This window comes from Lotus japonicus, chromosome 4, assembly GCF_012489685.1.
Source record: "Lotus japonicus ecotype B-129 chromosome 4, LjGifu_v1.2".
NCBI lineage: Eukaryota > Viridiplantae > Streptophyta > Magnoliopsida > Fabales > Fabaceae > Lotus > Lotus japonicus.
The window spans coordinates 24,818,968-24,963,146 of record NC_080044.1 but is presented as its reverse complement, the minus strand read 5'-3'; the positions used below and the strand labels follow the sequence as shown (position 1 = coordinate 24,963,146).

The 144,179-nt window shown below is 38.2% G+C and overlaps 9 protein-coding genes across 14 annotated transcripts in view; 3 read left to right on the top strand and 6 right to left on the bottom strand.

The window, feature by feature from the left end:
- Positions 1-28,550: 28,550 nt before the first annotated feature.
- On the top strand, positions 28,551-29,873 carry LOC130712534 (uncharacterized). Its single transcript, XM_057562364.1, has 3 exons — positions 28,551-29,050; positions 29,150-29,528; positions 29,682-29,873. The coding sequence occupies exons 1-3, from the start codon at positions 28,551-28,553 to the stop codon at positions 29,871-29,873; spliced, it is 1,071 nt and encodes a 356-aa protein (XP_057418347.1).
- A 27,336-nt stretch (positions 29,874-57,209) lies between these two features.
- LOC130712533 (uncharacterized) lies at positions 57,210-60,692 on the bottom strand. The gene is made up of 3 exons (XM_057562363.1): positions 60,354-60,692; positions 59,932-60,278; positions 57,210-57,999 (listed from the first exon to the last, which is right to left on the bottom strand). The coding sequence occupies exons 1-3, from the start codon at positions 60,690-60,692 to the stop codon at positions 57,210-57,212; spliced, it is 1,476 nt and encodes a 491-aa protein (XP_057418346.1).
- A 14,412-nt stretch (positions 60,693-75,104) lies between these two features.
- Positions 75,105-75,910, bottom strand: LOC130714669 (defensin Ec-AMP-D2-like). Its single transcript, XM_057564591.1, has 2 exons — positions 75,750-75,910; positions 75,105-75,519 (listed from the first exon to the last, which is right to left on the bottom strand). The coding sequence occupies exons 1-2, from the start codon at positions 75,811-75,813 to the stop codon at positions 75,347-75,349; spliced, it is 237 nt and encodes a 78-aa protein (XP_057420574.1). The 5' UTR covers positions 75,814-75,910; the 3' UTR covers positions 75,105-75,346.
- A 6,375-nt stretch (positions 75,911-82,285) lies between these two features.
- LOC130711386 (plant UBX domain-containing protein 7) lies at positions 82,286-89,710 on the bottom strand. 2 transcript variants are annotated; one of them, XM_057560974.1, is made up of 10 exons: positions 89,338-89,710; positions 88,750-88,883; positions 88,555-88,668; positions 87,638-87,833; positions 86,344-86,421; positions 86,155-86,223; positions 85,099-85,242; positions 84,872-84,968; positions 84,306-84,565; positions 82,286-82,800 (listed from the first exon to the last, which is right to left on the bottom strand). In XM_057560974.1, exons 1-10 carry the CDS (start codon positions 89,437-89,439, stop codon positions 82,636-82,638), a joined length of 1,359 nt encoding a protein of 452 aa, XP_057416957.1. In that variant the 5' UTR covers positions 89,440-89,710; the 3' UTR covers positions 82,286-82,635. The 2 variants fall into 2 exon arrangements, with proteins under 2 accessions (XP_057416957.1, XP_057416958.1); XM_057560975.1 differs by having other exon boundaries at positions 84,306-84,556.
- A 4,979-nt stretch (positions 89,711-94,689) lies between these two features.
- On the bottom strand, positions 94,690-102,115 carry LOC130711907 (replication protein A 70 kDa DNA-binding subunit C-like). 5 transcript variants are annotated; one of them, XR_009010807.1, is made up of 9 exons: positions 101,702-102,114; positions 99,851-99,973; positions 99,706-99,747; positions 99,366-99,584; positions 98,851-99,037; positions 98,077-98,199; positions 97,810-97,959; positions 97,656-97,727; positions 94,690-95,069 (listed from the first exon to the last, which is right to left on the bottom strand). XR_009010807.1 is itself a non-coding variant. In XM_057561678.1 (3 exons), exons 1-3 carry the CDS (start codon positions 101,858-101,860, stop codon positions 99,526-99,528), a joined length of 486 nt encoding a protein of 161 aa, XP_057417661.1. In that variant the 5' UTR covers positions 101,861-102,114; the 3' UTR covers positions 99,520-99,525. The 5 variants fall into 5 exon arrangements, 1 of the variants encoding a protein (XP_057417661.1); XR_009010806.1 differs by having other exon boundaries at positions 99,379-99,584; positions 99,706-99,973; positions 101,702-102,115; XR_009010804.1 differs by having other exon boundaries at positions 99,706-99,973; positions 101,702-102,113.
- Positions 102,116-124,616: 22,501 nt separating this feature from the next.
- On the top strand, positions 124,617-125,808 carry LOC130712531 (pentatricopeptide repeat-containing protein At5g39710-like). The gene is made up of 2 exons (XM_057562362.1): positions 124,617-125,302; positions 125,418-125,808. Exons 1-2 carry the CDS (start codon positions 124,617-124,619, stop codon positions 125,806-125,808), a joined length of 1,077 nt encoding a protein of 358 aa, XP_057418345.1.
- An 879-nt stretch (positions 125,809-126,687) lies between these two features.
- LOC130712530 (uncharacterized) lies at positions 126,688-127,647 on the bottom strand. The gene has a single exon (XM_057562361.1). The coding sequence runs from the start codon at positions 127,645-127,647 to the stop codon at positions 126,688-126,690; it is 960 nt and encodes a 319-aa protein (XP_057418344.1).
- Positions 127,648-128,250: 603 nt separating this feature from the next.
- LOC130714244 (ycf3-interacting protein 1, chloroplastic) lies at positions 128,251-135,157 on the bottom strand. The gene is made up of 6 exons (XM_057564138.1): positions 134,761-135,157; positions 134,639-134,683; positions 134,056-134,169; positions 132,499-132,579; positions 130,874-131,038; positions 128,251-128,500 (listed from the first exon to the last, which is right to left on the bottom strand). Exons 1-6 carry the CDS (start codon positions 135,028-135,030, stop codon positions 128,411-128,413), a joined length of 765 nt encoding a protein of 254 aa, XP_057420121.1. The 5' UTR covers positions 135,031-135,157; the 3' UTR covers positions 128,251-128,410.
- A 3,571-nt stretch (positions 135,158-138,728) lies between these two features.
- Positions 138,729-144,179, top strand: part of LOC130711322 (transcription factor GTE1-like) — an 8,107-nt gene continuing 2,656 nt past the window's right edge. The window contains exons 1-4 of the mRNA XM_057560885.1: positions 138,729-138,901; positions 139,873-140,088; positions 143,305-143,382; positions 143,619-143,843. Coding sequence (XP_057416868.1) covers positions 138,818-138,901; positions 139,873-140,088; positions 143,305-143,382; positions 143,619-143,843 — 603 coding nt within the window. The 5' untranslated portion in view covers positions 138,729-138,817. The remainder of the gene's footprint in view (positions 138,902-139,872; positions 140,089-143,304; positions 143,383-143,618; positions 143,844-144,179) is intronic.

Below are 144,179 nucleotides of genomic sequence, written 5' to 3'. Positions count from 1 at the left end.
CTAGTAGGTGGCGATAGACTTGGGCTACTTTTCAGACAAGAGACAATTGGGAAATATGATGTTGACGGCTTGTCCTTTTCCCTTGTTGTCCAGCGTGCCTTTAGCTAAAGTAAACTAGTCTTCACGTTATCATATTTGAATGTAAGTCAATTGGTTGCCTTTTGATTTGAATGTAGGGAAATTGGTTGTAATCTGAATTTATCTTTGGCGCTCAAAATTTGTCTTCAATATTTCTCACTAATGACGTGGTATTGGACGGTCAGAGAGATGTGTCTTGACTTGAATGAGTTTGCTTGCCAAACAGTCTTGTGACTTCTGAAGTTTATCTTTTTGTGATGATTGAACGTTGAAGCATATAACATGAATTGAGTTTCTCCTGAAATTCAAGTGTTATAATAAGTTTAGTTTTCAATAGAAATACTTCTATAAAAATTGTTATGATCAAAATAAGATTTTAAAAACGTTATGATGCGTTTGAACTTAACAGAATTTTATCTAATGGAAATAATATTTTGATATTAATATCAAAGCTATTTTTTGAGTGTTTCATTCTTCGTTCGTCGGACAATTCGATGCACTTCGGAAAACGACTGAATCGACGCGTTTTCTCCTAGAGCGCCATTTTGTCATTGAATTATTATTCGAGTGAAAAATAAATATTTTCCTTATCATTATGATAATCTTCGCGTAATTTGGAGAATTTTGACTGTAATATTGATATAGGGTCGAGAAACTCCCCCGGGTAGCGTTTTCGAAACGAGTCGAATTCAACTCATAAACGAGCCAATTACGAAATTGATCAACCATTTTCTGAAGATGGAGCTGAGTGTTCAGATTTTGAGTGTTGGAGGGAAAGCTGTAACGCCCCGAATTTCGGGTGTCACTTTAGTAACCTATTAAAGTAAATATGCAATATTTTCCCAAAAGAATGTATAAACACAAGTTTATTTTTTCTTTTCAAATGTATTTCCAAAACATGTCATGCATACTCCCAACTACAAAGGGATTTACATCAAGCCTTGAACAAGGCGAGTACCCGAAACCCCAAATATAAATTTCTAAAATCGTTATGCAAGCTTAAACCAATAATGGTTAGCTCTCTAATTCAAGGCTCTAACTCTACACCCGACTCTATTCTTCAAGTCTTCCATAGTTCTTCAAGTTCTCCTCTCCGACTCGTACGAAGGTTAAGCTTCATCGAAGATTCTCCATCGCCTAATAGCGTTAAGCGCCCAAACAACAAGTAGCAAACAGAAAGGGTTAACTCCATGCAATTACCACGTATAAAAGGGAAAAGCATGCTATCAAAGTTTAAGTGTGTAACATGGCACATAAGCTAGCAACTTAATTCAAGATAGATAACGACATATATCCAACAACCTAAATTTAATTCAGATATCAACAACATAGATTTAAATCAGATATCAGCAAAATCAACAACATAAAATCAAACCAGATATCCACAACCTCAACAATATAAATCAAATCAGATATAAACAATCTCAACAATACAACATCAATTCAAATATCAACAACCTTAACAATATAAATCAAATCAAATCAAATCCAATATATAAGTGCCTTGTAGTACAACTATGTGCTACTAACAAGACAGGTCAAATAAAAAAAGTCTCGCAAGACGGGACAGTCACCTGGAACGAAAACCAATGATCTGCCACTTAATATGCCACGAAGGCCCCACACAAAATGCCACATAGGCTCCACAATATGCCACACAGGCCACACACAATATGCCACACAGGCTCCACAATATCAATCAAACAATAACGTCTCGCAAGACGGGACAGTCATGTGAAAACATCCACTCCACTGCCACTTGATAACGCCTCGAAGGATGGGATAGTCATGTGAAAATATCCACTCCACTACAACTTGATAATGCCTCGAAAGACGAGACAGTCATGTGAAAACATCCACTCCACTGCCACTTGATAACGTCTCGCAAGACGGGACAGTCCTGTGAAAATATCCACTCCACTGTCACTAAGTAACGCCTCGAAAGACGGGATAGTCATGTGAAAATATCCACTCCACTACCACTTGATAACGCCTCGAAGGACGGGACAGTCATGTGAAAATATCCACTCCACTGCCACTTCAAGCAAATCAAACATCTCATCCCACTCACTAGTCACTCAAACAACAATCTCAATTTCAATAATCAAATCAACATAATCACATGTTATTCATAATCACAACATTCGTACAAACACATCAAGCCCTACTGAGCGATGAAATAATAATTCAGTGTTGTAAAACATAACCATATCCAATCCACTAGAAAACAGTAATGACAGAAACCAGTAAACGGCCGAAGCCTCTCAGAAAACGGAGACACACGTCTCAATAAGTTCACTCGGCCGAAGCCTCCAGAAAACATTTTCCCAGTTCAGCACAATAATCATAATCCAATGCCAATCAATATAAACATCTTCATCTCAAACGCAGGCAGTGTGATAAAAGCAGGCAAGACTCAAAGACGCGCTAAAACTGAGTTACCCTTACCTTAGCCAATTTATTGCTTAAACTGCAACTCCAATCCAATCACACCGTTACTTTTCCGTGTCGGCTCGCTTCCTTTTTTGTCCTTTGGCTTCGTCGCCAAGCGCTTCCGTTATTCGTACCCTTCATAAGTACACATAACATAATTACTAATTGAGCTACCTACTTCCCGAGTCTAGAGCTACGACCTCAAGCAATTGACTCGAAGAAAACACAAGTTAAACTTAATCTCCGTAATGATTATAAACCATTAGGGTCATACTAGGAAGTCAAGACAAGTTGTCATAATGACAACAAACAATAACACAATTTACGATGCTTCAAAAGCTTTTGACTTAGAAAATCAACTTAAGGAGATAATAACAAAACTCTTATTCCCTAACATTCCAAAAACTTGTTCGACTTTCAATACCTTTCGCATTCGGTTTTTAACGAATACCCGTGTGTAAAACTCAAATGTTCTCTATATTCATAAACGAATAAACAACGTACGTAAGTAAAGTACAATAGAGGTTTTCCTACTCTAAAGCATTGTAATATCATTTTAAAATAAAAGATGTTCTCATCTATTTTCCAAAGCAACTCTTTGCACTTGACATAACTAATTTTGTCAAACGATTATAAACTGTACAGCGACTTTGGCTAATTTTTAAATACGTCAAATGCACTCCGAAAAATCTAATATTTTTATCATGGTTTCGTCTATAGGTTTTGTAAATACCTATAAATTTTCAAGTCTAAATTCGAAGTACAAAATTAAGGAAAAATAAAATACTAACAGCAGTTCGTGAGAAACGGGACAGCTTAACCCGTGCTCACTAAAATGCGCATAACTTGAGCTACACGAGTCGGAACGACATGAAGCCAGCGGAAAACGTTTTCTAACGAAAATATCTACAATTCTTATGAAGACAACTTCTTCAAATTCGTTTGTTAACACAGCTTAAGAACGAGTTCAAGAGTTCGTAAATTCTACTAAATTTACATTCTGAAAACCTAACCATTGTACTTTAATTCATCCATGCTCATAAATCACAAAAGGGCTAAAGTACAAGCTTCCTATAACAATTACAGTAGCACCATGATACATTTTCTAAAATTGAATCCTAATTTCTATTTTCCCAAATCAGAAAACATTTTGACCCCAGACTAACAATTGACAAACAAACCATACAACCAATAATCTTTTCTTTTCTACCTTAAGCCTCATGGCTAAAGTTCTGAACTTATCTTCCTCTTCTCTAACCGCAGCTTTGCCTTCCTCTGATGACCATCAATGGTGAACAACATTGGCACAATTCAAGGCAAGGATTTAGGAGATGAACAAGACTAAAATTAGGGTTTGAAAATGGGAAATCAGAAATTGGAAGAAAGGTTGATTCCTTACCATGAATTGATCATCAATTCGAACAAAGGAGAGAAAGAGCTTCACGGTTCTGAACTCAGTGAGTCCTCCGGCTAAGGTTGGCCGGAGAAGACGGTGGTTGTTGGAATGGAGAATTTCTTTAGGGGTTTTGTAGCGGACGGTGAAGGGAGTTCAGTGGTGGTGTTGATTTCTCCAAAAGCTCAGTGGTTCGCCGGAGATCGAGCTTTGAAGGTGGCTGAAATTAGGGTTTTCATCTCCTCTGTTTTCTTTCAATTCCTAGCCCAACAGTCCACCAATCAGAGCATGGAAGGGAGGAGAAACGAGATTTGGTGGTGGCTCGCCGGAGTTTGTAGTGGTTGCAGCCAAGGAGGGAGAAGAGGGCACGGTGATGGTGGTGTGCCCGGCGGCGGTTCGCATGAGCAGAGGGGACTCTCGTGGTGGTGGCGGTTTGGCCTTGGGTGGTGGTTGCCATGGGAGAAGATGAAGGTGATGTTGAGTTGTTTTGGGTTGCAGAGGAAAATGGATGAGAAGAAGTGAAGAAGGAGAAAGTGAGAGAGAGATGTCGAGAGTGGAAGAGGGAGAGCGTGAGTGAGAGAAAGAAAAGAGAGTGAGAGGAAAGTGGAATCTGATTGGGAAGTGGGGCCCGCATGAGAGAGAAAGTGATCAGAAAGTTTGAATGTGTGGTGAGGATGAGAGGAAGTGATGTGGAATTTGAATTTTGAATGAGTAGTTGTGGGGAAAAAGGAATAAAAGATATTATTTTGTGATAGGCTATCACAAGTAAATAAGAAGGGGGACCCGTTAGAGCAGGTCATCTCTTCATAAAAGAAAAAGATAATTAAATAGTAGAAATTCCTAAGATTAAAATGGAATAATACAAACAAAAATAATTATAATTTCATTCTTGTATTTAAATAAAATCTATAAAATCAAAATATTGAAATTAATTAAATAAACTAATTATTTATTTCAGGGTCTTACAATACTACCCTCCAAAAAGAAAGTTTCGAGGACGTCCTCGAAACTTGTTGTCAGAGAAAGCTCGGGAATACCATTCCCTCACATTTCCTTCCAACTCACAAGTAGTGTCAGAACGCATCCCAAAACTGGGAGACGTTACAACGAATTCACCTCAAAGGTGACATACAAGACAAAAGCAACACCTATATATCTATCAATCATCATCGGATAGGCCTAGATAACCGGTTCATACTAAAAAGTTAACTTGTAATCATCAAAACATAGAGTTGTACTACTCGATCAAAACTTGATCTTACAATCTCCCCCTTTTTGATGATGAGAAAACCAAGTATTTTGATGAACAATTCTTAAACAATAAACTGAATTCACTCAGAGTTTAGAGAAAAAGAATTAGACTTATCCTGATGTGAATGGTTTATTTTGCTCATTCTGAATCCAAGTCACAGCTTGATTCTGAGCTTAGCTCCCCCTGAATCTAAGACTTAATGAAAACATTAGTAAAATCTAGATTCTGAGCTAAATAATATAAGAGTTCAGAGTGAGAACTTATGACATAGATGAATTGAAATAATCAGAGCGCATAAATATTCAGAGTCAACAGTAGGGTATCAGAGTCAACTGAAATCACTTCAGAAGAAGTGAAATGCATTCCTTGTATTTGCCCAGTGACATATCTATGGTCATAACAGTGGAACTCTTAATGTAACACCCCGATTTTGGTGGCGTCACTTTAGTAACCAAAAAGAAAACAAAGCGGAAAAAACGTGAATATTTTTTTTTTTCGATATTTGTTCTATGTAAATAAAGACTTCACGAAATAAAACTTATCGACGAAAAATTAAAACGACTAATGTACAGATATATTTACAGCCCCCGCTGTAAGTAGCATGTCGCGTCACGAGTAACCTCCAGTGACGGAAAAGTAGTGCCCGTGGGCAAATATGTACAAACCAAAATAAAATGTCAGTATTCTGAATACAGTCCTCCCAAAGAAAGTAGGTCAGCCCAAAAACAGCCCGAAGACCTCCTAGACCGACCAACTCTCTGTGATTCCCGTAAAGAGAACCACACAAAAAGCTAAAGGCCGGGGACCTACCCTGCCCCAAAATGAGAAACTGAAGACCAGAGCCACAACGCTACTCCTACCCTAATCCTGACTAGAGGAGCACACCACAGCACTCCCAACTATGCATCACCATGGTCGTCGTCTGAATCTGAATCCAAGACGACTAGGTCGATGTCTCCGATCATCTCTCCTCTCGCTACTTCAATCTGCTCCTGGGCTGATCTCACGGGTCCAGGTCTCGAACCAAGGTCGGCAGCAACGACAACAGTAGGTGAGCTAGAGTCCATGAAGTCCCTCCCACAGGCACCTCCTCCGAGGGGTCCTCGTCGTCCGAAGGCGACGGTGGTGGTTGTAACACCCCGATTTCGGTGGCGTCACTTTAGTAACCAAAATAAACTTAATGCGGAAAAACGTGAATATTTTTTTTTCGATAATAATAACTAAGACAAGACGGAATTAAATAAAACCCAACAATAACAAAAATCAGAACTAATATACAATATATAAACAGCCCCCGCTGTAGTAGCAACCTCGTCACGAGTAACCTCCAGTGACGGAAAGAAAAGTGCAACACCCGTAGGCAATATGTACAAACCAAATAAAAAGGTGAAGTGTCCGCAACACCACCCCTCAAAACTGAGAATAAGTCAGCCCAGATGGCCTAAAACAAGACCTCCTAAGTCCAACCAACTCCCTGTGATTCCCGTAAAGAAACCACACAAAAAGCTATAGGTGGGAAACTACCCTGTTCCCAAAGGAACAAATGATGTTCAGAGCTAGGACTCTACTCCTACACTAATCCCATCTCGAGGAGCTTACACTAATACTCAATCCTACATGCTAGCATGATCGTCGTCCGAATTCGAAATCCAGAACGACCTAGTCTACATACACCATCCATCCTCCTCTCGCAACCGCGATACGCTCCAGTTCCTGCATCTCAACCCTAGTTCCTCCCGAAGGATGAACCATCATGAATCAGCCCGCCAAAGACATCTGACAAAGGGCGTTTGTTCGCCAAAGCACACACAGAAGACGCGAGGGTCAACTCCAAAGAATTATATAAATAATACCACCAATAGATACCATTAAAAGATTAGCCACTTAGGCTTATAACTAGGGATAACATCCTAGGGTTGCATTATTCCACAAAGAATATAACGACAGTAAAACACAGTTAACATGCATCAAGTAGAACTAACAAGTATCAAACACACTCATCAACTATGTCAGTATGCATGTTGCATGAAATGATATGCAGGTTAACCCAGTCAACCAATATGCAATCCGGAACGGATGGACATCAAACGGATCAATCCTAGCACCAGCAACGGTGGGACCATTTCTGCCCGCGTGCCTCTTATACCACACAAAGGTAGCCAGATCAGCAGTAAACCCGTAGGTCTGCCATTTCGGTCTGCTACTAAGAGTCACCTAGCAGCGCTCTTACGCGGAAATCCTGGTCTTATAACCAATTTTGGAATCCGCCGTGGTCCGGTATCTCGCCGTGTTTAAACCACTTAATGAGTGCATGCAATGCAGTGATTAGCCAAACAACGTCTCCGACCTCACTCGACACGTCGCCACGTGTTCTAGCTAAATTAATGTCTCTAAAAGCTTACCCTAAGGTAAAGTCGATTCTGCGACAAAATACAATAATCATAAAATGAGTGCAACCACTCACGATGACTCTTCGGGTCATCAATGCTCTCACGAAGTCTCACGCTTCAGTGAAGTTTCATGCTCTCACAAGGTCTCACGCCTCAGTGGAGTTCCATGCTTTCCACAAGGTCTCACGCCTCAGTGGAGTATCCCGCATTCACAAGGTCTCACGCCTCAGTGAAGCTTCATGCTGTTCACAAGGTCTCACGCCTCAGTGAAGATCCATGCTTTCCACAAGGTCTCACGCCTCAGTGGAGTATCACACATTCACAAGGTCTCACGCCTCAGTGAAGCTTCTCGGCTCATCCCTTGGATGGCTAACAACTGCTCAACGAGCGAAGGAGTACCAACATACTCAGAACTTACCAAACTCCTCAACACTTGGATCCGACGACACTTCTCGTTTTCCAAAAACTAAGGTTTGCATCCGAAGCTTCCTTTCGAGTTTATTATCTTTATTTAAAGATTTAGAGGTTGTTTAATGTCTTATGAGTTTTCTTTTCAAAATAATATCCTTTTTAGTCTTATCGAAATTCCTATAAGTTCTCGGGATCTCCTAATCCCCAAATGACTCCAGAGAATGTCTCGATCCATACACATCATAACAAGGCCCGAATCTCATTCGTCCTATCAAACTTTCTCAGAACTCTCAAATAAAAATCGGCATGACCAGCCCGCTATTCTCACGATTCAGAATTTCAGATGATAGTGCAAAAGCAGAATTAACTTATCATAATCAATCAACATGTCATAGGTCAATATCTTAAGCAATAACCACATAGCACTTAGCATATAAGGCATGCACCACACATCCTAAATTACCCAATTAGCACTTAGCATGTAATTCACTCATCAAAAATATTCAGTAGATGCATCATCTACATTGTCAGCCGAAGCCTCAGAAAACATTTTCCAATCACACACAATCCAGTGCATAAACAGTAAACAATGTCGAAGACATCGACCCTAAGCATTAACTAGAGATTCAGTGAGAAGCCCTCACCTGCAGATTCTCCAGGACGATCTCCTAACACTTGTTCACAATCAAAGGCTTGCTCCTCTGGGAATTCCTCAAAATCACCTTTAGAGCAAAACCACAGAAATACTATTAGAATCTATCGAAAACTAAGCTATCGATACTTACTAAGGTTACTCGAAGTAATCTATACTCTAAGGTACGATAATCTAGCGCGAAAAGACAAGTTTTCGGAAAAGGAAATTTCCTCCTCCCCCTTTAATAGGTTCGGCCACTTTAGGTAATTAGGAGACTCGATTTTTCTTCGATCAAACTTGGTTCCTATACTATCATTAGCCGTAACTAAGGGTATTCTGAACTCGGAAAAAATTATCGGATCAAAAACTGTCGCAGGGGTATTTTGGTCATGATTTTTAACTTAGAAATTTCAAAACTGATATCCCAAAAATAAAATAAAATTTTGCAGGGACGTCACCAACGACGTTTATGACAACTAATCCTACTAGCACTAAGCTAAGGCGATAGTTTTCAGCCTAAAGGTTGAAGCTTTACTCCAAAAACTCCAAAAATGGGTATTTTAGGCTAAAATTGATTCCGGCGGAATTCCGGCGACATAACGGAAAATCTAACCCGGCAGAAGTGATCTTGGGCACATAAGGAAGAGGTATAGAATCAGAAATGAAAGATTCAGGATAGTTTTGCAAAAACCCATAAACTATCCGCTCAGAAAACTCTACAGAAAAGCTATGGAAAAAGCGATCAGAGGTAAGGATTAGCGACTATACCTCGAAACCTTGAAGCAGCAACTAACGGATCAACGATCAAGCAAGTAATGAAGAAAATTCTTCTTCCTTCTTCCTTGGATGAACTCGCGGCCTTGAGGAGAGAAAATGGAGGAAAATTTGAGTTTTTCTTCCTTTCTTTGCTATATATAAAGGTTGGAAATTCGCGGGAAAATGAAAGTTTCGCGAATCTGATTTTTCCGGCGTCATTCTCCGTGAATTAATAGATATGTTTTGGCAAAAGAATTCCAAAACTATAAAGAGGTCTCCTTGTATTTATTTGGCGACTAATGCATAATCGGTATAAAACTATTTTACCCGATAAGTTGCTTTTTGCATCGGATGTCGGAATAGAAAACTTCCTTCTGAAGAAAGATTAAAATCATCAAGAGAAATGGGTGTACGTGTGTGGAATATTCATTTGAAGCTCTGAATAGAAAAAGTCTTCATTGTCGAGAAATTCTAGGGTTTCGAAATACCAGGGTTTCGGTTTCAGCAAACTTCCGATGATTGGAATCGGACGTTCGTAGATCCTAGTGTTTCGCCTCGAAACGATTGTGATATATGGAAAAAGAGAAGTTCTAACATTTCTCTGAAGATTTTTTTGGAATTAACTTCCATCGTGCCTAAAAGCGAAAACTAGCTATATACTAGGGTTTCTGACCTAGGTTTAAGTGTATAACGATCGTGCTATAACTTTTATTGACTTCAATACGAACCTCAGACTTTTCCTGAACTTTCTCCTTCATACATTTATTTCATTTACTAAACTCTTGTTCAGGTTTCCCTTCGCCATACCTCAAACCTACTGGTGAATAAGAATTTATTCACTTGGTATAAACTGAAAAACTTGGGCCTTACAGTGGTGGTACTACAACTCCAGGTCCACAGTGCACACCCGGTGGTAAGTTGAAGCTGACGGTGTAGCGTCTCAAAACTCCGTGCGTCAAGTTTCCCATCCTGTCGACATGGTCCTCCATTATTCGCCCCGAATAGATAGCTCGGTGACCGGCGGGGTCGACCACCCATGAGCCCGGGGTGTCCTGATCCAACATCTCGAACCTAGTCCCCCCCCCCCCCGAAGGGACGACCATCTCGAACCAATCTTCCATCGACATCTGACAATAAGGGCATACATAGCCTCCCAAACACAGGTAGCACGCGCGAGGGTCAACTCAATGAATTACATAATAGTACATCCAATAGGTAAAGTTTAAGCAGTAGTTACATAGGCTTAGATATGAATGACAACATTATAAATTGTATATCTTACCGAATGGAAATAAATGACGTTTACTGGCAATTAACATATCTCAAACAAGATTAACAAGTATCAAACACACTCGGCAACTAAATCAGTATGAATGGTGCATGAATGCAATGACGAGGAACAAGATGCAATCCGGAAGGATGGGCACCATCGAGTCAGCCCTAACACCAGCCACGGTGGGACCACTTCCGCTCGGGCGTCTCTTATACCAAACAAAATGTAGTCAGATCAGCAGTGAACCCGCAGGTCTGCCATTTCCGTCTGCTACTAAGAATCACTGCAGTGTTCTTATGTGGAAATCCGGGTCTTATGACCATTTCTGGAATCCACCGTGGTCCGGCATCCCACCGTTTATTAACCTCAAAATGTGTGCATGAATGCAAAGTGATTAGCCAAACAACGTCTCCGACCTCACTCGTCACGTCGTCACGTGTTCTAGCTAACTTATTGTCTCTAAAAAGAATAGCCTAAGGTAAATGTCGATTCTGCGACAAAAGACAATTAATTATGAAAAGAGTGCAATCACTCGTGATAACTTCTCGAGTTATCCGACTCATCTCCATCCGATGGTCAAAAACTGCTCAGCGAGCAAAGAGTACCAATGTACTTGGAACTTATAGTTCCCCGGCTTATCCTTTAGATAGCCAAACAATAACCTACTCATCGAGCAAAAGAGCATCAACGTACTCAGAAACTTATGAATTTCGCGGCTTATCTTTTAGATAGTCAAACAACAAAACTGCTCATCGAGCAAAGAGTATCAACATACTCGGAAACTTATTAGTTCCCCAAAACTTGGACTCGACGACACTTCTCATTTTCCAAAACTAATATTCAAGTCCTAAGCTTTTATTTGAGATTGTGATCTTTATTCAAAGGATTCGAAGGTTGTTTAGTGTATTATGAATTTTCCTTGTAAAATAGGTTCCATTTAGTTTTGTCTCTAATCTTATGAGTTTAAAAGATCCCATAATCCCAAGTAATTCCCAGAGAAGGTCTCGTTCCATTAAAACAATAACAAGGGCCCGAACCTCTGTTCGTCCCGTCAAACTTTCCCAAAATCTCATGATGAGTGTGGCATAACTGCCCGTTATCCTCACTCTGACGTACAACAGATATATTGGGTATTTGCATAATCAAAGTAACACAATCCAACAGTCATGGCACATATATCAACACATCCTAGATTAACCATTTAGCACATAGCATGTGAATCAATATCAACACATCCTAGATTAACCATTTAGCACATAGCATGTGAATCAATCTCTAAGCAATTCAAGCGATAAATGATTATCAATTGTCAGCCGAAGTCTCAGAAAACATTTTTCCCAATCAAACACAATCAAGTGCATAAACAATAAATCAAGTCGAATTCGTCGACACCTAAAGCATTAGCTAGTATTCAGTGAGTAGCCCTCACCTGTAGCTCTTCCAGCGTGTTCCTCAAGCTTTCCTTCACAACCTTCTTCTTCGGCTCCACAGAATTCCTCAAACGAACCTTAGAGCAAAATCACAGAATTCAATCACAATGAGTCAGAAACTCAGCAAACAATAAGTACTAGGATTACACGAAGCATTATAAACTCCGAAGTACGATAATCTAACGCGTTAAGACAAGTTTTCGAAAAAACAAAATTTTCCTCCCCCTATGGAGGTGCTCTCGGCCACACACACTAATTGTGTGCGCCGATTTTTCGTCGATCAAACTTGGTTCCTAGGTTATCATTAGTCGTAACTAAGGCGAATTGAAGCTCGGAAAAATTATCAGATCGAAAACTGTCGCAGGGGTATTTTGGTCAATATTTTCAGCTCAGAATTTCAAAATTGGAATTTCGAAAAATAAATTGGATGGGGACGTTACCAACGACGTTTATGACAACTAATCCTACTAGCGCTAAGCTAAGTCAAGAGTTTTAAACCGAAAGAACGAAACTTTGGCTCAAAATGAGTTTTTAAGCAGAATTGGAATTCGGCGGCATTTCGGCGACATTCGGCAAAATGTAATCCGCTAAACATGCTCTTGGGCATGCAGGGAATAAGTTTAGACAGAGAAATCGAGTTATTTGGACAGTTTTACAAAAAGCTCAAAACTTTGAGCACAGAAAGACATAGAGAAAAACGACAGAATTGACGATCAGAAGTGAGAGATAGCATATATACCTCGATGTCTTCGAGTAGCAACGAACGGTGCAGCGATCGGGCAAGAAACGACGAAAAACTTTTTCTTCCTCCTCCTCCTTGGTGCTCGCGGGTTTGGGTTTGAAATGGTGAAGGGTTTTGAAAATTTTTCATTTTCTTGCTATTTATAGGTTATGGAAAATGCGGAAAAATGAAAATTTCGCGATTCCGATTTTTCCTGCGCATTCCTCCGTGAATTATAAGATAGGTTCTGGCGACAGAATTCCAGAACTCAAAACAGGTTTCTTGGAATTAAAGCAAACGATCCAAAGTCGGTGTAAAACGATTTTACCCGAAAAACTACTTTTTGCAGTTGATGTCAGATGAGAAAACTTCGTTCTGAAGATAGATTAGAAACATCGAGAGAAATAGGTGTACGCGTGTGGAATCTTCGTTTGAAGCTCCGAATAGAAAAAGTCTTCATCGTCCGTTGATTTTAGGGTTCTTGAACTATCAGTGATTTAGTTTCGGCAAACTTCCGAGTATTGGAATCGGATGTTCGTACGTTTCAGGGTTTCGTATCGAAATGCTTGTTTATAGAAGTTTAAGAGAAGTTCTAACGTTTCTTTGAAGATTTTTGGAATTAGTTTCCATCGTGTCTATAAGTGCAAATTAGCTATTTACTAGCGTTCTTGCCCTAGGTTTAAGTGAATACTAGTCGTGCTATAACTTTTATCGACGTTGATACAATCCTTAGCTTTTTCCTGAACTTTCTCCTTCACAAACTTATTCCATTCGATAAACTTGTTCTGGTTTTCCTTCACGTTACTTCAAAACTAATCGTGAATAGGAATTTTATTCGATTTATTCTAAGCTTAAAAACTTGGGTCTCACACTTAAATTCTCCAAATAATAACTAAATCACACTAATCAGCATATACATCAAAATTCTGGGTTATACTCCCCCTTTTTGTCATAAGCAAAAAGCTTGGGGTGTGAAAAACCGAGGTTCAAAAAGATGGAGAATTAATGAATTGATGAGAAAGAGATTAGGGAAGTAAAGAAGGAATTAATGCATGTGTAGAACGTTTACCACCGGCCACGGGAGTAAAGAGAAGTGTCAGTTACCAAGGAATTATCCTCGAGAAACTGCAGTAACAATAACTTCTGGAGAGAAAGGATGCTTATATAAATCGATTAGAAACTAAGTAAGTTTCACAACACGATCAATTCCAAATATAAGAGAATGACATCATACATGGTTGCATTAGAGGAGCTCAGGAAGAAAGCCTTTGAAGAAGACTTATTCTTGAATGTTAGGCATCCTGATGGTTCAAGAACCATACATGAGCGAATTACAATGCTGCTGGAAGAGGATCTTAGTCCAGAGTTGGAAAAAGATATGAAGGAGTTCCTCTGCTTCGTGGAGGAGATTCAGGAGCTGAGCCAGCTGGAGCTGAATCTGCTGGAAGAGAAGGAAGCAGTGGAGAAAAGACTCGAGACGATGGAGGATAGTCTGGAGAAGAATGAGCTGAGCATCAAGCTCGGCAACATAGAATATGCACTGGATTGTCTGGAGAGGGAAAGGGTAGAGCAGCGCCAGGAATGTAGAAGAATGAGGAAGGATCCTCCATTCTAGATTTATGGTATGATGTAATGTAATGGTTATGATTATTATATAAATGAAAGAGAAAAATTTCCGAATATGTGTTATGATAAATGCAATGAGAAACACAAGTTAAACAATCACATAAAGAAATATATATATAAAGCAGGTAAGCAAATATTTTAAGGAGAAGAAAATAAAGAACTAAAAGTTATAAAATTAAAGAAGAAAAACGATAGAAATTCTTAAACTAGGGTTTTTCAGAGCGACGCAGAAGTTCTTTAAGGGCTTCATTCATGTTGAACAGGAGAGTCTCATGAGTGTTGAGACGTTGTTCCAAAATGTCAAGTCTGGAAGAACTTGGCTGAGTAGAAGTAGAGGGAACATCCTGAGCAAAGTGAGGAGCTTGAGTGGATTGTGAGGTAGCACTTGTGAAAGGTACTGGTGCAAGACTTTGACACCTGAGAGCTTCAGCTTCAGCCTGTAACCTTTCAGCTTCTTTCAGAGCTTCTAGCTTTTGTTCAGCTTCTAGGCGAGCAGCTTCTTCTGCTTGTTTTTTCTTCTTTCTTGCTTCCTCAACAGCTTCAAGTAACTCAACTCTTAGCTGTTGCTCATGCAGAGCCACTCTTCTGTTGAAACGCTGCCTAGCAGCTTCAATCCGCTGATCCCTTTCAGCTGTGAGATGACTCATCATAATAGGAACTTGAGCAATTATCCAATTACTCAGATGATTCCATTCTTCAACAACAGAGTCAGGATTCTCACTCAGGTCAGTGTGGCCTTGCACATTGCGAATCATCAATGATGCTTCATGATTAAACACACTGATGCACTCAAGAAGGGAATTTGGCCTGAGATAGGTATAGGGAACAATGGAGAGATTGGTTTCAGGAGAAGTAGGGTGGTTGCTGCTATTGGCTTCAGAAGCACCTTGAGGAGAGCCAACATCTAAAGTTTGGACATTTGAAGTGTTGATCTCAAGGTTAGGCTGAGAGGTTTCAACCTCAGGGTTTGGCGATCTAACCGAGGAATGGTTAGATACTGAGTTTTCTAGTTCTGGTTGAACAGGTTCTTGTTGAACAAGTTCTGGTTGGATGGGTTGAGATGAAGGGTCTGCTGCATTCAGAGGAACAACTTGTATAGGATGATCTGGGTCAACTAGACGTTCTGGTCTAGGTCCAGGGTATCTCCTTGGGCTAGGTACAGTATGGTAGTACTCAGGAATGGTAGACTCTTTTTCTTTCGCAATTTGAACAAATTGGCGAATAGACTCAGAGTTATTGGAGGATGAGGAGTCAGCAACATTAGTGGGAAAAGATACAGAGGGACAGGGAGTTGTGGTTTCTGTATCACTTGTTTTGCGAACCTGACGATCTGATGCTCTGGGGACAGAGTGATCAGAGGTTCTGGGTTCAGGTCCAGATTGTTCTAAGATAATGGGTTCAGAGGCTTGTGGGTTTATTGAATGGTTATGGGTGAGGTAGGTTCAGAGGGTCTTGGCGTCTGAAGCATGTTCCAAAGAGGAGTTTCTTCATGAGAAGGTTGAAAAAATGAAGATCTAGGTGAATTGGGTCGAGAAGTGGTTTGTTCAGCTGGTTGGGACTCTGGAATAGGAGCGAGTGGGGTGGCAGTTCGATGAAGAAGTGCAGAAATAGGAAGTGCATCAAGTGAATTTAAATCATCATCAGTATCTGTAACAGCAGACTTACTTGATGATCGCACTGCAGACCTAGTAACTCTGGCAGGAGCCTCAACTCTGGTGTCGTCAACAGCTGATTCCACACGAGTAGGCTTCACCACTATTCTCACTTGCTTCTTTTTCTTCTTTGGTGGAGGAGGAGCATCATCATTATCACCATCAGATGGAGCATCTGGCTTGGTGGGTTCCTCATGCTTTCTCTTGGGCTTGTCAGCCTTCTTCTTCTTCTGATCAACACCATCAGAAGGATCAGACTCTTCAGAGGATTCCTCGATGATGATTTTTCTCTTCTTCTTCTTCTTGGGAGGAGAATCAAACTCTGGAGCTGGTGGCAGGGTTCTGAAGAACTCGCCCACATCTATCTCATAACCTTGTTGCCTCAAATCATCTATATAGCACAAAATAGCAGTTGGATCATCTGCTTGGGATCATAGAGGATAATCGGTCAGAGGGACTCTTCTTTTTCTGACTTCATCAGAGGTGTCTTCATGAGCAGGTGCAACCTTTGTCTTGATCAATCCCATCTTCTTTAAGGATGTGGAGGTAAAGACATCACCAGCAACGGTTGACAGATCCTCTGTGCATCCTGCTGTAATCAGATCTTCCATCAATTTGCTCTCAATGAAGAGGTCTGAGAGCAGTCTTCCAAAAGGAATGTATTTGATGGCAGACTTTAGAGAAGCAGTGGTTTTGGATTTCCTGATACACTCTTTGAGGTAAGAGAACAGGAAGAAGGGAAGGCAGATCTTCTTGCGATCTTGGATGAAGAACAACATCACTTTCTGACAAAAGTTGATGTAATCTGGAGAGCTTCCCTTTGGTCTATGATTGATGCAGTGAAGCAGAATCTTGTGCCAAATCCTCAGCTTAGGATGAAGCTCCAATACTCTGTAATCGCTCTTTCCAGGTTTATAGTTTGTGTAGAGAGCCTTGTTGGTTTCTTCCTTGGTCCTGGGTTTCACCTTTGATTCCGTCAGTTGGAATATGTAGCCGGTGCCAGTGTGCTCACCCAGAAGATCAACAATCGACTTCTCCGTGATGATGATTCTTCTACCAACAATGTAGGAAACCACTTGAGTGTCATCACATTCGGCATGTTTCCAGAATTCCTTTACTAGCTTGACATAGACTGGACCACGAAGCCTGTTGAAGTACTCTTCCCAGCCTTGAGCTTGAACTTCAGGACGAAGATCATACCCATTTGCAGCAATGTTGTCCAAGTCGAATCTCCATTCAGCAAGAACCTGGAGTTCTTCAGGAGCATAGACACACGTAACGGCACAGCCCCTTTGTGCGAGAGGAATCATCTGCTATGTAGCTTGAGCTTGTGGTTGATTTCTCTGAGTTTCAGGACCCGATTGACCAGTAGCTTGACCTACTATCATGACAGGAAATCTGGTTCTATCGGCAGTTTCACCTTTGTTAGGTCTCACCATCTTTGAAGCGGTTGAAGGTTTGGGTAGAAAGGAAGAGGATGAATAGAGAAATAGAGAGATCGTGGGGATAAGGGTTGGCAATCGAAGAGAGAGAAAGTAAATCCGTAAGTGATGGAGAACGTGTGTGTATAGTGGGTTTTTGAAAATAACCGTTGTTGATTAAAAAGCAAAGTAAAATCAACGGTTGAAAATTAAAGATATCATAACAACAGTTAATACACATAGCACACAATGGAGAGAAGCACATCAACACTCATTACGACAGACTGTCAGCACGGGCACAGGGAACGATGTATCATAGCTACTGACACACGTTTACTGTCTCAGCTTCAGAGTGAGCACCAATGGTACTTATCCTCTGATGGAGTTACCTTCTGAACTAGTCATCTTCTGATAAAGAAGCATCATAGTCAGAGGTTCTGATCCATCTTTATGCTGGACAAAAGTCCATATTCAGATTTTTCAGAATGAAATTAAATCTATCATCTGCTAAGGGCTATGCAAAGATATCTGCCCATTGATGGTTAGTATCAACAAACTTCAGAAGAAGTACGCCCTTCTGAACATAGTCTCTAATAAAATGATACTTTACCTCAATGTGTTTTGCCCTTGAGTGTAAGATAGGATTCTTACTCAGTGAGATTGCAGCAGTGTTATCACAATAGATTGGGATGTTGCTCTCAAGGATTTGATAATCCTCCAGCTGATGTTTCATCCAGAGCATCTGAGTGCTGCATATTGCTGCTGAGATATATTCTGCCTCTACAGTAGAAAGTGCAATGGTTGATTGCCTCTTGCTTGCCCATGAGACTAGATTACTTCCCAGAAATTGACAATTTCCAGAAGTGCTTTTTCTCTCTGTTTTATCTCCAGCATAATCAACATCACAATAACCTGAAAGCTTATACTCTGATGTTTTCTTATACATCAAGCCAAGGTTAGTGGTGCCTTTCAGATATCTCAGGATCCTCTTAACAACAGTTAAGTGGGTTTCCCTCGGATCTGATTGGAAACGAGCACATAAATGAACACTAAACAGAATATCTGGCCTAGATGCAGTTAAGTATAGAAGTGATACTATCATACCACGATAGAGCTTTTGACAAACTTTACCACTTGCATCTTCTTTCTCCAGGATGCATGTAGGATGCATTGGAGTCTTAGCAATTACTGACTCTGTCATGTTGAACTTCTTCAGAAGTTCTTTAGTGTACTTGCTCTGATGGATGTACGTTCCTTCTGGTGTTTGATCAACTTGTATACCCAGAAAGTACTTGAGTTCTCCCATCATACTCATTTCAAATTCAGCCTGCATCATCTCAGAAAATTCTTTGCATAGAGATTGATTAGCAGAACCAAATATAATATCATCAACATAAATTTGCACAATTAAGATATCATCTTTGTAAGTTTTGCAAAAGAGAGTTGTATCTACTTTACCCCTTACAAACTCATTCTCCAGAAGGAATGAGCTGAGTCTCTCATACCATGCTTTGGGAGCTTGCTTTAGACCATAGAGAGATTTCTTCAATTTGAAAACATGGTCAGGGTTCTTCTCATCTTCAAAACCTGGGGGTTGATGAACGTAGACTTCCTCTGAGATATAACCATTTAGGAAGGCACTCTTAACATCTATCTGATGAAGAATTATGTTGTGATTCACTGAGAAAGAGATCAGCAGTCTGATTGCTTCTAGTCTTGCTACTGGAGCAAATGTTTCAGTATAATCTATTCCTTCCTGCAGACTGTAGCCTTGAGCAACTAGCCTTGCCTTGTTTCTGACTACATCTCATTTCTCATTCAGTTTGTTTCTGAAAACCCATTTGGTTCCAATTACATGGACACTTTGAGGTTTCTTCACTAGGCTCCACACATCATTCTTGGAAAATTGATTCAGTTCTTCTTCCATAGCCAGAATCCAGTCCTTGTCCTGAAGAGCTTCATCAATTGATTTAGGTTCAATTAAGGACACTAATCATTTCAGACTGAGCAAGGTCTCTTCAGAGGGTCTGAAGGCTGATCTGGTTCTGACTGGTTCATCTTTGTTGCCTAGAATCAATTCCTTAGGATGAGCCGCAGTGATTCTGCTCTTCTTCTGAGATTGTGAATCAGAGGGACCAGCTTCTTCTGGTTCATCTTCCTCTGGCTCAGCTTCCTCTGGAACTTTGCCTTTGTCAGAAACATTTATGCTTAAATCTGCAAACTTCTCAACTAGCTTTGACTGATCAGAGTCAAGCTTATCGTCAAATCTAACATGTATAGATTCTTCAATTGTTTTAGCATCAGTATTATAAAATCTAAACCCTTTAGATCGATCAGAGTAACCAAGTAATAGAAATTTAGAAGATTTAGCATCAAACTTATGTAATCTATCCTTAGTGTTAAGAACATAACAAACACAACCAAAAGGATGAAAGTAAGAAATGTTGGGTTTTATTTTCTTCCACAATTCATAAGGAGTCTTATTCAGAATTGGTCTCACAGAGATTCTGTTCTGAATGTAACACGCTGTGTTTACTGCCTCTGCCCAAAAGTGCTTAGCCATGCCAGTTTCTTGGAGCATGGTTCTAGCCATCTCCTGAAGAGTTCTGTTATTCCTCTCAACAACACCATTTTGTTGAGGAGTTCTGGGACAAGAGAAATCATGTGCAATTCCATAGGAATCAAACAGACTCTCAAACTTGTCATTCTCAAACTCTCCACCATGGTCACTTCTGACACGCACAATCCTACAAGCCTTCTCGTTTTGCACTTGGGCTATGAAGGTAGAGAACACAGCATGAGACTCATCCTTGCGGGTTAGAAATTTTACCCATGTCCAGCGGCTATAGTCGTCAACAATGACCATCCCATATCTCTTGCCACCTATAGACTCAGTTTTCACTGGTCCAAACAGGTCGATATGCAGAAGTTCCAACGACCTTGAGGTTGAGACAACATTCTTTGCCTTGAAAGGGACTTTTGTGAATTTGCCTTTCTGACATGCTTCACAAAGAGCGTCTGAAGAGAACTTCAGAATGGGTAAGCCCCTGACAAGGTTGAGCTTACTCAGTTGAGAAATCTTTCTCATACTGGCATGCCCTAACCGTCTATGCCATACCCATTGTTCTTCATTAACAGACAGAAGGCACTTCACATTCTGAGCTTCCAACTCAGATAATCTGATCTTATAAGTGTTGTTCTTCCTCTTGCTGTTAAACAGAACAGAGCCATCGATCTGACTTACAGCCCGGCAGGACTTTGGATTGAAAATAACATCATAACCCTTGTCAGCTAATTGACTTATAGACAATAAGTTATGAGTTAAGCCGCCTACCAATAAAACATTGTCAATGCATGGACTACTATCAACACAAATAGTACCAGTACCAACAATTTTACCCTTTTCGTTGCCACCAAAGCCAACTTCGTTTCCAGGCTTAAGTTTTAGCTCTTGGAACATACGCCTTTCTCCCGTCATGTGACACGAGCATCCACTGTCTAGATACCATGATTGGTGTTTCAGTGGAGCTATCAAGGATATCTGCAACATAGATAATCTTATCCTTAGGTACCCACTTTCTGGGTCCTCTCTTGTTAGTTACCTCAGTGGTTCTGATCACTTTGGGTTTCTCAACATGATAATGTAAAGGAATTTTTGCATGATATTTAGACATGGAGAAGGTTCCCTTTTTGAGAGGGGGGTTAGCAACTTTAACAGGTAAAGGTTCAGGCAATATAGTACCAGAGGGAACAAAGCATTCATATAATGATTTAGCCTTAGGCATAGGAGGCTCATTTCTATTAGGTTTAGAATAGCCAATGCCATGCATTCCATTTCTGCTTACGCCATAGATCATTGAAGCCATTAAGCTTCTGTCTACGCTTTTAGCCAGGAATCTTTGAAAGGATTTTTCATATTTAGATTCATGTTTACTATTAGAGGCATCACAAGCAATTACTTCTTCTAACTTAGCAATTTGGTTCTTAAGCACAGAGTTAGAATTCACTAAAGCATGATTATCATTTTTCAACTCAGAAATAATTTTCTCATGTTCAGAAGGAGTCTTAGAAGCAGCAGAGAGATCCTTTTTCAACTTCTTATGTTTAGTTAATAAAGAGTTATACTTATCCATAATATCAAACAAAGCATGTTTTAGTTCAGAGGTTGAGAAAGAAGCGAATACCTCATTTTCATCGTCTGAGTTAGGATCTTCTTCTGATGTTAAGTCAGAGTCAGTTGCATCCTTTGACTCTGATCCTTTATTTTTGACGATAGCCATGAGTCCTTGAACTTCACCATCAGAGTCAACATCCTCTGACTCTGATTCGTCAAAAGTCACCATCAGACTTTTCTTTGTCTTGAAGTGCTTCTTTGGCTTCTTGTCCTTTTTCAGCTTTGGACAGTCACTCTTGTAGTGCCCTGATTCTTTGCACTCGAAACATGTGACTTCCTTGATTGAGGACTTCTTCTGGACTGATGAGGATTCAGACTTTCCTTTGGCCTTTCCAGAGCCTCTGTACTTGCTCTGCCTGTGCTTCCAGATGCGGTTGAGTCTTTTGGAAATCAGAGTCAGCTTATCTTCATCAGAATCTTCTGATGCTTCGTCAGATTCTTCTGCTTCAGCTTGGAGAGCTTTTGACTTCTCAGATTTAGCCTTCTCAGATTTGGATTTCAAGGCTATAGATTTCTTCCTCAGATCCTGCATCTCTGAGCGCTTCAGCTCATGACATTTCAGTATGCTGATGAGTTCTTCTAAACTCATACGCTCAACATCTCTTGTAAGCTCTATTGAAGTCACTAAAGGCATCCAGCTTTCAGGAAGACTTCTGATGACCCTTATGACATGATCTTTTGTAGTGTAGCTTTTGTTGAGAGGTCTTATTCCAGCTACAAGCAACTGAAATCTGGAAAACATGTCCTCAATGGACTCATTAGGTTCCATGATGAAGGATTCATATTTCTGGATCAAGGACAGCGCCTTTGATTCTTTCACCTTCTTGTTTCCTTCATGAGACATCTTCAAGGATTCAAAGATGCCTTTGGCAAACTCACGATCTGTAATCTTCTGGTACTCTTCATAGGAAATAGCACTAAGAAGAATAGCTCTAGCTTTGTGGTGCTGGGAGTAGAGTTTCTTTTGCTCAGCAGTCATCTCTGATCTGGAAATCTTCTTGCCATCTGCATCAACTGGACGCTCATAGCCATCCACAATGATATCCCAGAGATCTGCATCGAAGCCCAGAAAGAAACTTTCAATTCTATCTTTCCAATATTCGAACCTTTGACCATCGAACATGGGAGGCTTTGCATTGTAGCCATCTTTTTGCGTTTCACTGGTGGTAGCCATTTGTTTTTCACACCGGCCCGGATCACTGAACACTGTTAGGTGTGGTAATCAGAACTTGCGCTCTGATACCAATTGAAGGTATGAAAAACGGTAGAAAGGGGGGTTTGAATAACGTTTTCAGAATAAAACTTCCACCTTAAGATTTTAGCAAATCTTTCGTGAACAAATAAAGTGCTTAAGATAAGAGATAGAAAAGCACACAAGGATTTTATCCTGGTTCACTTGATTAATCACTCAAGCTAGTCCAGTCCACCCGTTATAGTGATTTCTTCCTTCTTAGAATGAAGGCAATCCACTAATCAGATAATTGTTACAACTGCACTTGAAACCTACAAGTGACTAACAATACACTGACTTAGCTCACACTAAGATTCACTAGGATCCGATCAACCTTGATCTCCTAAAGGTAACTAAACAACTGTTTAAGAAATATTCTTTACAAAGAAATTGCTTCTTGAAAGCTTGTAGTAAACACACTGAATTTAATGAAGAAAGAATGCTTAGAAGATTTGAATATAGCTTGCGCGTGTAAGATTCTTCCAACCCCATCTTTCAGTATTCAGCCTCTATTTATACTCCAAGGATTAGGGTTTGAACCCTGCATGGGAATGCTACCGTTGGAGGGCAGATCTGGAATTTCCAGCTTCTGCTGTGGCTGAGAATGTTAGGTTAGGTCATCAGGATAGTACATCTGCTTTTGTACTTTGGGTAGTGACTTGACCTTTAACCTTGTAGACTTCTGATCAGAGGAATGCTTCGTGTTGGAACTTGTGAAGCTCGTTGATCAGAGTCAAAGGGAAGCATGGATCCTCTGACCGTTGTACCTTCTGATTCTGAACTCAGAGGGAAGTACTTGGTCTTCAGAGCCATTTTGCTTCTGGACTTCAGAGTCTCCACTTTTCAGCTTCTAGATCTTCAGAGTCTTCTACACCATCAGAACATCTGAACCTTCAGAGTGTCTGGGTTGTCAGAACGTCTGGATCTTCAGAACTTCAAGTGAGTTGAGTCCACGACAGAGCTTGATTAACTTCAGATCTTCTGAAGCTTTTCTACTGTTCAGATTGAACATAGAGATTGTGAAAGCGTTGCTTAGATCACTCTTTAAGCACAGTGCTTCTGATTTGTGTGAGTTTGTGTTAAGGTCAAAGCCTGTTAAGGACACACTCAGAAAACACGTTAGAGTACCATAATTGTTCATACTAAAAAGATAACTTGTAATCATCAAAACATAGAGTTGTACTACTCGATCAAAACTTGATCTTACACTGATGACCATCAATGGTGAACAACACTGGCACAATTCAAGGCAAGGATTTAGGAGATGAACGAGACTAAAATTAGGGTTTGAAAAGGGGAAATCAGAAATTGGAAGAAAGGTTGATTCCTTACCATGAATTGATCATCAATTCGAACAAAGGAGAGAAAGAGCTTCACGGTTCTGAACTCAATGAGTCCTCCGGCTAAGGTTGGCCGGAGAAGACGGTGGTTGGCGGCGGCTAGCGGCGGTTTCCGGCGGAGGTTGTTGGAATGGAGAATTTCTTTAGGGGTTTTGTAGCGGACGGTGAAGGGAGTTCAGTGGTGGTGTTGATTTCTCCAAAAGCTCAGTGGTTCGCCGGAGATCGAGCTTTGAAGGTGGCTGAAATTAGGGTTTTCATCTCCTCTGTTTTCTTTCAATTCCTAGCCCAACAGTCCATCAATCAGAGCATGGAAGGGAGGAGAAACGAGATTTGGTGGTGGCTCGCCGGAGTTTGTAGTGGTTGCAGCCAAGGAGGGAGAAGAGGGCACGATGATGGTGGTGTGCCCGGCGGCGGTTCGCGTGAGTAGATGGGACTCTTGTGGTGGTGGCGGTTTGGCCTTGGGTGGTGGTTGCCATGGGAGAAGATGAAGGTGATGTTGAGTTGTTTTGGGTTGCAGAGGAAATTGGATGAGAAGAAGTGAAGAAGGAGAAAGTGTGAGAGAGATGTCGAGAGTGGAAGAGGGAGAACGTGAGTGAGAGAGAGAAAAGAGAGTGAGAGGAAAGTGGAATCTGATTGGGAAGTGGGGCCCGCATGAGAGAGAAAGTGATCAGAAAATTTGAATGTGTGGTGAGGATGAGAGGAAGTGATGTGGAATTTGAATTTTGAATGAGTAGTTGTGGGGAAAAAGGAATAAAAGATATTATTTTGTGATAGGCTATCACAAGTAAATAAGAAGGGGGACCCGTTAGAGCAGGTCATCTCTTCATAAAAGAAAAAGATAATTAAATAGTAGAAATTCCGAAGATTAAAATGGAATAATACAAACAAAAATAATTATAATTTCATTCTTGTATTTAAATAAACTCTATAAAATCAAAATATTGAAATTAATTAAATAAGCTAATTATTTATTTCAGGGTCTTACAAAAGCAATATAGGTTAAGCTCATGAACCAAGTCTAAAATGCTAGAGTCATGACGGATTATGCCAAAAATGGTATGCATGGGATAAGGACCAAAACCAAAAGCACAATTCTTGCCTTTTATGTGTGATAGCCGTCGATCACCCTTCTTAAGGCTACTCCATCAGATTTTTTGAACCAAAGTGATGGAAATGAGATGATTTTAGAGAGAAGAGTGAGAGAGAGAGAGTGTGTGTAGATAGAAGGTCTCATTCATCTTCTTCATTTTTCTTCTTTCAAGGGAAAAATCCTAAACACTAATCTTCCTTATACACCATCAAGGAGTCATCTTTATCTCTTTCGCTCTTCACAAAGGAGTTAGCATTCAAGGTGAGGACCATGGTGATGGTTTCCAAATTCAAAAAGGAGTTATATTTCTCTTCAATCTCTTCAAAATCTAAGTTGTTGTTGTTGTTGGGTTGGTGTTGAACTTGTGACCTCTTTGGCTTCTTGTTTGTGAAAAGAGTTTTGAAAAAGGCTGAAGCTTTTTGTTAAGGCTTCAAGCTCTTGTGTTTTTGAAGGTTAGATTTCGAAATGGAAGGCCAAGGAAGAAACTACTCATCATAAACCTTTTTCTTATTCAAAAGGTTAAGTATTGATGTTTCAATGTTCTCATGAAGTAAGGACTTCAAGAGATGGTTTGTAAGCTTTGTTTCTTAAGCCTTGAGGACTAAAGTTCAGTTCTTTCACTCCTAAAATCATTCTAAGTGTTGTTCCAAAACTCAAACCCTTGAACTCTTAAAGCTAAGTTGATTTAGGAGAAGTTATAAGCATAGTTAAGTGTATATGTGATTACTATGTGATTTGGGTGATTAATGGCCGTATATATATTGTATGATTGTGTGAAGGTGAAGGACAACTTGATAGAACTCAGACCGGAGAAGCTAAGAAGAAAGGCAATGATAGAGGTAAGGACACTTCAGGTCTTTGACTTTAGCGTGAAAACTTGTTTGCTAGGATTGTTTGAAACTTGAATAATTTGATGATTTAAGGAGGTTCGGTGTAAGACCCTAATTTTATTAAATAAGATTATTGGTCTATTTTGATGTGATTTGAGCCATAGTTGATTTGGATGATTTAATGAGATTGAGTTTTATAAGTGATCTATGTGACTTATATGCTTTATTTTATTTAGTTCAGTTTAATTAATTAATTAATTAAAGTTGATTAAATTTTATTTAATTAATTAAAAGGTGGAAAAATTGGGCTTGAAACCCTAATTGGGCCTTGGTGGCCGCGGGTTGGCTAGGAAAGGGGGGAGGTTTTATTTGACTTTTTTTTATTATTATTACGATTAACTGGTAATTAGTGAAGTTAATTAGGATGTTGTTGGTCCTGGCTTGAAGGAGAAAGGAAAAACAAACAAAAAACCTTAGCCTAGGTGTGTGTGTGCCGCCGGGTTTTAGTGAGTGAGGGAGGGAGAGTTTATTTTCAAAAAAAGAACCAAGGTTGAGATGAAAACACAACCATTCCCCTCATTCACGTAAACAGGAGAAAAGAAAAGAAAGAAGAGAGAAAGAAAGAGAGGGACACCGAGAGAGTGAGGGAGAAAACGAGAGAGAGAGAGAGAGAGATCGAGCAAGAGGGAGAGGGCGCGAGAAGAGAGAGAGAGCTCATGAGGGAGAGGAAGAAGAGGGGCTGGACAGCAGCTTGTTGGGGTTCCTTTTAGCATCAAAACCTCTTCTTTTTCATCAACTTTGGCCAAGGTAAGGACACACAGTACAACCCTTATGTCTTGCATGGAACCTGACCCTTTCTAGTTTGATTTTTGTGTTGTTTTGGGGGGGGGGGCAGATGGTACTGACGAAGACATCGACGTCGACCCATTCCAGGGAGCTGACCCTGTATGATGAGGGAAAAGATCGGGCTTGGGTGACCGACACATCTGGAGCCCGACACATTTATGTCGGCGATGCGAAGCTCGCGGGTCGAGACATACACGAGGACATCGTGGAATCGCAGCGTATGGTGGGTGGAACAATCAAGATGCCATACGTACCTCCACGATTCTTTTTCCCAAAGGATGAAGGCTCACGGGTATCTTCAGTGGAGATCGACCCTTCAGAGGAAGCATCGATTGAGTCAAGGCAACCGATAGTGGATACCAAAGTTCCAACGCAAACCAAGGTTGAGGTTCCGAAGGACGAGGACAAGCCAGAATTGTGTGGACATGTACCTACAGGACCGGCCTGGTGGAGTGAGGTTGAAGCTTGCTGTGCATGGGATCATGCTGAGGATCCGCAAGTTATGGCTATTCCCAAGAAGCGTCGTAAGCTCAGAGGTCTCTTTGAAAAAGAGGTCTACGAGATAAGCAGTGAAGACGAAGATTGAGAGCATTTATGCTTTGGGGGCTTGAAAGTTATTTGCATCGAACTTTTAAATTTCTATTTTGTTAAACTATACTTATGGTTTCATTTGTTTCCTCTCGGATGTAATGGATTTACACATTTGTACTTGGTTTATTAATTCCACACATGGGTGTGAAGACTATATCCCTCTATTTTGAATGCAAGTACCATTTCAATTATTCGATACTATTTATGTCGACATTTCCAATTAAACACATGTTCGGTTTATTTTAAGATAACAAATGGAAGAGTTCAATCTTAAATGTTTTGGGTTCTAATTAAAGTTAATGTTTAAGAGTTTTCGTAAGATGAACCTTTGTCATTAATTGAAGATTAATAATCGAGTCGACGAAAATTCTTTACTAAAATCGGTTATTTGGCTACTGTGACACTCGAGAAATCGGGGCGTTACATTATGGTATCAAAGCTCTGGTTGAGAAACCAGAGCACTAAGGTTTTGGGCACACGAGTTTGAGCTCGTTGATGTTTGTTTTGATGAGTTCTAAGTTTCCGCGGCGAGATTGGGCAGACTTGTTTGCTAAGATGATTGCTTGGCTGTGAGATTGTCTGAAATTAGTATCATTGCCGTGATACTTGAGTTAAATTGTTTGTTTATACCTTAAGGTAATTACTAATATTTGGGGCACTGACATTGGGTTGTGGTTCTATTTTCAAGCGGGATCATGCCGCCGAGACAGGACCCGACCAATGCTCAGCTCGCCCAAGCAATGGCATAGCTGGCTTAGGTGATGGCCCAGCAAGCTGCCACTGCTGCTGCTCAGACCGCAGCACAGACACAGCGGGAAGCTGACGAGGAGGGCTGAAGAGGATGCCAGGAGGGCACAGAGAGCTGAGAGGGAGCTGACACAGGACCAGATCTGTATGATGACTGACTTCAACCGCCATGGACCACCCAAGTTCCAAAGCGAGGTTGAACCCGAGAAAGATGATCTGTGGATTCAGGAAATGGAGAAGATCTTTGAGGCTCTTCACACTCCGGATGCGGAGAAGGTGAACTTGGCTACCTTTATGCTGAAAGATGACGCTGAGTATCGGTGGAGGAGCGCAAAACAGCTGATGACTGCTAACCATGTTGCTATTACTTGGGAGTCTTTCAAAAGGGCTTTCATGGAGAAGTACTTCCCGGAGACTGTCGGGGAAGACATGGAAAATCAAATCCTTAGCTTGAGACAGGTAATGATGACAGTGGGGCAATATGCTGCTAGATTGGAGACACTATCAAAGCACTTTCGCTTCTTCCAAGTGCAAGTAGATGAAGCGTACCTGTGCAATCGGTTCATGAGGGGGCTGAGGAATGATATAGAGGAGTCTGTGAGACCGTTGGGAATCATATTTTTCCATCAATTGGTGGAGAAAGCTCATGAAGTTGAAACAATGAAGAATCGCCAGAGGGGCAAATATGAAAGTGGGGGACCGATCCGTTCTGGACAGAGACAGACCGGGAGGTTTGATGGATAGAGGCAAGCTGGGAGGTTTGACAAGAGCAAGGCATCGCCAAGGAAGCCTTATCAGCGTTCTTCTAAAAAGGTACCTTTTGCTGGAAGGGGTGGAGCAGCTATTCCTAAGGAGGATGTTGTCTGTTTCAAATGCAACCAGAAAGGGCACTATGCAAATGAGTGCGGAAAGGAGATTGTGTGCTGGAAGTGCCAGAAGCCAGGGCATGTCGAGAGAAACTGTCCTAATGCTGCCAAGGCCGAGCCAGTGCTGAATACTGCTATAGGAAGGCGACCTTCTGCTCCAGGGCGTGTGTTCGCAATATCTTGGGAACAAGCTGCAGTTACTGATGATCTTATCCAGGGTACGTGTACTATCGCTGGAAACTTCTTAATGGTCTTATTTGATTCTGGTGCTACACACTCGTTCATTGCTGAGGAGTATGTGAAGAGATTAGGATTGCTAACTGCTGATTTGCCCTTCGATTTGGTGGTGACGACCCCTGTCGCCGATCGATTAGTTACACGCACGACATGCTTGCAATGTCCGTTGATCTACGAGGATCGGAAGTTCCTTGCGAACCTCGTCTGCTTAGGGCTTAAAGAGCTCGATGTGATTTTTGGAATGGATTGGTTGGCACAGTATCACATTCTCTTGGATTGTGCTAATAAGGCCGTAGTGTTTCCAGATTCAGGCGTCACGAATTACTTGAATTCGTACACCTTGAGGAAGGGTTCACCAGCATTCGTGAACTCCATTGTAGCTGAGGCGAAGAATGACGGCGACGTGCGCAACATCTTGATAGTGCATGATTATGTGGATGTGTTTCCATAAGATGTGCCTGGATTACCGCCAATGTGGGAGACGGAGTTCTCTATCGATATCATGCCGGCACGGGACCAATATCAATGACGCCTTATCGGATGGCACCGACCGAGATGGCAGAGTTAGCAAAGCAATTGGAGGATCTCTCTTCAAAGGGATTTATCCGACCAAGTGTGTCGCCTTGGGGTGCACCTGTGTTATTGGTAAAAAAGAAGGATGGGAGGTCCAGGCTATGCGTGGATTACCGACAACTCAACAAGGTGACAGTGAAGAATCGTTATCCGATGCCTCGGATAGATGATTTGATGGATCAACTTCGGGGTGCTGTTGTTTTCTCGAAGATAGATCTGAAGTCAGGATATCACCAGATCTGTGTCAAGGAAACTGATATTCAGAAGACTGCATTTAGAACTCGAAACGGGCACTATGAGTACCTCGTGATGCCTTTTGGAGTTACAAATGCACCCGCAGTGTTTATGGACTACATGAACCGAGTGTTCAGACCATTCCTAGACAAGTTCGTGGTGGTGTTCATTGACGACATTCTGATTTACTCGAAGAGTAAAGAGGAACACAAAGAGCATTTACGTCAAGTGCTGGGAGTTTTGCGGCAAAAGGAACTTTATGCTAATGGCTGGAAGTGCGAATTCTGGATGGAAGAGGTTAAGTTCTTGGGTCACGTCATATCAAGTCAGGGTGTCGCAGTTGACCCCAGCAAAGTTGAATCGATTTTGTCGTGGGAACAACCTAAGACAGCAAGCGACATCAGGAGTTTTGCTGGGCTTGCTGGCTACTACATACGCTTTGTGAAGGACTATGCAAAGGTTACTTCGCCATTGACTCAATTGACGAAGAAGAATCAACCATTTGCATGGACGGAAAAGTGTGAGGCTAGCTTTCAAGAGTTGAAGAAGCGGTTGACTACTGCACCTGTACTAGCCTTACCTAAAGAGGGAGAACCATACGACGTGTACTGTGATGCGTCGCATAATGGTTTGGGCTGCGGTATGATGCAGGAGAAAATGGTGATCGCTTATGCTTCGCGACAGCTGAAGATACATGAGAAGAATTACCCTACGCATGATTTGGAGTTGGCTGCTATAGTGTATGCTCTCAAGATCTGGAGGCATTATCTGTATGGCAGTACGTTCACGATCTATAGTGATCACAAGAGTCTGAAGTACTTGTTTGATCAGAAGGATCTGAACATGAGGCAGAGAAGGTAGATGGAGTTTCTGCAGGATTATGAGTTCACTTTTCAGTATCATCCGGGGAAAACCAATGTTGTAGCTGACGCTCTTAGTCGAAAGGCTATACATGTATCCTCGTTGATGGTCAAGGAGTTAGAACTGTTGGAGACATTCCGAGACCTGAGCTTGGATGTTAAGCTCGCGCCAGGGAAGTTGAGTGATGACCCTATTTTAGTAGTGTTTTTAGGGTAATTTCGTAGTTTATTTTGAGTCTTTTTATTGAGTCTCATGTAGTGTTTCATGCATTTTTATCTTTCTTTGAGTTTTTACTTTGTTTTGGTAATTTTATAGTTTTATAGGGACCTTTCTTGCTTTTTAAGTAGGTTTAGGACTTGCATATCTTTTCTACTTGAATTGAGGGTCTTTTGTGCTAATAAACTCTTGGAAATCCTAGATATTTTCCTTGCTTTGTTTCCAAGCAACTAGGTCTGAAAACTGATGAAGAAAGAAGGTCAAGAGGCTTGGAGAATTGAAGGGAGGCATAAAGAGGAGTTAAGAAGAAGTCCAACAAGCTTTCTAGCATGTAACGAGCGCTCAGGCGCTCGTGTTGAGCGCCTGAGCGCCAATTAGTTCGCTGTTTAAGTCATGCTAGAAAGGAATTGGCGCCTGAGCGCTCCTGTTGCGCGCCTGAGCGCCAATTGCCTTCCATAGGCGTTGTTTCCATATAGAATTGGCGCTCAGGCGCTCTGAATTGGCGCCTGAGCGCCCAGAATCGACCTGTTTGCCTATAAATAGGCTTTTTGTCATTTCTTTTGTAACTTTTGTCATTTCTATACATTCCTAAATAAGTTAGAAGTAAGGTCAGGCTGTGGAGCTTGAGGAGAAGCTTTCTCCAAGTCTATGTTCCAGGTTTTATCATTTCTTTCTTGTATGGGTTCTATAGCCATGCTTGGCTAAACCCCTTTTGCTTTGGGTTCTTTGTAAGACTTATGATGTTTTAATCTTTATTCCTATTTCTATTCATGAATCCTCTGAGTAAACCCTTGAATCCCATATCCATGCTTTATGTTTCAGGTTAGAACGCGTGCTAGCTTTATGCTTTTCTATAATAGAACAGAAGTTTGTCATAGATTTGGGACTTGATGTGGGATTACCTTTTCTATGCTTGCTACTAGGAATAGAGGAAGGGTTGGGGTTTGTTGGCCTGAATTGCATGCTTAATGCCTTTAGCAAATGTTTAGGTTATCAAGGAATTGTGCCTATCTTTTGGCTTGAGAGGATTGTCTATGCGAGGCATCGATAGATGATTGATTAGGCTAGAACATCAAGGAGAGACTCGGAGTTTTGTGGATAGAATAGGTTGATTAGAACTGAATTAGTCAAGCAAGAACCCAAGGCATTCTCACCATTGATTATCACATACTTATCTTTGTTAGCTTGATCACTAAGTACCCAAACAATCAATCAACTTAAAACTGAATTTTACTCGCTTTCCTACCGTGAACTCGAGGCTTAAACTGAATTCACATTCCAATTCCATGTGGTTCAATAAATTAAAACCGGGTAGATTCTGTACACTTGCAGATTGACCAACATTGAGCTTGGGCATGGTGACGGTGTCGAGTGGGCTCTTGGACGAGATAAAGTCAAAACAAGAGACCGATGAAGGACTAATTGAGTGGCGCAAACTTGTGACTCAAGGGAAGGCGCCGGAGTTTACTGTCGGGAACGATAACATACTACGTCGCAAGGGACGGGTATGGGTGCCAAACGACGTGGGAATGAGGAGGCTGATCTTGGACGAAGGTCACAAGAGCAGGTTGAGTATTCATCCGGGAATGACCAAGATGTATCAGGACTTGAATTTTCATTTCTGGTGGCCTGGGATGAAGAAACAACTGGCTGAGTATGTGTCGACCCGTCTGACGTGTCAGAAGGGGAAGGTGGAACATCAGAAACCAGCAGGGAAACTACAGTCGTTGGATGTTCCGGAGTGGAAGAAAGAGATTCGATGAGATATGGGTGGTAGTTGATCGATTGACGAAGACTGCTCACTTCGTGCCCATCAATCTGAACTACAAGGTGGAGAAACTAGCAAAGATCTATATCGCTGAGATTATACGTCTGCATGGTGTGCCGTCTAGAATTGTGTCGGACAGAGACCCGAGCTTTACCTCACGTTTCTGGGGAGCTTTGCAGCAAGCCTTGGGAACCAAGTTGAGGTTGAGTTCCGCTTATCATCCACAGACGGATGGGCAAACCGAAAGGACTATTCAATCCTTGGAGGATTTGCTAAGGGCTTGTGTTGGATCATAAGGGAAGTTGGGATGAGTTGCTGCCGTTGATCGAGTTCACCTACAACAATAGTTTCCATGCGAGCATCGGGATGGCGCCTTACAAAGCATTGTATGGATGAAGGTGTCGTACACCCTTATGCTGGCATCAGGATGGGGAGAACCTGGTTATTGGACCCGAGTTGGTTCAACAGACCAGATAGGAGGTGAAGCGAATCTAGGAAAGAATAAGGATCTCGTAGAGTCGTCAAAAAAGTTATGCTGACAATCGGAGGAAGGAGCTAGAATTTCAAGCTGGAGATCATGTCTTCTTGCGGGTTACCCCGATGACACGTGTCGGAAGGGCGATCAAGTCGAAGAAGCTTACTCCAAAGTTTATTGGACCGTACCAGATTACGAAACGTGTTGGGCCAGTGGCATATAGGATTGCGTTGCCGCCGATCCTATCCAACATTCATGATGTACTTCATGTGTCACAATTGCGGAAGTACATGGCTGATGACTCTCATGTTATCGAACCTGATGATATTCAGCTAAAGGATGATCTGACGATGGTGATGCCACCCATCAAAATCGTTGACAAGAGTACCAAGAGCTTGAGAAACAAGGAGATGTCCTTGGTGAAAGTTGTTTCGAATCAAGCAACAGGCGACGCTACCTGGGAGCTTGAGGATAAGATGCGGGAGTCACACCCCGACTTGTTTGTAGAACCTTAAGTTTCGAGGGCGAAACTATTTTTAAGGGGGGTGGTATTGTAAGACCGTAATTTTATTAAGGCTAAAAAGCATTTTTGGTCCCTGTTGTTTTAAGTTTGTGCAAATTCTGCCCATACTCTATTTTTGTCGACGTTTCTACCCCTCATGTTTTCAAATAGTGCATCGTCTACCCCTCTGTCAGTCAGGCTTTCTCAAGAGAGGTTCCTGAGTAGATTGAAGAGATGAATAGAAGTATATGAAGTTGATGATGATCAATGAAATGATATAAATTAAATTTGCTTGATGTATATATCAATTATGTATGTAACTGAACTGGTTAAATGCATGTTTTGCTACTTACAGGTCTTTAGTTTGAATCTCCCGCGCCTCCTTTTTTTCAATTTCACTTGTAATTTCCACGTGCTAGGTCCAAAAAATATTATAAAAAAAAGCCAAATCAGCTCATTCCGTTAGTTTTTTAACGTCTAACTGACGGAGGGGTAGACGGTGCACTGTTTGAAAACATGAGGGGTTGAAACATCGACAAAAATAGAGTAGGGGATGAATTTGCACAAACTTGAAACATTAGGGGTCAAAAGTGCTTTTAGCCTTTTATTAAATAAGATTATTGGTCTATTTTGATGTGATTTGAGCCATAGTTGATTTGGATGATTTAATGAGAATGAGTTTTATAAGTGATCTATGTGACTTATATGTTTTATTTTATTTAGTTCAGTTTAATTAATTAATTAATTAAATAAATTTTATTTAATTAATTAAAAAGTGCAAAATTGGGCTTGAAACCCTAATTGGGCCTTGGTGGCCGCGGGTTGGCTAGGAAAGGGGGAGGTTCTATTTGACTTTTTTATTATTATTATGATTAAATGGTAATTAGTGGAGTTAATTACGATGTTGTTGAGCCTGGGCTTGAAGGAGAAAGGAAAAACAAAACAAAACCTAGCCTAATTGTGTGTGTGCCGCCGGGTTTTAGTGAGTGAGGGAGGGGGAGTTTATTTTCAAAAAAAGAACCAAGGCTGAGATGAAAACACAACCATTCCCCTCATTCACGTAAACAGGAAAAAAGAAAAGAAAGAAGAGAGAAAGAAATAGAGGGAAACCGAGAGAGTGAGGGAGAGAACGAGAGAGAGATCGAGCAAGAGGGAGAGGGCGCGAGAAGAGAGAGAGAGCTCGAGAAGGGAGAGGAAGAAGAGGGGCTGGACAGCATCTTGTTGGGGTTCCTTTTAGCATCAAAACCTCTTCTTTTTCATCAACTTTGGCCAAGGTATGGGCTGGTTCGGTTAAGGGTACAGTTTATAGGTTTTTGCCATGAAATTCCTTGAAGAAAGCTAAGATCTTGAATGATCTACATGATGTTTTGTGAAGTTACTTGTTGCTGTACTTTTTGGCATGAGAACGATGATATTTATTACTTATTTGGTGTTCATCATATGGTTCTATGATTTTATGTATTGAATCCATGATTAGTTGCTAAATTGGCTTGATTTTTCACATGATTTGGCATGCAAGTTAGTGAATGTTTGAATCTGGATTTTTGGATGAGAATCCTTGATAATTGTTGTCTGGTCTTTGGCTTGTGATGTTGAAACGAAAGAAAGAAACAAAAAATGGAAAACCCTACAGCCTTGGTAGGTTCGGTCGAACCCTATTTGGAGGGTTACCGCGAGTTCCTTTCTGTCGATTCATGCACAAGTTCGCTTGATGGTTTGTTTGATGGATTTGCCATGAAATATGTGTTGATGCCGCATGAGAATAAAGTATTTGGAGTTGATATGCCATGTGTGATGGATATGTTGTGCAATGCATGAGAAAGTTGTTATGAGTATTGATGTAGCATGTACACTGCCTGACTGAAACATTACTATAAAGGTCGCTCATCCAGCTGTAATTCCTACTGTGGTTGTTTATATTTCGGGTCATTTACGTTTTGTTACCGATGTTCAAAGTGTTAAGACTTTAGGTTGACTAACTAGAGCCCTAAACAAAGAGAACTGAGAATTTAATCTCTTGCAAGTAAAATGAGAATTTAATTGGAACATAGGTCTAGTTATAACTATGGACCATGAGAACGATGGTGCCGTTAGAGACAACGGTTACTTGCACGCGAGGGTGTTGGATTGACAAAATGTCTTTCTGAGAATTAAGGGTTGTACTGTGTGTCCCCTTGGGATCGACTGCGCGTCTCCCCAAGAACTGAGCGTTGTACTATGTGTTCCCTCGAGAATTTTGCATCTGCGGATGTTCGAGATTGGCCAAGGTGTTGCGGTGGTTGTGTGATGTGAGGATCGTTAGCTTAACAGGACACCTAGGTGACTAACTGAAATAAAACCATATTTAAGCCGAAGAGTTATTACGTGATGTGATTGCTATATTCTTATGTCTTGCATGGAACCTGACCCTTTCTTGTTTGATTTTTGTGTTGTTTTGGGGGGGGGGGGCAGATGGTACTGACGAAAATATCGACGTCGACCCATTCCTGGGAGCTGACCCTGTATGATGAGGGAAAAGGTCGAGCTTGGGTGACCGACACATCTGGAGCCCGACGCATTTATGTCGGCGATGTGAAGCTCACGGGTCGAGACATACACGAGGACATCGTGAAATCACAGCGTATGGTGGGTGGAACAATCAAGTTGTCATACGTACCTCCGCAATTCTTTTTCCCAAAGGATGAAGGCTCATGGGTATCTTCAATGGAGATCGACCCTTCAGAGGAAGCATCGATTGAGTCAAGGCAACCGATAGTGGAGACCAAAGTTCCAACGCAAACCAAGGTTGAGGTTCCGAAGGACGAGGACAAGCCAGAATTGTGTGGGCATGTACCTACAGGACCGGCCTGGTGGAGTGAGGTTGAAGCTTGCTGTGCATGGGATCATGTTGAGGATCCGCCAGTTATGGCTATTCCCAATAAGCGTCGTAAGCTCAGAGGTCTCTTTGAAAAAGAGGTCTACGAGATAAGCAGTGAAGACGAAGATTGAGAGCATTTCTGCTTTGGGGGCTTGAGAGTTATTTGCATCAAACTTTTAAATTTCTATTTTGTTAAATTATCCTTATGGTTTCATTTGTTTCCTTTCGGATGTAATGGATTTACACATTTGTACTTGGTTAATTAATTCCACACATGAGTGTGAAGACTATATCCCTCTATTTTGAATGCAAGTACCATTTCAATTATTCGATACTATTTATGTCGACGTTTCCAATTAAACGCATGTTCGGTTTATTTTAAGATAACAAATGGAAGAGTTCGATCTTAAATGTTTTGGGTTCTAATTAAAGTTAATGTTTAAGAGTTTTCGTAAAATGAACCTTTGTCATTAATTGAAGATTAATAATCGAATCGACGAAAATTCTTTACTAAAATCGGTTATTTGGTTACTGTGTGACACTCGAGAAATCGGGGCGTTACATTCAGAAGTTGCTAAATTGTTGATATGAAACATGGTATGAGATATGAAACATGAGGGTATGAATTGGGGTTGAGAAATGAAGGTTAAATGTTGAAACATGGGTTTTTGGAGACACTGGCGGAGCCAAGCACTCGAGTTCCAGAAAGCAGCGCTTGAGCGTCAGGGGCAGCCCGGCCACTGGACCTCCCAGCGCTTGAGCACTAGGAGGGGGCGCTTGAGCGCTAGGTGGTGGCGCATGAGCACCATACATACAATTTTAGGGCTTTTATGGGTTATTTTGGGACATGTTTTGGAATGTTTTAAGGTACCTTTGGCTATGGATTCAAACCTTGAATATTATGCTTGATATAGGTGAGATTTATGAACTAAGAATGCATGTTTTACATGAGAACTTGTTAAAACATGATGAATGATAACATGCCTAAATGCCTTGATGTTTGAGAACATGAACACTTGTTGAACATAACATGTTGAACTTCTATGATATCCATGATGAGTATATGCCTTGTTATGTTCATATGATGCCTCTGAAGTATGCATCACATGTTGATTTTGGATTATGAATGTGATGATGTATGAGTTGGTTATATGCCTAAGGTTATGAATAACATGATACTTGATGAAGCGCGACATGCTTAAGTCTTGTGAGACGTTTGTTGATTGTTTACTCTTGTGACATGAATCACATAATGATTGTCGGGTGAGGAGTGTTGTTTATTGAATGAACATGACACACATTTAAGCTTTATGCTTGTGGATTATATCTATCAATTTCGATCAACGTGCGAGACCGAAAGGATGATGAGTTGTCGTTGCGACGAGTAGCTGGTGACGCATATGAGTTGGTGATCCTAACCACTCATAAGGTGAAGGTGCGGTGAAGTTGTCATCGAATGACATGGTGATTATAACTTCGTTTCTTGACTAATTCACGGAGCATATCATTGCATGGTGAAAATCCAGGAATTGTCGTGATGGAGGGGTCCGACTCACTGGTGGATCGAGGATTCCGTGCGATTCCAGGATTCAATCCCTGTTGAATCATACAAGGTTCATTAGAAGTGGCGATTGCTTGGAGTGGGTCTTTGTCCTGCCTACCTCTTAAGGATGCTGGCGTATATTAAGTGGCAATTGGCTGGAGTGGGTCTTTGTCCCGCCTACGTATTATGAATGTCGGCGTATATTAACCAGATCATGGTGAAACTACATTGAGCATATTGCATATGCTAACAATATAGAGACCACGTAGGTTCCCTTGGACGTCGTCAAAGTTGGAGTATTGGTTGTTTCCTTGTAACTTATGCTAGATGGATGAATACCCTATGAGGTACGACGTGTGGTTTATGGGCCTTATGCCTTGCTTGTTGGAATGGTCGCCTTGTCTTATGCTACACCTAGAATTCCTTAGGAACGTATGAGTATGACATGGTGTGAGAATCTTTCTAGGTGATTATATATGTGAATATTCATGCTTTTACCTGCTTGTATGTGTGCATGTCCTACATATGGCCTTGTGGTATAAGAATTTCACCCTTGCACCTTTTCTCTCTTATGAAGTTTCGATGACGACGCTCGAAAGGATGAACAAGAGACGAGTGGATGTACGAGAGGAGACGTCGTCGAGAAATGATGTGACCACAGGCTACTGCTTCAGACACTAGTTGTGTGGAGATTACGGGGAGCTCGATGGGCATAAGAGACCCTTTAATATTTCTTTTGGAGTCCCTAATGTAATCATATTCATTGATGTAAGGGTATTTATTATTGGGTAATTAGTATGCATTGTTATAGCATGTTTTGGGAAAGTATTAAAAGATTTTCAAAAAAAATGTACCTGCATCTTTATGAATTTGAAGGATAAACTGCATGTTTAATTTACTTTTAGATCACTAAGTAACCCTTGAAAATCGGGGCGTTACATTTTTTGTTTGGATCGGTTTAAAATGGCAACATTTTGATTCTCCTTTGACGTATTGGAAAATGGGTTTTCTTATTTTTATTGGTACAAACAAGGAACTAAACCAACACTAAGTATGGCGCAACACATAAGATGCACGCTAAAAACCAAGTCTTGAAGTGAGTGTTGACTCTCGTTAAGATTGGCCTCCATGGATACTCAAATGTAAGAAGGAATTAACATTAAATCAAATAATAGGTAAGTTTAAGGTGATCGTTTGGTTTTCTGATTGTGTTACACGCATGCTAGAACACCTGGTGCATGTTTTCCTTGTTTCTCGGTTGTATTGATTTACATGACAACATTTTGATTCTTCATTATCGCATTGGGAAATGTGTTTTCTTGTTTTTATTGGCACATACAGGGAAGTCTTGAAGTGATTCTTAACGCTCGTTAAGATTGGCCTCAGTGGATACTCAAACATACCCAAATGTGAGAAGGAATTAACAATAAATCAAATAATAGGTAAATTTTAGATGTTAGTTTGGTTTTCTAACTATTTTAGATGCATGCCACATCACTGGGTTTCTTGTTTCTCATTTGGATTGGTTTAACGTGGCCAAATTTTGATTCTCTATTGAAGTATTGGGAAACATACGTGTTTTCTTGTTTTCAATGGCACATACAAGGAACCATACAATAACAAAATGCTCGTTCAATTTTACATTCATTTCAATTTGAACGTGAATCCACCTCAGCATCCCGATTTTCTAGGTACAAATGTGAACGAAGCTTCCTTGTTGGGTGAAGTTGAAAGCACTTTAATATTGGACCCAACAATAATAAAAGAACACTTTAAGTATGATGGAGCACTTAAAAAACTAAGAATATCCGTACACAAACATAGAGATGGATGCACATTGGAGCTAGTGGGTGCAATTGCCCTACATGATTTCTAAAGTCTAATGCTTACATACTACTAATTATAATGGCAAGTATCTTAATTTCGCTCAATATATATTAACTTCTCCCATGACTTACTGTAAAAGAAAAAAGCACCCTCATTATTACTTTTTTTTCTTTTTTTCTTGTCTTAGAAGTTGGTTGGTGTTTTAGTTAGTGTTGGGTGAGATTATGAATTTGTCATTATCTTATCAGAGAAATATGTTTTAGAGATTATGAATTTGTCATTATCTCAGTAATTTTTTACTTGGTTGGCGCCTGTGAGATTATGAATTAGTCTTATCTTATATGATAAATATGTTTTAGAAATTATTTTTTAAATAAAATCTTTTAGTAATTTGAAATAATGCTAATTTTCATGATATTTTTAAGAAAAGTAAACAAAATAACATTGTTAAAATGGACACTACCGTAAAAATAATTTGAGCACATTAGTTACCCAAAAGAAATTCATCAGAGAACATACAAAACGAAAAGATATGAAGCTATAAAATAACCAACAAAATACAGGTTGAAAGATTAACATCTTCAATGTAACAATCATCTACGGAAGTGATTAAACGCAACAAGTTGTATTGAACTCTCAACAAACAAAAGGAAAAGTGATATGCTTATGTATTTCCTTGAGAGACAACCAAGATCTTAATTTAATCAAATGCACAATATCTTGTAAAAGAGCTTATTGGAAATAAAGACTTGCTCAATCCAAGCAACCAAAATTGATCAAACTTTTGTATGCTAGATTGTGATCCAAACCTTTCTTCCTTCAAGAGAGCAAGAGAGTAATACTTGAAATTGAATAAAATGCAATGAGGACTATGATGCAAATCAGAGGAAAATATGAACCACACTAAAATTGAGTACAAAACAATAGAAGATGAAGAACACTCCAATAGAAAATGAGCAGAATCTTTCACCTAGTCGCCACAAGTATTACAAATAGTTTTATTTCGTTGTAAAACTCATTCAAGTTCAATTTTGTAGGAATTCTATTACGAACCAGCTTCCACGAAAATCATTGACTTTTAATGGAAACATATTATTCAAAAATATTTTTTGACCTGAAAAACATTAGAATTTGCTAAAACACCATATGGTAAATTGACTGTATACACTCTAGAGCTATATGGAATTCAACACCAAGAATCACAAGCATGATCTTGAATTTTCATATTTTCAACAAACACATCATAGGTGCAATATTCAAGTTATTAAACTTATAAAATATAGTAACAAGCAAAGAAAGTAGAATTACATCGATCAATTCTTGGTTAATATATCCTCATCTTGTTTAAAAGAAGAAAATATATTATTTGAGTTGAATAAGTGAAACGGTTAATTACAAGCATGAGTCCAGTCAATCTTTTTAGCCCAGCTTCTGTTATCCCAGCTATGATACACACCATCAGTTCTCAATGACCAATAGATTTTTTGATGGTTTCCCTCTTGTGAAGGATGATAGACATAGAAAGCGATGCAGAAATCATTCCAGTACATTTGAATAAATTTTGCGTCAAAATTTCCGATTTTTGTGAAATAGCTTCCTGGTTGCAAATTAACCCGAGCTGGTTCATCGCCGTAAATGTAGGACACTAGGGGTGAGCCTCGGGGCATATCATTACTAACAGACACGAAGAGTATATTGATTTTGGACACAGTTGATTGAAGTTTGGGTGAAGTTTCAAAACCTTTGATAGAATCTGCAAATGTTAATCCATTGAACAAACATGCAGTAAAAAAGAGCAATAGGGTGACATAAACAAAAGTAGACATTATGTTTCTAATTATTTCATGAATTGATTTTGATTTTCTTTTTTTCTCACTCAATAGTTAGCACTCACTCACAAACATATATATAGGGAGGTTTGGTGTAGTTACAGCGTAACAAATGTTAGTTTCTCTTTAGTTGGAATTTATGTATTATTTATCAATAGGAAATCCCTTTGTAGAGTATGTTTGGTTATATATATTGGTAACTTAAGTTTTTTTAGTCTTGTTTGACCGAAATAGATGTATTTGGTAAATGTACTTATCTAACGACAAAATATCATTTGGAATCAATTGATAGTTGACTATATATATTTATTTATATTTTTATCTTTCTATATATTTAGATATGTTTGGATACCACTTAAATGCAACGTGAAATTTTTTGATGTCAATTAACCAAAAGAATCAAGAAATTTGCATTCTGCAGTTTTTATTTTTATTTTTATTTTTATTTTTTCAAAAATAGAAGATATTATTGAATGAATGAACTACATGAGAACATCCATCTCATGAAAATGGAAGTAAGTGAAGAGAACACGAAAGAAACCCACCATATACATAGCAATATATGCTACATCACAAAGGAATCCACCCCAATAGAACATACTAACAACATATACCAAGAGAAGTAACATAAGGTAATAATATTACTCCTTACGCGCGAAACAATGTGCCGCCCCAAAAAATCCATTATGTACAAGTAGGGGTGTCAAAGCGGGCAACCCCCCCCCCCCGCCTCGCGCTAAGCCCGCGTAAAAGCGGGGTGGGGCGGGCTAGCCAGCATGAGACGCGGGTTAGAAAAGTTCACCCCGCCCCGCGTAATGAGCCCGCACAAAGGAGATAATTAATTTTTTTACAAATAAAATTGTTATGTTTTCCTAAAAAAAGAACAAAATTCGACCCAAATCACCCAATAATAAGAAAAAACAAAAGCTTGCACTATGATCTCTTTCTAGCACACAGCACCATAACAAAACTTGCTATTATATTTGAATAGTCAAGCATGGTAAATTATATCTGTATAACAAGTTGCAGCAAAACTTGCAAGCAACATAGGACAATAGCGTTAACGGTCCCTTATGTAACCTTACATGAGTCTCAAAGTGCATAAAGGAAATACAAATGCATAAACATACTTCAGCTCTGTTAAAATGATTGGTTAAATACTTGTAAAAATTTGCTACTTGTTGGTATCAATCCTTATCGTTGAGATTCACAAATAGAACTTTCAATAATAATTAGATTTTAGAACTAAATAAAAGTTTCAACTATCCCTTCTTTCAAGTTTCAATTATATATAAACTATATCAATTCTCGAATGTACAACAATAGACTTGGATGAGCGAAAAGAATAGTGTCCCACCCCACGCGTACTCACCTTGCGCCTGAAAGCATTTCTCCATCAATCCATATCCTACAATCCGCAACTGTATTCAAAGATAAATTCCCTTTTGCACCATAATTAATTATAAAGTTTAAAAAAAAAAGCGAAAACGCGGGTTGGCCCGCCCCACTACGGGTTGACCCGCAATGTTTGCAGGGTGGGGCGGGGCGGGTCGCGTGCTCATTTTAATTGGCCCGGCCCGCACCTTTTTTGCGGGCTTGCGGGTTGAGCGCGCGGGCCAAACCTGCTTTGACACCCCTAGTAATATGCATGTGTTTGTCAAGTTAGCGCTCTTTTTATTTTAATATGGTGGTGCTTTTAAACTGAGTTATTACTTTTTTTTCTTTTTTTTCTTGTCTTAGAAGTTGGTTGGTGTTTTAGTTAGTGTTGGGTGAGATTATGAATTTGTCATTATTTTATCAGAGAAATATGTTCTCAGTAATTTTTTATTTGGTTGGCACCTGTGAGATTACGAATTAGTCTTATCTTATATGATAAATATGTTTCAGAAATTATTTTTTAAATAAAATCTTTTAGTAATTTGAAATAATGCTAATATTCATGATATTTTTAGAAAAACAAACAAAATAACATTGTTAAAATGGACACTACCATAAAAATAATTTGAGCACATTATTTACCCAAAAGAAATACATCAGAGAACATACAGAACGAAAAGATATGAAGCTATAAAATAACCACCAAAATACAGGTTGAAAGATTAACATCTTCAACGTAACAATCATCTACGGAAGTGATTAAAAGCAACAAGTTGTATTGAACTCTCAACAAACAAAAGGAAAAGTGATATGCTTATGTATTTCCTTGAGACACAACCAAGATCTTAATTTAATCAAATGCACAATATCTTGTAAAAGAGCTTATTGGAAATAAAGACTTGCTCAATCCAAGCAACCCAAATTGATCAAACTTTTGTATGCTAGATTGTGATCCAAACCTTTCTTCCTTCAAGAGAGCAAGAGAGTAATACTTGAAATTGAATAAAATGCAGTGAGGACTATGATGCAAATCAGAGGAAAATATGAACCACACTAAAATTGAGTACAAAACCATAGAAGATGAAGAACACTCTAATAGAAAATGAGCAGAATCTTTCACCTAGTCGCCACAAGTATTACAAATAGTTTTATTTCGTTGTAAAACTCATTCAAGTTCAATTTTGTAGGAATTCTATTATGAACCGGTTTCCACGAAAATCATTGACTTTTAATGGAAACATATTATTCAAAAATATTTTTTGACCTGAAAAACATTAGAATTTGCTAAAACACCATATGGTAAATTGACTGTATACACTCTAGAGCTATATGGAATTCAACACCAAGAATCACAAGCATGATCTTGAATTTTCATATTTCCAACAAACACATCATATGTGCAATAATCAAGTTATTAAACTTATAAAATATAGTAACAAGCAAAGAAAGTAGAATTACATCGATCAATTCTTGGTTAATATATCCTCATCTTGTTTAAAAGAAGAAAATATATTATTTGAGTTGAATAAGTGAAACGGTTAATTACAAGCATGAGTCCAGTCAATCTTTTTAGCCCAGCTTCTGTTATCCCAGCTATGATACACACCATCAGTTCTCAATGACCAATAGATTTTTTGATGGTTTCCCTCTTGTGAAGGATGATAGACATAGAAAGCGATGCAGAAATCATTCCAGTACATTTGAATAAATTTTGCGTCAAAATTTCCTATTTTTGTGAAATAGCTTCCTGGTTGCAAATTAACCCGAGCTGGTTCATCGCCGTAAATGTAGGACACTGGGGGTGAGCCTCGGGGCATATCATTACTAACAGACACGAAGAGTATATTGATTTTGGACACAGTTGATTGAAGTTTGGGTGAAGTTTCAAAACCTTTGATAGAATCTGCAAATGTTAATCCATTGAACAAACACGCAGTAAAAAAGAGCAATAGGGTGACATAAACAAAAGTAGACATTATGTTTCTAATAATTTCACGAATTGATTTTGATTTTCTTTTTTTTTTTCTCACTCAGTAGTTAGCACTCACTCACAAACATATATATAGGGAGGTTTGGTGTAGTTACAGCGTAACAAATGTTAGTTTCTCTTTAGTTGGAATTTATGTATTATTTATCAATAGGAAATCCCTTTGTAGAGTATGTTTGGCAATATATATTGGTAACTTAAGTTTTTTTAGTCTTGTTTGACCAAAATAGATGTATTTGGTAAATGTACTTATCTCACGACGAAATATCATTTGGAATTAATTGATAGTTTACTATATATATTTATTTATATATTTATCTTTCTATATATTTAGATATGTTTGGATACCACTTAAATGCAACGTGAAATATTTTGATCTCAATTAACCAAAAGAGTCAAGAAATTTGCATTCTGCAGTTTTTATTTTTATTTTTTCAAAAATAGAAGATATTATTGAATGAATGAACTACATGAAAACATCCATCTCATGAAAATGGAAGTAAGTGAAGAGAACACGAAAGAAACCCACCATATACATAGGAATATATGCTACATCACAAAGGAATACACCCCAATAGAACATACTAATAGCAAATACCAAGAGAAGTAACATAAGGTAATAATATTACTCCTTACGTGCGAAACAAAGTGCCGCCCCAAAAAATCCATTATGTACAAGTAGGGGTGTCAAAGCGGGCAACCCCCCCCCCCCCGCCTCGCACTAAGCCCGCGTAAAAGCGGGGTGGGGCGGGCTAGCCCGCATGAGACGCGGGTTAGAAAAATTCACCCCGCCCCGCGTAATGGCGGGTATGCGGGCTCGCGGGCTAGCCCGCACAATGGAGATAATTAGTTTTTTAACAAATAAAATGGTTATTTTTTCCTTAAAAAAGGACAAAATTCGACCCAAATCACCCAATAATAAATAAAAACAAAAGCTTCCACTATAATCTCTTTCTAGCACACAACACAATTACAAAACTTGCGTACATGAGCTGTAACAAAACTTGCTATTGTATTTGAATAGTCAAGCATGGTAAATTATATCTGTATATCAAGTTGCAGCAAAACTTGCAAGTAACATAGGACAATAGCGTTAACGGTCCCTTATGTAACCTTACATGAGTCTCAAAGTGCATAAAGTAAATACAAATGCATAAACATACTTCAGCTCTGTTAAAATGATTGGTTAAATAATTGTAAAAATTTGCTACTTGTTGGTATCAATCCTTATCGTTGAGATTCACAAATAGAATTTTTTGAAATTCTGGCACACGCGGACAGATGTTCTACCAGATGTCTAAGACATCTTGTACAACATGATACAAAACAGTTAATTGAATATGCAATATAAAGAACATAAACAGAGACAAGACACGCGAGATTGTTAACCCAGTTCGGTGCAAAATCACCTACGTCTGGAGGGTTTTCACCCAAGAGAAAGATAATCCACTATTCAGAGAAATTGTACACAAAAGGTCTTAATTGAACTGCCCCAGTTCACAGCCTTTTCTACCTATCTCTACAAGTGTTTATTACTTAGTCCTCCCCCTAAGTATGAGAGCCCCTTTCACTTTCTCTCAATCACTGCCACAGTGATTCAAAAGCTCATCACAAGAGCAAAGACAGATCTCATGATCAAACAACAAAAACTCAACTCTCAGCAAAAAAATCAATATGTGAATAAGCTGAGAGAACAACAAGTGTGAACCCAGACAAGAGTAAACCCTAGTTTTACTCAATAGAAGCTCTCTACCTAACACTAGGTTTCGGTCTTCATATATAGCAGTCATCCAGACCTTGTCTTCGATGGGCTTGGACAAGCAAAGGTCCACACAACATTCAGGGAGTTACTAGGAAACAAATCTGCAGAAAAAATCTTCAATAAAAAGTTTCCTATTCCAGAAATAAAACTCCCACACAATCTCAGATCAAATCATTGAAACCGATTTGATCACATAGAATATAATCCTTGAACGGCGCATAGAAGCTTCTAGAAATACCCTAGCTTGATCACAAAGTAATCAAAACGAAGCTTCACAGAAAACCTAGCAAACTCTTTGTAGGTTTCGCAGGGACAGATGTCACAGGCAAGATGTTGTGACATCGGGTCCGACATGTTGGCCAAAAACTTAACTTAGCTAAAATGCAGACAACATAACAAAGGAACAACAATCTCCCCCTTTGTCAAATTTTAGCTAATACAATCCACTACCATATAGAACTCTTCAGCAGCTTGGAACTTGAAAACACTTGAATCAACATAGAAGAGCATCCACACAAACAAAGTAGCTTACACACAACATATCTAGTAGCATCAGCTGTGCACATTTCCATCTCAGAACCATTCTCAGTGCAGAAGAACATCATATCAGAGTTTTAGCACAGCAGCACACAATCAACTATCACAAACAACAAGATGTTGTTTGAAAAGAACACACAACTACACAGTGGCAAGAAGCTACCAACCCACAATAGCAGAAAGCCATAAAGAACCAACTACCAAATAGCAGAGATAACCAAATACTAATTACTCCCCCTTGTTAGCATAATATGGAAAAGGTAGTCATAACAGAATAGCAGCCAAGTGCTTACCAGAGCTATACACAGAAGTCATCAGCACCATATTCAAGAATTATACAGACCAAGAGCAAATAATGAGTGCACATAGCCACACAGGGCTCAAATACATCCAAAAGAAAAAGAATAAATCAAAGAGATGTGCTCTGAGGTGCAGAACTCTCAGAACCAGTCACATCCTCTTCATCTTCATCTTTATTGTCTTCCTCTTCTTCTTTCTATACAGTCTCCTCAGTCTCAGCATCTTCTTCTTCCTCAGCAGCAGCCTCAGCTTCCTCTTCTTCACTTTCTTCCTCAGCAGCAGCAGCTGCAACATCTGACATAGTCTTGATGAGTTGATCAACATTGAATTTTCTGACCTTGCAAGCCTGAATAGTGTCACCAAGAGATTTGGAGACAGCCTTCAACTCAGCCAAGATGTCTTCCTTGCTAGACGCAACTGCCTTAGTGCCACTGGCACTAGCAGTTTCCTTTACTGCAGAGAGCATAATGTCTGGAACATGTGTCCCAGCAAACAACCGGTAATCAAACTTGAGAGGAAGGGGCTTCTTACCTTGAGACTCATTAGCCCTCACAATAGTAGGTTGTTGATGTGCAATGATCTCTGAGAGAAGACAAGGAAACAAAATAGGTAGCTTCACATCATATGATCCAGCATACTTGAGAGTCTGCTCAAAAACCAGCTTTCAAAAATCAAACTCACCCCCAGTTCCAACCAAATAAAGCATTCTGGCTAGAGGTGGAGTCACACCAGACAAATGATTGGTGGCCATCCAATTTGCAGTACCAATCTTGTAGAGAACAGCATATTTTACAGTAAGCCTCCCAGATGGAAGCAATCCCTTCTTAGGACACTTCCTGACCAACTTCCCAGTACGGGTTGTAGCAACCCTATTCAAATCAGGCTCCCCCTGAGCCACAACAACAAGGCTTCTGCCCAAAAATTCATTGATCACTTCAGGAGAGAAGTTGATGCACTTCCCCCTCACAAACACCTTCTTGTACTCAGCACTGGAAGCATCATCACAATCAGTAGGGATGTTCAAAATGAACTCCCTAACAAGCTTGTCAAAACATCTGCCAAGATCCTTGACAGTCTTCATCAAACCAGCAGCAGAGATAACCTCCATGATTTCCTTGAGTTCCAAGGCATCTTCATGTAGTTCCCTTTCAATAGCAAGCCTCCTTTGAACCACATATTTCCATCTCTGAGCAGAGTCTGGAAAATGAAAGGACACATTGTCCACAGGAGCATCAGGAACATTTTGAGGAATTTTCTTGCCTTTCATACGTTTTCTGGCAGTGGTTGAGATGTCTGGGACATCTGGCTCGCCATCGACCTCGGAATCAGGATCAGACACATGTCTTCTTTTCTTTCTAGTAGAAGGTTCTGACTTCTTGTATTTCTTTGTCTCCTTCCCAGATTTTGGAATATGAGAACTTCTGGAAGTCTTTGGAGTCTTAGCAGCAGATCCTTCGTTCTTCTGCTTCGTTATGTCTGCAACCTTCTTCTTGACACCACTAACATCTGGTGCAACATTTGCAGCAGTAGCTACGTTTGCAAGTTTCTCAAGAGCCTCATTATCTTCTTGATTCACAGCTTTTGGAAGATTGGGATTTTGATCATCCTCATCATCAGAAATATTTTGTATTCCCAAATTCTTACTGGGTCCTCCCTTAGGAGCCACATGCTTGATACGAAGGCTTCTTCTTCGTGGTTTGGTTGACCCAGTTGGAGCATGGGTAGCACTTGCAGCTTTATGGGGAACCCCAGAGGTATTTGAAGAAGATGCAGTGGCACCCACAATCTTCACATTGTGTTCTGGGGTGATGATCTTTGAACTTCCCTTCTTCTTCTTGCCAGAATCATGAGTCATAGTGAAGTGATCTGTAGAGAAAACTGAAAAATAACCGTTGAAGGTTAGAGAGAGAAAGCAGGCACACTTTTGGATAACACACTGAAAGGGATTGAGGAATCCCAATACGCGATCATGGGCAGTTATATAATGGAAAATATAGCTGTTGCCCGTGACAAGTGTCATTACCTGGTACAAGGTAGTTAGGACACAAATCCCTAACTTTCCTCTTAATTTCTCAAATTTTGCCGCATCCAATGCTTTTGTAAAAATGTCTGCTAACTGCAAATCAGTTTCCACATGTTCAAGAGTGATAATCTTTTCTTCCACCAATTCTCTAATGAAATGATGACGAATATCAATGTGTTTTGTTCTACTATGCTGGATTGGATTTTTGGAAATGTTGATAGCACTTAGGTTGTCATAGAAAAATGTCATGACATCTTGTTTGACATCATATTCCTTCAACATTTGTTTCATCCACATCAATTGGGTGTAACCACTCCCAACAGCAATGTACTCTGCCTCAGCTGTAGACAAGGAAACACAGTTTCGCTTTTTGCTGAACCAAGAAATGAGATTATTTCCCAAGAAGAAACACCCCCCCTGAGGTGCTTTTTCTGTCATCTGCATTTCCTGCTCAATCTGCATCACAATAACCTATCAACTTAGGATCAGTGTTGTGAGCATAAAAGATACCATAGTCAATAGTTCCACCGATGTACTTGATGATCCTCTTGACTTGTAGAAGATGACTTTCCTTAGGTGCAGCTTGATACCTAGCACAAACTCCAACTGAGAAGGCAAAGTCAGGTCTGCTACTAGTGAGATATAGCAAACTTTCAATCATGCTTCTGTATCAGCTTTGATCAACATCTACTCCATTCTCATCCTTAGTCAATTTGACATGAGTTGCTGCAGGAGTTCTCTTGTGTGTTGCATTTTCAAGACCAAATTTTTTAACCAATTTCTTAGCATACTTATTCTGAGAAATGAACATAGAGTCCTCCATTTGTTTCACTTGCAAGCTCAGAAAGTAGTTTAGTTCACCTACCATACTCATCTCAAACTCAGATTTCATTTGTTTGACAAAATGTTCTACCATCTGGTCTGACATTCCGCCAAAGACAATGTCATCAACATATATCTGCGCAATCATCAATTTTCCTTTGACACTCTTTACAAATAAGGTCTTATCAATTCCACATTTGTTGTAACCATTGCTAGTTAGGAATTCAGTAAGCCTTTCATTCCAAGCTCTTGGTGCCTGTTTTAATCCATACAGTGTATTTCTCAACTTGTAAACATGTTCTGGATAAGTTGAGTCAGTGAAACTTTTTGGTTGTTCAACATAGACTTCTTCATTCAAATAACCATTCAAGAAAGCACTTTTAACATCCATTTGAAACAATCTGAACTTCAAAAGACATGCCACTCCCAGCAGAAGTCTGATGGATTCTAATCTACCAACTGGTGCAAAAGTTTCATCAAAGTCCACTCCTTCAATCTGGGTATACCCTTGAGCTACTAGCCTGGCCTTGTTTCTGGTGACATTGCCACTTTCATCGGACTTGTTCCTGAAGATCCACTTGGTACCTATAACATTTACACCATCTGGTCTAGGCACTAGATGCCACACATCATTTCTTTTAAACTGAGCCAATTCTTCCTGCATAGCATTTATCCAGTATTCATCTGTGAGGGCTTCCTTGACATTCTTGGGTTCAATTTTTGAGATGAAACAACCATTTGCAATGATTTCTCTAGACCTTGTAGTTACCCCTGTGTTAGGATCTCTTATGATGTTTTCTTTAGGATGAATCTTCTGAATTCTGATAGAGGGTCCTTTGCTCTGTGGTGATGTGCTTTCATTTTCATCTTCAGATTCACTGTCTGATGCTATGTCAGTGACATGTGGTCTGACAACGGACTGAGGTGGAAGATCTTCTTCAATATCCTGTGTAACTTTAGTTTCTTCCAATTTATCATCAACCACTACATTTATGGATTCCATCATTGTCTTGGTGCGAGAGTTGTATACTATATATGCCCTACTGTTTGTAGAGTATCCCAGAAAAATACCTACATCACTCTTTGGATCCATCTTTCTTCTTTGCTCTCGATCAGCTAATATGTAACATTTACTTCCAAAAACATGAAAGTATTTTACAGTAGGTTTTCTTCCTTTCCATAACTCATACAAAGTGGAAGTAGTTTCATATCTAATTGTCACCCGATTGTGAATGTAACAAGTTGTATTCATTGCTTCAGCCCAGAAGTGATAAGGAAGTTTCTTGGCATGCAGCATTACTCTGGCAGATTCTTGCAAAGTTCTATTCTTCCTTTCTACCACTTCATTTTGCTGAGGAGTAATAGGTGCTGAGAACTCGTGACCTATTCCTTCACTGGCACAATAGTCTGAGAATCTACTATTTTCAAACTCCTTGCCATGATCACTTCTGATTTTGACAATTCCATAACCCTTCTCTCTCTGGAGTTGTTGACATAGTCCTTTGAACACATCAAAAGTGTCTGATTTTTCTGCAATAAAATTCACCCACGTGTATCTTGAAAAGTCATCAACACAGACAAAAGCATACATTTTTCCTCCAATACTTTCTACCTGCATTGGTCCCATGAGATCCATGTGAATAAGTTACAGTGTTCTGGTTGTTGCCACATGTTGCATCTTCTTGTGAGAGGCTTTTGTTTGTTTTCCAACTTGGCATTCCCCACAGACTTTTCCTTCTTCTATCTTCAAGATTGGTAGACCTCTGATAGCCTCCTTTGAGATTATCTTCCTCATGCTTGTTAGATTCAGATGTCCAAGCTTTTGGTGCCATAGCTTGACTTCCTCTTCCTTGGTGATCAAACATGTAACACCCCGATTTTTGGGTGTCACTTTAGTAACTCAAAAATAAAATAAAGCGGAAAAGCAGGTATATTTTTTTTTGTTTTCTTTTTAGAATAAAGGACATTTTCGAAATAGAGACACAACCCCAAAGTGCGACAAACATAAACTAATACACAAAACTATAACAACCATGTTGTAAGTAAAAGCATCGTCACGAGTATCCACAAGTGGCGGAAAGTAAGCCCGAAGGCAAGGTTTACAAGTTTACAAAAAGCACAATAAGTTCAAAATATAATACAAGTGGCAGAAGGGCATAGTCAGCCCAACATAGCCTCCTATAGACCTCTACATCTGACTACTCCATGTGATTCCCATCTACAGAGAACCACACCGAGAAGCAATCTGTCGGAACCTACCCTGCCACAAAATACAAATGACGAATCAGAGCTATGACAGAAACTCTCATTACGAGTATGCTCTAACAAACCCTATCCTACACTACTGTCAACGACCCTCATCCGGTCATGCATGAAGTTCGGGTCCTCGACGAAGCTTCAGTAATAGTCATTACGCTCTTGGTTCTCCTCGAGTGACGAATCATCACGAACCGGCTATCAAACGTATGGCAGCAAGTTGACCGCCTAAACACAAACATGAAACCAAAGCCAAGACGCTAGGGTCAACTCACGGAATAGAGTAATTATACAAACAACATGTGATTGGGGGTATAGATATATATGTTTATAGCATGTTATCGGCTCTAACAATACTTCAATAGATAATAGCACACAATTCCAGTCAGGGTGCATGTATGCTTGCAATGTGTTTCAAATGATCCGGATAATTCAATTGGGATGGGCACCATCGAGTCAGTCCTAACACCGGCCTAGTGTTTAACCATTTCCGCTCGGGTGTCACTTACAACCCATGCATAGTCGGATCAATTCTAACCCCTCCAGGTTGAACCATTTAGCCCGCTATGCCGAAGATACACTCTTGGTGTTCTTCGATGAAGGCCAATCTTTCGACTGTCTCAAACCTTCGTGAAGCCGACCGAAGCCGTCTCAACTTCACCGAAGCTCGATCCTCCGATCGTCTCAAGCCCCGAATGTATGCATGATGCAATATGGTTAGCCAAACATGGTATCGTCCTCACCATATAATGTTTAGCTACGACTCTTAATTCAATAATACCCGAAGGTCAAAGTCGACTCTACGACTAGGCTGTAAGAAGCCGGAGTACGCATCGTACTCAGTGACGTATCTCTGGTCATTAGGGTTCATCCTCGTGACGACCATCAAATCTCAAGAAACTCAAATCAATGTCGACTCTACGACAAAAGCTCCAACGAGCAAGAGTACTAAAAGTACCAGGTGACTTTCTCTCGTCACCGTGGTTCACCCTCATGGCAACCACCTCAAAACTCAAAACTCAAGGCTTCTCGACTTTTTCCCGTTTTTTTCAAAATCATTTCCAACCCCTAAATTTACTCAAAGTTCTCTTTAATTAATTAAAGCATTCCAAGTTGAGTTAAATCAATTATGAAGTTTGTTATCGAAAACCAAGTTCCATATGTTCTCAAGTTCCAAATTCTAACTATTCAAAGTTTCCCAAAATCCCCCAAATGTATTCCCCGGGAAAGTCTAAGCATTCAAAAGAAGGGCTAGGTCTCAGACCTCTGTCAGAGCCTGCCTAGGGTTTCTTCTCAACCCGAAAGATCAACAAAAACAACTCAAATGTCCTACGCTCCGCAGTCGCATCAACACGCACAATTCGATATCAATTCAACAATATTCAACTCTAAAGAGCGATGCAACAATAATACGGTGCGGGAATCATAAGACAGAAACTAGTAAACGGCCGAAGCCTCTCAGAAAACGGAGACACACGTCTCATATAAGTTTACTCGGCTGAAGCCTCCAGAAAACATTTTCTAATTCAAGCGATAGACAATATCCAAGCAATATTCAATATCAAACAATATTCAAGTCGAATTTATAGACGCCTACAATACAAATAGCTAGTAAGTAAGTTGCCCTAACCTTAGCCAATTCCCTTACAAAGCTGCGACTCCAATCCATTCACATCTTTGCTTTCCCGTGTTAGCTCGCTTCCTTTTGTCCTTTGGTTTCGTCGTCAAACGTCTCCGTTATATGTAACTTAATCACTAATTGAACTACTCACTAACTCAAAGCCTAAACTATGACTTCAAGAAATTGACTCGAAGCGAACACATGTTAAACGACTCCTTCTCAGTCAACAGCTACAGTAATTAGAAGAGTACTTATCCCTTATTGAAATCAAAACCATTTTGTAAAACAAATCGCAACTCTTCATTAATCAACTGCTAAACTTCGATTTTCACAATAACAAAGAAAATGTTTATTTTTCTTTAAAACTTGCGTATTCGATGCTAAAACATATACAAGAGTTGAAGACTTACGAAAATCAAGTTTTAGAAACTTGTCGGCGAAGAGTCGCTAGAGAAAGTTGCGGCTTACGGGGTTGACGGATGAACTGTCGCCGAAGACACAAAGAAGGTTCTTCCTTCATCCTTTCGCGGCCAGGAACTCAACGGCGCTGTCCGTTTCCCCAAAGAGTCGACAGTTTGCTCAGAAAGTCAAATTGTAGGTCGGCGGAGCTCGCCGACAAAAGTTGTCCAAAACTGAAATTGATTGAGGGCTATTGTTCCTCTCGCGAAAGGATCGTCGTGGTATCCTCCGTTTTTTCCATCGGTCGCCGGAGTTGATCGGAAAACGGCTCCGAAGGCGGCGGCGGCGGTCGACGGCGACGGAACATGGCTTTTGTTGTGCACGTCGCAAGGATCTCAACGGTATTAACCTTGCTATGAACGGAGGTCCGATGACACCGGAATCGAAGGTCGAAGATTGCAGCGTCGGCGATGTCGTTTTCTCTGTTTCCACGTTGATTTCACCTCTGTTTCTCTTCGTCCTTTTCTATGCTTCTTCGCCCATGGTTGCTGGTCTCGTATGGTGGTGGTTGCTCGTTGTCCATGGAGAAGAGAGGTTATGGTGGCTGGCCCTTGGTGGCTTTCACGTGAGAAGAAGGATGGAGTGGTGGTCGTTGCTGCCGTGTTCATGGTGGTGGTGCCTTGTCATGGCCAGTGAAAATGATGAAGGTGAAGCTTGATGTGTGGCTGGCCTCGTGAGGGGAACGAAGCTTGGTGGTGTTTGTGATTTGTGGTGCTACAACGTGAAGAAGAAGCATGGAGCATGGTGCTGCGTGGGTAGTGCCGTCGTGGCGTCGTCGAGAGGAAGAGAAGGACGTCGGTGGTGATGTCTGCTTACTGCAGCAAAAGAAAAGAATGGAGAAGAAAACATGGTGGGAGGGTGCAGCAACAAGAAGTGAAGAAGAAGGAATGGGTGCTGGTGGGTGCACGTTGGAAAAGAAAAGAATGGAGGAGTAGAAGAAAAGAAAATGGGTCTGAAGAAGGAAAGTGGAATGGAGAGATGAGAGAGTGAGTGAACGGTGAGGGAGAGTAAGGATTGGTGGATAAGGAGTATGTGGCCGTGGCTCTCCAACCATTAGGGGCCACGTGTCACAATTTGTGTGGTGGAAGAGGGAAGATATTTTAAAAATCGGTACAAATTGATTTAGACACTGAATGATTTATCTCACAAAGTTAAGAGAAAAATATAGAGATGAAATATTACTATACTAAAAATTATGGGAAGCTCTATAAAGTAATAAAATATAAATTAGGATCACTTTGAACAAATTAAAATAATTCAAAGACAAAGAAAAATAGTAAGAACTATGTCAACGGATGATTTGAGATAGTTAGAGCAAATATGACATTGTCATATTATGCAATTAAGCTAAGTATCCTTTCATAAAATGTCGATACTTGTTCTAGGTTCATTTTAAATGAGAAAATGGCTTGAACGCAGTCTGCTTCAAAATGTCGCAGAACTACTTTTTGCAATTGATGTCAGATGAGAAAACTTTCTTCTGAAGAAAGATTAGAAACATCGAAAGAAATCGGTGTACACGTGTGAAGTCTTCATTTGAGGCTCCGAATAGAAAAAGTCTTCATCGACGGTTTATTTTAAGGTTCTTGAGCTATCAGAGATTCAGTTTCGGCAAACTTCCGAGAATTGGAATTGGTCATTCATACATTCCAGGGTTTCGTGTTGAAACACTTGTCATGGAAAGGAATAAGAGAAATTCTTATATTCCTCTAAATATCTTTCAATTTCGTTTCTATAGTGCTTTAAGAGCGGATTATCCATTTACTAACGCTTTCGCCCTAAGGCGGAAGTGAATATGGCTCGTGCTATAACCTATCGCGACTATAGTACTATCCTCAAGCAATTTCTTGGACTTTATTCTTCATCAAGTCGTCCAAAACAGCATTCTCCTTTACCAGGTCCTTTTGTGGTTAAACCAATTTGACTCGTGGGTTGGAAAAATAATTAGAAATAATTATTTAAATCCAAGTCTGAAATGTGGGTCTTACAAAACACCTTGAGGACATAGATTTGTACTGTGAGATCCACATGAAGCAATTATCCTTTGACCTTGCACCTCTCATGACAACTTCACCATTTCCATCTGTTACTTGACATCCAGTTTTGCAGAATGTAACATCTAGATCCAAGTCACATAGCTGACTTATGCTTATCAGATTTGCTGCCAGGCCTTCTACTAGCAAGACATCATCCAGCTCTGGAGATCCACTACTAACAAGCTTTCCGGATCCTTTGATTTTTCCTTGAGCACCATCACCAAAAGTAACATAACTGGTGGAGTGTGGTTTTACATCACCAAGATAATTCTTTACTCCAGTCATATGCCTGGAACACCCACTATCATAATACCAATCCTCTTTTGAAGAAGCTCTCAGAGAGGTATATGCAACTAGAGCAGATGTGTTGATCTTAGGCTTCCACTTCTTCTTCTTTAACTCATTAGAGTTAAATTTAGCTGAACTTCTTTTTGAAAACCCATGTAGCCTGTAGCAATAAGGTTTTATGTGGCCATACCTCCCGCAATGGTGACATTTCCATCCGGTTTTGTTTATTTTCTGTGCTTGAGGATAAGCATATGGAATCTGAGAATGCACATGTTTGACACCATGTTGTGGCATCTGGCTTGACATGTGAAATTCAGTTTTCCTTTTAGCAGGTACAAACTGATGAGTGACCTTCTTGTCATCATCTGGTGTAGAGTCACTCACATATCCCAGTCCTTTCACATCCCTGGCGGTTTTGCTGTTGCTAGCATGAGATCAAACATATATGTTCCATTATTCAGCATGCGTACAGATTTAACCATACCTTCCCGTTTGGATTTCAAGACAGATGCTTCCTCCTGAAGATTTTCATTTAGAATTAGAAGTTCTTGTTTTTCCTTTTCAAGCTTTGTCACAGTTTTGTCCATTTTCCTACCATAGTCGCAAGCCTCATGCCATTTTTTTCAACAAGAGCTTGTATGCATCAACAAGTTCTTCATTTGAGATCTCTTCATCACTAGAGTCACTATTAGTGTTGTATTTTACAGTCAATCCCATTACTAGATGTTCCTTTTCTTCCTCAGAATCATCATCAGACCATGTTGTCACCATTCCTTTTGCTTGCCTTTTCAGATATGTTGCACATTATGTTCTGATATGACCAAAACCTTGGCATTCATGACATTGTACCCCTTTTACTTTGCTTGCTCTGTCTTCTTCTCTGTTCTTGGGAGCCATTCCTGTGTCCTTGCTGGTGTCAGACCTGTTGTCAGTAACACTTGGTCTAGATCCTCTGTCAAATCTTCTCATGACTTTGTTGAATTTTCTCCCAAGCAAGGTGATGACCCGGGTTTATATGATGTTTTTAGGGTTTTTCGTTGTAGGTTTTGAGTCTTTTTCTTGTGTCTCATGTAGTGTTTCATGCATTCTCATGCATTTTTATCTTTTCTTGAGTCTTTGTTTTGTTTTGGTAATTTTGTAGTTTTATAGGGAGTTTTCTTGCATTTTAAGTTAAGTTTAGGACTTGCATGATTTTCTTTTGTTTTATGAAGGACCTCTTGTGCTAATGAGCTCTTTGAGCTTCTAGATTCTTCCTTGACTTGTTGGTTAGGTTTGGAGAGCAGAAACCGAAGGTAATAGAAGGCCAAGAAGCATGGAATTGAAGGAGGACTTAAAGAGGATTGAAAGAGGAGTTACAGAAGCCAAAGAGTCTTTTCCAAGCGAGCTTGAGCGCCTAGGCGCTGGGAATTGGCGCTTAGGCGCTAGTGCAATTTCCTGAAGCCTTTGGAATTGGCGCCCAGGCGCTGGGAATTGGCGCCTAGGCGCCAATTAGCTCCAGAGAGCATGTTTTGGGCATGCAATTGGCGCTCAGGCGCTCTGAATTGGCGCCTGAGCGCTAGGAACAGCCCAAACTCGTGATTTTTGCCTATAAATAGGATTTTAGTCATTTTCTTTTGTAATCTTTGGATACTTTGTAAAATTCAGAGGTAGAGGATCATCTAGGAGAGTGAGAGAGGGCTTCCAAGCTTGTAATTCAGGTTCTTAGCCAAGCATGGCTCTTGCCATGCTTGGCTAATCTCTCTTCTTTTGTTTTGGATTTCTTTGTAAGACTTTTCATCTTTAAGTTATAATCTTAAGTTCTTTCCCACATGTTCTTCTTCTTTCCTTGAATCTCATTTTCTGAACATCAATCTAAGCTTGTATGCATGCTTGCTTTTTGCTTTTCTATAATCAGAACGGAAGTTTGTTATAGATTAGGGAACCGATTTGGGATTACTCCTTCTATGCTTGCTACTAGGAATAGAGGAAGGGTTGGGGTTTGATGGCCTGAATTTGCATGATCTAAAACCTCATATAAATGACTAAGTACACAAGGAATTGGGCTTAGCTTTTAGTATGAGAGAATTGCTTATGTGAGGAATCAATAAGTGAGTAACTAGGCTATATCATCAAGGAGAGATCCATGAGAACATGTGCTTAGAATGATGTACTTGAATTGACTAGTTGAACAAGAACCCAAAGCATGTTATTTTCTGAATTGTCTTTTTATTTTTCCTTTTCCTTATTACTACTTCAACATATCTCTTATTCAATAATACAAACCTTCATACTCAAGGCTTAAGCTGAATTTAGTCGCTCACAATCCCTGTGGTTCGATATTTAAAACCGGGTGGATTCTATACACTTGCGGATTGACCAACACAAGGCTAGTGCTTCTTCCAGATTTTCATTTGCGTCTCCACAATTCTGACTTCCTTTTCCCATATTTGACACAAAAGTTATGCTCCTGTTCTTTTTCTCAGACCTATCATTGATGGACATTTCAAAGGTTTGTAATGACCCAATTAGTTCATCCACTTTGACGCTACTAATGTCTTGTGCCTCATCAATAGCAGTGACCTTCATGTCAAATTTCTTAGGTAGAGACCTAAGGATTTTTCTGACCAATTTCTCATCTGTCATGGGTTCTCCTAGTGCAAAAGATGCATTTGCCATATCACGCACACACATATGAAACTCGGAGATTGTTTCTTCCTCCTTCATCTTAAGATTTTCAAATTGAGTAGTTAGCAATTGAAGTCTTGATAAGCGAACTCTGGTTGTACCTTAATGAGCAACCTTGAGAATCTCCCAAGCATCCTTAGCAGTAGTACAAGTATGAATCAGCCTGAACATGTTCTTGTCAACACCATTGAAAATAGCATTAAGAGCCTTAGAGTTTGCAGCAGCTTCTTCATCTTCAGTCTTGCTCCAATCTACTTCAAGTTTGAGTTCAATAGTTGTGGTTCCTTCCTTGGTTTGCACTGGATGAGTCCATCCTTTGAGCACCGACTTGTACACCCTTCCATCATCAATAGATCGAAGAAATGCAATCATGCGAGTCTTCCAGTAGTCATAATTTGTTCCATCAAGCATAGGTGGCCTGTGAATAGAACCCACATCCTTGTTGTTGTTCATGATACCAGAAAAGTAGCTCACCCAATCAGAACAGGGTGCCTGCTCTGATACCAATTGAAATTCTAGCACACGCGGACAGATGTTCTACCAGATGTCTAATGTAACATCCCGATCTGACGACTGGTCTCACGATAACAACACGAGTCTTTTCAGTGCGCTTTGTCCTCACTCGCGCACTTCCCGGGAAAACTTCCCAGGAGGTCACCCATCACGATATTGCTCCAAGGCAAGCACACTTAACCATGGAGTTCTTATGAGTTGGGCTCCCGAAAAGAAGTTGCAACTTGTTGTCATGAGTAGTACCAATCAAATCTTTTATGCCCTCCTCAACTGTATAGTCCATCCCTACACAGTCTCGGAATACCTCTTGTTCGGGTGTGAGATCGGCTCATTCCTGTGACCCTCCGCCTAGAAGCTTGCCAGGAGCCGCTCCTTGTCTGTGCCTCACTGCACCGGCGATCAATCCCCGCCCTTGTCAGCCCCGGGTGTCACATCTAAGACATCTTGTACAACATAATACAAAACAGTTAATTGAATATGCAATATAAAGAACATAAACAGAGACAAGACACACGAGATTGTTAACCCAGTTCGGTGCAAAATCACCTACGTCTGGAGGGTTTTCACCCAAGAGAAAGGTAATCCACTATTCAGAGAAATTGTACACAAAAGGTCTTAATTGAACTGCCCTAGTTCACAGCCTTTTCTACCTATCTCTACAAGTGTTTATTACTTAGTCCTCCCCCTAAGTATGAGAGTCCCTCTCACTTTCTCTCAATCACTACCACAGTGATTCGAAAGCTCATCACAAGAGCAAAGACAGATCTCATGATCAAACAACAAAAATTTAACTCTCAGCAAAAGAATCAATATGTGAATAAGCTGAGAGAACAACAAGTGTGAACACAGACAAGAGTAAACCCTAGTTTTACTCAACAGAAGCTCTCTACCTAACACTACGTTTCGGTCTTCATATATAACAGTCATCCAGGCCTTGTCTTCGATGGGCTTGGACAAGCAAAGGTCCACACAACACTAAGGGAGATACTAGGAAACAAATCTGCAAGAAAAGTCTTCAATAAAAAGTTTCCTATTCCAGAAATAAAACTCCCACACAATCTCAGATCAAATCATTGAAACTGATTTGATCACATAGAATATAATCCTTGAACGACGCATAGAAGCTTCTAGAAATACCCTAGCTTGATCACAAAGTAATCAAAATGAAGCTTCACAGAAAACCTAGCCAACTCTTTGCAGGTTTCGCAGGGACAGATGTCACAGGCAAGATGTTGTGACATCGGGTCCGACATGTTGACCAAAAACTTAACTTAGCTAAAATGCAGACAACATAACAAAGGAACAACACTTTCAATAATAATTAGATTTTAGAACTAAATAAAAGTTTCAACTATCCCTTCTTTCAAGTTTCAATTATATATAAACCATATCAATTCTCGAATGTACAACAATAGACTTGGACGAGCGAAAAGAATAGTGTCCCACTCCACGCGTACTCACCTTGCGCCTGAAAGCATTTCTCCATCATTCATATCCCACAATCCTCAACTGTATTCAAAGATAAATTCCCTTTTGCACCATAATTAATTATGAAGTTAAAAAAAAAAGGGAAAACGCGGGTTGACCCGCCCCACTGCGGGTTGACCCGCAATGTTTGCGGGGCGGGTCACATGGTTCACGGGCTCATTTTATGTGGCCCGCCCCGCCCCTTTTTTGCGGGCTTGCGGGTTTAGCCCGCGGGCCAAACCCGCTTTAACACCCTACAAGGTGCACCAATAATAGATCTTAGGTGCAACAACACAAACCCAATATGTACCAGATGCTCCTTTGAATATCAAGATGAGCTATGGCTATAACACATCAGCCAAAATAACAGCATGAAATAGACATAAAAAAAAATCGGGAAGCCAAATGAAGCATGAATATTTTATTTTAATTTTTTTTATGAATATTTTTACAACATTTGATTTGAAGTTATTTTTCTTTATTTATATTATCTTTAACATTATAGACATGCAAATATAGTTAGATATTTATTTACTATGATAAATCTAAACAGTAATATACTTTAATTTTTTTAGGTGGAGTGTAAATTTTGGATAAGAAGTGAGATCCTTAAGCAAGTGGTTGGAGAGTTCGGTTCCTTACTCTTAGGAATGAAAAACAACTCATTGGTCAGCTCCTTAACTCGTAGTGTGTTGACCGTGGGGTGATAGATTAATCTCACGACTACTGACTATGAGGTTACCTTTGTTAAGACTTGAAAAAAGGAAATAAGAATAGAGTTGAATGTCATTCCGACAAAGCTCGAGGGGTGAGTGTGTAACACCCCGATTTCGGTGGCGTCACTTTAGTAACCAAAAGTAAACTTAATGCGGAAATACGTGAATATTTTTTTTTTTGATATAATAATAACTAAGACAAGACTGAAATAAATAAAACCCAACAATAACAATAATCAGAACTAATATACAATATATAAACAGCCCCCGCTGTAGTATTAACCTCGTCACGAGTAAACCTCCAGTGACGGAAAGAAAAGTGTAACGCCCGAAGGCAAAAGGTACAATCCACAAGAAAGGTCAAGTGTCCGCAACACCATCCCTCAAAACTGAGAATAAGCTGGCCCATCGGCCTGAAGCAAGACCTCCTAAGTCCAACCAACTCTCTGTGATTCCCGTAAAGAACCACACAAAAAGCTATAGGTGGGAAACTACCCTGTCCCCAAAGAAAACAAATGATGTTCAGAGCTAAGACTCTACTCCTACACTAATCCCATCTCGAGGAGCTCACACTAACACTCATTCCGACATGCTAGCGTGATCGTCGTCCGAATTTGAAATCCAGAACGACCTAGTCTGTGTACACCATCCGTCCTCCTCTCGCTACCGCGATACGCTCCAGTTCCCGCATCTCAACCCTAGTTCCTCCCGAAGGATGAACCATCATGAATCAGCCCGCCGAAGACATCTGACAAAGGGCGTTTGTTCGCCAAAGCACACACAGAAGACGCGAGGGTCAACTCCAAAGAATTATATAAATAATACCACCGATAGATATAGATAAGGAAAATAGCCACTTAGGCTTATAGCTAGGGATAACATCCTAGGGTTGCACATTCCACAATAACATAAACAACAATAATAACATTTAGCATGTTCCAAATAGGATTAACAAATAACAATCACATTCGCCAACTAAATTAGTATGCATGTTGCATGATATGCAAGTGACGGTTAACCCAGTTAACCAAATGCATTCCGGAAACGGATGGACATCAAACGGATCAATCCTAGCACCAGCAACGGTGGGACCATTCTGCCCGCGTGCCTCTTACACCAAACATAGGTATGGACATCAACGAGTCAATCCTAGCACCAGCAATGGTGGGACCATTTCTGCTCGCGTGCCTCTGGGATGGACATCAAACGGATCAATCCTAGCACCAGCAACGGTGGGACCATTCTGCCCGCGTGTCTCTTACACCAAACCAAGGTAGCCAGATCAGCCGTGACCCGTAGGTCTGCCATTTCGGTCTGCTACAAGAGACGTCTACAGACGCTCTTACACGGAAATCCGGGTCTTATGACCATTTTGGAATCCGACGAGGTCCAGAGTACGTCCTGTGTTAATACCCCATTAATGTTGCATGAATGCAGGATGATTAGTCAACCAACGTCTCCGATCTCACTCGACACGTCGCCACGTGTTCTAGGTAAATTAAAGTCTCTAAAAGCTTACCCTAAGGTAACGGTCGATTCTGCGACCAAAAGACACGCTTCACCACAACACATAGCTGCTCCAACAGCACAAGAGTATCACATACTCGGGAACTATCAATTCCGACTTATCCCCAGGATAGCCCAACAACATAGCTGCTCCAACAGCACAACAACAATAGCTGCTCCAACAGCACAACAACAAACGCTGCTCCAACAGCACCACAACATCTACATACTCGAAGCCTCTCAACTTTCTCAATACTGGGATCCGACGACACTTCTCGTTTTCCAAAACTAAGATTTGACTTCCAAGCCTTCCTTTCGAGGTTGTTATCATTACTTAAAGATTTAGATGTTATTTAAGGTCTTATGAGTTTTCTTTATAAAATAGATTCCATTTTGTCTTATCGCAAGTCTTATACATTTTCAGGATCTCCCAATCCCAAATCACTTCCAGAGAATGTCTCGATCCACTAACAAGAACAAGGCCCGAACCTCGTTCGTCCTATCAAACTTTCTCAAAACTCTCAAAATAAAATCGGCATGACCTGCCCGCTATTCTCACCATTCAGAATCTCAGATTCCAGTGCAAAGCATATTTAAATCATCACAATCAACAACATGTCATATATCAATAAATCTCATTATAAACACTTAGCATTTAGCATATAAAGCATGCACCACACATCCTAGATTACCCACATAGCACATAGCATGTAAGTCAATCTCAAAAACATTCAGTAGATTCATCATCTACATTGTCAGCCGAAGCCTCAGAAAACATTTTCCAATCACACACAATCCAGTGCATAAACAGTAAACAATGTCGAGAGCATCGACCCTAAGCATTAACTAGAGATTTAGTGAGAAGCCCTCACCTGCAGATTCTCCAGGATTATCTTCTAACTCTTCCTCACAAGCAAAGCGTTGCTCCTCAGGAAATTCCTCAAAAGTTCCTTTAAAGCAAAGTCACAGAAATACTATCAGAATCTATCGAAAACTAAGCTATCGATACTTACTAAGGTTACTCGAAGTAATCTATACTCTAAGGTACGATAATCTAGCGCGAAAAGACAAGTTTTCGGAAAAGGAAATTTTCCTCCTCCTCCTTATAGGGCTCGGCCACTTTGGTTAATTGTGGGGTTCGATTTTTCTTCGATCAAACTTGGTTCCTATGCTTTCATAAGCCGTAACTAAGGGTATTCTGAACTCGGAAAAATTATCGGATCAAAAACTGTCGCAGGGGTATTTTGGTCATGATTTTTAACTTAGGATTTTCAAAACTGAAATCCCAAAAATAAAATTTTGCAGGGACGTCACCAACGGCGTTTATGACAACTAATCCTACTAGCACTAAGCTAAGGCGATAGTTTTCAGCCTAAAGGTTGAAGCTTTACACCAAAAACTCCAAAAATGGGTATTTTAGGTTCAAATTGATTCCGGCGGAATTCCGGCGACATAACGGAAAATCTAATCCGGCAGAAGTGATCTTGGGCACATATAGAAGTGGTTTAGAATCAGAAATGAAAGATTCAGGATAGTTTTGCAAAAACCCATAAACTATCCGCTCAGAAAACTCTACAGAAAAGCTATGGAAAAAGCGATCAGAGGTAAGGATTAGCGACTATACCTCGAAGCCTTGAAGCAGCAACTGATTGATCGACGATCAAGCAAACGATGAAGAAAATCTTCTCCTCCTTCTTCCTCTTTGTGGCCGCGGGTTTGGGTGGGGAAATGGGTAGTTTTTTTGGTTTTTTCTTCCTTTCTTTGCTATATATAGAAGGTGGAAATTCGCGGGAAAATGAAAGTTTCGCGAATCTGATTTTTCCGGCGTCATTCTCCGTGAATTAATAGATATGTTTTGGCAAAAGAATTCCAAAACTATAAAGAGGTCTCCTTGTATTTTTGGCAACTAATGCATAGTCGGTATAAAACTATTTTACCCAATAAGTTGCTTTTTGCATCGAATGTCGGAATAGAAAACTTCCTTCTGAAGAAAGATTGAAATCATCAAGAGAAATGGGTGTACGCGTGTAGAATATTCATTTGAAGCTCTGAATAGATAAAGTCCCCATAGTCGGGTGATTCTAGGGTTTTGAAATACCAGGGTTTCGTTTTCGGCAAACTTCCGATGATTGGAATCAGACGTTCGTAGATCCTAGAGTTTCGCCTCGAAACGATTGTGATATATGGAAAAAGAGAAGTTCTAACATTTCTCTGAAGATTTTTGGAATTAACTTCCGTCGTGCCTAAAATTGAAAATTAGCTATATACTAGGGTTTCTGACCTAGGTTTAAGCGTATAACGATCGTGCTATAACTTTTATCGACTTCGATACAATCCTTTGACTTTTCCTGAACTTTCTCCTTCATAAATTTATTTCATTTGGTAAACTCTAGTTCAGGTTTCCCTTCACAATACATCAACCCTAATCGTAAATGGAAATCTCTTCCACTGATCCTAAGCTTAAAATCTTGGGTCTTACAGAGTGTGTTTATTTATATTTAGTATAATAGATTTACTAGTTGGTAAAAATATTTTAAAAGTGAATTGATACATAATCTTTTCATTAAATAGATTCTTAAGAAAATCATTGACCTGGTTTATTTTGTAAATTTGTTTAATAGGTCCTATACATAAAGCATATGAAACCTAAGGCATTGGCCTCACAAAACCACCTAAACAATTTTCCACCTAAATAATTTTGATGCTTTGCTTAATATAATAGTAATTAAAACTGGCCGAGCAAGATAAAAATTGCTTGTGCACTAATGATTTCAGTTTTAAACTTAATAAATATCAAATGTATAAGCAAAAGAGTAACATCCATGCCAAAAGTGTAACAGACCACAAAGTTATATCTGCAAATGGTTTTAGCACAGTACCTTAAATTAAAATCAAATTTAATGTTAATTTTAAACTAATATCAATTTAGTCCGAGAAAAAAAACTATTAACAATAAAGCATACTTCCGCCAAAATTAATCTTGATATGCAATGGTCTTAGTTTGCTGTCCAATTTTCTGCAAGAATATATGTCTATTTTTCTTAAACTCACTTAACTCTTAGAATTCCTTAACATAGTAACTCCGAAGAAAAACTAACTTTAAATTAAAAATAGTGGCATGATGGCAATACCAGAGTCAAAAACTGAATAAAATTGTTAATGTCAAGAGGCTATTCAACTATCTACATTAAATAAATAAAAAATGAAATGTATTATATTGAACCATGCATCTATTATATCTCTATATAAACAAACCAGTGAAATCACTCACAAACTCAAATTATTCATATTTCTTAGACTTCAGCTGCTGGTGAGAAAAAAATGACAATTGTCTCTAACTACTTCAACAAGTATGTCATTTTTAATTATTTTAGTTAATTTCAAAATTGCTTTTTTAAATTACTCATTCTTATTTCTTTATTGCAGGAGAAAGATCATCAACAACAACAAGAAACACACATTACTTAGTGATATATCCCCGTTGCAGATGATTGGAAAATAAAACTGTGAGTTTCACATATATGGTAATTTACTAAACAATTCTTCTCATTCAATTGAAATCATACAAATATATCATCATTTCTATATTTATATGACACAAATCAGTAACAAAGTGTGAGCCACATAAATTTATATACTGCACTAGAAAGATAAGTGTAAAATGTAGTACTCACTATATTCTTGATAAGAAATAGGAATCTTTCACTCCTCAATATTGTTATATTATGGAAAAAAATAGCAACTTAATCATTCAAAGGGAACAAATGACGTCCATCCTGCAGTTAGATAGAATCTATTTTTATGTTCGTGAAAGTGATTTTAAAAGAACTTCTATGCCACCAGCAATGGTAAACAACCACATCAATCTTGATAAAAAAAATTAGCACAACTGATAACATCATTGCAACGACTAAATCAATATTAGAAAAAAAAATAGTAGACTACCACGTTCATTTCAATACTAATCTAATTAAGTAATTAAATTTCTTTTATATAAAAAAAAATTACTCTCATTTCAATCTCAATAGAAATCTACCTATTTTTTCTTCCGATGAAGCAAAAAAAAAAGAAATCTAACTGTTTGATCCTTTTTTCCCTTATTAGAGAAAGAAAGTGTGAGAATATCATAACTCAATTATATTTAATTATACATATATTCTAAATATTCTTCTAAATAATAACTTTCTTACCTTTCTGCAAATTTAAATATTACAATTAAAAAATACAAATTAAAAACGAACTCGTGCACGGGTTTAATTTCTAGTTAAGGTATAAAATTGAAGAAACGATTAGTTAATAATGACAATTGTCATTGTCAAGAAATGAGTCACAAGCTATACATATCAACTTTATAATAGTTGTAAAACATTGTGAAGTCTGATCAAAGTTAAATCCTTATGTTTGGTTTTTTTTGTTTGATAAGCTAATATTGTATTCAAATGGAGTATTAGGGGTATTCCAACTCTTAATACAAGCAAGAAATAAAGCAAAGAAAAAATTACAGCAAAGAAGAAGAAGAAAAAACCAACAAAAGCCCCATTCCAACGTTAACCCCAAAGCTGTACACAAACAGCAAGATACCCCACACCATATGTCATTTTGTTGCGGACCAGCAAAATCCTTATGTTTGGTAATATGTAAAGGTATCATAATGTATGTATATGGTAAATGTACTTATTTCATTGCGAAATGACATTTGGAAAAATTGATTGCTTACGCTTACTATATATATTTAGTATATGTTTGGAAAACACAAAAAACAAACAGTCATGAATATATCTGTTGGGTGCTCTCCTAGGGTTTCTAAGCTTCCCCTTGGGATAAGGGCGACTGCAGTTTTTTAGGTGGTGGTTCCTCCATTGAGAGTAGCGGAGAGAAAGGAAAAGATCAAGATGAAGGTGTTGATGAGTTGTTCGCCAAGCCATGTGGGCTGGGCTAGAAAAGATTATAGAAGCTAGAAACTAAGCCACTCTTAGCTCTCATGCTTCATACACAATGTCTTTTAGATTAAACGAGCCCTTTAATCAACAAAAGCTTCCATCTAGGAAGCGGCCACGAGAGGCAGAGCGAAGTGTTCTCCATTTAAGCAGTTGCAACTTTGGCTAGGGAAGAGACACACCTGGTGGGCCGAATGACATGCTTCCTACTAGGGGGTGGACGAAGGCCACCTGCTTATGATCAGAAAGCCACTTAGGATATTTGAGAAAGCGTTCGTCTACGGGAGAGCCTAGACTTTGTAAGGGCTCTTGGACTTGGAGATTATAAGGCCCACGAGTCCATTAGAGATATATGATCATGGTTTTGACCATCCTCTATAAAATCTAAGGTTTAATATTATACGAAGGACTTTTTCATTTTACATGTTAGAGGGTAGGTTATTACAAAGCCTTACTTCCGCTAGGGTTTTGTATCTATGTCTTTCTTATTGCTCACTAAGTATGAACACCACCAAAGTAAAATAAAAACTTCCAAGCCCAAACTGCATTGAGGACAGATAACAACCGACACCTCAACGATCAACTACATCTACCAAAGCAAGAGAAAAGAAAAGACTCGCACCACCACAAAACAACATCTACAACAAGAGAACATGGAAAACAAGGCACCACTACTTGTGACATGAAACCTCTCCATTAAGAGCACGTAAACAAGACCCCAACACCAACATTGTGAGATGTAATGAATAACACAAGAAATGGGAGTTTGAATTGTGTTGTGATAAAACTTGGTTTTTCAAAGTAACTATTAGTTTCAAAACCTTTTAGCAATTGTTTAGTGCAGCGGATAAATAAACATAGTAAGTAAACGATTGAGACACAAGATTTTTATATTGGTTCACCCCCTTAAACGATATGTCTACGTCTTGTCTTTGGCTATCACCAAGACTTCACTAATCGTCAAGTATCAAGGACTTCTCCTTTACAAGTATTCTACAGGAATCCTCCTTTACAAGTTTTCTCAAGGACTTCTCCTAGTTCTAGTATTCTCAAGGAGTTCTCCTACAATCTTTTTCAAGATTGTTTTCTTCTTACAAGAGTGATGGTAGAAAGATTTTAAGCACAAGAACTACAAAGTATTGGATTTGAGTTTGACTCTGAGGTATACTTTTAGTTCTAAATCTAGAGAGAGTAAGATGAAAAGGTTTGACTCTTACGATTTGATCTCTCTTGTGAGCAGACAAAGTGGATGAGGATATTTCCCTTAGCCTTGATGAAGATTTCAAGATCATAATTTCAGCTTATGTGTTCGTCAATCTTTTTCTTGCTAGTTATTCTTATGTTGAAAATCTTCAAGTCCTCCTTTTATACTTCAAGTGCTTCTATGAGTGGTAATAACCATTGGAGCATGTAGATCACAACAAGCTCTAGCCATTAGATAAAATGGTCCTTTTGTCAGGCACATTAAATGCATGTTACTTGTTTGATGGAGACTCTTTGCTGAAAAAGATGTAGCTTGTCAGTTAGTTGGTGGCACTTGAACTTTTTTCCTTCTTTGATTGATAATATTTGGCAATTTGATGTTACTGAAGGTGTGAAAAACGACTAGAAGGGGGGGGTTGAATAGAGTTTTGAATATAAAAACTTTCTCCTTAAGATTTAAAGTAAATCTTTTCGGTTTCTCTGAGATAGAAGGTGCAGCGGATAAAGATAGAGAGAAGAGAGAAGCACACAAGTATTTTATCCTGGTTCACTTGATAAATCCCTCAAGCTAATCCAGTCCACCCGTTAAGGTGATTTCTTCCTTCTTAGAATGAAGGCAATCCACTAATCAGATAATTGTTACAACTGCACTTGAAACCTACAAGTGACTAACAATACATTGACTTAGCTTACACTAAGATTCACTCTCTTAGTCTTCTCTAGGATCCGATCAACCTTGATCTCCTAAAGGAATCACCACTAAGATTCACTCTCTTAGTCTTCTTAAGGATACTGACCTACCCGGTCCCTTAAGGAAAATCAAACAACTGTTTGAGGTTGGTGTTTACAAAGGTTTTGCTTCTAAATAAGCTGAGTGTAAACTAAATAAGAACAGATGAAGAAAGTGGAGGCTTGAATCTTTTCTTGTATTGCAGCTCTTGATTTCTCTCTCCACATTCTTTCTTCTCTTCTTCAGCCTTAAATAGTCCAAGGTGCAAAGGATATTTCTGTTGAGAGAATATGACCGTTGGAGGGCATTTCTGGAACTTCCAGAACCTGCTGTGGCTGAACCTTAGTAGGTAGGCTTTTCAGAATAGTACACTGCTCTTGTACTTCTTGATAGTGACATTTGCCTTTAACCATTGACTTCTGATCTGACGACGCTTCAGAGCTTCTGGACCTTCAGAGCTTCTGGTCCTTCAGAGCTTCTGGTCCTTTAGAACCTCTGGACCTTCAGATCTTCTGATCCTTCAGAGCTTCTGATCCTTCAGAGCTTCTGATCTTCAGAACTTCTGATCTTCAGATCTTCTGGTCTTCAGATCTTCTGATGAATATATCTTCTGGTGTCAGAATCAGAACCTGTTTGTCAAAACACTTAAGACAAACGTTAGAGTATCATAGTTGTTCATTCACAAATAAATACTTGTTATCATCAAAACATAGAGATGTACCACATGACCAAATCTTGATCTTACAGTTACAATGTTGTACCTCTTGCTTCGGTCAACGTGATTTTGCTTCTTGACTTCTTCTCCAAGCTTGTCAGATATATTTTTTTAATCAAAGATGGCGCCCATTCTTTAGACAATGTTCTTCGCTTGTTAGCTAGAGCTAAAAAATAGAAGTGACCAAATAGTAGAGCCTTCACTTGTGTTGAATTGTCTTGTAGATCTTACTTTCAGCTTTAACAGAACGGTAGAGGGTTTAGACGACAAGTGATATTTCTTGAAAAAAGTTATATGAAATTTTTAACTATTATACTTACACTCGTAAAATGGTTAATATTATATGAATATGCGTTTGAACTTAACACAGTGAGAAGTCCAGAACGCCACAAATCCATCAACGGCCACTTTTATTATAAGTCATATACACCCTAAGGTATAGTCTTGTGTACTACCTTCACAATTTTCATATTACATTATATTTTTATGTTTCATTTAATATAATATTAATATTCAAGTGTTTGTGGAGTTAGATATACTCTTCTTATTTTAATAGGTGGTGGTTTTTGTAGTATTCATCACTCTCACCGATTAGGTAACAACTCTACGCTTGATAACGCAGTATTAGAATAGTTAAGAGTATCGAGATGCAACATGGTATTATATGAATGATGTGTGTAAGCGTGTGATAGATATATATATGTGTGTGCACGATAGGAATTGATTCACATGTAGTGAAGTTGACTGTGACCCGACGAGAACAATGTCGATAACAAGTACCAAAGACTCGGTCATGACAACTCATTAGGAACCCCAAAGATATGAAAAAAAAGTAATCTTAACTCTTCTGACAATGAAAACATTGTCTCAGAGTAGTCATAACTCGAGATGAGTCAGAAGACTGAGACTGTGACGACTCATGTCTCATGTCTCTAGGTACTGAGAGATGGAATACATTTCTCAAATCCTTACACTGTGTCTAATTAATTAAACACAGTGACACTTTCGTTCTATTCTGAAGACATAATTAAAGTCAATTTGAATGTATGACCAATTGAAGCGACGAGTCACTATGCTGAAGGTTAGATCAAAGGAACACAACAAGGGGGTTGGATTACGTCCATATAATTCGATCGCAACTGACTAGATTTTCTTGGACGTCGTATGTAATTCACTTTGGTTAAATGTTTCGTCCAGAGACATGTTGCGTAAAAGTTAAGGTAAAGAGTTAAGCGTCGAACAATGCACACAAGTTTTTTATCCTGGTTTACTCTATATTGGCGGGCTACGTCCAATCCTTGGCAAACACCTAGATTTTCACTATCAAGTATCAAAAACTTCTCCTTACAAGTATTATTGTACGTGCATCGTCTTGGCACATTGAGTTTTCTTCAGTCGTTGCCTCTCCATGCATTGTTTAGTCACCACTTGTTCAGGCATTGAGTATTATTTATCCATGCTTCTCCAGGCAATGAGTATTATTTATCCCATGTCTCGCTTGAGTTATAGAAGAAGAGGAGGAAGAATATGGGAGGGAAAAGACTAGATGAGATTTAAAAAATTTACAGAGACTAAAACTAATGTGAAAAGTCCACGTGCCGACCTTTAGTTGACTAGGCTAGCCATGTGGAAAATAGTCCGATTAAAATTGATAAATTAGACTTGTCGCAAATAAAAAAATATATTAAGACCAAATTACTAAAGATTTATCTTATAGGAATTTAACTAGATTCATCTTTAAATAAATGAGATGAACTAAAAACATATTTAAGCATAAATTACACTGACAAAACGTACTAAAAAAAATTATACTGACAAATGAGTCTCTAGCATTAGGTTAGAACAATTTTTTTAAAAAAAGATTGTCCCACGGTTCTGGCCTAACAAGCGGGTTAAATGAACTAGGTTATAGTTGCCCAAGGTCTGTTCAAGCAATATTTTAACCCTTGACAAAAAAAAAACAGTATTTTAACTAAAAAGCAATAATCAGGTTGTGTTCCTAATTATAAGACCTAGTTTTCTTTAACAAAAAAAAAAGACCTAATTTTAAATTTTTCATTTTCTTAATTAAATATAGAACATTTTACAATAATTAATCAAAAAGTATTATACTCTTCCATATATACCCCTCACATTAATTGTGTGTTTTCAATTCTAAAATTTTAATTACCACTTATCATTAATTAGTGAGAGAAAATAACAAATGGTAAATATGGATGAATGTATGCCTTTTAAAAAAATCAATTACACTAATTAGAGACATTTAATAATTTCTTAAGAAGTGCAATTTTGTTATTAGATCTTATTAATTAGGAACAGATGGACTAGTGTGTTTGGACCAATTAGAATGGATTTTTAGTTGCATTGGAAAAGAAGATTTCACTTTCCTAAACAGAAAAGTTCCATAAATTTAAAGCATATTTACTTTTACCACAAATGTAAAACAAACACACCCTTACTCTTTGAATGCACCACAAGTGACCAAGTGGCAGACATTGATGTGATATGATGATGTAAAGTATTGGACAGTATACCAGGTGTAGCAGGTTTGGCGGATAGTTCAAATTGACAATAGGTACCTCAGCATGTAAAGAAATCTTCTGGAAGTTGTTTCTTCCTTTTTCATGTAATTAACATCTAATATTGTATTATTCCATAAATTTTAATAAATTCCTGTATTTTTTTAATTCTACATAATTAAATTTCTTTAATTTAAAAAATTAACAAAATGATTTTTTTGTGAATAAAAATTAACGTACAAAATGTTAATACACCTAATGAGTAAATATGTTCTTGACTTTCAAAATTAAAGGAACTGATTAACAACATCCCAATATTTTATAAAATTAATTAAAAAAATGGTATTGCCATCTCAAAAATGGTAGTACCACAGAATCAGGTCAGTAATAAAAGCTACATGTGGTCATCAAAGCTGCAAGGATTTATTGCCATCTCAAATTTAGGTATGATGGCAATTAAGGACAAGGTTGCATTTAATTTCTACATTTATGGATGATCTTAACGTTAAGCAAATATGGAAGAGGCATATCATATCATCTAATTCTATAATCGCACGAAAACAACAAATTACATATTTATTTCATCAATTCATTTGCACCCATAACATGATCGAAAGATCAAAATAGATAGAAAAAGAAAGAGAGACAAACAAAGAGACCCATAATAGAATGGGTAACTTTATTCTAAACCGGAAATTAGTCTTTTAAAACATGAGAGGATAGATAATGAAAGGTGATTGATCCATCATCTTTCATGACATAGCTAGTGATTAATTTTTCATAAAGGTAACTCCTTTATAATTAACAGTGTTTAGTGCAGAAGCATCTGCGACGGAAACCACGACAATGTCCTCCAGAGAATTTTTCTCCATGACAAACAGAGGCACAATTGGTGTCACTCACACATGGTCCTTTGAAGCGGTGACTCTGAGACTCACAATCTCTAGCTTCTGCCACCATTGTTGGCCCCATCTCTGTGAAACTCACCACAAATTAAATTAATCAACAAATTAAAATAAGTGAAAAGAAAATTAAATCAAACTAGCTATGAGTTAGATCAAGATAAATCACACTATAAATGTTGTCACTCTCATATATATACTTAATTAGTACTAGTACATAATTATTCAATAAATAATGGAGATCACCATAAAAAAATGCAAAACTTAGGGTATGATCTGAGCAGCTAGATTAATGAACCTACCAGTGGCCACGAGAAGCAGAAGGAAGACAAAGATGGTGGAAACCAAAGGCAAAGAGCGAGCCATGGAGAAGATGAGTGTGAGAAAGTTTGAAGAGAGAGTGAGGTAATTGGTGTTTGAAGCGAGTTACATAGTGGAGCTAGTTTGTCTTAAATAGGGCAATAAAAGCAAGTGTCTAGTCAAGGAAGGCTTTACCGACACTAGATAAACAGCATTTAATATATTATTGAATACTTTTTAATTATTAAAAAAGCATTAACTAACTTTTTTATTTTTTATTTACAAGAGGAAATATGAAATAACTTATATATATTCTATTTTGTTGAATATTTTTATTTCTTTTTGTCAAAGATGGTAAAACTACTAGAAATGCGAAATTTTTTATTATTAATGGATCACAACATAATATGTAAAAATAATATTGTTATTAATTAAAATCCCCCTTATGTTATTATTATATTAAAAATATCATTTTAAAATGAGTTAGCGGAAAAGAGGGCTCGACTTTCTTCAATTCCAGCTTATTTTATCTGAATTAGATGAAAGGAGAAAAAAAGTCACTTAAATATGAACTTTTATTCTCCAATTTAACCCAACTAAAATGTAGGTTCACAGGTATGTTCATTAGTACCCCAAAATGTTGTATGGATGAACTTATAAAATTGATTCAGGTTACCTAATTAATGGTCTCAACTCTCAACCAGTTTGAACTTTCACATACAGTTGTTGGTATTGCACACATGAGATCGACCTTTATTGGCCTAATGCATTGCAAATGAAGGGATTTACCTCTGAGCCCATGTTATATGAGCTTTATTGACATTTTGCTGAATCTATTTGTTGTTTTTTTCATCTGACATAAAAAACATATTTTTCACATGTTCATCGTCCATCTAAAATGCATCACTATATTGTCGCCCTCTAACTAACGCTATTGTCCATCATTTATTTTTCAGTATCTTATATTGCATTACATCATACTATATCATATTATTTTCTTTCTTATTTCATTCAGGATAGATGAAAGAAGGAAAATGAGGGTGGAATTATTTTAATGTAATTAACCAATCTTTGTTTTCTAAGTAATGATATATACACACCTCATTTTTCAAACACTTAATATTCACATTTTTTATTTTTATCTCTCTCATCTTATCAGCTATCACATCTAATATTTTCTCTCTCTTACTTTTTTTTTTCTTTCTATCTCTCTCATCATTCCACCTCTCCACTTTTCACTTCAAAAAAGAAGTGTAGATGAAACATTACTCTTGTTTTCTTATTTATGCTTATCAATCATGAAAGATACATATGAATCCAAATGAATGTTCGGGAAAAAGGTAGTGCCCGATATTCAATGGATTAATCACGAGTGGGAGGTCCTTTTCTGCTTTTTGTTTTAGATAATTACTAGTACTAATCTTTTTGAGGAAACATGGTGTCGTCTTTTGGCTTTGCTGTGTCCACACTGGTTTTTCCACGTTCACCGTGACAGTTACTGACCCACCAGTGTACGTGCGTCTACCTTTCAGTCTTATCACATGCGCTGCTTTATGATTCAACTGGGGTCCTCCACTGTTGAAATGAATGTACCGCATGGTGAATTTGCTAGATTCCAAAGATGAAATATCAACTACTAATTTAAAAAATAGGAGATATTTTAGCAGCATTATTTTAACTTTTTTTAATTGGTTAAAGTTTGAATAAAGTTCACTAACTATATACTATATGAGTTTCATTCTTATGCTATGTTTGATTGGAGGGAGGGGAAAGGAAAGGGAAAGAAAACACGGAAATTGAGGAGTGAATTTGGACTAACCTTAGTCCAAATTCACTTCTCGATTTCCGTGTTTTCTTTCCCTTTCCTTTCCTCTCCCTCCAACCAAATGAAGCCTTATGAATTTTGTGCGGCTTATTATGAATTTTATATAATTAAAGAAAGAGTAAAATACACTCACCCCCTCAAGGTTTGTCAGAATGACACTCCACCTCATTCTTCTTTTAAATCTACGCTTCACCCCACCTCCATCTAACAAGTTAACACCATCTAAAAAAATGCAAACGGAATATTCTTTTCCTCATAATAATAATTAAAAACTAATAAGTAAAATAGCGAAATCATTTTTTTATTTTTTATTTAGAGTAACAAAACTTTTCAACAAAGGAACTTCAAATTAACTTATAATTCATTCGTTAAAAAAGTGAAAAAAAAAATATTTTTGTTATAGTTTAAATTAAGGGTGAAATGTATGGAATAATCTAAAACTTTTCAGATTTTGAGAATAAATATGACTAACTATAAATTAATCTTCAAATTATGAATATTGTCATTATTATATTAGACTATTTTGTTAATCAGAGTTAACTCAACAATCGTTAATGATCTTCATAAGCTATAATCCATGTATGGGACAATTTTCAAACAAAAAAATAGTAACCTTTGGGAGAATGAAAAAAAATTATCTAATGTCTAATAGGGTCAGTAAACTTTTTTTTCTTCAGGATATCTTCTTTATTATAGTAACTTCGAGATCCAGTACATCCATTGCTGTAAAGTGTAACTTATTTAGAACAAGATACTACAAAAATATAGATTCATAAAATAGTACAAACGTATTTTCATCATAAATTAATTTGAAATTTCTTTATATTTTTTTGAAAGTAAAAAGTTTATTGTATTCATAAAGAGTCGAGATATAAACCCTCTCGACAAAGGATGAGTACAAACCCAACAAAGATAGCAAAAAAATAAACAAATAAAAATGATTTTTATTTTAATTATTATTAAATATTTAAAATAATTAGTTGAGTTAAAAAGAGAATAAATTTTTTTGTTCTAAATAAGTTATATTTTTAACGAATGAAGTTTACCATTTTAAAAATATTTTTATTATAAGTTAATTTGAAGTTCTTTATATTTATTGCTGAAAAGTTTTGTTACTCTAAATAAAAAATTAAAAAATGATTTTGTTATTTTACTTATTAGTTTTTAATTATTATTATTATTCTTATGAGGAAAAGAATATTCTGTTAGCTTCTATTTAGATGGTGTTAACTTGTTAGAGGGAGGTGGGGTGGAGTGTAGATTTAAAACAAGAATGAGGTGAAGTGTCATTCTGGCAAACCTTAAGGGAGGTGAGTGCATTTTACTCTTAAAGAAATAATATCAATCCCTAAATAATAGCAAAGTGATAAGAACTCGAAGACATGTAATTGGAAAGCAACAATGATATATTTACACCTCTTTTTTTTATACATTTCATTTTCACCTATTTTTATTTTTATTTCTCTCCTCTTATCATTTATCTCATCTTATATTTTATCTCTCTTACTTTTTTTCTTTCTTCCTATCTCTCTCCTCCTCCACCTCATTTTTTAGGTGTCAACAAATAATTATTCATTGGAAAGAGGAATGCTAAGGGATCAATCTTTAGAGGGTGTAATATATTTTTAATATACAAAAATAAAAGAATGTTAAAAAGAGAGGGTTACTAGTAATTCTATTTTAAAAATCAAAAAGCTTATTTTTAAATAATATTTACAAATAAAGTCTTTCTAATGTCATTCCTAAAAAAATGGTGATGATCGAAAGACATGAAAATAATATTTACTACTATGAGACACCTCACTTTTGTGGCGGTTTAAGACGGCTAATAAATTTTTTGGCAGTCTAAACCTGCCACGGTATCCAATAGTGGGTTGCACTATTTTTATGTTCACTAATTTTTTTTTTGTAAAAAAAATGTATCAACATTTGACCTCTTTTACTACCAGTTCTAGCCAGTTGCAACACCACTGCCTCACCTTATAATTCCCTACCAACCCCATTGCCTTAGCCCACCCCTTTTTCCTCCCTCCTCCAACACTTAGGATGGAACCCGCGCGGGTGGGGGCGGGGAGTTCCTAATGATATATACACACCTCATTTTATAAACACTTCATTTCCACCTCTTTTTATTTTTATCTCTCTCATCTTATCATCTATCACATCTCATACTTTCTCTCTCTTACTTTTTCTTTTCTTCCTATTTCTCTCCTCATTTCATCTCTCTCGACCTTAAAGAGAGGTGTGAAAAGAACATTATTCCTATTCCCCTACCCCATATCCTCGGATCCCTTCCCTGTCCTCATCCCTACTCCTCATCCTCGTGGCAAAAGTGAATTTTTACCTCATTGTCAATCCCCACCTCCCCACAGGTCCCCATGGGAATCACTAATACACCATTAAAATAAAATAAAAATACATAAATTTCTATATGGACCACAAATGTTTAAACATAGAAACCACATATTTCTTTACCTCAATCAACATTTTTATCTTCATTAAATATATGTTGTTCAAACTGAAATTTTGAGATACCTAATCAACTACGTTCATGATCATTTATATTTTCTTATTAGCTACTTGACTTTATTATTAAGGGTATTATTGAACTTTTACCTATGTACACCAGGCGGGATCCCGCGGGACAAGGGGTGGTCCCTACCCTCATCCCCAAATTTGTCTCGAGGGATTTTCATCCCCACCCCCATCCTCATGGGGAAAAATTCCCAAGATCGGGTCCCAAAATGGGGCAATCCCCGCAGGAATTGTCATATGCCGGTAAAAGTTGTCATCCCTACCATCACCTTCGTCCTTGTTTTTGGTCCCATCAACCTCCTCATTCCCCCCACCGACCTCCCATACACCACCAACGCTCCCCCGCCCACCTCCCCTTGACCCCTTCAAAACCCACAACACAAACTTTCAAGGTGGCTTCCCCCATACCCGAATTCAGCTGGGGGTACGATACTCCTGTCGACGTGTATCAAGTGCGTGCGAGGATGACGTCATAATTTTGAAATATCATTTTTGTTGGTTGTTAATTATCGTAACTATTGTTATCAATTCCATCCAACCCCAGAACCATTATCATTCATGAATTAATCCCTAAGTTAAGTTACTATGGTAAGTTAGGTAAAAATATTAACCCACGGTAAGAAGATTAAACCATGGTTAGAATTTTTGAAACGATTTTCCCAAATTGAAATCATTTAAGCTTCCAATTATAGCCTCTGTGTTCATCTTCTTCCATTCTTCTTCTTCGTCTTCTTCTGTTCCCAACGTGAACGATAAACTTCAAATGTTACGCCTTCAATCCTCCGACTTCGAAGTATTCTCCATCGCGATCAAGTACAAGGTAAGATTCTCTACCTCGACGAACTTTGCATGTGTTGTGATGTTTCGCCACTACTCTTCATCTTTTTCAGTTTTAGGTTTGAGATTGGCCTTTGGATGAAGGATTTATTAGCCTATTGTGTTTGTGTTTTGGTTCAGGGTCTAGAATATATGACATGCATGATTTCGTTTGTGTTGGTTGATTGTGTGAGTTTTGAAAGGACTTTAGCTTCCTAGGGTTATTGGAATTATATAGGCTCTGTATAATTTTTGTTGTTTCTTTGATGGATTTTGTGGATTAAATCTTTGCAATTATCTTATACGTCATAACTTTATCAAGCATTATCTCACCTCAATAGACAGATTAAATAATTCATCATTTTAATATATATGAGTAAAATGATTGCTAAGCTTATACACACCAAACAATGGATAAACTCATAATGTGTTGCATAAGTTCATACTATCATAAAACGAGTCCTAAAACACTAATGGTGTTTGTTCAGAGATGGTTTGAGTAGAGAGAAAGAAGGTAGAGCATTAAGCTAAAAATAGAACTCCTCGCTTGTTCGGTTTGCATCTTACAAGTGGAGAAAGCGACTGAAATGGTGGGTCCTACCACCACCTAAATGCAATCTTCTCAAAGAGCAATAATTCATTATCACTTCACATTCTCTCCCATCTCATTTTCACACTTTTTTTTTCTTTTTATGCATTTCCTATCATATAACATATCATATCACTAATTTTTCTCTTTTCTCTTCTTATTCATCTAAGGTGGAGGTGGAAAAGAGGGGTGAATAACCATAATTCCTTCTCAAATTGAGAACCATATAAAATATCATGTCTTCTTCATGTTCTTTAGTTTCCTTTTTTACCCTAGTTTCCTTTTTTTACCCTTCATAATTTATATATTGAATCATACATAATATTTTATACATAAGGTAAAAGTGCCTTTTTACCCAAGTTAATTTTCTCTCTACTCTATCCAACCAAACACCAAACTCTATCCAACCAAACACCAAACGAAGAGAGAAAAGTCACATCATTCCCTCTATCTGTCTATATGCCAATGAACTTATAAAATCTACTTTATTTCTCACATCTTTTTCTCTACTCATCTTCTCTTATTCTCTCTTTTCTCTTAAACAAAACATTTTATATTGTATCGTAAAATATGCTTAGATAAACTTTAAAAAACTTCAATATGAAATAAATGTACATTTCCATGGGAATTGTCGTAACCATATAATTATAGTACATAGTGAAATTTAAATAAAATAATCTGGATTATGTATATACAATTAAAAAGACAACATATTAATCCCTTTCAAGTGATATATGTCATGCCTTCCATCAAAGAAATAAAACACTTAATGATTAGGGTGCATGGAGAACTGCTTTCCACGCTGAAGCCAATTTTTCAATTAAAACACAAACGGACAAAGTTAAGTCACTACTACCAGAGTACCAGCAAACATTTGTCCAGTAAACTTTTTGTCTTCGAACAAAGCATTAGGAGAGAACTAAAAACCTTGATATATTTTCGTTAATGATACCCATCATTCAGATTCATAGTCTATACACACAAAAAGTTAAATAAAACTTCCCGTTTTCTCTGAATATAAACTAGCCTCATACCGAAAGGTGAAAAACGGGATCCATATAAATAGGTATCACCAAACCGAATTTCTCAGGTCTGAAAATTCAACCTACCAATGAATCTGAACTCAGTCCCAAGTCACTGAAATCATGGAGTTAGCAAGGCCTGATTCCTCGAAGGTTGAATTGCTTTCATAGTCCAGATTCTTAGATGCTCCAGGAATTGCTTGTGTTAATCTAAACAGCTTTGTCTCGTCTTCCCCTAGCTGAGCAGAAATGAATGACCACAGCAGCTGCAAGAGAAACAAAGAGTCACTCAGATGATCCAAAAAAGATAAATAAACTAGTTACAAACACAAAATCACCTCAAATACTTGATTTAAACATTTAAAGAATCATGCATTTTTAAGAAGTCGGTGAATTCACCAGTTCGTAAATAACATAACACTCCTTCAAATTAAGAAAATAAAATCCTTAGAACCTTAAACCTGGCCAAGATAATTACCATTTCCATCCACCTATCATTAGTAAAATAACTGCCATGGATCCCTCAATCATCAAATAAAACACTCATGAACTCTCCAATAGTATCTTAGTGCATAATTAAATCATGCAAGAAGGGTGTGCATAATAAATTTAAGACTAACATGACTTGATCCCTATATAGTGCACTTTTTTGTTTTAATCCTTATCCTTGTTGTCTAAAAGTAGCCCATTTAGCCTCACCATTAAAATTATTCAATTAAGTAAACGATGAAAAAAATAGAATATCAGGTCATCACAACTATGCATAAAAAATGGCATACGTATGTAACATGTACTCCTTCTCACATCTCCTTCCTCACATCTCTTATGCAATGCGTCACCACATCTTACATTGCATCCGGGGATATGACAAATGAATGAGAACACACAACACAAGCTCATCAACCATCTTCCCCAAGATCCAATTTATCACCCACTCCAGTCCCCACAGCCCTATCAGAAGATTGCCCAAATCATTAACTTTGGTGGTGATGCCCAGATCTAGATCATGGCTGTCATCACCACTCTCGAACCCGGCAATCATATCACTTTGCAGATGCTTTGATCCTTATCTTTGTTGTCTCTATTGAAGTTGAATAAAGGACTTTGATGCAGAGCCCCGAATCTCTGATCACTCCACATCCTCCTAAGGTGTAAAGCTTCCATCTCACAGATAGACCCAATAGTAAGAAGAACCAGCAGACAAGTTTGCACATATCAAAAAACATTCCTTCTTAACTATTGTGCTCAGTAATGATGTAGCTTTAGCTTTCCATTTGTTGCATCACCCCTTAACAAAATTACATCGATTATAAGGACTAAATGCGGTCATTTTTTTTAAATAGGGAACAGAAACTAAACCCAAACTACAGATTGACCAAAATCAAAGTTCCTTGCTATATTCATAGGAACTGAAAAAATTTGTAACATTTAATAAGGCCAGAGACTCAGTATCATAAACCTCCACAACAGTCTCCATTTCACAATGATGTTGCACCACAAGAGCATAAGCAGATATAGAATCGTACCCAGCAGTTCTTTGAAGAGGGAAATATAAAGCATACACAACAACAATAATAACAACAACAAAAGCCTTATCCCACTAAGGAAAGGGATGCAACACGAGAACTTCCGAGGAGGTCACTCATCTTAGTACTTCTATCACTCAAGCACACAGCTGTGGAGTTCTAAAATGGCAGAAGTCATACATACAACCAATGACAGCATACCGTTCAATAAATTCCTACAGGAATATGAGAGCATCATGTCTTACCTGAATAGGATCAGAGCGTAAGAAGTTACGCTGAACCCGGCGTCCATCTGGAAGTCGGACACCAACTCTGCAAAGGAGATTTCTTTCAACCTTAGGTTCTTCAGGCAAGGTTGGATACGTGGGCCTCTTTGGCAAGGCTGCTTCTTGCTGATTGACAGCAACATCAACATCTATATTATCTCCTCCAGTCATGCCTTCCAATGAAGCTGCCAGAGCTCTTTGAACTTCCTCATCCTCCTCTTTACTCTCATCTACTATGACTTTGATGTCAAATAAGATCAGGATGGTGATGAAAATGTGTGCAAGATAATTTTTTCGTCAGTATTCAGGCAGTACAGATTTTCAATACAAAAAAAAAAAGAGAAAAAAAGAAGATGCCATGATCAGAAGTGAATTAAGGTGTGTGAGCAAGGTTAATTTCAATAGATATGGAAGGTATCAACTATATGGAGAGTTGATAAGCAACAAGAAGTAAATAATTAAACATCACACAATAATTACACACCATAAACATCAAGACATTCTGACACTGAACAAACTGGCACAGATAGAGACTAGTAACAAACCTTTAGCTTTTGGTGGGCTAGTACTTCCTCTAGGACGCTTGTGAGATAAGGTAGTGTGATGATCCTTAGGGCCAGCATCAAGGAATCCTAGTAAACCCTAAAAGCACAAGACTCATCAAATCAGCAAGTGTAAAAAACAACTGACTACAAGATTCACACATGAATGATGTTTCGGTTTCCCTAGACAAAATTTCCATCATAGTATGTTAAAAAGTCGTATCACTTACTTCCAACAAGCTTTCAGGTTGAACCATTCCAGACCAGGAACGCATCTTTTGGCCAGTGATGGGATCGATAATAAGCACAACAGGAATAGAATCCAGTCTGTAATAAGTACAAACCTTTTTGCCTTCAGTTGTATCATCATACACCTACATGCAAAATAATAAATTAATAATAAATTAATAATAATTGAAGATGGACAACAGCATATAATACAAAAATCTACTATAAAAGCATGTGTTAAGTATTAGAAACTATTAGGGTCCTAAATATTAAGCCCAGTTGTCTTGTGGGTCTGAGTCTAGTTTATTTTTATCTTATATTTTAGGAGCAAGAGTATATCTTTAGAGAAGGATTTAATAATAGATTTCCCTAGTAAAGAAGCATTTTCCTTCTTTGTGTCTTTTATTTTTCTATTTTCAAATTAGATTCAGTATTTTTATTAACTAAAATTACCTATTTGCCCTTATCTATAGTTGCTCAGCTGTTAGGGTTTTCACACTCCAACAGAAATAAATACTGCTGCAAATATCACAATAAAGCCCAGATGCAAGCTGTAGATACTATCACTTTAAGCATTGGAAATTCTGATGAGTTACAACTAAGAATAATTGCCCACTAATTGAAGTGGAACAATCAGAGCAATGTTTATGCAAGCCAAATTGCCAAGACTCAAACCCTCCCATCTAGAACCTAAAGCAGCACACACTACTAAGTACCATACAATCACTATTTCTTTCCAAATCCTGGTCAAAGAAAATCCCTCAGCCATCTCAGTCCTTGAGAAACCCCAAACAGAAGTAGAAAAACTGAAAGGAGATAAACAAAGAGGGATGTGTAAGAGTAAGTGAGCAACACAACCTAATAAAGCATGGTTTCAATTATCCTGGCAGCCTTACGGTGTCATTTTCAGTTATCAAGATTCAAGAGTGTCATTTTCAGTAATCAAGATTCAAGAGACAGAGCAACTATAATTGTTTGGAAAGCTAGCATGCGAAATAATAGTTACATAGAAAATGAAATAACTACCACTATTCAAGTCAACAACGCAAAAAACTGACCTGCCAGAATATGAAGTTCGTACTGATGGTCTGAGAAACAGCTTCATTGGCCCATGTATCCCGATTAAGCTTCACAAAGCAAACATACACCAGTAATGTTAATGCTTAAACAAAGCAAACATACACCAGTAATGCTATCGCTTAAACAAACAATCAAGAAAATGTAAATGAATCACCAAGATACAATACCATATGTGAGCTGAATTCCTTGTTAGATTGTATGTTCACCAATAACCATTTGTCCTGCAAGGAAGCAGCACCTTTTGCCTGTATTCAAAGACCAAACCATGGTCAACTCAACTGCATATCAATTGCATGTTTCATTATTTCAATATTTCACTACACATCTCGAGTGACCGTCATCTTTTTTCCTTTTTTAATTTATTTGGTATGTTCTCATTCATCCTAGATTGATTGTTATTGTGTTTAGGCTGTGACACATTATTATTTATTACAAATATAATTAATTTTCAGTAAATTTTATGTATACGTATATACATGTGTGTAGCTTGATTTATTTTGTATTATAATCTTCAGGATAGTGGCCATCCCACTATCTACTATCCTGCTATTGTGTTTTTGGGCTCGGGTACTCCATGCTACTATCCAAGATTGATAATATGGAGCTGGCACGTACCCAAATATTCAAAAAACAGAAAAAAAAATACCTATGTAATATAGAGATGGATGCCAGCTATATCTGCTTTTGGGTCGGCCGCTATCCGGGAATGACAAGCCTGACTTTTATATTCATTTTGAAGCACACTATGATAAAAATGAATTTGTATGTAGAGCATCTTAAAAATTTAACAGATGCATACATAAGCGCTAAGGTCTTACGGGACATCTCATTATCTTCTAAAATAGAGAGGGTATGTGAAAATTAATAAAACAGAGGGAAATCTTGTGTAATTAACTCGACATTTTAAAATTGAACAACAGCAACAACGAAGTCTTTTACCACAAGGTGGGGTTAACACCATAATACCTTGTCATGTATCATTCACAAATATATCATCTACCTATAAGTCTATATTAATGATTTAGCCTATACTTTTCCTTGATCTTCGTCTACAGTAATGACTGGATTATCCGCCACCAAATCAACCCTCTTCATAGGTGCCTCTACACTCCACATATACTCAAATCATCTCTAAGACTCAACTTTACCGTCTTTCCTACAAGGGGGGCTACCCCAATTTTCTCCCTAATAGTTGTGTTCCTACCTCTATCCTGTCTCGTGTACCCTCTAATTAATCATAGTATTCTCAGCTCCATGACACTAAATTAGTTTCTCATTTATTTTTAGTTGCCCAACATCCAGTCCCAAGCAGCATTTAAATAGAGCATAAAAATAATAATTAAGCTCAAGTTCCAACAAAATTGAATAAACAGATATTGGTTGAACTTGAGCTTGAGCTTGGGTTGACTCAATTCCACCTCTAAGAGAATCTGAAAAGACTATACTAAGAAGCACATTTACCTTGTCAAAAGAACCATTGAACATCAGATGAAAAGGAGGGCGATAAAGTGAAGCAAGATTATCACGAGAACTCTCAGGTGTTGAGGCAGCACCTTGATCTGATTCCCAAACCCCTGGACGTCTCATTTCCTCTTCAAAGTTACGAAATGCAACTAGGGCGTTTGGTTCCTGTGGACGCTGTCCAAACCTTGATGCTCTGCATAAACATGACAAAATACAATTAAAAATAAATAGTTTGACGTTCAAAAAATCACATATACACTAAAATAACAAAAGATAAGGCTTAGTAACTTCAAAAACTCACTGAGCACAACTAACAGATAAAATTATTTCCTAAATAAACAAGTATCCAAAAAAGTATTACTTGGCTCTTGACTTCAATATCGCTTCACAAGGTATATATTAAGTTATATTATGGAACAATCTACATGTTGCCAGTGTTACGCTTCTTAATAGATCATCACCAGACTGTCTACCCAGTCACAACAATTCCTCTTTTCTTTTACCTTACTCTCTGCAGTTCATCATTAGAAAGTCCACAAAGCCACGCATAGATAAAGGGAGAAGGACTACTTATTATATGGATATGTGTTCCAATGACTGATAAAAACACTGAATATACATAGAAACAAAAATAATCCCAAGATTAGTGATTTAATGAACTACGAACATGAAACTAAAGGAATGCTAGGAAAACTGAACTTCATTCTTCAAGGATAGGCCATTGTAGTTGAAATTAAGTGATATCACAGTTAAGACCTAACGGAATCGCATTTGCATCAAAATGAATGACAGAAAGACCTAACGGAATCACATTTGCATCAAAATGAATGACAGAAAGACAAAAACACTAAATATCTGCAGCAAACCCTTTGGTTTCCAAGGCAAACAAATAAATGAGGAAGAGTAAGACATACCCAAACAGCATTGCATCGTCATAAAGAGTTTCCCTTATCACAGGTAAGGGAGGACGTACATCTTCTCCATCATTATGGCCACTACTTTCATTTGCAGCATCCTTCCTTGGTTCACTACAACAACCGCAAGTTAGAAAGCAACCAACAAAAGACTGCTGATTGACGATATCAAAATCATAGTTCACACTACTTTACCTTGAAGTTTGATGATCAGTCCAGGAATCAGCATTTTCTAAAGGCGGAGTGTGTGACGAAGGCGGCGGCACTGCCCCAGCTTCATTACCAATCAAGAACAGCTGAAGAGCTTCCTCAAGTTTCCAACTCGTGGCCTGTTACAACGACAACAATTTATAGATCCCAATCACATTCTATGCATCAAGCTTCACAGTTAAAATGCATGTATGCATGCCTTTCTATCACTAATTTAGTTTCACTCTCCATCACTCAGTCTGGCCCTTAAAATCAAGTGACAAGACAAGTTTTTCACACAACACTCACCAAACTGAACTTCTATACAATCTATAATACACCCCCATTCAATCCATACCCATCAAAAACACTTTTCTACACAACAACACATAAGATGAGCTTCCCTGCATAATAGATCACAGCAAAAAAAAAACTAACAATATAAATCACAATCCATTGACAACAATTTCAGGACCCAAAAACAAATTTCAAAACCCATGTATTTTCCAATTGCAGATTTAACCACTGATCATGCAAAGTTCCAAACTTTTGGAGTAAAACAGGGAAAAAAGTGTGACAGTGAAAGTGGTGAACCTGGAGGAATTGTCTGGCGGTGTCGGCGGTCTGACCCTGAGCGACCTCGAGGAAGGAAGAGACCATGCTCTGTTGCTCAATGGCGGATAACACTCCCTCCATTGATTCCGATGCGGTGGTGCGATTCGTTCGTCGAGAATTTGGGAATTAGGGTTTCGAAGTGGAAGGGAAGGTCAAGATTCATAAAACGAAGAAGCGTGATGCATTGTTGTTCAGTCAGTTTGCTGAACCTACTAGACAGACAGATAATAGCCTCTTCGTACAAGCAAAAAAGCCTTTTCATTTATCCTACAAAATCAAAATCTTGTTTATCCTTCAATCAAAATCTTGGATCCCAAACGTGTCATCCATGAAGATTTTTATTTTTTGTAGTGGATTCACCTCCTAGATTCATCTTTAGTATTATTTATAGGCTTAATGGTTCAAAGGCCCCTGAGATTACAAAGGGAATCAAATCCAGGACCTAGAAAAATTTTGCATCAAATTGGGTCCCTAAAATTTTTTTTTAATTCAATTAAGGTCAAAGTGTGCTAGAGCTCAATTTTGTCCCAGTCAGCAATACCACGTGGCTTTTTTATTTTTTTTAAATTAAAACTTTATTTTTTAATTCCAACTCATTTATTTAAGCAGAAAAAAAAGAAAAAACTTAATAAAATCCCGAATCTAATAATCCCTTACCTAATTTTTTTTAGAAAAACTGAATAAGATATATAGATAAAAGAGAAAACCAATAGGTAGCAAGTACAGGAAACACAAAGGGACTAACAAAAGTTCCCCCAGAATCAAACTAAACAACATAAATTAGAAACTAGGAACTAAAGGAACAAAACCAAAACAAAAAAGAAAGAAAACATAACAGTTCCTGGAGGAAGCAGAACACCAAAAGCAAAGTCAGGAAGCAGATGCCACTAAGCTGCACAAACACGTCTGCAACCGGCCATAAGAAAATGTCAGATGAAGAATTATCACATGCACATCAACCAGCCATGACAAAACCTTGAACCCTAATTATCTCTCTAAATCCATTTCTTCTTCTTCCAAGTCCAGATCCAACATTCCTCTGTTTCTCATCTCCTCAAAGCAACCCATCTATGTTGGAATCAAAGAAGGAATTCTGAAATAGACTAAACCCTGAACCCACCCACCTCCATGCCACCCAGAACCTACCACCACCATCAACCAGAAACTCAGAAACCACCCACCACCATCACCAACCTCTTCACGCCACCCCAAACCCAGAACCCATCACCCAGAAGCCACCACCACCCCTCAGATCCATCGAATCACAAGAAGAGGAACAATGTTGCTTCCAAGCGGCGCTCCCTAAGGGCCTCGAGATCATCGGAACAGTACGAATCAGAGAGAGAAAGAGCGTGATGGGGGCGAGAGAAAAAGACGACTAACCCAACAAACCCATTCACCACCGCAAGCCACCACAAGCCCAGGACGACCACATATGATTTAGAGAGAGGGAGATGCGGGGCGGTGGCGACAGGGAAGCGACGGTGGAGCGCGACCCACACGGAGGGTTTGCCGGGTAGGGGGTGGGGGGTTGGGTTGGGGGTGGGGTGAGGTTGAGGGTGGGTATGGTGGGAGAGGAGGGAGGTCGATGAGAAGTTCAATGAGATTTTGGGAGAGGAGGCTGAAAGGGTATGGTGGGAGAGGAGGCTGAAAGGGTTCAATCTAGGGTTGAATTTGGAGCTGAAAGGGTTCAATTTAGGAAATTTTAATTATTAGATTAGGTTAGGGATTAATTAGTTTAGGTCATTGTTTAGATTAGAGATTTATATTTAGATTATAATTTTATTAAGTTTTTTTTTCTGCTCATATAACTGACTTGGAATTAAAATTAAAATTTTAATTAATTTTTCTAATTAAAAAAAAATAAAAAAGCCACGTGGTAAAGGTGACTAGGACAAAATTGAGCTCTGGCACACTTTGGCCTTAATTGAATTAAAAAAAAATTTCTAGGGACCCAATTTGATGCAAAATTTTTCTAGGTCCTGGATTTGATTCCCTTTGTAATCTCAGGGGCCTTTTGACTCTTTAAGCCTTATTTATATTGCAATTTTTATTATTTATTGTATATAATTAAAATTTAATTTAATTTGTATCTACTAACTAACGTGTAACGCGTAAAATGTTCTACACATACATTTATTTTAGTATAAAGCAAAAAGAGGAAAAGAGACAAGTAACAAAACAAACATGACCAACTAAGTTCGAACATGTGCTACTCCTAACTTATTCGAGCGGAGAAGCAAACTCATCACCTCGAGAGGAAAAGCAATGGTCACCAAGGATTCGCTTTGACCGACAGAGGCTAGGGCTGCTTCCTTCCCACCGCGTCCTTCCTTGTGTGTCGGAGATATAAAGCGAGTGCACCGGGAAAGAATGGGAACTGGGAGTTTCATGCTTCGCAAGGAAGTTCGCACGTGTGTTACCCTCCATCAAGGTGTGGGAGAGCCTCACAACCCAAGGGCGGTCCAAAAGATCCCTAACATCCCAAATCAGACAAGCTTATTTGTGGCGACACCATTTTTCATTTCAAATAATTTTTAATTTAAATTTGATTATAATATAGCAAATTGATGGATTCTAATTGAATGACTAGGTCCAAAAATTACCTGTTAATAGGGGTGGTAATATGGGTTGCGGAGGTGGGTTGGACCCAACCTGCTATTGGCCCGTCAAAATGTGGGTTTGGTTGGACTAGCCCACTTTTGGGATTTGGGTTCAAAGTCTCAACCCAACTCATATTTTGGTCAGTCGGCAGGTTGACCCCACTTAGAGAATGATGAAATAAAAATAAGATTGTACAATGAGTAATTTTAAGAAATCTTTCATTTTTTTTATGTTGACACATGTAGAAATTAGAAAATATTATACATGTTCTTTATCATAAAATGTTATAAACTCAACAAGAAAGTCTGATCCATAGCAATATCAAACACATATTTACCATGCGTTGTTATTAAAAACTATAACTATAACCTCAATAGTAGCTATCAAGTATAAGTGTCCAGGGGCGGAGACAGGAATTTTAGAAAGGGGTAACTAAGATCTAAAGGAATATAATTTGAAAGAAAATTTCAATTTTTATGAAATAAAGAATGTGTAAAAAAAAATATAAACAGAACAAGAAAGAAACAGCAGCCCAACGGAAGCAAAACACCCTTTGTTAAAGGCTAAAACTTAAAGAGGACTTTTTACAAACAGTTGGTGTGCTTAATTTTTATCACTTTTTTCTACAAACAAAACACAAGCACCGCAAATTCAATCTCATATAATCAGACCAATTAACAAGGTTATTAAAACTAGACCGGTTATCAAATTGGTGAGAGCACTGGTTCATGGTTCATTGGTTCAATCGTAGTTAAATCATGACCTAACCGTTATAGCCGCTATAAATTAAATATAATATTTTAAAAAAATATATAGTAGATTACACAAATAAAAATTAATATTAAATAGTTACCAAACTTTAAGTAAGAAGTTAAATTTATAAAAAAAAATATCATAGATTCAAGTTTATTTCTAATAGTTTTAAAGGATTGTTTTAAAAATTAGCGCAAAAATAGTTATTCTATGTTTCATACTAGTATTAAACTCGTGCGATGCACAGACCCTTAATACGTAATTTTAACAGGTGTTAATGTGTTATCACTACTTGAATTTTATACGATCTATAGCAACATAGAAATTATGACAAAAATAACGTTAAAATAAGCAAGAGATGAATTAGATGACAAAAATAAATACTCATCCTACATCAAGTCAAAAGTCATTTTATATGATCCGTAATGCACAGACCCGTAATACGTAATTAATATCTACATTAACCGGTTTTGTACCGCTTAAGAGTGAACTCCTCGATTGTACCATGTTTTATATATAAATTATTATATAAGTAGATAAATAATTTTAAATAATTGGAGCTGAAAATAAAAAATTAGTTTATTACTATTAAATAATCAATATTTGTAATCAATTGGTTTTCACTTTGTGACACGTGATAAATAATAAAAATTAACTAAATTAAAAATATTATTATTTCAAAAGTACTTTATATTTCAATTATTAATTTATCATATAAGTAGATGAAAAATGAAATTATTATGTAAGTAGACAAATAATTTTTAAATAATAGGATATGAAAATATTAAATTAGTCTATGCCTACCCAAAATTATTCATCTGTGGTTTCTTTTTGAGTTTATGCCAACCCAAAATTTATAGCAACTAAATTGGTGTGTTTGGCTAAATTCCTTTTTCACCTATACTCTTTTAATTTTATGGAAAAGAAATAGTAAAAGATAATTCTTATACAATTTCAATTTCATGTCACTTGGCAACAACAACACTTGAAAAATAACATGCACTACACGAACTGGAAATAAATTGCACGACTTCAACACGGAACACGTGAGCACACTACGCTTTAGGTGCAGTGAAATTCAACTTTAAAGGTAGTGTTATCTGGTATTATAAAAAAGAGCAATTCATCCCCAACGCGAAATCCCATGCGCCTGACAAAATTGATATCAGCCTGTATCGAAAACACTCTGCTGAGGCTTGCCTGGGGGCCATTTGATTGTCCATTCATCTACAGTCTCATCGGGCAGTATCATGTTCACTGATTGAGGACGATGCTGGAGAAAATGAGTAACAACACCAGAAGGAATATGCTACAAAAATTAAATAAAAAAATACTAAGTAAGGGAAAAATTAGATCCGTTATAGATAGAAAAGGATGTGAACAAACTAATACCAATGACTGGTCTCTAGTGCTAAGTGCAGAAGTAAGAAGAGTATACCATAACGCTTCTTAAGGAGACGATGCTTTAGGATTTCATTTGTAGACGATAATTTATTTTTGGTTAATCTATTAGTGTGGTTTTATCTATTGATATTAATAACACCAAGTATGATATTGGATGATCACATGATTACGTAGAAAAGAATATTGTGGTTAAGAGTATCAATAGCATTCAAAGTTCAAGTGATCAAGGACACCATGTATCGAAAATGGCCCTTGTTTCTCTGTTCCACTTTAAATGGTTCCAATATAATTCAAAGTTCAAGTGATGAAGGACACCATGTGTGGCAAATGGACCTTACTACTAAAATAACATATGGGAAAAAAGGATAAACTGTTTATATTCTTCACGAAAATATACATGAATCCAAATATATACTTGGCTCGCATTTCTTTTACATTTCTTCCATTCTCTCACAAACGAAAAAATGCTGAATTAGGTGAGGCTATTAAAAGGTATTATTACTTTGCAAAAGAAACCATTTAGATTAGATTCTTAAAGGTATTATTAATTTGCAAAAGAAACCATTTAGATTAGATCAAAAGGTATTATTAGCATGAACAGTGCCATCAAGTACCTTGAAATAATAGGCTTTAGATTAGATTCTTAAATATGAACTCCTTTATATCATTAAAATGCTTGACTATCGCATGGGAGCACCTCTGGTGATATGTACTCTACACACTGAGAGTTAACACACAAAGATCAAGAACCACAAACTACAATACCTTCCTAAACTATCACGGAAGCAAATTAACGCTCCTTCTGCAACCCGCCTCACTCTTGTCCAGCTGAAGATCACGTGGACTCTTAAAGATGGTTGCTCCCAACACCTAGTTGTTTGTCACCCTCAAAAGCTCTACATTGTAAACTTTAGCATATTTTCGCTTTCACTTATGATCTAAGGTATGTCCTGAAAAGGTGAAAACAAATATACATTTATAAGAACAAAAAGTGCAGTGTCATTAACAATAAGAGCATGATGTATATAAAATTAAATGACCCAATTAAATAGGAATAGTCTATATTAAAGGCTTGTTCCTAACATCAAAGAGAAGGATAAAGCATAGCTCAGAAAAATAGGGAAAATTAGGATGCAGGATATATCAGGTCAGGAAAATCTTGAGTGGATCAACATAATCATTAGAAACCTAGAGTGAGCATTACCTAAAGCAGAAAAAAGACAAAAAAATGTGTATATTTAAGGATTATGTCTCTTTTATCACTAAAATGAAATATATCAAGGATAGACTTGTATCTGAATCAGCCTTGGAAAGATCAAGTATATCATTTATAAGTTGAAGAAACAAATATCCTAAAAATAGCATGAGATCAAAGACATGTCTTCATTCTAGATCAAGCTATGCGGTACAAAGAATTACAACGATGCTAACAACCCCAGATAGTGAAATTCTTATCTCATGAGACATGTTTGCCAACATTTGTTTGTTTCTCCTATTAAAAGATTTCTTGCGGCAAACACAGATTTGAACATGTAATGTGAATGATTTATGCAGTTTTATTTCCTTGAACAGTTACTGTAAGATCAAGGTTTGATCAGTGGTTGCATCTCTATATTTTGATGATTACAATTAAGGTTTGTGATGATGAACAATTGTGGTACCCTAACGTTTGTCTATTTTAGTTGTGACAAACAGGTTCTGAATCTGACCCAAGTCTATTCATTCAGAGGAAGAAGAACCAAGGGTTACTAAAAAGAGAGCTCTATAGCTTACCATGTTCGTTCAGAACAGTGGCAAATCCTTCAGAAGTTCTGAAGATGGAAGCTCTCAAGAAGTACTGAAGAACCGGAGTCAGAAGTTCTGAAGACCAGATGTTCCAGCGGAACGGTCCAGAAGTAGAAGACTCATGTTCTGAAAACTTGAAAGAAGTTGGCATCTGAAGACCCTAGCTTTTCTAGCTCTGACGTTCAGAAGTTCTGAGGAACTTGTTCAGAAGCAGAAGTTGCAAGGTCAGAGGATCCAAGCTTCCGTCTGACTATGATCAGAAGCTTCACCAACATTCATATGAAGCACTCCAGATCTCAAGTCAGCGGGTGAAAGGACAGGTCGCTGTCATAGTACAAATCGTACAAGCCTCAGTCTGTCCGTCACCTACCTCGTGCAGCCTAGCAGTCTGATATTACAAGATTGCCACTCCAACGGACAAAACCCTAGCAACGGCTACATCATATGCCTTGGAGTATTTAAAGGCTGAAGATAGAAGAAAGAAGCCAAGAAACTTTGCTGAAATCATTCAACTTATTCGAACAATCTCTTAGCATTATTTCTTCACTGTTCTTAAACATCTGAGTTTACTATTAGCTTTTTAGAAGCATTTCTTGTAAACCCGAAACCTTTTACATTACTTTGTAAAGCTCCTTAAGAGACCAAGGTTGGTCGGATCTTGAGAGGACTGAATCAAGGTTGATTCACTGTTTAGCTAGTCTTAAGAGGATCGGTAGATCAGCTTCTTAAGAGGATACTAGTGAGAAAATCAGTGTATTGTTAGTCACTTAGCAGGTAGCAAAGTGCAGTTGTAACACTCATTGGTTTTAGTGAATTGCGTTCATCAGAAGAAGGAAGAAATCACCTTCATGGGTGGACTGGATTAACTTGAGCTTTTATCTCAAGTGAACCAGGATAAAATACTTGCGTGCTTCACTTCTTATCCCTCTGCACCTAGTTCTTATCTTTGAGTTTGGAAAAAGTTAAAAAGTATATCCTTTATTCAAAAACTCTATTCAAACCCCCACTTTCTAGTGTTTTTCGCACCTTCAGTTACATCCATTCCCATGTAATTTATTCTAAACAATGCTTAACCATATAAATGAGCTTGGCTGAGAGTGGATATATCAAAAAAGAAAAAATAAATCCATGGTGAGGCCCCCTCTCGATAGAGTCATGCACAAAACCATATAAATGAGCTCGATTAAGAGTAGATATATCAAAAAAGAGAAAGAAACACATGGTCAGGCCCTCACACGCAAGAATCCTGCAAAAATCCAGCAAGAAATCACACCAAAATATCATTGAGAATCCTACAACAAAGACAGGAGAGCAAAGCCCTTTCTTTTCCTGTCGTACAACTCAAAAATATGGTGCAATTTGAACCTGCGTCCAAACCAAGTAGGCACGTATGCGAAGAATTGAACATAATGCATAAAAGCTATAAGAATTATAAAATTAACCATCTTTCTCATCACTTCCCTGATCATTCCACAAATTCTGCATATCTTTAAATTGAAGAAATTTGATATCACTTTGAGTAATCACTCCATAAAATGAGCTATTTAAACAAAATGCATAACATTTAATTTGTTGTCATATGAATGTGTGTTTACCATTTAGAAAGAAGAAAAATAATTAAGAGTGGATTAGTGGTTAGTGCTTTATAAAATTTGCAAGAAAACTTAGGTACTACGTTAAAGTATCGAGAATAAAGTTAAAGTAAATATAACTGATTAGTATAAGGATGCAACTATGAGTACAACTAATACCTATGGATCTGACTTGGATAAGGATGCAGCTCCCGAACCATAACTCCATCAGTTTGTGTTCCAGGTGAAAACCTGAAAAAGAAAATACAACTTATGAGTACATAGAATAATGAGAAAATCATTTAAAACTTAAAATTCCATAAGATTGACTCACTCTTTTGTCTTTCATAAAAGCTGTCCACTAACTTCTCGAGTTACATAAAGGGAGGAACATACAGGCAGCTGCTTCAGAAACAAATCCAATCAGTTTTTAACGATCCATTCTTCTGAGCCTCCTGGACCGGTGTATGATCTCAAACTCTGGCTACAAATAAACCCCACAAAAGAGGTTTCAGTTTTGATGCATTGTAAAACTAACCGGGAAAAAAAAAGATGGAATCAGCTTTAAACAAAATCTTTAAAAATCTTGCCTGAGACATACTTTCCATTGTTGCATCCTGAAAAGAAGGTCCATCAAGTAGAGTGTTAGAAAAAGAAAAATTCTACATCTACCTCCAAGCACTCAACAACAGAGACAATGATGCATATGCACTAAAATTCGCTCCTGTTAATGCACATCAAGAAGGTCATGCTTTCATAAACACTGGTCTGAAATACAACTATAGTTCTTCACATGAAATTAATCAGTACTTGTTACTTATATAGCTAAACTACTTATAAACTACATTGTACCAACATCCAATGCACTTGGACTTAACACAACCAAACCAATAAAAACATAATCAATTAAAAAAACCTACAACATGTAATTTCATATAAATCAGACTTCAGATCATTCTCAAAAGAAATGGTGCTTATGTTTACATGAATAAAGAAATGCTACAATTAGTATTGTGTTGCCACATCTGTAGTTGAGAGTCTTACTTTTTTCTTAACAACTGTTGAAGAGCATGAAAGGTCAAAAGGGAAAGTCATATTGAAATAATGTTAGACACGTTTTGCCTATAGAGAATGATCTCAAATGGAAGGTGCAGATTCAACATAAATTTATATTAAAGAATCAGTCAATGTAGTTAAATAGCACCTAAAATCAACCTCAGGCATTTACCTCTCATGAGTTCACTATTTCAGAAAGCACATAGTGTATTACTCACAAGAGTTCATCGACTGCGATAATGAGAAATAGAGAATATCTTGCTCTGAAATGTATAAAACTCAGTTTGCTACACAAATCAAATCACCAACAAAAGCTTACTTATTTTATCAACTGAATCTGCTAACTTCTGTAGTTCATCAGGGCAGATATGGGGTAGTGAGTAAATCCAAAATACATCACTGTCCACTTCCCCAAGAAGTCCTTTTCAGTAACGTGCTTCCCATGATGGTTGGTAAGGTGAAATGGACCTTTCCCGCATAAGGTTCCTTCGAAACATTATGTATGTCTACAGAAATAAAACTAATCAGTAAATGAAGAAAATATCGATGATACTTCAGAATTAGAATCAAATGCAACAGGAAATGGATCTATTTGATGATTGATCTGATTTATTTTCATACTACTCCTAAGAAACAAAGATGTGGCATGATATATCCTGCATCCTAACTTCATCCTGCTAAGGTTTTATAAAATCAAATACGTTAGAATCCCTTCAAAATAAACATATCATAATATAAGCAAACCATGCCTGACTTAGAATCCAAAAAAAAAAACAACCATGACATGACTCTCAGGTAACCTCCACATGCATAATCACAAAATGCTCAACTCACCTTAGTAATCTACCTTCAATATGTCAAGGCCTATCATATCTGTTCAAGACCCGTATCAACCTTCATCACACACACTGAATCAAAAAAACATATCACCAAATCTAATAGAAACTTCCACAGTCTATTTTTCTATTTGCCCCTGGCCCTCTGCTCCATGTAGTCAGAAAATATACTCACGTGTCTTGAATATGGTGCGAATTGACACTGCAGACACCAGGCCTATCATATATGTTCACCAAAAAAAAAAAAACGAATATGGTAAGATCTCAAAATTCAATATTACCAACTACAATGACCATAGACATAAAACTCCTAATACAAACACTACAAAATTACTCACCAATAAGATATTCAGATTCATTCATGGTGCGAGCAATTTCAGCTGAGTTCATAAATAAAAATCCATGCATAGGAATAAGGGAAGACTCATCAGGCACTATCCTAGTCCTATTGTTGGAAAGGATCTTGAATTCATGTTGTGATACCTTGTAGACTCCAACATTAGGGACCACAGAGAAGAAGCTTATCCTATATATATTTCCTTCCACCACCTCTCCAAAAAGTTTCCTTATGGGTAATTTTCTAATAGTTGCCTCAATTCTCAGGCCCTGCATGTTATAAGTATTAATATTTATTTAGAAAAAGATGCATAACAAAAATGATGGAAATGTATCATAAAAAGGGCACAATTGTACACATACTAAAACTTGCACCATCACATCCTACACTTGATAAACAAAATATTAATGGTAAATTCGTTTAAACTTCCAAGGTCTATACAATCATAATATAACATACATGTTTCTACTGTGTTATTTAGAAAAAACTACTAACCACGAACATAAATTTTGCAGCAACAAATAGCAAATGTAGAGACTCAACCTACATATATTTATATATTCTAATTCAATACTTCTGGCACGTATCCATGGAACAAAGAAAGCCACAAGACAGTAAACTCCAAATGAGCAACAAATTGCAAACCAGCACCCTCAACCCACAAATCCCAACGTGCAACCAGCAGAGATAAGGGACTCCAATCCAAAAATTCACAGTCCAGGAATACTACCCCACCATTATAACAACTGAATACACAGGAGAGGCAATCTGTTTGGTTAGGTATAAGTTTTAGAGGGAGTGATCTTCTGCCATTACACAATTCAAAGCAAAAACTTGGAAAATCAAATTAATCAATTTAAGCATTCTGAACAATCATTATAATTTATAATAGTCATTTTCAAAAGGTCCTTGTTCACAAAACAAAAATGAGCCGAGTAAAACCTCCCCAATTTGCTATACATTGCAAAAAGAAAAATGTAGGCAAACTACCACAAGCATCTATAACAAACCATAAAGTGTGTCATTTAAAGACAAAAACTTAACTTTGTTCATAACCTATTGATTCCTGCAAACTCTTATTGTTTATCATATATCTAGTCTCTTCCTCCATCTTTCTTGCACACACTCCCTCTGAATATTTTTCCCTCCTTATTTTGGATCAAAATTCATATTTTTTTGCTTGAGTTCTCTCTTACTGCATCACCTTCCCATATTCATGCAAAAGTTTCATTCATACTTCTTAAAATGGGGCTTAATCATCATTTCATTTGTGGTGAAAGACTTGGCTTTGTTTGCATTTCTCTTTTGTTCATGATAATTTCAAGCTGGATCCCCCAGGGGTTACTAAGTTAAGGTAGGTGAGCAATTTTTGAAACTTTTTAAGTTCAAACCAGATCAAAATAACCTTGATATATCTTTTTATGTTTTGACAGCTAGGAAAAATTGCAAACAAAGTGGTTTGGACCAGGTAAAATTTGACTGTAAAATTCCTTTCTTCCTCAAGTGATTAGCATGAGTTAGAAAAGAACACAAACATGACCAAGCATTATGATGGTTCTTCCAGAAATTAAGTGAGGTTAAGACAATATTAAGGGAATAAATTGGCTCAAGGCCACCGAAATGTGAGAGAAGGTGTAGGTATTATTGTTGTTTGAGCAACAGAAGCTAGTACCTTCTAGTTTATTCTCTAACCTTATTCTATTCTCATTCAAAGTGGCCTAATATAGTTTATTGCTTAAAAATCAATTCTTCTGTTCTAAGTTTCAGCACTTCCTTCATAAATATAGAAGAGTCAATATGACAAATAAATCTTGGAGGTAAGCATTATGTAAATGGTCCAATAAGGAAGGAGATGAAAAAAAGAAATTCAATCAATATCACATCTGGGAATGTGAATTTTATATGCAAAGTGAAACATAAAAATATGAACAAACTTTCACACACTTCTGATAAATACAGACCATAGAACCTTATTCAAGGAGAACATTAGAACAAACCTCAGCATCCATCAACACCAACTGGACTGCAAAAGGATTTTCTAGGTCAGCAATTGGGCACATCTCCCAAATCCTAAGAACACGAACCCTAATCCTCCATGTGTCTCTTCCATGACAAATGCTTGCAACTGAATTGAAACCGCCTTTAGAGGAAGCCATCAGACCCAACGATCAAGATAATAGAGGTAATTGCAGTATACTATCAGGTGGAGTAATCGATAGCTCACAACTTGCTAATGACTGACCATGGATTGAGCTTTTATAGCGGAGACGATGAAGAATTTGGAGAAAATCAATTGCAGATATGGGGGCAACTTCAGTACAAATCGGAAGCAGCAAATAAGGCAAATGTCCATGGAAGATACATTACAACGCTGGAAGATATTGGCAGTTGTTGGAACCGTACATGCTACTGATGAAGGAGATATCAGGGCTAGAAGGGAATCAGGAGTATGGGCCAGTAAACGGGCCGTTGACCCGGCCCATGAAAGTGGGTATGATGAACAGTACTAAAAAATTAGAACGGTTATGTGCTCAAAAAAAGGGATGAACAGTTGCCAAATTCTTCTTGAAATAGTAGGGTTTAGATAAGTTAAAAATATTCTTTTATATTTTATTTTATGTTGGAAAGAGGTGCAGCTCTATTGTCAAATAAAAAGTGCAGCCCAGTAGCTCTCACGTCTAATAGAAAATGACCCATATGTAACAAAACCTTAATACCTATTTCTAATTTCAATTGTTTTTTGGAAGGCTAAATAAATTCATTAAGTAGTAACACTAGGGGTGTTACAACCCAATTACAAAAGAACAAAATAGAAGAGAGAAATAGAACTGTACAATAAAAAACAGAGAACAACACCAGAAAGGACCAAAGACTCACTAACACCAACAAATTGGATTTAACCCCAACCAGATAGAACAATAGGATGAGAGAATTCTCAAGTCACTCGAAATTGCACATGTCGTCAGAGAAAAGCAAGGGAGTGGGAACCACACTCACGGTTATCTTCCCAATCCTCACACAAAGTGTCCTCCTCTTATATGTATATGTAAATACGGTTGGTGCCCATCCCTGTTTGCAGTGCTGGTTGTGAAATTTATTACTTGTATTTGTGATCCAATACCTTTGTCATATGCTCAATCACAATTCACAAGCAACACAATGTATTCAGCAGTGGATAACACTCTTGCTGCAACCCAAAACACAATATGCCTAGAGACATATGAACAGCTTCAAACACAACCTTCTCTCACCTTTTGGGTTCTTTCATGCACAGGATTTTCATTTTCATACTTTCAGATTGCAGGGAACCAGCACTGAAAAAATCATCTTCTTCCTCTCAGCTCACCCTTCCACCATCCACCCCTACTCCTCCCCTTCCCCTCCCTCCCAGCATCGAAAATGCTCAAGTCCCACACTGCTTAATTTTTTTTTTTTGTTGAGAAATTTCTAAAATTCAGGGTGACTAAGCAGGGGTAAGTCACCCCTGTCCCTCCGCCACTGTAAGTGTCAATGACCTTCAAAAAATCATTGGTAAATGTCAGACACGCACACACTTAATCTTCTAAACATTACTAGATGTGTTATACACTCATCAGCAAGAGTTTACTACAAATAGAAAAAGGAATGAGCCTCCAAATTTTATTGTCCATTGTTGTCTCGAGGATGGGCCATTCCATCCCTAGAGCTTGCAAGGAACGCAGACACACCCATGAAATGCCTTCTCCCCTCATGGTGTTGCACCAGAGCTCTTGGACTTTTAAGCACGCCAAAACGAGATGATCACTCGATTCTTCCATCAAATTGCAAATACATCATAAACCATGTTCATCATCAAGTATCCCTCTTCTCCTGAGATTCTGTTTAGTGGCTTTTTCATCATCAAATTGAAAAAGGAATGAACCTCTAAATTTGATTGTCTGTTGTCGTCTCAGTGATGGGTCATTCCTTCCCTAGAGCTTGCAAGGAACGTGGACACACCCATGAAATGCCTTCTCCCCTCATGGTGTTGTACATGAGCTCTTGGACTTTTAAGCACGCCAGAAAGAGATGATCACTGGATTCTTCCATCAAATTGCAAATATAACATAAACCATGTTCATCATCAAGTGTCCCTCTTCTCCTGAGATTCAGTTTAGTGGCTAGTTTGTTATGGCAAGCTTGCCAAAACAGTAAACTAATCTTTGGTGGAATGAATTTTCTAATCCCCCTGGTGCCATATCCTCCTCTTCCTCATACAGTTGATCGTCCACCCAGTTACATAGACCTTTTATGTTGAAAAATTCATTCTCGTTGACACACCATACCAAGTAATCACTCGTATATTCAGCTGAGCAACGTGAATTTAATAGTTTCTGAAAACACACAATTAATGTAAGGGGTATATATGGAAGAGTATAATACTTTTTGATAGATTATTGTTAAAGGTCTTATATTTAGGAACATGAAAAATTTAAAACTAGGTCTTATAATTAGGAACAGAGGGAGTAATATAGATGAGAAACATTGTAGTCTTCTGTTGTTGATAGCTTTATGGAAGATTGTAGTTAAAACTAACAAGCTTTAATTGTTTTAAATTTGCTTAACTAAAGGTCTGATTCTAATTTTGCAGGTTATATGATATTCTTTGTGATTTTATTTTGTTGAATGCTCATCTTGTGTCAATCACTTAATTTTATCAGGTAAAAAAAATTCAGCAAATATTGGTTTTAATATATCAATTTTGTTATGAATCATTGTATTGATACATGCTTAAATAATAAGGGCAAAATCCGCTGCTTTAAACTTATATATGTTAATTATCCTTTGAGATTCATTATATCACTTTATAATTTATCTCAGTCACATGACTTTCTATCAAATTCTTTTTTCCCTATATATAAGCAATTAGTTTTCCAATACAGTATCAAACTTAACCTAACAAATGAGCTGAATATGATAGATTATTTACTTCCTTTGGTGGCTCGTATTGGGGTAAATCATATTTTAAGGAAAGGAAATGCGGAGGCGGATGAGCTGGCTAAGGAGGGATGTTTCCATGAGGAACAAGTTTGGTCCTTTGAGGGCCAAGGATGATTGCTGACATTATTTGGCTGTTGTTTGGTGTTGTTCATTTTTATGCAGGCCGTGGGAAGCTTTTAGGTGCTGCTGTATATTTTAAAAAATAAAAAACATCATGTAAGTTGTTGTCTGTTGTGATTTTCGAAATCTGTTGTTTGGTATTGGAGCTTATGTTTTTGTTTGCTGCTATATGTTGTTTCTGATGCTGCTGTTGCTGTTGTTTGTTGTTGTTGTTGTTGTTGTCTGTTTTACTGTTGTTATTGTTGTTGTATTGATGTTGCTGTTTTTTCTTGCTGATTTGCTGTTGCTATTTGCTGCTGTTTTGTTGATGTTGTTTTTGTTGTTTGGTGTTGGAGCTGTTTTACTGATGATTATTTCAAGTCTGCTATGGACCACGAATTTGCAAAGGAATATTTACAACTTCCAAGGCTTAAATGTTCAGTCTCAAATATGAGCTTGGGGGTTTGCTTAATTTGTTTAGTTGCAGTTTGGCTTTCCCAAGTTGGTGGTACTCTTTTTCCTTGCTAGTTTTTTATTCCATTTGGTTTTTCCTAGTAAGGTTTTAATGAGGCTCCTTCTTGGGATTCCGTTAGAAGCCATTCTATGGGTTGGTGGTGGGTTTGTGCATTTTCAGATCAGCACTTTTGCTATTGTAATGATCTTTCTTGGTCATCTTGTACTTCCTCCTGTCTTGGGTCTCATTCTGGCTCAGGCTTTATTATTAATAATATACATTTCATTTTCAAAAAAATCTTCACCATGCAGCATGTGGGTAAAAGCACCAGTAAAAGATGAAAAACAATTGTTTCAATGAGATGTTTTCCAACACTAAAAAACTATAATTTGAAAACTAAAAATGGAAATTAAAAACATATATGAGTTGTTTTTCTTTTATTGAAAATCAATATCCAACAATAATAAAAGATCAGAAACCAACAGATATAAAATGCAAGTAAAACAACCAAAAAGCCTAATATGTTAGGCAAACATAAATGATGATCATAAGCATTCAAAAAACCTCACCACTAATATCCATTGCTTACCAAAATATTAACCACTAGTATCAAGCCACAACTAAGTTCAATTCTAACAATGGAAGAAAAATATTTAACTCTTATGATTGGTTACCACAAGGAGGAATTTATGTTGCATATTCTTTGTTGTTTTCATGTGTTCCTCCCTATCTAGATTAATCCTCGATCCCCTCAGCCATCAACCCATAAATTTTCAACGCATCAGTACTATTCGTCTTCATTGGAGCCATATTCCACGATAGTTGTCACAAGGTTAGTAGACGTTAACCTATCCCAAAATGTGGTCTCGTACAAATAAATGCCCTCGTAAATAGAAAAGTGGTTGTCCCAAATCTTTAATGATACGCAAACAGGTTGTCTTTTAATAGTCCGTAAAAGTTCATCCACATTGTTGGGAGGGATCCTAACCCATTCATCTATGTACACAATCGTTTTTCTACTTTTTAAGTAGATTTTTAGTTTTAACTACTGAAAGTGCGAAATATTTTCAAAAACATTTAAAAAAAAACAGGTTTTATAAATTTTTTAATTCTAAAAAAAGAAAACAATTTTCATAAACTATTATCAATTTTCTTACTTTACAATGTCAAAAAGCAAGAAATAAGATCATTGGGTTGAACATATGTTCGAGGGGTTTCAACTACAACACAGATGTGCATTAAGAAATTGGAAGGCCAATTTTATTTTATTTTTGTTTTTAAGCATATTTTGACACGATGGATATTACCAGGGACAAAACCAATATGAAATGTTTTCCAACATGAAAAAAACTGCAGTTTAAAAACTTCAAACAGAAACATAAAACATATATGAGTTGTTTTTTTTAATGATAGTCTCCTCTCCGATTCATGATGATGAACGATGGTGCTGATGGAATATTTCACAAGCTTTTGAAGAAGTTATGTGACATTATCATCCGATGCAACACCGTAACGACTTGCACCGTCCTATCTTCCCTGATAAAGAAGGAAGGAAATACAATTGTTCCATTGAGTTGCCTTGTGCTTTTTGTCATAGAAAATACCATCGCACACAACCTGGAGTCGATTGCTGAGCGCTGATTCCTAGTCTGGCTTGGTTCGATGATTTTCACCATTGCTGGTTGGATTGTTTTACTACGTTCAGAATCTGTTGAAGCTGCCCCTTCCACTGTTTCATTTTTATATATGTGATGACCGGAGTGCTCTTTGCTTCGGAGTTTGGATTGGCAGCGGCGACGCGGTGTGGTGGCGGAACCGTCATACCTAGGCTAGTGGTTGATATTACCATCAGTTGCATACATACATTGTGCATATCATTTACCTTGTGCATACCATTTACCTTGTGCACACCATTCCATGAGATAGCATGACCATTATTCTACTCAACATGATGGGGCTGTAAAATTTGTTGATTTGATGTGACTAATTGCAATTCACTATGTTCCATACACATTGTGCATATCATTCCATGAGATAGCATGACCATTATTCTACTCAACATACTTGTTCAGTTGTTTTGCAGCTCAATTGCTGGTCTAAGAAGTATGTTCTAAAATTTGATATGGATATTCTTGTTAAAATGACATTTCTTTTATCCTGTTTGGTAAATGTTTTACGTCGAAGGCTAATGATTATGTTGGTAGAGTTAGTTATGCCATCTCGGATCGTATACACGCAATTACGCCAAACCTACTATGGCTGAAGCACATAAGCTAAGTTTTAGCCTAGCATTGCAACATCTGTGTGATAGTTTTCTCTTTGTTAGCAATACTAATGAGTCTTCTTTGATGTTCTGATCATTAATTATGTTCTAAAATTTGATATGGATATTCTTGTTATAAACGACATTTCTTTGTTGTTGTTATGAAAGAGCACTAGTTACATATTTGAAGTGGCATATCTGTTAACTGATGTTTAATCAGTTTTTTGTTTGGTTATCTTATTCATAGTTAGTTTTACTCTTTGTTGTTTTTTAGTTAGATTACGTTTTAAGTCAGATTCACATGTTGATGTATATTAAATAAACAAAGTGAATCAAGGCAGCACATTTTGCATTTTCTCCCAAAAAAAAAACATCCAACAATAATAAAAAATCCGTAAACAAAAGAACAAAAATGCAAGTGAAACAACCAAAAAGCCTAATATGTTAGGCAAACACAAATGGTGATCATAATCATTTAAAAAACCTCACTACTAGTATCCATTGCCTATAAAAAATAAACCACTAGTATTAAGCCACAACTAAGTTCAATTCTAACAATGGAAGTAAAATGTTAACTCTTATAATCGGGTAGCACAAGGAGGAATTTATGTTGCATATTCCTTGTTGTTTTCCCGTGTTCCTCCCTATGTATATAAATCCTCCAGCCCCCCAGCCATCAACCCACAAATTTTTAACGCACTAGTACTCTCCGTCTTCATTGGCGTCATACCCCATGATAGTTGTTGCATGCTTAGTTAACGTTTGCCTATCCCAAAATGTGGGCTCTTACAAATAAATGCATGTGCGTGCCACGTGAAAACATGCTTAGCTATTGACTAGGCACGCATGTACGTGCTGGCACGTGCATACCGCGTGCCATATGTACACGCACATGCGTGCACACGTCGCTAGTAGCATCTTTTGTTTATTCTTCAGCTCAAAACTCCACAATCAATGCTCTTCATGATCTTCAACAACTCTATTTCTCTTTATTGCTTGGTTCTGAAACCTCTTTGGCCCTGAATCATCTTCATTCCTTGATATTCCTCTCCCCAAATGCATACAACCAATGGAACCCAACATACTTGAAAATCCACGAGACTCCCCCATGTGTAGTAGGCGTGAAGTGTGTCCTCTTTGTTCGGCCTCTTCAAGTACTGAGCACCAAATATGCCATTCACACCCATTACAAATCTCTCTAAGCACTCAATTGCAGTACTTTCACCAATTCTTACATACTCATCTAGATTGTCAACAGGTGATCCGTAAGCCAACATACGAATAGCGGCAGTGCACTTTTGTAATGGTGAAAGACATTTTTTACGAACGACATCAACCCTCATTTGAAAATAATCATCATGATTGGAAAGTGTTTCTACAATTCTAAGAAACAACTCCCTTTGCATTTGAAACCTTCGTCGAAATTGGGTTTTGTGAATACAGGGGTTTCAGAAAAGTAGTCGTTGAACAATCGATTGTGACCTTCACGAGATCGCTCTATCACTTTTCTTCTTCACCTAACAGTTTCGTCAGATTGTTGTTGGCTCTTATGTACCATCCTCAAGTAATCTTCTGCATTGGTTTCATTCATATAATCCTCTATACCCTTTCTTTGTAAAAAGCATCAAAGTCGGGTATATCGTTCGAATCCATCAAAAGAATGATTTAATCGTGAAACAATGAGAGAATGTATGTGTAAATGGGTTGGTTCAAATGAAGACTTTTGAGAGAGAAATATGAATGTGTATAATGGAGAGAAAAAAGTTGTTGGGTTGAAGGAGGGTGAAGAAGTGTTTATGGACGATGGACTTTATAGTATGATGTCATGGGAATGTGTTATGTGAAGGTAAATGACATGATGCCTTGGAGTATCTCCTCCTCTCATTTCCTCTAGAGTTGAAGCAACAAACCACATAGATCAATCTTATTCTTTATCCAATCTTGTGCTTTCATTTAATTCACTTTTGATTTCTCTTTTCTATATTTCGTGTAAGTTGTAACTTTAACTCAAAACTTCTATTGATTACTTCTTACTTCTTATTTATTAGCTTGTCCAATTGTGTGTTGTGTCAAACTTTCTTATTTATTGTTTGTGCCATACCTTTGAGTGAATCTTCTTACTTCTTACTTCTTATTTATTAGCTTGTCCAATTGTGTGTTGTGTCTTCAACGTCCCTTCCCTGACTTTTTTTTCTTTCTATTTTGCTTCTCACTTCTTATTTATTAGCTTGTCCAATTGTGTGTTGTGCCAAACGTTCTTATTTATTACATGTGTCATACCTCTAACTTCTTCTTTTATTGCTAACAACTACTATCAAACGAACTTCCTTGGAGGAACATGAAGAGGAGTACATGTGTCATCCTTTGCTGCATTTATTACATGTGCCATACCATATAGATATAAAATTGGTAACCGAACTTCCTTGAAGGAACATGATGAGGAACTATTAGAAGTTTTGGTTATTACTTCTTAGAAAGGCAAATGGGTGCTATTTCCTAAGGTATAAGCCTAAAAAATAACAGTCAAAATTAAGCATTGCTTATTATTTTTTACGGTTAATGGTCAAATTAATCCTTGAGTTTGTAAGAGAGTTTGATTTTAGTCCCTCTGAGAAAAAATGACATTTAGTGGCGGTCAATTTAATAATTACTGGCGGTTTTTTACCACCACTAAACGTCATTTTTTCACAGAGGGACTAAAATCAAACTCGCTAACAGTTTGATGGTTATTTTTTTATTTTTTTTAACATTTATTAATTTGGGTTTTTCAATGTTGATGGTTTTACTAATTAACACTTGGAAGGCTGGGAATTAGATGAATCAAAAAATGATTTTTAATGTTAGTGAACTTTTAATGGTTTTTTGTTTATTTTATTTTTAATAATAATAATAATAATTAAAATAATTAAAAAATAACATTACAATATTAACTAAAACACAATAAGAATTAAAAACATAACATCATAATATTGGTTAAAACACAATAAAAATATAAACATAACAATTATTCTTTGAACAAGTCCTCTAATTGGCGCCTAGTATACATACATATGTTTTTAAAATATGTTAATTGTCTCTCATTCATGTTAGATGTGTCTTGGAGAAGGATATCATTTAACATCTTCAGCTGGTCATTCTTCTTTAAACGCTCAAGTCTTGCCATCCTTTAATTTTTTTTCCTTGACATGAGATTCTGCCACTACCATCCTTTCTTTGTTGTTGGAAGTCGTTGTAGCTGCCTTTGCCTATCTTTTGACATATTTCTGCCCCGGTGGGCGGGATAATGTTTGAACTGCCTCATATTCTGAACCATCGATTGATGTGTGCACCCCATCAGTAGAATATTTTTGTCTCATTGAATAGATTGACATTGCTTCTCCTTTCCACTTGGGTTCTGGACTGGGCGAGCCCCCAGGATGTTCACACTTAAGCGCGGGATAGACCCAGGTCTTTTGGGCTGCACTCCCCAAGGCCCAACCGGCCCATTTAGACAGATTAAAGACACGAAGGCCCAACCCCAAATCTATAAATAGGGGACGGTTACCAATTGTAAGGGACTCTTAGCTCATTTGGCAATAACAACATTGAAATTCAGTTATATTTTCTCTCTCTAAACAGTTAAGAGTTCATCTTTCTAAGATTTCCGATCACACTCCACACACTCTAGGCACCATGCCTTGATTCTATGTTCTTGACCGGAACATTGGCGCCGTCTGTGGGGATCGGTAGATTTCAATTCCCGGACAACGTGGATCACGATTTCAAGGAAGGTGCAAAATCTCTTGTGGAATTTTCTTGAGTTGATAGGAGCCACCATTGGAATCAGTTCGATGGGAGGGTATCATCGACTGCGTGGAAGACAATCAAAGCGTGTGCGCGATCAGCCAAAACAAGACGTAAGCCCGCAGGAACGAGACGAGCAGGACAAGCAAATGCCAGCAAGCGTGAGCACGCAGTTTCCAGAATTGGAGGCTGACGGAAGTTGGCAAAAATTGATTGGCGAAGTCGTTGGCCGTTTGAAACAACAAGATGAGGCAGTTACCATAGTGGATGCGGCGTCAAAACCTGGCGGATTATACAGGAAAAACTACCGAGGTTCCGTGAGGAAGTTAGAGTCTTCTTCGGCGAGGGATAGGATGATGGAGGAGTAGTGTGCTTATCACCAAGTTTCTAGTCATGATACCGGAAAATGCAGAACTTTACAGCATGCAGTTGCGAAATTGATAACAATAGGGAAGACTATTAAGGCGCAGCGCAACAAACCGTCTACGATCGGCGAGGTAGGCACAATCGCCGGCGGCTTTAGCGGAGGAGGAATCACTAGTGCAGCGCGCAAGCGATACCTCAGAACATTAAATGTGGTCGCGGAAGCGCCTTTCGGTTTTCAGCATCCAGACATCACGTTTTCACCTGCTGATTTTTTCGGTTTAAAACCGCATCTGGATGACCCTATCGTGATCTCCCTTCAAGTTAACAACATCGACGTACAACGAACGCTCCTGGACCAGGGGAGCTCAGCAGATATCATCTATGGCGGAGCGTTTACGCAACTCGGAATTGGAGAAGGAGACCTTATCCAGTATGAAGGGACCTTGGTAGGATTCGCAGGTGAACGAGTGTGGGTAATAGGAGTCATAGATCTTGATACCACCTTCGGTGAGGGCGAGGATGCCAAAAAACTAACAATAAAATACTTGGTCTTAGAGGCAGAAGGCTCATACAACGTGATCATTGGAAGGAACACTTTGAACCGATTGTGCGCCGTGATATCAACAGCTCATCTAGCAGTGAAGTACCCGTTGGCGAGCGGGCGAATAGGACGGATTGTGGTGGACCAAAGGGTTGCGAGGGAGTGTTACTGTAACACTGTGGATCGGTATGGTAAGAAAAACGCCTCAACAGGACATCGTTGTAACGAAGTAGAGGCTCAGGAGGACAGCTTGGATCCAAGGGGCGAGGGGCGAGTCAATAGACCCACCCCGATAGAAGAAACCAAAGAGTTGAAGTTTGGCGAGAAGATACTCAAAATAGGGACCAGGCTAAGTGAAAGCCAGGAGCAGAGGTTGTCAAAGTTGTTGGGAGAGAACCTGGACCTTTTCGCATGGAGTCACAAGGATATGCCTGGCATAGACCCGAACTTCATCTGTCATAGATTAGCACTGAATCCAGGGGCGAAGCCAGTAACCCAGTCTCGGCGACGCATGGACGATGAAAAGGAGAAGGCGACCCAGCAAGAGGTGAACAAGCTACTCGCAGCGGATTTTATTCGCGAAATTAAATACCCTACCTGGTTGGCGAACATGGTAATGGTCAAAAAAGCAAACGGGAAATGACGAATGTGTGTGGATTACACGGACCTAAATAAGGCATGTCCGAAGGATTCCTACCCTCTACCTAGCATAGATAAACTGGTGGATGGAGCCTCTGGGGATGAACTTCTGAGTTTAATGGATGCATACTCGGGGTACCATCAAATCAAAATGCATCCATCTGACGAAGAAAAAACAGCTTTCATGACCGCAAGGGTAAATTACTGTTATCAGACCATGCCTTTTGGGTTGAAAAACGCGGGGGCGACGTATCAGCGACTGATGGACAGGGTGTTTGAGGGGCAAGTAGGAAGGAATATGGAAGTGTACGTCGATGACATGATTGTTAAGTCAGTTATGGGGTCGACTCACCATGAGGACCTATCGGAAGCCTTTGGCAAAATCCGGAAGCACGACATGAGGCTCAATCCGGAGAAATGTTCTTTCGGAATACAAGGGGGTAAATTTTTAGGCTTCATGATTACGTCAAGGGGGATTGAGATTAATCCGGATAAGTGCAAGGCGATACGGGAGATGAAGAGCCCAAGCAATGTGAAAGAGGTGCAGCGGCTAACCGGGCGAATCGCAGCTTTATCTCGATTTCTCCCTCATTCGGGTGATAAGTCAACTCCGTTTTTCAAATGCCTTAAGAAGAACACTGCATTCGAGTGGAGTCCAGAATGTGAAGAAGCTTTTACTCACCTCAAGGAAATGTTGTCAGCACCACCTGTCCTTTCGAAACCCGTCCAAGGTCTTCCCCTGCATTTGTACTTCTCTGTGGGAGATCACGCGATTAGCTCGGTAATCCTTCAGGAGGTAGACGGGGAACATAAAATAGTTTACTTTGTGAGCCACACGTTTCAAGGGGCCGAAATGAGGTATCAAAAGATAGAAAAGGCGGCGCTCGCCGTCCTTGTCACCGCCAGACGTTTGCGACCCTACTTTCAAATTTTTCAAGTAAAGGTAAGAACTGACCTTCCTTTGAGACAGGTATTGCAGAAACCAGATTTGTCAGGAAGGCTCGTCGCATGGTCAGTGGAGCTGTCAGAGTATGGATTGCAGTATGATAAAAGGGGGAGAGTTGGGGCGCAGACCTTGGCAGATTTTGTGGTAGAATTGACACCCGAGGAAGGAGAAAGAGTAAACACACAATGGACGTTGTTCGTCGATGGTTCGTCGAACGACAACGGAAGTGGAGCTGGAGTCACACTGCAGGGGCCTGGAGAACTGGTGTTGGAGCAATATCTCAGATTCCAGTTCAAGGCCAGTAACAACCAAGCGGAATATGAAGCTCTAATTGCAGGACTAAAGCCGGCGATCGAGGTGCACATTGACAGTTTGTTGGTAAGGACAGACTCGTTGTTAGTGGCAAATCAGGTTAATGGGGAGTTCCAGGTAAAAGAACCGGCTTTGATAAAGTATCTGGAGCGCGTACGATCGCTTATGAGTCGAATAAAGGAGATTGTGGTCGAGTACGTGCCGAGGACACAAAATCAAAGGGCTGATGCCCTAGCTAAGTTGGCCAGCACCAGAAAACCTGGGAATAACCGAAGCGTGATTCAGGAAACACTAACCAACCCCAGCATAGAGGGAGAACTAGTGGCCTCAGTAGATCGTCAGGAAACTTGGATGAACCCCATCATTGATATCTTGGCGGGTGAGCCAGGCGATGTGATGAAATACTCAAAGGCTCAAAGGAGAGAAGCAGGGCATTACACGTTGCTCGATGGCATCCTTTTCCGGCGAGGATTCACTTCGCCCCTCTTAAGGTGCCTACCGCCAGAAAAGTATGAGGATGTCATGACGGAGGTTCACGAGGGGGTTTGCGCGAGCCACATCGGGGGAAGATCTCTGGCGGGTAAAGTCCTCAGGGAAGGTTTTTATTGGCCCACGATAAAAAAGGACTGTGCGGAATTTGTAAAGAAGTGCGAGAAATGTCAACAATTCGCAGATTTACCCAGGGCACCGCCGGAGCAATTGGCCATGATTAGTTCCCCTTGGCCCTTCGCCATGTGGGGAGTTGATCTTGTCGGGCCTTTTTCCCACTGCCAGATCGCAAATGAAGTTCATTCTCGTGGCGGTGGATTACTTTACTAAATGGATAGAGGCTGAACCTTTAGCAAGCATAACGACCGCCAAGATAATAAGTTTTTATTGGAAAAGGATTTTGTGCCGATTTGGAGTGCCAAGGGCGATCGTCTCGGACAATGGGACGCAATTTGCAAGCAATCAGACCAAGGAATTTTGTGAAGAAATAGGGATCCAGAGGAGATTTTCGTCGGTGGAACACCCTCAGACCAACGATCAGGCGGAGTCAGCGAACAAAGTCATCTTGCGAGGATTGAAACGCCGACTCTCGGATGCCAAGGGGGCCTGGTTGGACAAACTTCCGATCGTGATTTGGTCATATAACACGACGCAGCATTCGTCTACGGGAGAAACGCCGTTCAGGATGACATACGGGGCAGATGCTATGCTCCCCGTGGAAATCGACAATAGCTCATGGCGAACAGCGCCAAAGTTTGAGGGTGAGAATGCATCGAATATGGTGATGGAGCTAGACCTGCTGTCAGAGACACGCGACGAAGCTCGCCTAAGGGAAGCGGCGATGAAGCAGCGAGCAGCGGCTAAGTATGACACGAAGGTGCGACCAAGAGAGATGCAAGCAGGGGATTTGGTGCTTAAGAAATGAACAGGGATCAAGGGAAACAAGTTGAGCCCAATCTGGGAGGGACCATACAGAATCTTGAAGGTCCTAGGGAAGGGAGCTTATCACCTGGAAAGCTTGGATGGGAAGCGGATGCCAAGATCGTGGAACGCTGCCAGTCTAAAATACTATTACAGCTAACGAGGTCAATAAAAAACGCTGAATCCGATGCAAAGATCGGCAGCATACTTGGCGAGGGAAAATCCTTTTGTACTTTGTTCAATGAAATTGTCGGCCGAAAGTGCCTGAATGGTAAAAACAAAGACACGTTCTAGTTCTCCATCTCGGGAGTTTGTTGACTATCACGTCTGATTGAAAATACAAAAATTGTATCCAGCAATTTCAATCACACTGAATTGCGGCGAGGGCTCGGTGGGAAAAATTCCCTGAAGGTGGCAATCCCAACATGACCTTGATGTCTGGGGATTTCTCCGGAAAGTCCGACACAGCTCGCCGTCACTCGTCGGTGATGTGTGCGGATAAGCTTCTTATCCCGATAATCTCCCCGAAATATGGGCGAGCATTGTTCAAACTAGGCTCAAAAGACTCGGGTTAACCCATATAGCCATTGGTCCCTGAGCAATTATAAGTCCTCGCCTAATAAGGTTGGCGAGGCCACACTTGATCTTACGGGAAATATGCATGTGAAAGAAAGCCTCAGTTCAGAAACTGAGCCAAGAGCCCTAGTCGAACCCAGCACACCATCAATGTCGTCAGATGTAATTTAGAAATTAATAAACAAGCGGGGGAAACAAGGGAATAAAAATCGGAAAACATTAAACCATGCATAAAACACAAAGATAAGTAAAAACTCAAATGAGTCAACTCAAAGTTAAAATACAGTAATCCAAATAAATAAAGAAGCATTGTTTCTATCGATGTTCTCATTCCTGTTTGAACAGCATCCCCTAGGTCAACGCCAGCAACCCCCAGAGGATCTTCAGCACCTTCCAGCCCAGCAAGTGTAATCTTCTTAAAAACTCCTAAAGAGTCAAGGTTAACATCAGGATGAAGATGTTTGACTTGAGCCTTGGCGATCAAGAAGCCCCGGATGCATTCAACAGCTGCTGTCTAGGCTGCGTCGTTCTTCATTTGCTCCTCCCAAATTTTGGTTTGAGCATCGTTATCGGCCAGAAGTTTGCACTTGGACTCTAGATCAGAACGAGCGTCGCCGAGAGCCTTGCACCTGTCCGATAAATCCTTGCGCAGTTGGGCAATCTCTTCTTCCTTGCTGATAAGATCTTTCTCTTGAGCAGCGAGGGCGGCATCCTTAGTTTCAAGGGTCTGCTTGAGTTCGTCAATCTTGGCTTCCAGATGCTCTTCTTTCTCATCCGCCGCGGCCCGCGCCAGTTTTACCTCAGCAAGTTGCTTTTGCATCTTTGACGTTTTCTCCGCCTCAGAAGCTAGTTGGTGGTGTAGGTTGGAGCAAGTTTCATCGAATCAAAGGTTGGCAGCGCTCCACTTCCTGGCGAAGCTCAGCAACGCCAGATAGGGGGCGAGCCTGCCAAGCTACTTGGGCAAACAGGCAACCCGCGCGAAGAAGGTTCGACACAGCTTCCTGAGCCACATCTTGCGGGTTTTGGCTTGGAACTTCCCTCAACTTCTCAAGATATGGATGAGAGAGAAGGAAGGAAAATGGATCGGAGTTGGAGTCGCCAGGGGGGCGATCGGGCGAGGTTTCCTTCCCCCCATCGACATTCTTTGGAGAAGGAGGAGTTGGTAAAACATTGGTGGGAGAGTTCGGGCGATCACCAAACGGCGAGGGGAGAGCTGTAGCAGAGGCGTTCGCCTCGCCCTGGTGATCGGTTGCAGGAGACTTTCCCGCATCTGAGGAGGAACAAGGGATGGGAATTACGCTTTCTTCGCCAGAAACAGGGGAGATGACGGAGGGATTTGCTTCGCTCGCCTTACTCTTCTTTGGGGCACATTCGTCAGTCGGCGAGCTCTGTCTTTTCTCCCCGGCATGGGCAGAGGAAGAGGCCTTGGAGCTGCTAAGAACAAAGGCACTCAACAATTCAGCAGTAGAAAACTTCATCGTTCTACCTGAAAAAGGAAAGGAAAAACAGTCATCAGGGGGAAAGGCGAAGAAGAAAGTAAGCAACAAACATACAGAAATCAGGACCTAATCAGGGAAGCAATTTAGATCCTGGGGGGGCATCAAGCAGGTCAACACAATTCAGGAGTGGGAGTTGAAGTAAGGTTTTCAGGGCAATACTGTCTCTGGGGGAAGGAGACATGGTATGGGGGCCATTTAAAGATCGAGGGGATGAGGTCTAGTAAAGAGGGAAAAGGGTTTTTCCTTCCCTCTCCGTAAACATTGATGCTGCGCAACATGAGGGTGAGGAAAGGGGAGAAGGGAAGTTTTATGTTCAGATCAAGGAATAGGTATTCATGGATAAAGAAAAAGTGTATCTGAGATCGTTAAACTCTCGGTGCTGCCAAGGGCGGTCTTGTTCTTGGCAGCCGGTGGTGCGAAGGAGGTCATTAAGCAAGGAGGGGTAGCAAAACCCACCGACTTGATGGGCAAGGTTAGAGACAGATTCGTTGGTTGACAGTTCATATGATTGGTCAAGGATTTCTTGGTTGGGTGCCTCCGTGATAAGGGGGAGAGTGGCGAAGGTTGTCAAGCGGTGAGCCTTGATTTCCTCGAGAGAGGACGGAGCCCTTGCGGAGAACATCAAAATAAGAAGGAGAAGAGAAAAGAACTAACCAGAGGAGGGATTGTGGAAGGAAGAGCAGGAAGCGGAGTAAGAGATTCACATGATTAGTAAGGGAGGCCGGCACGGGAATCAGGAGCGAGTGGGGAGATAGTTAACAAGGAAAGAGGGGAAATGTGGGGAAGAGAATTTAAAGGATGAGAAGATAGAAAGTGAAGGCAACGTGTCAGGCGAAAAGTTGTAACCGTTGATGCTGATTGGTTCGAATTCAAAAATGTCAGAATTAGACGTAACGCATTAAAAGGAAGGTACAGTAACGGAAGGTTGTCGGTTGAAATTTGGGTTGGCAGGGTTCGTTGAGATTTGAAAGGACATTTCAAAAGTGATAGTTGAGATTCAGTATATTTGCTGACTTAGGCATCACTTCAGGGCACAACGCGTGGCAAACGCATGACACTTGGCGAGATATCATGATTCAAGGCACGTGCGCAGGGCTGGCGAGGCGAGCGGGTCGGATGCCATCGCCGAGAGACTGCTTGGGGACTCAATTTGCTTGAGGAAGGGATGGTGTAGCGAAAAGTTTGAAATACGTAGATTTTTAACTTAGATTTTTTACTTTACTCTTTCGGCCATGTCGGCCATTACTTTTTAATTCTGATAAGTTTTGGCATTGTTTAGTCTTTTATGGTCTTCGCCCTGAGTTCTTCTGTTTAAAGACACACTCAGCTCTCATGCTTCGAGCTCGGTGTCTTGTGGACTTGTGGACTGGGCGAGCCCCTAGGGTCCCTCGCCCAGGATGTTCACACTTAAGCGCGGGATAGACCCAGGTCTTTTGGGCCGCACTCCCCAAGGCCCAACCGGCCCATTTAGACAGATTAAAGACACGAAGGCCCAACCCCAAATCTATAAATAGGGGACGGTTACCAATTGTAAGGGACTCTTAGCTCATTTGGCAATAACAACATTGAAATTCAGTTATATTTTCTCTCTCTAAACAGTTAAGAGTTCATCTTTCTAAGATTTCCGATCACACTCCACACACTCTAGGCACCATGCCTTGATTCTATGTTCTTGACCGGAACAGGTTCATCTTTCAACACCCGCCATGCATGCTCAAACTTGAATGTTTTAGTCTCATCCATTGCATTATACAATGAACACGCATCAGCCATGATACCTCTCTCCGAGTAGCCGCACTTCGGAGGGTTGGTAACTTTCTTGTAGCAACCGACAAAAGTTGAGACTACTTTACTCAATGCATGAAAGCGAGCCTTAAGTTGAGCCCATTACCTCTCAGGAAAACCTATTTTGCGGAACTCGTTGTATTGATGTTCAATCTTTCACCAAAATTTTTTTTGCATTTTGATCGTTTCCCGTTACCGATTCCTTTGAAATGATGAGCCATGCCTGAAGAAGAATTATATCGTCGTTCTCGCACCATTTGAAACGTTTTTTTTGTGTGTAATGGTCCTCTCATTCAGCAGGGAATGTAGGCTCATCATGTTCATCAGACATATATTCAAGTTGTGTTTCAGGTACTTTTTCACTACTGCTACTAATTTGAGGGCTATAGCAGTTTGGTGGTAGTGGTGGTGGATGCATAAAATGATTTGGATTTTGGGAATTATCTCCGGTAGGTGATTGGTAAATGAATGGTTGTTGTTGATACCTTACATAATGTGGGTTTGGAGAATTGTTACCGACATAATGTGGTTGGTTTGGGTAAAAGATTGGTGGTTGTGGTGAATACATGTGTGGAGGTGGTTGTTGTGAGACCTGGTATAGAGGTGTTTGATGCATTGAGGTTTGTGGATTTGAAGAATTTTGAACAATAGGAGATGATCGATTTTTCAAGTAATCACAGTAAAATTGAAAAGAAGGATCCATTGAATATTGTGGGAAGAAAGAAATTTTGTGGAAGTGCAAAAAGGTGAGAAAAATGATATGATATGTTATTTCTATTGGATCCATTTGAATTTTTTAATTTTTTTTATAATCTAGGCCAAACGGTCACTTTTGTGACCAAAACGACCCAAAAAAAACAACCCAAAAAAAGACAAAACGACATCTCACATTCACTTAGCCTTTCAAAACGCTCCTCAAAATAAACAAAACACATTCACTCTCCCTCACCAACTAATGAACTTTCTCTCTCACACGCTCCTCTTTCTCTCCTCTGAAAATGCATTGATGTTCATTCACTCTCCCTCAACAACCGATTCTCTTTCTCTCACACACTTCCCCTTCCTTAGATCGAAGCCTCTCCCTCCTCTTCCTCTCCTTCTCCTCAGATCGAAGCCTCCTTCCCCTTCCTCTCCTCTTCCTCAGATTGAAGCCTCCCTCCATGTTTTCCTTCACCCAGTCGCCGGATCGAAGGATCGTAGCCTCCCTCCTCTTCCTCTTCTCTGAAAACGAATCGAAGGTTCCCCCTGATCGAAGGGATTCGCACAGATCGTAGATTTAGAGAACATGCAAGCGGGTAGATCGAACCCAGAGGCAAAATCAAAATGGCATCGAACCCAGAGGTAGCAGTCAACAATTGTTCTGTTTGGGACTTTCAAAATGTCTGTAATTTTTTATTTTTTGTTCTGTTTGGGACTTTCAATATTTCTGTAATTTTTAATTTTTTGTTCTATTTGGGACTTTCAACAATTGTATTTTAAATTTATTAAATTTTGCTCATTTCCCTTCTAAATTTCTAAAATTTTTGCTTCTGTTTGGGACTTTTCTCGGTTGTCTATGTTTGTTGCTTCAGCCTCTTCATTTATCTTTGGTTCCCTCTTCTTTTAACGAGAATTTTGTTGTTATCCGAGAGAGAGAGAAAAGAATTTTTAAAGTTGCTTCAAGTTAAGGACTCATTGCTTATTTAAGCAACGTTGCTAAGTTTTTAGCAGCTAGCAACGACAGCTCAACCAGCTCCAACGGGTCCAAAAAAAAAAGCAACATTGCTTATTTTCTCAAACCACGTTAAGCAACCTGCGTTGGAGATGCTCTAAGGACTCGTTACTTATTTAAGCAACGTTGCTAAGTTTTTAGCAACTAGCAACGACAGCTCAACCAGCTCCAACGGATCCACAAAATAAGCAACGTTGCTTATTTTCTCCAACCAGGTTAAGCAATAACCTGAGTTGGAGTTGCTCTAAGGCCATTGCCTATTTGGCCTTACATTGTCCACGGCCCGAGGCCAATCGCAAAACAAGTGGCTGACATAGCCTAGGGTCAAAATCCAGTGAAGAGGTTAAGGTGGAGTGAAGCGGGAGAAGAAGATGACAAAGGTTGGTTGAAAGAGGAAAAGAAAATGAAACACCATAGAAACAATTTCAAGGACATAGTAGAGAGGAAGATGGAGGAAGGTGGTGACAGAATATGAGGAATGAAATGAAATAAGAGGCAAAAAGAAAAAGATATCGTAGAGAGGGGAAACATACCTGAAATAGGTAGTAGACTTTCTATGAGGAGGGGGAATCACCCATGAAGGGGGAGGCAAAAGCCTAGAAGATGCTAGTGCAAGGAGTTTCAAGCTTCTGCTGCTTTTCTTTTGGTATTTTTAACGACATCTTGCACCTAATTTGGAGTATGACAAGATTAGTTCCGAGGGTAATTTTCTGGTTAATTTCTGATACTCCAATCCAAATCCATTTAAGAGTAAGGCTATGTTTGACACGTTTAGCTGATAAGCTAGCTGAAAGCTGAAAAGCTAGCTGATAGCTGAAAAGCTAGCTCATAGCTGAAAGTTGATGAGCTAGCTGAAAGCTGAAAAGCTACGTAATTGTAACAAAAGTGTTTGGTAAAACTAGCTGTTGAACAAGCTGAAATTGTAAAATGACATAAAATGACATATTTGTATAATTATTTTTATATTTAACATTACTTTATTTTCACATTAATACCTATAGGATATTAATATTAAAATTATTATAACTTTAAATATTTTAATTTGACTTAATTTATTTATCATCTTAAAAATAGGTTTTCCGAAGGAACAAAAAAAATCATCTTAAAAATATAATGGCTATGTTTGGCACGTTTAGCTGATAAGCTAGCTGATAGCTGAAAAGCTAGCTGAAAGCTGAAAGCTGATAAGCTGATAGTTGATAGCTGAAAAGCTACGTAATTTGAACAAAAGTGTTTGGTAAAACCAGTTGTTGAACAAGCTGAAATTGTAAAGTAACATAAAAGGACATACTTGTATAAATTTTTTTATATTTAACATTACTTTATTTTCACATTAATACCTATATGATATTAATATTAAAATTATTATAAAATTTTTAATTTCACTCAAATTATTTATCATCTTAAAAATATAATATTAATTTTTACTTATTTACTTTTCTATATTTTTATTAAATTAAATAGAATAAAACAAATAATTTGTAATTTGTAATATAAAATTATTTATTTTATTCTGAAGTAGTAATTATTTCTGTGTGGGAACGATGTACATATGAGACAAGTGTGATAACTGATAAATAAATAAGTTTTTTTTTGGTACATCGAAAAATGAGTAGGTAAATAGGTTTAGTAGAAAACATATAAGGCTAAAGGTGAAATTGTGATAAAATAGTAAGGATAAAAATGAGAATATATTTAATAAGCTATAAGCTTTAAGCTTTAAGCTACCTGAGATAGCTTATAGCTTAAAGCTTTAAGCTACTGAAATAAGCTCCTTCACCAAACATTTTTATAGAGCTTTTAAGCTAGTCAAATAAGCTATAAGCTAGCTGAAATGGCATGCCAAACATAACCAATATTAATTTTTACTTATTTTATTTTAACATTAATACCTATATGGTGGAATTTTAATAAAATAATAAGTATAAAAATGAGAATAAATTCAAGGGTTAAAAACTATAACCGTCTCTGAACTTTGAGCGAGTTTTGAAAACCGTCCCTCGCCGAAAAATTATCTGAAAACCGTCCTCGGACTTTTAAAAACAAATTTGACCCGTCCCTCCGGCCATCATAAGTCCGGCCACCGTGCTTATTTGTCATTAACGATCCTATGTGGCACTGCCACATCAATTAATGAATCTAGTTGGATTTTTTTCTTTTCCAATTAAATTTAATCATTTCCAAATCCTAATTAACTAATTAAATTTCATTAATTCTAATTAAACTTTCATCTTCATCAAATTTCCAGGACATTTCTTACTGAAGCAGAAAAAAGAAAATTCCAGAAACACCTTCAGCATCCATTTCTATTTCATCTTCATCTTCATCTTCATCGATTCTTTCTAAAACATCTTCAGTTCTATTTCTTCTGTGTATGAAAGCAGGTTACAGGTATAATTTGAATCAAAGCCCATAATCAGTTATTTCAAGAATCAAGCAAAAAGCTAACTTCACAGGAAGAGAAAAAAAACTAAGAACAAACCCAGAAAAAAAAAGGAAAGTTCACAGCTTTGGTTTGAATCGAAAAAGCCAAAATATACTCCTCTGGAAACCCATTTCTGCAACCCAATTCGAATCAGGGTCCTCTAACTCTGCAATTCCACATGCCCAATCGAATCCTCTACAATTCCCAATCTCGAAACCCTAACTCTAATTCCTCCTAAAATGGGATTGATCTGGGTACTCCTTGTGCGCCGATTGCAGCCACCACACTGCCTCCATCCGCGCCGCCGTGTGCCACGCGAGAGCCGGTGCGGACGCGGAGCTGATCGAGGCTCTGTCGGAGGGGTGGCGGAGGTCGTGGTTTTGGAAGAGGAAAGAAGAGAACTGTCTCTTGATCTGCCCAGTTCCCCTTCTGCCATAGGAAGAATACGAGGTTGTAGAAGATGGGAGAAGAAGAACCAATGGAACCCTAAATCATCAGAAATTGGGGAAAAAGACTTAGATTGGGTGTTTTGATTTTGTGTTGATTTAGGGATTTAGGGTTAGATAATTAGGGAATTTTTTATTTTAAATTAAAAAAATTACACGTAGGATTCATTAATTGAGGTGGACTGACACGTAGGAGTTCAGCCCACACATAAGCACGGTGGCCGGACCTATGGTGGCCGGAGGGACGGGTCAAATTTGTTTTTAAAAGTCCGAGGACGGTTTTCAGATAATTTTCCGGCGAGGGACGGTTTTCAAAACTCGCTCAAAGTTCAAGGACGGTTATAGTTTTTAACCCTAAATTCAATAAGCTATAAGCTACCTCAGATAGCTTATAGCTTAAAGCTTTAAGCTACTGAAATAAGCTCCTTCACCAAACACTTTTATAGAGTTTTTAAGCTAGTCAAATAAGCTTTAAGCTAGTCAAATAAGCTATAAGTTAGCTGAAATGACATACCAAACAAAACCTAAATATCTAACAATTATATGATATATTTTTTTAAATGAACAATTATATGATAATTAAATCTGGTCTAATTGTCATCCGAGTATAAAAAAACATTACTTTGACATACTCCTCCCCCTAAAAAAAAATAAATAAACCAACTGAAGTACATTAAGAATTTGACCACCCACTTAACATGTATCCCAACTCAATGAAGCTCCTCCGTCTTTCATTCACTGCCACCCTAAAAACCTTTCGCCGCCACATGCTCCGTAACGTCGTGTCGCCGCCGAACGTTAACTCTTACAACGTCGTGATCCGAGGCTTCGCCGCCGCTGGGAGCTTAGAACCAGAATCGTGGCCCAACACGATGATGATATCAGCGAAGAAGAAGGTAGCTGGGTTGATGAGTGCAATGACTGAGAAGGGTGTGGAGCCAAATTCGGATTCGTTGAATGAGGTTATTCAAGGTTTGTGCCGGGAATGGAGGACAAAAGAAGCTGAGGAGGTGTTTGAGGAGATGAAACGGAAGGGTTTTGCACCTGATGAGAAGACTTACACGTCTCTCATTGATTTGTTATGCGACTACGACGATAAGACTGATAAAGCTGATAAGGTTTTGCGTGAAATGATTGATAGAGGATTTTCACCCTCAGTTGTTGAATACAACAAGCTTATTCGTGCATATTGCTGTTATGGGTATTGCCAAACCCAGAAGCTGGAGAAGGCGCTTGAAATCAAGAAGGAGATGGTTGAGAAGGGCTTCTTGCCTGATGCTCACGCGTATTCGGTGCTTTTACGCTCGAAGCAAATACGGTCAAGCATGTCAGAAGCTTTTGATCTCTTCCGAGAGATGCTTCGTGAGGGTGTGGAGCCAATGGCGTATGCTTATGTTAATTTGATGGATCCATATTGTCATAAAGGTGAATTCAGTAAGGCTTTTCATATGCATGATGAAATGATACACAAGGGTTTTTTTGCCTGATTTTGTTACTAGGTTTTCACTGTCTCTTGTTACTTGCAACGCGCTTATTCACGGGCTTGGCTTCTTGGGGAGGGCTGAGGAGGCTCTGGCGATTTTGAGGGGAATGGCAGAGATGGGTTTGTCCCCTGATACTGTTTGTTATACCGCTGTTGTATTTGGGTTTTGCCGAATCGGGGAGCTGAGGAAAGCGTATGATTTGAAGCTGGAGATGGATGAAATGATTCTGAGTCGTAAGTTAGCTATCCATCCCCTGTCTGGAGACGTGTATTGGTCACTTATGGGCGAAGAAGGCGGCCTGTTGGATGAGGTTAATTATACTAGAGTGGTAAATGCTTATTGTGATGATTGCTTGATGAATTGTCACACTATGTTGATTCGCAACAACATGCTATCTATGACTTGAGAAGAAAGCTAAGATAAGAGATGCTAAGGAGATGCTTCTGAGTTTTTTAGGTTCACTTTATATTTAATAGCATCTTAGTTTTGTGACTCAATATCTTTGCTTTCTGATGACTCAGATTATAAAGAATTTCTAATGGATGCTGCATTGTTGTGGATGTATGGAACCTGGCCTTGAATAGCTTGGTGAAGTCTATTCAGTGGGAGGTTCGTATTGAATTGGATGAAGTAATAATGGGGCTTAGTTTCAACTTCCAAATGATAATTAGAAGCTGACAAAGATTTTGGATTGCCTCATGCAACTTAGTTGTAGTTATTTAATTGATCTGTTAGTTTTATACAATCTGCAATACACAGATTTAATCTACTATACTACAAGTTCAGTATGTATTTTCTTGAATTATGTTTAATTTTTGTTATAAAAGAATTTGACCAAAAAAAAAAACTAAAGTTATCAAACGTATACAATTTCGACGTAATTTAAGTATATTTAGATTTTATTGACCCAAAAAAAAAAGTATATTTAGATTTTTAACTTAGAAAAACTACAAAAGAATAAACTTTTACAGATTTTGGAAGCAAATTCACTTTTGAGTAGAAAAATTTCCAAAAAAAAATATCTTGCTTATGTAGACCAAATGTGTGAAGACTAAGATAAACAGATTTTACATGATATTATGTGCTCCAAATGAATATAACTTTTGCAAGATCAGAAGAATTGGCGCAATCATTTTTATTGTGAAAAACACCCTCTGCTTTCTTATTAAAAGTTAATGAGTAAGCATGTAGCTCATGCTAACTATTATGTAAAAAGTGGTAAAACAGCCTCCAAATACTGAGTAAAATTTTTATTCCACGCTTCATCTAAACGATTTCATCATCCTCAAGTACTCTGTGCTTCTAAGAAGGCTTTAAAATCTTCACTGGCTTTTCTTAAATGAGCAGCATTGCAAGATGCTGGAGAGGCAGGGTGGGGTGTAGTAGACGATATAGAAAACCGAACATGGTGAGGCGCTGCATCCGATTTTCTAGCACTTCCTCTAGAGGAACCATTCTTGAGAACCCCTTTAAGCTCCTTCTCAAAGACAAAGGCTGATGTAACAGGTGCATGTACATCACTAACACTGCATTTGATCAATTCCATTGGCAGATCATAGTAGGAATTTGTTGTGTCTCCTTCAATCTCATGGAGTAATGTAGAAGAAGCCCAAGAACCACATTCAAACTTCTCCAAAGAAACTCTACTGGATATTGCATCTTCCATTTCTGATCCTTCCTTTCTTGTTGATTTAACTGGCTTTGCTTTCCCAAAGCCTGGAAGATACATACAGCATTTAAACTTTTCTTCTTCTGCAGGTGTTTCCGGGTTCTTGCCACTCATAGGACCTTCTTCAATAGCTTCAATTTTCGGGAAGCTGTAATCATGCTTGTTATGTTCCATAGCATTTGGTTTGGCCAAGCAGAGATCAAATTCATCAAAGGGTGCACTTGCCCTTGCTTCACCATATGACTTGCTCCTTCTCCTTAAGTGGATTTCTTGAATCACATGCCGATCCTTGAATATCAAGTTACTGGCTTGACATGGTGATTCTGTACTCCCACCTTTTGATTTCTTCTTCTTCAAAGTAGAAGTGACAGGTGAGGAGTTGGCTGAATTTGGAAGACTAAGGCTCATGAATTTCGGCTTCGGAGCTTGTAATGATGGAAGATGAAAATCAGTGGTTGCCCAAGTTGTCCTAACATTTGGTAGAGCACTATCATAATTCAGTGATAGTGCATCCACCATAATGCGATTTTCTTGTTGTGAACTCTTGTTGGTTGAGATTTTGGGTTCTGACATCATTATTACGGTAAAATCACCTTCATGTTGAAATAGGATGTTTGGATCAATTTCCCTTTTCTTGGAATCAATTCTGACACCCAAACATATAAGCTTTTCTCTAGAATTAATCTTCCTTTAGAATCAATTGTAGAAGAATATACAAGATATGCGCAAAGTGCAGGGATCCCAAACATGCACACAAGCTACTTTTTGGAAGCCAAGCTTTCCGATAATAGAGATTTCTGCATCAGAAACTTGACTTGCCATGGATTTGTAGGAGAGAATGTAGCTGACAAAGTTGCTAATAAAAAAATTGCATAGAACGTGAAGGGTGTCCAGCATGTCCCTCCACACCTTAGTCGTGAAGATCATGTTCTGTCTCTAATCTAGATTAATTAAATCTTTTACCATAAGAAAATTATTTCAGAGTATATTGATTATAATGGTCAATTGCCCCTTACATTTATATAATTACTGTATGCACATCACGATTGAAAACAAGAGTCAAACATTAGAGAAAATCACAACCTTTAACTTCAACGTGCTAACATCAACCCCACAGAAAAGAAAAGAAAAAACCAAACATGGAGTCATGTTTGAACACAAGAATCTGGGACCAACCACAAAGAAAAATTATTGCTAATGTACATTTACTGGGTAGAAAATAAACTATCAACGGCCACAAATATTGGCTACCTGTGATGAGATTAGTGAAAATTGAGATTTACTAGCTCATTTCAAATAGTGTTACAATATATACTGAATTTTAGTGCAATGTCAGTTACTACTGGAGGGAATTGTAAAACAAAATCAAAACTACTGAAACACCTATAATAATCGGGAAAGCGGTAACCAAGTATAGAGCTCCATACCCCTGCAGGAGAAAGAACTTTCCTCAATGCAAAGCTTAAAGGCTTAACCCAGACAAAACCAATAATATATATATCAAATAAAGAAAAATGAAGCTAAAGAATAACAACTCCCCATATTGCTCCACCAAAATTAAAAAAAAATAGACTGAGAAAATAGACTAGCTAATGTGTATCAGAAAGTCAAACTACAGACATTTTCTTACAAGGGTTTTTCTTAATGCCAATAGGTGTTTGACAGTTGGATTCCAATGGGGCAACTGGGTTCCAACAACCTATTTCTACGTTTATTTCTTTCAAAATTATAGAACTTAGACCGGTGACCGACTCGATCAAGATAATGAGTAGTTAAACCCTTCCACTAACCAATTCAACCGGTTTAACAGGAAGCAAAAAGTTATATTTCCGGAAGTTGAAATTCCGGAAACATAAAATTCATTTCTTGAAGTTTAACTTCTGAAAGTTATATAAGGATGTTTTAGGATTTGCAAATAGTAAATTTGGGTATGAAAAAAGTAATCCTCAGATTTATCACCGAAAGCTAAAATTTTGTCATGGCTTCCTAAAGCAAAGCCTAAGTTTAAGAAACCCAACTACTTTTCAAAGTTTAACATCTATAGTCAGTCTTCATAGTCCTTTCTACTTTTCCCCCTCACTCCCCCAACTTTTCTCTTCATTTTTCTTGTTCTGCAACTGCCAATCCACAAAAGCAAGTCCCAACACCAGCAGCCGGAGATGCCATGTGTGGGACTGGGAAGGTAGCCGGGTGAGAGACTGGCAATTTTATTTTGTTTTTTATCTTTCAAGTTGCCATGTCCGAGTCACCGGGTTCTTTCAAATCCGGATTGTGTGCTCCGGTCTGCACCAGTTCACACCAAGGCAAGAGCAAAATGGATATGGCCGATTTCTTTGTCAAAATGAATTTTTGAAAACTGCTTTCTTTACTGCACCACCTAAATTTGAGTAAGCAACCTCAACCCCGTAAACAATTTGAGAGAGGCCAACCTTTTCCCCTAAAGTGGTGTGATGGGCACTACTTATGATTATCACTGCCTGAGCCAAAAATGTCATCCACATAAACAACAGAATAAATAAAATGACCAAGTGAAAAGGAAAAATACAAAGGTGCTGGCCAGGCGGTCTCCGCCAAAGCCACCAAGTTCAGGTTTCCTTTGTGTTAGAACAGTTGGGAATCTGTGGCCATAATTGCAAGAAGCTTTTCCTGATTATCACCTTGAGGACAAGGTGAATCTTTTAGGGCAAGGTATTGATAGGGAACGACTCCTAATTATAAAGGTCTACCGCCACAGGAAGGGTAGGGGTGCGGCAAGGAATAATTGAGTCAATTTCTGGTCTTAGTTAGTTATGTTGAGTCAGTTATTTCTGGTTATGTAACTTGTGTCAGTTATGTTTTAGAAAATTGAATGTGGGCAGTTATAAATAGGATGTGTCAAATTGATTAATTTTCAGGAAATTCTGAAGTAAATTGGTAGGGAGAGAACAGGCTCTCGAACATCCAGGATTTGTATGTGACTACTAAGAGGAAACTCTCTTGTTTCTATTTGAATAGATTCCAATCTCTTTCAAGTTTCAATACTTATCAATTTGATGTTAGGACCCAATTGCAAGGTATGAGCTTGAGTCCCACATGGAAATATGGGATTATAATGTAGACTTTATAGGGCCTTGGGCTCTCCATCGACAATAGCTAGCTTTTGCCGTATGCCTGAAGCTGGGGCAATTTGGGGGGTGGAGGGTTGATGGAGGTAGAAAGAAGGGGAAGAGGCAGGGCAACAAAGACAGACTCAGATGTGGAAAAAGCAAACCCAAAGAAAGGAATAAAATAAATAAAAAATTCTATTAAGACCAGATAACAGTGAAGAGCATGAGAGTAACACCTATAACCCTTTAAAGATCAAGTGAAACTTAGGAAGATCCATTTAAGTGACCGAGTTGAGAGTTTATCAGCACATGAAGAAAGCATCAAAGCCCTTGGTGCAGCACGGTGTGAAGGATCCACTAATATACATTATTAATTAGGAGGAGCTAATCAGCACATGTATAATGAGTGATATCTAATACTACTCATTATACATGTGTATTAAATCTAAATTATTGTATACGTGCTTGAATCAATTTATTCTTAAAAAATAACTTGTGTGTATATAAATATGTACCAGCACGCCCTACAAATAATTTGTAGACTCTAAGTAAGTTTATGGCCACACCAAATTACTTGATTATAATTACAGCATCGTAAGTTAAATTGAAATAGATATGTTGACCAAAAAAAATAGAAATAGTTATGGTGGCCAACTAAATAATGCAAGCAAACCAAAACAATCACAAATTATCTAAAGAGCAGGTTAGGAACTGACCACAGCTGGGGGAACTTCTGTCTCATCATCAACATCTGTATCTTCAATTTCCGCAGCAGAGTCCCAATCGACATTAAGTTTCTTTGCAGCCAGTTGAGGATCAATTCCAGTGTCGGTGGCTTTTGCATAGAGAGATTTGCTGGGCTTTGTCTTAGGCGCTTCAGCCTATCCAATTTTGAAAGTTTAAAATAGAAGCAATTGATTGAACATTCATTTTGAAAGAAAAGTAATTTGATATTAAGGAGATGTGTGTGTATCTAAGTATCTATCTATCTATATAGATATATTATATATATAGATATCTATATATATATGATGGTACAAATACAACTATATAAGAAGAAATTAGTTCAGGACAAAGTGGGAAACTTTGAAGCTTAAGTTTGAAATTACAGTTTTAAGATCCCTCATTATAAACTCTGCCACAAAAATCAAATGATTCAAACATATATAGAAGAGAAGCAGCAAGTTAGCAGCAAGCATATGTACACAAAGGTGACCGCGTGCACCATGCTTGATAACTGACACATAATCACACTCACGTTCAACCATGTTATCATAGAAAATTCAATTATAAACAAATTTGTTACTAATTAACATCTAACATGGATGTTAATGCATTCAATTCTCTACTTCCATTTTATTTGCAACAGGAGCTTGTGATTCAAGGCTGAAAAGGAACAGCAATGAATAAAAGAAAAATTATGTCACTAATAAAGTCATATTAGGAAAAAAGAAAAAGAAACTGATACAAAAGATAGGATGAAAATTCAAAAACATGTATTCCAAATTTAGAAAAAATATTAATGGAGAAAAAGAAATAGATGTAAATTATAAGATTCCCGCTCTTACACATCTCCAGGGTAGAATTCAACGAATATGTAGTTCTAAAAATTTCAAGATGTGAAATTTTTTATTGTGGTGTGCCTGACAAGCTAGATCCTTGCTCCTACATGTCTCCAGATGTGAATTCAAGGCGTATGTGGTTCTTAACTTTTAAATTAGATTTGAAGAAAATTTTGTTTTGGTGCTTGACTGGATCCTCAATAGTCACTCCTACACTTCTCCATCAGAGAAATCAAGGCTAGCTCTAAATTTTTAAAACAGATTTGAGGAAAATTCTATTTTGGTGTCTGACAGGCTATATCTCAGCTCCTACGTAACTACAGGGGAGAAATCAAGGCTACATAGGTGTAAAGAAAGGCATTACTTGGTTGTTAGCTTTTTTAAAAAAATTAAACTATTTTAAATCATTCTAAAAAAGAATTATATTCTTAAGATTTTTAATTATGATATTTTTGTGATTTTCATCAATTAATTCTAGAACTAAATAAAGTAAACATGAATATTAAAATATATTTCGATGTTGAATCTTCTTTTATATATGTAAATAATCATACCTGCGTTATGGAATAAAGCAAAGTGACGCACAGTATTTTAAAAAACAATGATATGTATAGAACACTAAAAAGCAAAACCGTGGTAAGACAACACAAGGAAGCTGAAACAGAGTAAAGCCAAACTGTATAAAGTATAAACACAAAGCAATCAACAACCTCACATACATACTCAAGACATCATGAATGTTGAACCAGAAAGTATCACATCCTCAAATTCAATCATACCTCTAAATTAGGCCATGTAGCCAATTCCTCAGCGAGCATCTGGAGCGCAAGTTTATCCTTTGGAATTTTTCCTTCATTCACCTAGTAAATGCAAAGTCATTTTTTCTGAAATAAGTAATTGACCTTATATTGAGCTTAAAAGCCCAAGCCAAATAACACAATTACACAACATACCATTTCAAACAATAAATTGATGACTACTCTTCAACTTTAATAGCATTTTGGCAGAAGAACCTTATAAAAGGGCAGCTAAAAGGTACCAAAAAGACATTATCAGAAAGCTAAGAAACTGGAAGCAAGTTACATTTGCATTGATGTTAGCATAAATACAATTTAAAGTGCAGATCTAGAGGAGTTGAAAGTTAGGGAAGACAAAGTTAGCAGTCTCTTCAAAGAGGAAAGCATGGTCATGAATGTCAAAGAGAAAAATTTTAAGAACATCATTTGAGATTTTCTGTAAGTTACTTTGTGAGGTTTGTGTAAAACAAAAAAGATCATCGGTACCCTATGTGCGTGCATGTCTGAGTGGTAATATTCAGTAAATTAGGCTAGCAATGCAGCATCATACAATATATAGAACAGAGAACACAAATCACCTCATACATTAATCCCCTCTAATTATTTCACCCTCTTAATAAGGGTCGAGGCTTATCAAACCCTTCAGAACTTTGAGAAGTTGCAAACATCCAATGCCCAAAGGCCTAAACTCTCACTCAGTGACTAGATGCTCTCCATCTTTTCGTCCTTTTCATTAAATACACTTCCACATCTTACCTTTCACTATCTCAAACAAGTGACTACTCTAACTAGCTAATAGAGACTGGAATGATTAATATCCAAATCAATCCAGTGACGATACCACTCACATTAACAGTCCCAAGCACTTCCAAATAGTATTATCTCAGTTAGCTTCTCCCCTGACATCACCCCCAATATCACTCAAACACTCAATGACTCTGTTTTCTTCTCCTACTGCACCAAAAAGAGATTTTATATTTTTATTTGACTTCCACATGTAAAAATGACTCATGTGGTTGAAAGCTTGACTCTGAGTTGTTTATATACTTGTACATATTTTGGTGTGTAGTGGACCAAGGTAGACTCTGCAAACTTTATGTTCTGATTTGCAACAATCACAGTCACATCACATGTTCTGAAGTTTGCACTTACATGTCTATATACCACAAGTAACTTTCATTGTGCTGTTACAAGCAACAGTTTGAAATTGTATCCTATTCTCTCCTGGCCGAAGAGCCTCAACAGTATTTTTCTAACTATCACATGATATTTGGAACCCGTGTATGACTGAATAAATATCATAAACTAGTATGCTAATTCAATTATCATAATACAACTAATTAGCTCAAAATTAGAATTTAGGACGTTAACATTGGATCTGAACAGGTATTCAAAAGCCAAACACCTGTACCCTAAAAAATGTCAAAATGTTCATCCCAAACAATATTTTGAATAAACTGTAAAGCTTTTGGTATATCATGTAAAAGTGTCTATGCTTTTACACGTTAACGTATACTGGTTATAGATGAAAAATCTTACTTCTTCCAAAGCCACAACCAGATCCTCTCTTGTTGGGCCATCAGTTTCATCAATACCAAGTAATCTTCTTCTCTCAATGTCTCTGGGATCCTCAATCGTTATGGTTAATTTCACCTGGAAAATAGGATAAGGAAAGAATGACTAGATCATCATGGGCAAAAGACAACAATATTGGGAGATCACAGTGGTTTACTCAGCAAACATATGAGTAAAAGGAAAAAACTGAAACTTGTTCTCAAAATCTTAATGTTATTTTTTGGACCAATTTGACCCCAAAAGATCATACAATGTCTACACTTGACAAAAAACAAAATTGCCCTATGCTATCTTCTATGTCTCACAAGGTATATGGTCCTCGAGGGTTAGCTCAAGTGGTAAGAGCTAGGGGACATAAGGGTTGGGTGGTATGAAGGGTGAAGGGTACATGTTAGAACCCTGTGGAGGTACTAATTTACAAACAACTAACATTTGCCTATTAAAGAAAAAAGGTATATGGATCTTATATCATAAAATACCATCACCAACAAACACATCATTGATTAGTAAAGCAAAATTGGAAAATAAAAATGTACAAAGGGTTTACCTCCCCGAAGAGCATGTCCCGGTTTTTCTTGAGAAGCTCCAAAACCTGCACATGTGTATGGAAATGCAATCACGAAATGGAGGGAGAAAAAAAAATCAATATTTTGAAAAAACTAGAGGTACCCTTTTGATTTGCGCGACGTATTCAAGGTCCTCTGGAGTTGGATCCTCATCTTCTTGCTGTTCCACGGAGACACGCAGGTCAGTGTCCTCCTTCCCCACGGAAAGGATGGTTGAGGTTCTGCGATGGCGGAGCTTGGTGAATGATGCTCCATTGCCAAAGAGGGAGTGGGTGTGGTGGTGGAAGCAGGGAAGAGAAGAAGAAGAAGAGGAAGAAAGTGAAGGTGGTGGTGGTGGGGGTGATAGTGTTAGACGCAACGGTTGTGAAGCCATGGCTATCGTGGTTGGCTTCTATCTTATCATGTTTGATTTTGTTTCTGTTTCTTGATTGTTGCACAGTGGCAGATTTGCTTACGTAGCAGGGTGGTGAGCCTGCACTTTAGCGCCATCTAACCACATAATCTACAACCGAGATTACATAATAATCAATCAATGGCACCATTTTTTATTCTCTATTTATGCCTTTTCTTTATAGCATCTTCAACCGTGAAGTGCTTAAACACTATTTTGATGAGTTTAAAATGCTACATAGAATTTAAATAACTCATAAGTAATTGATGTTTGACAAAAAGAATAAACGATGCGATTTCGTTTTAATGACGATTTCTTATTTTACTTTTGGTTGGGTCTCATTATACCTCAAGTATTTACTTTTGGTTGGGTTCTGAATGAAAGAGAAAATATAATTTTTTAATCAACAAAACAACCACAAAGAGAATAAGCAATGTTGCTAAAAATTAAGCAATAAGGAATGACACGTCACTAAACTCCAATGGTTCCCCCAAAATAAGCAACGGTCCTTAAAAATAAAAACATCTATAAGGACATGCATTGAAGATGCTCTTAAATTGATTGGTTTTGTCTAAATGTTTGCCAAAAAATACCAATGAGCAAGCTAAACAACACTCTTTGACATTGTAATGATAAGAACATAAGTTTGAACTTTGTGAAAGATATTTATTAGGAGAGACATGCAACCGTTTCACGAACGGTTGCTGACATCTGTCAAAGACCAAAGGTCTAAAACAACAATATAATTGAAGAAGTGAAAATTAAAATAGGGGTGGCAAATAGGTTTCATCGGTAGAGCCTTCGTTGGACTCACTCTTTTTGGTGGATTGTTTCGAGAGGGAGTGATACAGAGTCACGTAGGATTGTCAACTAGGTAGGGCTCTGGTGCCAAAGGATGATTATGGGAGCCGAAAAAATGTGAAATCAAAAGTGGTAGTCCCTCAACCTCGCCATTGTGGTCATTGGCTCCTTTTTTTGCTGATGGATCCAGGCGTGTTGACGTCGCTGATGTGAGGCATCTTATTCATAGTCAGGTCCCTTTTGGGATTGTGTTCTCAATGTTTATGTCGATGTTGCATGGTGTGATTGCTCCTCTGGCACAACCCTTAAATAGTCGTAAGGGGAAGTTTTAGGTGAGGCCAACGAGGTGTTGGGGTTAGTGTTCCTCACAAGAGAGGTCGCCCTAAGATAATGTCTACCAAAGGAAGGAAGACGAAGGAACATCAGTCAGTGTGTGTAGGGTGTATTAGTGTGGTGGAGGATGAGGAAGTGGGTGTTAGGGGTCGTCAATCAAAAGAAAAAGTTGCTCGACCACATGGTCGACCCCGAAATGTGAAACACGGGGGCAGAGAGGAGAACATACATGGTTCGATGGTTTTGTGTGGTACATATGTGTTGGCTAGCACGGAGGACAGCTCTATTAGGGAGGATCAACAAATGTTTGAGGCCTGTCACGAGGGAGAAAATGGCTTTGCTCTTAGGGGACATTGTGGGAAATTTGTCTTCGAATGCTCCACCGAGGTTGCAATTAAGGGTTTTGCGGATAAAATTAATTCCAATCGAGCGAGATGAAGATGGTTTATGGCTTTTGGTGTTTTTTTGGGATTTTTGATGGTTGGTGGTGGCCTTTTGTGGTGGTTGGCTTGGGTTTGGTGCTTTAGTTTTGTGGTGTTTTTTTGGAAATTTTTCTTCAGTCTTGCGAGTGTCTTTTTGGTGTTTGGTATTTTTTTTTCATTTGGCCTTTTTCGTCTCTTGGGTTGTATTTTCATTTCTTAAAATTTTGTGTTTCAAGCGTTCTTTTGAATAGTATTTTTCTTAAAAAATTATTATTTAAAAGTTAATGTGAAATATTTAATTATCTCACAAAAAGTAATATTCTTTCATTCATTTAAATTGTCTTGATGAAACAAAAAAAATTGTCCTTATCATTATTAGTTATTCATATTTTTTTTCATCTATCATACATAAAAATTAAATGAAAATATTGATTAACTTTATTTTTATAATATCTACTTACTATATCATAAATGGTTGTGGGGAAGGTCTCCACGATGTAGGAGGGATTGGAGTGGGCGACGATCAGGGGGCGGTGGAGAATGGTGCTGGAGTTGGTTTCGGGTCTCCTTGCAATGAGGAGTTTGGTCTTATGTTATCCTCTTCGCCTTCCCTCTCTTCCTCAACCTTGTTCACCCAAAGAGGCAGTGAAAATTCCCAAACAAGAGGCAGGCCAAAGAAAGTCGGGGCTAAGAGCGAGAAGAAGGGTTTACATACGTCGTGCTTTCGATTGGCGACAATGGATGGCTTCGAGGTGGTGGCAACAGTGAAATTGTTGATGGTCCTATCTGAAGAGATGTCAAATCCTTATGGCGTTATGACTCGCGCGAGAAGTGTCATCTTGGTGGGGAAGTGCCTTGGTTTGACGTTCGACTGTTCATACATCATTGTCCATGGCGAGATCGCGGCTCAAATCTTGGCTAGAAGGCATTTTTAGCTCTTGCATAGGGAGGTTCGAGTTGTTTTGATGGTTTTTTCTAGCTTCTTAGCTGTTGTTGGGTGAGTTTCGTGGGCTTTATCAACTTTGCTGGGATTTATTGTCCGCCTAGCTGCCTTTTAGTGGCTGTGTGAGGGTTTGAGATGTTTTTTTTGTAGGGGCCTTTTGGTTGGGTGGGTTTTCGCGTTTTCTGGATGTGAGCTTTTTTGGAGGCTTCTTTTGATTGTTTGTGTTGTTTTTTTATCTCTTTGTCTTTGAGGAGGGTGTATTTTGTGTCTATCTTCTCTCATTTATATCAATACAATTTTTTCTTTCGAAGAAAAATATTATTTATTTTTAAAATTTATTATATAGTATAGAATCTATAAATTTACTACTTAAATACTAAATATATCATTTAATGGTTCATTATTCGTCATATATAAATATTAATTTATTTTGGTGTTTACAAGTATCCTCCTTTGGAGGAAATCCTATTCCAATCGGGAACATTCACATTACGGTGAAGTTAAAACAAATATATTTCAAAAAGTTAAAAATTAATTATATATAATATATAAATCATAGTTAAATTTTATTCATACACAATGTTGGGCCTAAAGTTCCTTTGGCGGAGAAACTCGAGGAAAGTAATTTGTGGCGTGGATTGTCTGGATTTGGTTCGAGCAGCGGAGAAGGGTAGATATGATTTTCAACAATATGACATTATGTTGATGGACATTCATCTTCTTCTCTCGCGGAATTGGGAGGTTAAGATTTGCCATGTATCTCCTGAAGGTAATGCACCGACAGACTGTCTAGAAGGAATTGGTGCGAAATTGTAACGTGTTGTTACTGATCTAGTTTCTCCTCCGTCAGCGGTGTTGCGTCTTCACTTCAGGAGGATTTGATTATCTTGTAGTTTTGTTATTTAATTTTTCTATTTACCAAAAAAAAACATATTAAATGATAATTTAAATTTAATTAAAAACACTTACATTATCCGTTTACTAAATATGCAAATATTAATGTTAATCTTTTTGTTACTAATGTATACTAATAAAAGAATAAAATTTATTAAAATTATATCATTTATTGCACAAAATAATATCAGTTATATTTTCCAATAAATTACTTTTTCCATTTTTTCTATTTCTTAATAAAATGGACAAATGCTGCATGTTGATATAAAGACCCAAAATCCTTTCCTTAAAAAAAAAGACCCAAAATCCAAAAGAACACAACACCGCTTTTTTCTGAAGCGTAAAATCACAGCACTCTCTAACTTGTTCGGTCCTGATGGATCTAACCTCTACTGCTCAGGTTGATGATTTGGAGGGTATTAAGCGTTCTGTTGATGAATTTCTTAACAGAGTTGACAAGGTAAACTCGATTTCAAGATATGATCGTTTCGAAACAATTCGAAATTTACAGTTTTCAGCATTTTAGTTGGTGCTCGTTAGAACCAAACTACACACTTTCTACCTCAGAAAATTGTCTAAAATTTATCATTTTTTTTTAAATTTTAGTTTGGGAGATTTCTGAGTTGATTTTAGGGGCTCAAAAGAATTAAGTCACAGATTGACTAGAGATATGACATCCTTATAAAGGGTTGTGCAACCCTCACCCCTAAGTTAGCTTTTGAGATAGAGTTAGATCTAACTCGAATCTTAATATGGTGGCAGAGCCAACCCTAGATCCGTTTATTGGAGAAACCCATATTTGAGCTACCAGGAAGATGTTCATTCCTACAAATTCTACGCTCTGGATGTACAGCCCTGAGCATGAAAGGGTGTGTTGAGAAGTCTCACATTGACTAGAGATATGATATGACCAAAACCGTTCTAAAGGGTAGAGCAAACCTGACCCGTAAACTAGCTTTTTGGGTAGAGTTAGGCCTAACCTGAATCTTAATATTCTGGTCTAGATTTTCTTGCGAATGTTAGAGTATTAGCTATAGTTGGGTAATCCGTAATCCTTCATTCTTGCTTAGCTCGCCAACAAACGCACTTGTTCTACAAATAAGATGCAACCATGTTTGCATAAAGCGTAGTTTCTATCAATCACTTGTAGTTTCAAGATAGTCAACTATCAGATATAACACTGGGTATCGGATACGTCACACACTTTTCATACAATTAGGATACAGGTATTGTATATGAAAAATACATTTCTCATACAATTAGGATACAGGTACAGCAGGATATTATAAAACACACACACACACACACACACATATATATATATATATATATATATATAAATAGAATGTATCAATACATCATCTGGGTATGATTATATAAGTTTCAAATTGTAAACTCTTAAGTTAAAGAATCTTGTATTGCCATGTACAGATTGAGAAGCAAGTGGTCGAGGTTGAACAGTACTATGAATCTGCCGGTAATGTTCAAGGTGATAATTCTAAAGGAGGCTCAGTTGTAAAAGAGAAGGGCAGGGAGAAGCATCTCATTGAAACGAAAAAGCCGCTGCAAGATGCATCTGATGTGGAAACTTCTGCTGCAAGGGGAATGCAGGAGCTAATGCGCCAGTTTTCCACAATATTGCGTCAGGCAAGTGCAAATACTTTGTGACGATGCACTTTCTCCCGAGTCTTCTTTTATTTGGATTTGATTTTGTTAAAATCAGTAACTGGACTTATGGTTTCTGCAGTTGTAGAAAATAAATTTTACATTTGATGATATTTGGATATTATTTAGTTAAAATCAGTAACTGGACTTGTGGTTTCTGTAGTTGTAGAAATATTTTTACATTTGATGATCTGGCAAAATTAATTTTCTTTTGAGCTTACCTTTTGGAAGGAACTTACCATTTTCAATATCTCAAAGCTGCAAGTTATGTGGGAACTCAATTTTCTTACTGCCAATAAACTTATTTGTCTGATTCCTACTTATCAGGATTTCCTATTTGTCTGTTTAGTGTCAATATTACACCCTTTGCCTTCCCTTCAACTTTTATCTGACTATTTACTTTTTCCGCTCTTCTTCCAATTGTTTAGATCTATGCTCTTATTGACTTTAGCCTTGTTGAAATTTGGCTTTTGGTAGAGCACAATGGATTTGATTGATTCATGTATCTAACTCAAGGCTTGGTTGTTGTTGCTATCACTCATGTCATAGCATCTTTGGTTCCTCCGGAAACTCCCATAATCACTTATGGGGTGAAGCTACAAACTATAGCTTCTGGGTACCGTGCTTTGGATTGTATGTGCTGGCCACCCATCCAAACACACTATTAATTTAGGCTAAGATTGTCAAACTTGCGAGGTTTATGAAAACTCGCTGGAACCGCTATAACTCATATGCTTATACAAGTTACCAATTTAATAATAAATCGTAGTATCCAAACAAAATCTAATATCATGTCCATCATTAACTTTCAACAGTCATAGTAAAACAAAGAAATGTCATAACTGTGACCATACAAATTAAAAAATGAAATGAATAAAGAAATTATAAGTTCATCATGCTTAAAATTAGAATAACTTGAGCCAAGATCATTGAAATTCGACACCTCTGTCATCAATTCATAAGGGCCTTCATCAAGTCATAAGGACCAAATCACACCAGCAATGGTAGATCAGAAGCAAACGTAGTTGCAGAGTGCTGGTCCTGTTGAAGAATGACCATAAAGAGGAACCTGAAATACAGTAGAGCCAGACAGGGTTCTAAATTGTGGACCACATCGCCTGATGTGGCCACAATATTGCGGTTGCGATGCCCTCCGCATTCGCATCACACTGCAGTTGTGGTGTGAATTGAAATCACACGAAATAGCTGTTACGAAACCGTAATTTCACCGCAACACTTACCCAACCAGCCGTTCTGGCCAGTGCAGGGTTCTGGTGGCTGCAACGACGAAGTGCCAGCCGCTGCCACTGGCATTCTGAAGATGTCAAGCCATAGAAATGGTGCTTCATCATTTGTGGATCAATGGTGTGGTTTGCATCATTGCATGTCTCTGTTTTGTGTTTAATCTTCTGTGTCGGTGGGATTGAGGAACCAGGAACAACATTTTTGTGTCTGCGTTCTTTTGGGATGGGTGAGAGAAATTAAAGTACGCATGTGAGTGTGTAACTGATGAGTAATGAGTTGGAAATTAGTTTAATAAAAAGGGATTTGGAAAATTATTTTCATTTGATGTATGGGAATGAATTTGGAAAATTATTTTCATTCATTGTATTTAATGTTAGGATTTGGATTTACTGTTTAATTGGGGAAGAGAATATAATTTTTCTTGAGATTATCATGGGAGGGAATGGGATCAGTTGGAGAGGCCAGAATAGATCAAAATGATACAAAATTAATGGAGGGAATGCAAAATAGTTTTAAGGTAAGAATAAGGCAGGTAAAATATAGAGAGGATTTTAAAAGGAAAAATAGAAGATGATGAAAACCTAATTAGAGGTAATTAGATGTTTAATTTTGGAGAGAATTTTCAATATATTAACTTTCTTATTTCTTTATTAAATTTATTTTAAATGATTAAGTAGAGTGATACAAGGTCTTAAAAAATTAATTAAAATCTATGCGATATTTTGCATAAAAGGTATAGGAATAATTACAATAGTTATAGAATTTTTTTACACACACTACACATGTAATACAAATTCACGCCGCAACACGCATCACAGTGACCACCATGTCCGCAACCGCAGTGACTGCAACTGCAATTTAAATCCCTGGAGCCAGGTATGGAAGTGGCAGAGCAAGAACCATGATGATTAGCGTCACAACAATAACATGGAAGAGCCTGATGATGAGTGCAGCCGGTGACAGAGCAGTTCAAATTGGAGGAACGCAGCCGAGCTTGACAATGATGCATCTTAAGAATCTAGAGAGAGAGAGAGGCTAGAGAGTGAAGTAGAGAGATAATTTGCTTTTGCTTTTGAATTTGTCTCTGTTAATGTTATTATGGTTCAATATTTGACACATGTGAGTATATACAGCCTGACTAGGTGGCGGTGGTTTAAATATTTTCAAGTAGCTTATATGTCACAATCTTATAAGGCTAAGGCTAATCCTACCTCTGTAGGATGGATAAAATTATTCATCATTTTAACGCACAAGAGTGAATTGATCGATAAGCATATACAATACCATGTTAGCAGTTATCACCAAACAATGGTTAAACTCATAATGGATTGTATAAACTTATACAATCATGCATAATACGGCGTACCAAATGAGCCCTAACAGAATCCTATCCACTGCTAACAACTTTAAGCCTTTAACTAACTTCTAACAGCTACATATTGATATTAATTTTACACTAAAATTCAAAATTAGGGATTTTCAGACAAATTAGCCAGTTATTTATGAAAAACTATGTGACCTTAAAATGGAAGGATGAGGAACTATGTGGCCTTAAAGTGGAAGGATGAAAAACTATGTGCATTGTTTTGATTTTACAATTAGTTTTTCTAGCTTTTAAAAGAGTGAGTGTTAGCTCTTCGAATGCTGGTAATCATTTAGCTTTATCTTTTACTCTTTTTTTGTATGACTAAGACTAAGTTATTCGACAATTGGATGTGTCCTACCTTTTAGCAAAAAGTTCATTATTTATGCTCATCTGCAGTGTCTAGTTTTTATGTCATTATCCACATTGCAGACTTGCCTAGTGGGAATTTATATTTTTTTTGAGATCAACTTTTCTTTTCCAATTTCCATTGTTTAAGTAAAATGCACTCTTCCCATTTTCTGTTGAATATATTAACCCTATTATGTTTCCTGTGAAAAATTAATGGTGACATATTTGACGCGTCTCAGATTACTCAGCATAAATGGGCTTGGCCTTTTCTGGAACCTGTAGATGTAAAAGGTCTTGAGCTTGACGACTATTATGAGGTAACGCTTTTCTTCATTTTAAAGCTTTCCTCTTGGTCTAGGCTATAGTTATAATATCCAAGTATGCTTGAACAAACTTCATTTAAAAAAGGTTTAAATATTTGTTTGGTCTGTGTTTTTGCAAGTAATGAACTGGTTTCCCTTGTTGACTATGTATCTTTCATGAAAGTTATTTGTTTGCTATTTGTTTTTTATTGTATTTCTTCTCTAAGATTTTTTTTAATTTCTATCCCTAGGTTATTGATAAGCCCATGGATTTCAGTACAATAAAAAGTAAAATGGAAGCTGAGGATGGAACTGGATATAAGAATGTACGGGAGATATACGCAGATGTAAGGTTGATATTTAAGAATGCAATGAAATACAACAATGAAAAACATGATGTTCATGTGATGGCAAAGACCTTGCTAGAAAAATTTGAGGAAAAATGGCTGCAACTCTTACCTAAAGTTGCTGAGGAGGTAATTGATTCCATAATAGTTACTTTTTTTGGAAAATGAAGCTTTCTTATAGTGTTAGAATATAAGTTACAACTTACAAGTACACATGACATGACCACAAAACCCTAAGCTTAAGGCAATGGGTGTGTGTATTCTTTATTATATATACATTTGTATACTAGCTAATCTACTCAATGTGGGACTTCTTTGAGTCTCCACTTGGTATTCTCTAATATACAGATATGTTAAAAACTGCTTGCATAGCTCATGTTAGGGTTCTAAATTATAGTCAGTGCGCCTGTTGTGTTTTGGCTGATGTTTAATTTTATCTATCTCTATTAGTTAATTTTAGTACAG

Bases quoted from the DNA above. Each gene is read 5' to 3' on its own strand.
- LOC130712534 (XM_057562364.1), top strand. From the start codon at position 28,551: ATGGAGAAGATCTTTGAGGCTCTTCACACTCCGGATGCGGAGAAGGTG. The intron at 29,051-29,149 runs GTTTGATGGATA...TTTTGCTGGAAG, and splicing joins GGACAGAGACAGACCGGGAG to GGGTGGAGCAGCTATTCCTA. The intron at 29,529-29,681 runs GTGGTGACGACC...TGGTTGGCACAG, and splicing joins CTGATTTGCCCTTCGATTTG to TATCACATTCTCTTGGATTG.
- LOC130712533 (XM_057562363.1), bottom strand. From the start codon at position 60,692: ATGAACAACAACAAGGATGTGGGTTCTATTCACAGGCCACCTATGCTT. The intron at 60,279-60,353 runs GTTGCTCATTAA...GAAAATCTTAAG, and splicing joins ATGCTTGGGAGATTCTCAAG to ATGAAGGAGGAAGAAACAAT. The intron at 58,000-59,931 runs GTCAATCCGCAA...ATCTCATGCTAG, and splicing joins GAAGCACTAGCCTTGTGTTG to CAACAGCAAAACCGCCAGGG.
- LOC130714669 (XM_057564591.1), bottom strand. From the start codon at position 75,813: ATGGCTCGCTCTTTGCCTTTGGTTTCCACCATCTTTGTCTTCCTTCTG. The intron at 75,520-75,749 runs GTAGGTTCATTA...TGAGTTTCACAG, and splicing joins TCTGCTTCTCGTGGCCACTG to AGATGGGGCCAACAATGGTG.
- LOC130711386 (XM_057560974.1), bottom strand. From the start codon at position 89,439: ATGGAGGGAGTGTTATCCGCCATTGAGCAACAGAGCATGGTCTCTTCC. The intron at 88,669-88,749 runs GTAAAGTAGTGT...CGGTTGTTGTAG, and splicing joins ACTGATCATCAAACTTCAAG to TGAACCAAGGAAGGATGCTG. The intron at 87,834-88,554 runs GTATGTCTTACT...ATGTTTATGCAG, and splicing joins GACGATGCAATGCTGTTTGG to AGCATCAAGGTTTGGACAGC.
- LOC130711907 (XM_057561678.1), bottom strand. From the start codon at position 101,860: ATGGCTTCCTCTAAAGGCGGTTTCAATTCAGTTGCAAGCATTTGTCAT. The intron at 99,974-101,701 runs GTTTGTTCTAAT...TATAACATGCAG, and splicing joins TGGTGTTGATGGATGCTGAG to GGCCTGAGAATTGAGGCAAC. The intron at 99,585-99,705 runs GTGAGTAATTTT...CATATATGATAG, and splicing joins TGAATCTGAATATCTTATTG to GCCTGGTGTCTGCAGTGTCA.
- LOC130712531 (XM_057562362.1), top strand. From the start codon at position 124,617: ATGTATCCCAACTCAATGAAGCTCCTCCGTCTTTCATTCACTGCCACC. The intron at 125,303-125,417 runs GTATGCTTATGT...TTTTGTTACTAG, and splicing joins GAGGGTGTGGAGCCAATGGC to GTTTTCACTGTCTCTTGTTA.
- LOC130712530 (XM_057562361.1), bottom strand. From the start codon at position 127,647: ATGATGTCAGAACCCAAAATCTCAACCAACAAGAGTTCACAACAAGAA.
- LOC130714244 (XM_057564138.1), bottom strand. From the start codon at position 135,030: ATGGCTTCACAACCGTTGCGTCTAACACTATCACCCCCACCACCACCA. The intron at 134,170-134,638 runs GTAAACCCTTTG...CCTATTTTCCAG, and splicing joins GGGACATGCTCTTCGGGGAG to GTGAAATTAACCATAACGAT. The intron at 128,501-130,873 runs GTCAGTTCCTAA...TTTCTCCTGCAG, and splicing joins CAGAAGTTCCCCCAGCTGTG to GGGTATGGAGCTCTATACTT.